The 139,544-nt window shown below is 48.2% G+C and overlaps 5 protein-coding genes and 1 non-coding gene across 16 annotated transcripts; 3 read left to right on the forward strand and 3 right to left on the reverse strand.

Annotated features, from left to right (window-relative positions):
* Positions 1 to 2,374: 2,374 nt before the first annotated feature.
* MXRA7 (matrix remodeling associated 7) lies at positions 2,375 to 40,267 on the reverse strand. 3 transcript variants are annotated; one of them, XM_030826964.1, is made up of 5 exons: positions 39,858 to 40,267; positions 14,755 to 14,818; positions 11,721 to 11,814; positions 10,498 to 10,578; positions 6,222 to 7,523 (listed from the first exon to the last, which is right to left on the reverse strand). In XM_030826964.1, the coding sequence occupies exons 1-4, from the start codon at positions 40,194 to 40,196 to the stop codon at positions 10,545 to 10,547; spliced, it is 531 nt and encodes a 176-aa protein (XP_030682824.1). In that variant the 5' UTR covers positions 40,197 to 40,267; the 3' UTR covers positions 6,222 to 7,523; positions 10,498 to 10,544. The 3 variants fall into 3 exon arrangements, with proteins under 3 accessions (XP_012367948.2, XP_030682824.1, XP_030682825.1); XM_012512494.2 differs by lacking the exons at positions 6,222 to 7,523; positions 10,498 to 10,578 and adding an exon at positions 2,375 to 4,387; XM_030826965.1 differs by lacking the exon at positions 10,498 to 10,578.
* Positions 40,268 to 42,084: 1,817 nt separating this feature from the next.
* JMJD6 (jumonji domain containing 6, arginine demethylase and lysine hydroxylase) lies at positions 42,085 to 56,041 on the reverse strand. Of its 2 annotated transcripts, none has more exons than XM_030826962.1 (7): positions 55,614 to 56,041; positions 54,735 to 55,123; positions 53,052 to 53,338; positions 51,064 to 51,199; positions 49,629 to 49,767; positions 47,988 to 48,115; positions 42,085 to 45,964 (listed from the first exon to the last, which is right to left on the reverse strand). In XM_030826962.1, exons 1-7 carry the CDS (start codon positions 55,740 to 55,742, stop codon positions 45,928 to 45,930), a joined length of 1,245 nt encoding a protein of 414 aa, XP_030682822.1. In that variant the 5' UTR covers positions 55,743 to 56,041; the 3' UTR covers positions 42,085 to 45,927. The 2 variants fall into 2 exon arrangements, 1 of the variants encoding a protein (XP_030682822.1); XR_004033242.1 differs by lacking the exon at positions 42,085 to 45,964 and adding an exon at positions 50,531 to 50,624 and having other exon boundaries at positions 47,702 to 48,115.
* Positions 56,042 to 56,101: 60 nt separating this feature from the next.
* Positions 56,102 to 62,978, forward strand: METTL23 (methyltransferase like 23). 3 transcript variants are annotated; one of them, XM_030826966.1, is made up of 5 exons: positions 56,102 to 56,444; positions 59,293 to 59,397; positions 62,082 to 62,319; positions 62,397 to 62,481; positions 62,619 to 62,978. In XM_030826966.1, exons 2-5 carry the CDS (start codon positions 59,314 to 59,316, stop codon positions 62,782 to 62,784), a joined length of 573 nt encoding a protein of 190 aa, XP_030682826.1. In that variant the 5' UTR covers positions 56,102 to 56,444; positions 59,293 to 59,313; the 3' UTR covers positions 62,785 to 62,978. The 3 variants fall into 3 exon arrangements, with proteins under 3 accessions (XP_030682826.1, XP_030682828.1, XP_004090533.1); XM_030826968.1 differs by lacking the exon at positions 59,293 to 59,397; XM_004090485.3 differs by lacking the exon at positions 56,102 to 56,444 and having other exon boundaries at positions 59,309 to 59,380.
* Positions 62,979 to 63,212: 234 nt separating this feature from the next.
* Positions 63,213 to 67,065, reverse strand: SRSF2 (serine and arginine rich splicing factor 2). Of its 4 annotated transcripts, XR_004033245.1 has the most exons (5): positions 65,902 to 67,065; positions 65,267 to 65,577; positions 64,885 to 64,988; positions 64,159 to 64,260; positions 63,216 to 63,660 (listed from the first exon to the last, which is right to left on the reverse strand). XR_004033245.1 is itself a non-coding variant. In XM_030826963.1 (3 exons), exons 1-2 carry the CDS (start codon positions 66,261 to 66,263, stop codon positions 65,274 to 65,276), a joined length of 666 nt encoding a protein of 221 aa, XP_030682823.1. In that variant the 5' UTR covers positions 66,264 to 67,065; the 3' UTR covers positions 63,213 to 64,260; positions 65,267 to 65,273. The 4 variants fall into 4 exon arrangements, 1 of the variants encoding a protein (XP_030682823.1); XR_004033244.1 differs by lacking the exon at positions 64,885 to 64,988; XR_004033243.1 differs by having other exon boundaries at positions 63,226 to 64,260.
* Positions 67,066 to 67,113: 48 nt separating this feature from the next.
* On the forward strand, positions 67,114 to 121,059 carry MFSD11 (major facilitator superfamily domain containing 11). Of its 3 annotated transcripts, none has more exons than XM_030826960.1 (13): positions 67,114 to 67,516; positions 67,995 to 68,050; positions 69,992 to 70,099; positions 71,002 to 71,081; positions 71,210 to 71,306; positions 72,426 to 72,484; positions 73,673 to 73,817; positions 84,110 to 84,150; positions 97,050 to 97,115; positions 99,737 to 99,862; positions 102,506 to 102,680; positions 103,972 to 104,107; positions 120,876 to 121,059. In XM_030826960.1, the coding sequence occupies exons 1-13, from the start codon at positions 67,421 to 67,423 to the stop codon at positions 120,900 to 120,902; spliced, it is 1,212 nt and encodes a 403-aa protein (XP_030682820.1). In that variant the 5' UTR covers positions 67,114 to 67,420; the 3' UTR covers positions 120,903 to 121,059. The 3 variants fall into 3 exon arrangements, with proteins under 3 accessions (XP_030682820.1, XP_030682819.1, XP_030682821.1); XM_030826959.1 differs by lacking the exon at positions 120,876 to 121,059 and adding an exon at positions 105,785 to 106,412 and having other exon boundaries at positions 67,164 to 67,516; XM_030826961.1 differs by lacking the exons at positions 67,114 to 67,516; positions 67,995 to 68,050; positions 120,876 to 121,059 and adding an exon at positions 105,785 to 106,412 and having other exon boundaries at positions 70,016 to 70,099; positions 70,962 to 71,081.
* LOC115838412 lies at positions 82,988 to 83,093 on the forward strand. The gene has a single exon (XR_004033442.1). It is a non-coding gene; the product is annotated as a U6 spliceosomal RNA (small nuclear RNA).
* Positions 121,060 to 139,544: the final 18,485 nt, after the last annotated feature.

A 139,544-nucleotide genomic window follows, 5' to 3' on the forward strand; every position in this document is an offset into this window, starting at 1 on the left:
TGATCTGGTCTTAGTATGCTTATTTACATTTTCAAATAAAAAAAAAAGGAAAACCAATAACAAATCAGCCACAGCAGAGAGGGGTACTGGGAATTGATAGAAAATTTGTCCTCAGTTTTAGGTTACTTGTAAAGCAGCTTAGATTGCATGTTTTCTTCAGGGTCATTGGAAAAGGTGGTTACTGTCAGTCCAGGAAGTGGGGAGCCAGCAAGTTGTATCCAGATGGAGGTACAATGGACACTTTGAGGGAAGGAGGCCCCAGAAAGTCTCTAGCAAGCAGGCTTTGGTAAGCAGAACTGCAGATACTGACGAGTGACAGTCCACTGCTATTTGTGTCATGTAGGCAGGCCAGCCTGGGGCAGGGTTCTCAGCAGAGCGATGGAGGGAGGGCACGGGAGAGATGCAAAGGCTTTGAGACTGGTTCCCATCGCTGGAAAGAGGCTCTGTGCAGCTGAATGTTTTAGGTTCTCTCAAGCCCCACACCCAGTGAGAGTTCCATTGGGATTGGCTTCTGTAGGCCTCTGTGGCTTTAGGTTCTTGGTGGCAGTGACATACATACTGGCGACCCTCCGACATGGCTGCCAGGTAGACATCTTTCTCTCGGTGTTTGCGCTCTTTCTCCCACACTGCTGCTTCTTTCTGCCCTCTTTTGTGCTTTTTAGCTTAGATTTGGTTCATTCACTGAAATGAATCTCTGTGAGCTGATGAGAGCAATCTCAGATGAGGTGGCAGAAATGGTGTCAACAGAGGCCAGCACTTACGGGGAATAGACAGGAGCCACCCAACACCACAGCAAACCAGCAGTGTTTCCATGAAGTGTCCAAGGCCAGGGGTGGGGCCTGGGCAGTGGACACCCACCACCCGAGGAAGAGGAGGAGGCTGAGCACTTCAGACACTGGCTTCCGAGTGCCCACCAAGCCCTGTCCTGGACCTCACAGGAAACTCAAGTGGAACAGGTGTCTCCCTAACACCCATGCTCCCTTTTATCACAGATCCCCAGTGAAATTCAGTTACCTTCTCCTCCAGATGGCCATGTGTTCAGGGGATGCTGGGCCCAGCCCCAGGCTCCAGGGGCCTAGGCCAATCATGCTGGTCCCATCTCCTTGCCCATGATTGGTTGAAACATGGGCACATGCCATATTCCGGCCAATTGGGATCTGAAGGGATGTGGGGCGGGGACATCTGGACCAGTTCCCTTATGCCTAGAGACGCAAGCAAGACATGCCCTTTTATTGCTTCTGGATGAGATACCTGAACTCCTGCAGCCATCTTGCCACCATGAGGAGAACTAGTCTCCAATAAAAGCCCACAGTACGAGGAAGACTCAGCTAAGAGAACTGCAGCTTGAGCCCTGACCATTCTGGGCCTGGAGTTGTTCTAACTTTTGGCTTCTCATGTGAGACAGCCCTGTTCTTGTTTAAGCCAGTTGAGTTGGAGTTTTCTGTCGTTGCAGTCAGAACATCTTAGCTGGTACAAGTATACAAAAATTCCTTCAGTTTACTTTTCCCAATGCCATGAGGATTTTGACTCAAGTACACGAGTCATTCCTGTTTGGTATAATCAGAAAAGAAAGAAGAGGGAGGAGAAAGTGGGCAGTGGAGCCGCAGGAGCTTTGCAGTGCAGCCTTGGGAGGGATAAGGGCACCTACAAGTTTGCCCTGCCCACTGATGTGCATTTAGGGGACAGAGAGATTAGCTGACGTAAGGGGTCCCTAAGACCTGAGACGGAACAAATAATTCTTTCTTTTTTTTTTTTTTTGAGACAAAGAGTCTCACTCTGTCACCCAGGCTAGAGTGCAGTGGCGCGATGGCTCACTGGAACGTCCGCCTTCTGGGTTCAAGCAATTCTCCTGCCTCAGTCTCCTGAGTAGCTGGGATTACAGGTGTGCGCTACCACGCCTGGCTAATTTTTGTATTTTTAGTAGAGACAGGGTTTTGCCATGTTGGCCAGGCTGGTCTTGAACTCCTGACCTCAAGTGAACAGAGAATTCTTTTTTTTTTTTTTTTTTTTTTTTTGAGACGGAGTCTCGCTTTGTCGCCCAGGCTGGAGTGCAGTGGCGCGATCTCGGCTCACTGCAAGCTCCGCCTCCCGGGTTCACGCCATTCTCCTGCCTCAGCCTCTCCGAGTAGCTGGGACTACAGGCGCCCGCCACCGCGCCCGGCTAATTTTTTGTATTTTTAGTAGAGACGGGGTTTCACCGTGGTCTCGATCTCCTGACCTCGTGATCCGCCCGCCTCGGCCTCCCAAAGTGCTCGGATTACAAGCGTGAGCCACCGCGCCCGGCCGAGAATTCTTAAATCATAACATGGTTAAATGCTTTTGACAAAACACATTAAAACAATTTCAAGAAGGAAAAAAGCATTGACCACAAAAAGAAAGAAAAACACTCGTATTTGGATCCAACAACAGACACAGAGAGTGAATGGTCGGCAAAGAAACAAAAGGAATCAGAGTGGAACGGAGAGGGGCTTCCAAAAAACCCCTGGCAGGCAAGAGGCGACGGCGGGAAGTGAACCTCATGATGGTGAGCATGAGGCATGGAAATGCCGCTGCTCCACTTTTTTTAAGGTAGTGTGTTGATTCAGCTTTATTTCAGCAAACAAAAAATATTTCTAAGAACTTGCATAGGTTCCGTCTTTAGCATACCCTCCCTAACTCAGTTTGCTCAAGAACTGTGAATTGTCCTGCCAGTGGGGTGATCAGAAATGGGACCTGCATGGTATGAAGGACCAGTCATCCCCATCGTTGTATGTTCACTCACAAAGACGGAACAATCCCCTCTAGTGTTACGGGCACTGTTCTGTAAGATCACTTTGGCATTTTATTGAATACTCTCTGGTAAGGTTCTCTTTCCCTGCACACAGGCTTTTCTTCCCTAAAGGCCTTTAACCTGCTGAAAGGTAGGGACTAAGTTGAGTATTTTATTTCTTCTGTCTACAGCATCCAGCATAGTTCTAATTAAATACAATTAGGGAAGTACTCAAATAAATCTTGCCTAATTATATTTAAAGTAAGTATCCTGCTTAAGGGAGAGAAATTCTTGGCAGATCTTACCTCTAGTACTATTGTTTAGTGCCAGGATGGAAGGTGAGTCTCTGAATTAGACTTTTTGCTGAAAGAACGCTCCCGGCTGGGCATGGTGGCTCATGCCTGTAATCCTAGCACTTTGGGAGGCCGAGGCAGGTGGATCACCTGAAGTCAGGAGTTCGAGACCAGCCTGGCCAACATCATGAAACTCCATCTCTACTAAAAATACAAAAAGTAGCTGGGTATGATGGTGCGTGCCTATAATCCCAGCTGCTAGGGAGGCTGAGGCAGGAGAATCACTTGAACCCAGAAGGTGAAGGGCACAGTGACCAGGCGCCAGAGTGAGACTCTGTCTCAAAAAGGAAAAGAAAAAAACGCTGTCCTCTAGCTGGATGTAGTGGTACACACCTGTAGTCCCAGTTACTCAGGCTGAGGCAGGATTTTGTGGGCCTGGGAGGTCAAGGCTGCAGAGTCATGATGGCACCACTGCACTCCAGCCTGGGTGACAGAGTGAGACCTTGTCTCAAAACAAAAACAAAAACAAAAACAAAAGACAAAACAAAAAAACCAAGAATGCTCCCCTACAGCTTGCTTCCCTACAGGTACAGAAGCTTCCAGAAATCCTCGTAAGGCAAAATAAGAGTGTAGTATTGGCTGGGCATGGTGGCTCACGCCTGTAATCCTAGCACTTTGGGAGGCCAAGGTGGGCGGATCACCTGAGGTCAGGAGTTCGAGACCAGCCTGGCCAACATGGCAAAACCCTGTCTCTACTGAAAATACAAAATTAGCCAGGTGTGATGGTGCATGCCTGCAATCCCAGCTACTCGGGAGGCTGAGGCAGGAGAGTCGCTTGAATCTGGGAGGTGGAGGTTGCAGTGAGCCAAGATCACGCTACTGCACTCCAGCCTGGGAGACAGAGTGAGACTCCATCTCAAACAAACAAACAAACAAACAAACAAACAAAAATTTGGATCAGGAGAGGGCCTCAGAGCCCGATAACAGCTGGAACCTCACCAGCAAGCAGAAACCAGAGGGGTCAGGGACTCTGTCCTCCAAATAAAACAATTTTGATTCTTGCAAAGTAATATACACATTGCAAGAACTCGGCAAGTACGTATAGACTGTACGCCTGCATCTATGTTTATAAGGGAAAATTACGCCTACAGAAGTCTGGAAAGAACAAGGGCATGGGGCAAGGGTGGGGACAGCGTCAGGCATGGCCGCTGTGCATCCCGTGGGTGCAGTCTACATGTCGTAGAGCCGTAGCTGCTCCTGCACGTCGCCGTCGGACATCTCGCCGAACGTCTCCTTGTTGTCTTTCATGAGCTTGAAGATGGCAGCCAGCTGTTCCTTCTGAACTCTGTCGAGAAGAAAGGACAAAGAGGAAGAAGGTGCTCCTAGCCCACTGGGGAGAGACAGAGCCTGTGTGCAGCCGGCGGAGTTGGGACTCTCCTCTCTCCTGTGTGACTGTGGTTGCTTTTCAGAACAAGAAGAAAACAAAAATAAACAAAACCCACTTAGAACATAGGAGCTTGTTGGGTCTGACACACGCAACTTTTGAGGGCTCTGAAAACTGGGATGTTAAATCTCAGGTTTGCCAGGGAGGTTTGGGGACCCCAGGTATCACTTAGGTGCTCTGTGCCTCAGTTTCCCTTTGGGCCTCATTTGATTGTTGACTGCACATCCCACAGTGATGTAATGAGGAAGAAGACAGGCTCCATGAAGTGTCTTGAGGTGGTACTATGAAGAAGTAGGTTAGAAACCACCTTCGTTGAGAGGAATGAGCCGGAAGCAGAGAAAGAAAAAACATTATCAGCTGGGAAATCGGGGAGCATACAAATGTGTGCAAGACAGTGCTTGGCAAAGGAGCGAGGAGGGCAGCCTGTGGGGTTTCACTGGCCAGAGAAAGGGGGGTGCCCCTTTTACCAAGGGATGGGTGTGGAGGGAGACTGGCCTCAATGTTTGCTCCGCACGGGTTCTGTGCTGGGAGCAATGTCTTGTTATCTTTATGAGGCTCAGCTACACCATCTGACCAGCACAGGACAACTCCCGCAGCACAAACACCTCAGGTGGGGCGAGGCGGCTGCTGAACCCAGGGAGCCATATGTTTGTTGTTTGCTCCGCTCTGGTGCCCTGTGCTCCTCAGCCCAGCTGGGCACTGCATCCTGCCTGCATCTCACTCTTCTGGTTTCTGCAGTTCCTGCCCCCCACACCACACCACAGGCTCAGTGCCTTCAGAGAACGTAAACCACATTGCAGCGTCAGACCTCTCAGCCCCGCTCTGCAGCTGGGTCGGCTATAAGCACATTACAGGCTCTGCAACTGCAGGACCTCGGCATAGCCCTGGGCCACTGGCATCCCCCACATTGCCTGGAGGGGTGGCCTCCACATTCGCTCCCATTCTTTTTCTGCCATATTCCTTCTGCTTCACCCTTCCCTCCTCTCCCCAGCCCCGCATCTTCCATCCTGCAAAGTTTTCTGTCTAGAGCAGCATCTAGTAGTTCAAATACTGAAGTCCCACTTCCCAGCCCCCCTGTCCCCTGGGAAAGCTGTGTCTACAGTCAGTTCCCCTGTCTGGAGAAGCAGCAGCCTATGATGTGTGCTTTGTGCTCTCCTGTAAGAAGAAAGAGGGTCAGGTGCAGTGGCACACGCCTGTAATCCTAGCACTTTAGGAGGCCAAGATGGGAAGATCGCTTGAGCCCAGGAGTTCGAGACCAGCCTGGGCAACACAGTCAGACCCTGTCTCTATAAAACAATTAGCCAGGCGTGGTGGTGAGCACCTGTAGTCCCAGCTACCTGGGAGGCTGAGATGGGAGGATCACTTAAGCCCACGAGGTCAAGGCCACAGTGAGCTGTGACTGCACCACTGCACTCCAGCTTGGGCAACAGAGGAAGGCCCTGTCTCAAGAAAAGGAAAAAGAAAAAAGAAAAAGAAGAATGAGGAATTCCCATGGACAGAAAGGGTGTGCTGAGCTCTGTGGATGGAAGCACAATCCACACATCCCTGAGTGAACACAGATCATGTCATGTGGTTTTGACAGCCATGGCAACTACAGATTTTTAACAGGGTGGATGTATGGCTTTGTACTCTGCTGCAGAGTAAGAGGCATCAAAATGAAAGAGAGGTCAAACTTCAATGGGTTCAAAAGGGATTTTTTTTTTTAAACAAAGCAAACTGAAAAAACACACAGTAATTGAGATCATCTACTCAAAGTTTATTGGACTGAACAAAGGCTGAATACAGAGATCCAAGCCATCAGGAGTACATGAGGTGTGGTGCCTATAAGCCATGGTCGGAAACTTTCCAGACAAACCTAGATAGCTGTACTAGGAGGGAGTCAACAACCTATTGTATCAATTAGATCCCAGCCTGGACAAGGGCATGACTATTGCTGTTTGGGGACACGTGGCTCTGTGTTGAAGGCAATGACTGTGGCTGTTGCCATGTGTCCTGTTCTCCCCCAAGCCCTGAACCAAAGGTTCCAGGCCCAGACGAGAAGGCCACTGGGAATGCATGCCATAGGGGTTGATGCTGGACATTCCCCAGCCTTCCATTAAATGAAAACATTTTCTATAAACTTACTGCTTTAAAAAATGTTTTAACCAACAAACCTAAGAACTGCAAATGAGTTTTAGTATAAATATTGTCAAATATAAAATTCCAAGAAACGAATTTGAGACTGATCTGATGATCTGAAGTTCTAACTAAGCTATCAAACTTTCTAAGAAAAGGCATAGTCAAGAAATCTTTTTAAAGCAAACATTATTGCTTCTGCTATAGCAGAGTGGAGATTTGGCCAAGCTGGTAAGAACCTCAGTGAAAAGGTGTCTTAGCAATAAAAGGGCTGAATCCAAGATTCCTCTAGATGAAAAATAAGGGGAATGGTTAAGTAAATTCCTGGTACTGGTTCTTTGCTGCCCTGTAATCAATATGGCATCTCACCCCCGACAACCAAGCCAGCCAGAGAGAGAAGTGGGGTTCCCAGGGAAAGGGGTCGGCTGACCACCCTGACGGAGCTGGTGAGCACAGGTGAGCTCTGCCTCATTTGTCTCTCATTCCTCAAAGTCTTTTGTGGTTTGACTTCAGTGAGGGCAAAAGAGGGGGGACTGGAGTGAAAGCGAACTCTGCTTTTAAAATGTTCATTTTATCTAAGGTGTGCAGGGTGTGTGGATAGCAAGTTTGAGTGGTAAGAAAAATCCCAGTCCAGGGTCTGAGCTCTAACTCTTAAAACTCTTCAGCTTAACAAAGTGACCCACAGAAACAGACATGAACATCTCTACACAGGGCAGGGCCAAAGGTGTTCCCAGGATCCTGCTAGCCAAGGGACAAGTCCTGATTGAGGGTCTAGAGCTCAGCAGATCTGTGGAGGCAGCGTGCACCCTGGGAGCCTGCCCAGACTCCTCTCTGGGGTTCCATTTTATCTCTCAAGCTTTTAAGATGCCAAAAGGAAAAGCCTTTAGGAGGACGCTAAGGATAACTTCATTATTCTTCAGTTCTGTAAAGAGAAATGGGGAGAAAAAGATAATTTATTTTACTCATTCCATCCTGCACCATGGGCAAGGAGAGGGGGAAATGGGGACGAGGAAGGAGAATGTTTGGAATTGCAGAAGCTGCGCTAGACTCTGGTTTCTCAAACCACTGCTGATTTGCTTCTCATTGCTTGCGGCAAGACAGTCTGTGCCGCAAAGCTGGCCAGAGCTTGCAGAGCTCCCCTTGATCCCGCACAGAACCTGGCAGCCCACAGACCCTGTTCAGCCTCTGCAGGGTACTTAAGGAAGGAACTCGGGCAGTTGAGTTGCCAAGGGCCTTTCTTATCTTGGGTTGTGTGGTTGTGCTGACAATATTCCTATCCCCCTACGCAATTTCCCATTCCCGCTGGCTGAGTTTTGTCCCCTCGGGGGATACCGGCACCCTAGGATGCATGCTTTCAGATGGAGCCAACGGTGTGCCCACCTTTTATGAACCAAGACACATTGCCAGCCCTGGGACCACTGAGAACCCAGCAGGTCTGATCTTGTCCCTCTGGCGCCCTCTCCTGGTGGTCACAGTCAGCACGCATTTCCAGCCTGAGCTGGAAATTCACACGGCAGGTCTACTGCTTCTCTAGTTTCTTGCATACATCAGGTAGAAGAACCAGAACTACTCCCCACAGCTGTGGTTCCTTGGCTGCCTCCTCCCCTTCCCTGTTTTACCACACTGGCACCTTCCTCTAGAGTCATGTCCATTTCCAGAGGAGTCAAGACAGCCCTGCAGACCTCAAATGGAGGGGTGGGTCCTGATCTATCAGAGCCAGCCTAGTCTACAGCCTGGGTTCATTTTCCCTCTGAGACCACAAGGTGGGAAGAAGTGATGGAGAGGAGCTGACAGCTGCGCCTTTTATTTCTCCTGCCAAGCTGTGAAGCCAGCCAAGCCCTGCCAGCTTCCCTAGCTCTGGGGGAGGAGGAGGAAGCCTCTTGCTCAGGGGAGCTGTCACCAGCCTGCAAGCCCACTGTCCTAAGCCACACTGTGAAACTGGAGGTGGCACTTCCCACAGCAGCTTCAGCGGAACCCAGGGACGTCACCAGAGGCATGAAGTGTGTGAACCTCCGGCCCGAGGGGAGAGCTGAGGAGGTGGGCAGACAGTGGCAAGCAGGATCTTAAGCAGCAGCTGCCTCTGGATTTACAGACCTGACCGCTTTGTGGCCTCAGGCGGAAGGAATTGGATCTGTGAGTAGTTCAAGGATGAGACTGACCACTTCAGCATGTCGGGGAACTAATTTGGGGCCTCCTGCTTCCAGTCCCACTTCCTAATTGTCATGAGAGCTTGTGAACTGAAGCTCCTGGGGAGTGCTGGAACCGGCAACCACTAAAGCTTCAGGTTCTAGATGCAGATCTGTTGGCTGAGCTAGTAAATTTAAAGTTAGGGGACATGCAGCTTTTAGCTGCAACTCGACTGTGGACCCTAAGAGCCGGGAAAGCCATCAGAGGTACGGAGCCTGGGAGGGCAGAACCTGACAGGCGGAGAGAGAGCACCCTGCTAGCTGGCCTGTGGTTTTAGTGGTTTGATAATAACAGGCATGTTATTTTTCATACTGATGATTCTCGGGTGGTTCCCTGGACTCGGCTGGGACCAGAACTGTCTCACAGCTGCCAGCGCTCCCCACCCCCATGAGAACCATCGTGCTGAAGATGAAAAGCCAAAGCCAAACTGACCAGCCTCTGCAACCCCAAGCATCACCGTGTGAGGACAGCGTGATGTGGAGCCGCGGGGACCCCACGCAGTGCTGCGAGGGGCGGCCACATGCAGGGGGCAGAGGTGTGGGGGAGCAAGCAGATGCCACCGGCATGCCTGGGAGCCACAGGGAGCATGCGGGCTGGGCAGTGATGGGAATGAACGTGAACTCCAGTCCTGCCCCAAGAAGTCCTCCGGCCCCTCCTTCTCAATTCAGGGCACAAAGTGGTAACTGCAGCGTGCAGGAGTTGAGGAGTCTTCCCTCGTCCCAGGAGCAGCACCTCGGGCACAGTCTCGGTCCCACGGAACAGCCAAGTGTGGGTTGGTGGTCTAGAGACCTCCGAAGATCCAGTGGGGGAAGGATGGGCAGCAGAGGGTCTACTCTCTGAAAATAAGGGGAAGGGATTTTCCCTCCCCACTGCCAAGGTCCCAGCTCTGGACGTGGGTGGCAGTGGCAGTTTCAACCCCAGCCTGAGGCCTGGTCTTTCTTGTTCTAAGAGGCCCTCCAGATCCAGCTACCTGAGCAGCCTCTGTCCCCAGGGACCTTCAAGGGCTGGCAGTTGTGTCCAGCCCCCTTTAGCCTCTGTCCAGAGACTGCAAAACCTTTTTCTGCAAAGAGCCAGATACCACTTAGATTTGGGGGCCCGTGTGGTCTCTGCTGCAGCGACTCACCTTGGCCACTGTGGCACAAAGGGGGGCATAGACCACAGGAAAATGGGTGAGTGTTGCTGTTCCTGCCACGCTGGGTTGACACAGGCAGGTGGCGGATCAGATGTGGCCCGGCCGTCGTCTGCTAACCCTTGCCCTGATCATAAGAACCTGCCTGTCTCACAGCTTGGGAGCACGGACCGTTCTCAGGGTATCTGCTGTGCACTGTGCAGAAGCTGCCTCACCTTCTCAGGGTGAGACCCAAGGCTGCAGGGTGACGACATCCACATTTCCGAAGCCTGAGGTCCTGGGGTGACAGTTCCCCCAGCCTTGTGAGGGGGCACTAGCACCCCAACCTGCTGGCCCGTTAGGCCCCCTCCAGGAACTCAGGGACTTAACTCCCCTCCAGGAACCTCTGCCCCCAGACGGGGCCTTTTCTGCCAGAGATTCCTCGTGCTTGAGAAGAATGAGAAGGGCTCAGGTGGGAAATGTATTAATCGGTTATGAAGGCGATGGAGGAGGGGAGGTTGAGGCCGCGTCAGTTGTTCGGGGGCACGTTAGCACGCAGTAGAAGGGGAGCACCGCTAGTCTAAGAAATCAGTGTCCTTACCAAAAGGATTTGCAAGAGTATTTGTGGCTCAGGACCTAAGGAACTTGCTACAGGGAAGTGAGGTCAGAGGTCAGCTCAATCCTGAAATATAAATGCAGCAAACCTGGTCACGCCATGAGGCAGCATCCTCAGCACCTGAGGACTCGGGGCTCCTGCCAGGGCTCTTCCTCCTGGCTGTGCTTACACTGCCCGCCCCCCACCCACCCAGGATGAAGAGTTTTCCTGCTGAGGGTCGAGAGCGCTGATGCCAGCAGTGGGAGGGGAGACAGGACCTGTCACCGGCAGAGCAGCTCTGAGGTTAGAGGGCTGCCTGGCGGGTGGCCTGGCATGCAGTCATGAGAGGGCAGTTGAGTTCTGATTCCAAAATCATAAACCACCCCTTCTGCTTGGACCCTAGACCGCTGGTTTCTGCTGACAAGTAGGGGGTGATTCCCACGAGCTGCTCTGGGTCACCAGGCTTGGCAAATGGCACAGCTACCACCTAGACTTCTGCTTTAACCAAAGGGCTCCAGGCCACGCTGCAGAAGGGCAGCAGTGTGGGTGAGCACCAGGAGCCTGCTGGGCCTGATGCAAACGACTGTCCCTCTGCTGAGACCTCCCCAGCTGTCTCGCTGTGCCCAGCACACCCCTTCCCCGCCCAGCAGGATGGAGCGGAGGGAAAATGTGGCGGGGTGCCCAGTGGTTGTGCAGGGGGAGTCCAGATGGGAAGGGGGAGCCAATTCCAACAGCAAGAAGCCATAGCTGCACTGCCCGGAGCTACAAGGCGCGGCTGCAGGCGCCGGCCTGGGAGGCCGCTGAATGATGGGCACCAAGAATCCGCTGTGTCCCGAAGGAGAAATGGAGAAATCAGGTCTGTTGGGGACTCCGTGTGTGAGTGACAGCCAGGTCCGCTCCAGGCTCTTTCCTGGCATCTCATTTCTTTAGATGGGGCCAGTGGGGTGTGCAGCGGGTGGGGGGTGCAGTAAATGGGCTCTGTATCCCCCATCACCAGTGGCCTCCTCCTGGTCAGTGCCAGGGAGGGGGTGCCAGGGGTGAGCGAGCCTGGCTGACCAGGGCGGGAAAGAACTCCTAAACTGGGGAGGTGGGGCGGTGGTTGGGCAGAGCGCATAGAAGCCCCACCTCCTTTCTGGGCCCTTCTGCCGAGGGACAGGAACATGAAGGGCTCAGAGGGGCACCCCCTCCCCCAAGAGCCCGCCAGGCGCCAGCGAAGGGGCTGGACCTACCTCTGCTCCTCCTGCAGCTCCTCTTTGGTCATCATCTTTTTGTACTGGTTTCCCCTCAGCTTCCCGGGGCTGTATTTGAAGGAGAAGCCTTCTCCTGTGGAGAGGGGACCCAGTAAGTGCCAGGAGTGCTGCAGAGGCTGGTACCCACAAACCCCGGCCCCCTTTCCCTAGGTTTAAAAAGAAACACCTCAGGCAGAAGCCACATCTGGCTGTCCGAGACATCTCACCCCAGCGCCTGTACCCCCTCTCGTTCCATAGATTTCCCTTAAATCCTACAACGAGACACCCAGAGAGAAAGCAGTCCCACTCCTAGTCCACGGCTGTCTCTAGATGCCACATCCCTCCCGACATCTGCAGTGCTCTGCCTTGCCCTGGCCCTGCCCAGCGGGTCCTCTTGGCTACTGAGCTCAGAAGCGACAGCTCCGGCAAGCAGAGCACAGCTCATCTCGGGACACACACCACACCTGCCTGGGCTTGGGGAGGCTTGTGTCATCCCCCCGCCCCCTGCGGCTATTGGAAATCTGAAAACACGCATCCAGGCAGCCCACAGTGGCCAGGCCAGGGATGCGGGATTTGCCGCGGCGGGTTTGACGTGTGTACTGCGGAAGAGGCAGAGCCCCATTTGCCAGTCCCCGAGGGCAGACCCCCCATCGCTGCCTGCAAAAAACGGACAGATCTCGAGGCCTGAAGAGGGCACATGGACAGGTAGGTGGTGGGCACAGAGGAAGCCAGGACCTGTGGCCTGGAGTGGACACAGGCTCCGGGCATATGAGCCACGGTGAGGAGAGAAAAGCTGAGCTTCCAGAGGGAAAAGCCCCATGGGGGAGCAACCTCTTGGTTCCTGAATCCAGCAGGTATTGGGCAGAGCTGGCTGGCCTCTTATCGACCTCCACTAACTAAAGGAGCCAATGAGGGAGGCGTAGAGAGATTCTCAGCTGCTATTTTGGAAGTGCTGCCCTCTCTGTCCCTCCATATCCTGTCCAGCAGCCCGAAAAGCCAGGCCCCTCCCCTCTAGCTTGCAGCCCTCATGCTACCAGATAGGCTGATGCGGACCTATGGGGAGGCGGGGGGCTCTCAGGGTGAAAGGAAGAAGGTTCTAGATGCGAATTCAGAACTCAAACATCTGGTTGGGTGTGGTGGGTCATGCCTGTAATCCCAGCACCTTGGGAGGCCAAGGCAGGTGGATCACTTGAGGCCAGGGGTTTGAGACCAGCCTGGGCAACATGGTGAAACCCCGTCTCTACTAAAAATACAAAAATTAGCCAGGCGTGGTGGCGTATGCCTGTAATCCCAGCTACTCGGGAGGCTGAGGCAGGAGAATCGCTTGAACCCGGGAGGCGGAGGTTGCAGTGAGCCGAGATCGCGCCGCTGCACTCCAGCCTGGGCAGTAGAGTGAGACTCCAGTATCCCCCCAACCCCCCCAAAAAAGAAAACACACAAAATCCTGCCTGCTTGGTCCCAGTCTTAGGTTTCAATTTATGGGGCAAGTCTGATTAGTTTTGTTTTCTGAGCCAGATAGAACAAACGACTTGAAAAGGATTTCGCTCAATCACATGTGGTGAACCAGGCAGCGCGTCCAATTTTGCTGGGCCAGGAATCAATGTGACAGCCTCTGAGGGACGGGGGAGGTTTCTTCCTCCAGTCTCCTGTGAATTCACCGAGTCGCTCAGGGACGTCATTTTAGCGACACTGATCAATTAGCCTCTGAGGCTGCTTCGTACTGCAGAGGGGCTGGGGGTGCTCACACATTCTTCCAACAGCTGCAGCCATAAACCTTTCCCTGCCTTGCTAGAGGTGGCAGGAGGCTAAGATGGCAGGAGGTGCTGGGGGTGGGGCATATTCAGGATCAGCGGCGCAGATAAGTGGGGAGGCTGGTGACAGCACTGGGGGGCTGTGCCCTCTGGCAGCTATGCCAGGGAGAGGGGTCTTCGAGCCTCTCTCCTTGTCCTTGCCAAGGGGCCTCCCTCCTGTGTCCCCAAGTCACTAACAGGATCCCTGCATCCCTTCAGCTGTCTCAGGCCACATGGCAGGGACAGATGCCAGGGCCACGGCTGCAGTGAGTCCCCAGTCCCCAGTCCCCAAAAGCAGGGAGCAAGGGTGCTTCCTGGTAAGCGACTAATGTCCCCACCTGCAGCCCACCGCCTGCACCCAAGCTTCAGTCTCCCCTCCTGCTCCAGGCTGTGCTGATGGAAAGCAAGGCACGGCCTCAGGGGAAGCTCTGCCTCCCAGCCCAGCCTGCCCGCAGGAGCTGGTTCCTACATTCCTGAAACCTTCTCTTTCCACTGCTCCTGCCAGCGGCCGACTTAAGATCACAAAAACAGTCTTACTTTTTTAGAATTATGAAATATTTCAAGCATACAAAACTGCAGAAAGCACTAATCCTCCCTGTGCTTGCCATACAGAGCCAACAAACGCTGACATCTCGCATGTCTGTCTTCGCTTTTTTAGAGAAATAAGCGGACGGACCCAGCAGAAGCCATTCCACATTTTGTTCCGCCTCTGTCTGTCCTGGCCGGGTCAGATCTGGCAGATCTGTTCTCGGCCACTCCCTTTCTCCTCTCAGTCTCATGGCCAGGGCCTGTGGCCAGTCAGCCAGAGCTGCTTAGAAAGCAGGCGTGTCCCTTCTCGGGGCCTTCGTTGTAAAGGAGGCACGGGGGAGGCCGTGTGAGTGGTTTTCGTCTCAGTAAAATAGGTCAGAGATGTTTGGAGAGAATCGTGAAATGTACAGCGTGGTCACAAGAGGGGAGTTAGGAGGCAGCGCGGGACAGAGCCGGGCAGGGCGTGTAGTGTGTTCCTAAGAGGGGACCCCGGATGGGAAAGCCAAGCCCCAAAGTGCAAGGGGGGTGAGGGAGGGCTACAGGCAGGCCAGGGCAGGACATCCATGGCGCCAGACTCCACCTCTCAGTGCCCCACTCAGGCCACTGTCCCACCCTATCCCTCCCCTCGGCACTCGAACCCCAGCTCCTGGGATCCCCAGCCGGACACAGGCCACCCCCGACACAGGCCCCCTCATGAGCGCAGAGGTCTCACTCACCGTCCTCCTCCTCAGGCCCTTCCGACGATGGCCCCTTCTCACCATCCAAGCCCTGCTCCTCTTCCTGCAAGACAAGGACAGCGTCAGCGCCCTTGGCGCAGACTGGGTGATGGGAAGTGGTGGCGGGCAGAAGGTAGGGGAGACAGAGGAGGGCCTCGAAGGTCCAGCCTGTCCATGCCCTGCGGCAGCGCCTGCCCTGTGGTCATGGTCAAGCAGCAGGTGGGGGCTGCGTACAAACGATGGGCCAAAGTGACTCGGCTCACAAAGGCTGAGCTGAGGCGTGTGCTTGACTGTGCACCCCAAGCCCCCGGCCTTGGCCTTTCCCGGGTGGGTGCCTGTTGAGGCATCTGTGTGCCGTTTGGAGAAGTGGGCCCAGGACTCCTACTGGTCGCTGCGGCGAGTAGACAAAGGGTGCAAGAGGAAAGCTGGCTGGGATGTCTGTCTGGGACCAGGGCCAGGCAGCATGGCCATCGCAGCCTCTGGCTTTGCTTCCTTCTGTGTTGTTTTCCATCTCCAACTCTCAGTGTCCATGTTCCCAAAACTGGAGCCCCACCTCTTCAGCCAGTTCTCTCCCACACAGAGACACAATAAACAGATGATCAGAGGAATGGCCCGGGATGGCCTTGGTGGAAGGAAGAAGTGACTTCAGCTTGCAGGAATGTCAGAAGATGAGAGCGACGTGCCGTGCCCATGGGCTCTGTGGGATTGAAGGTCGTGGGGAGGGGACATGGGGCCCCAGGAACTTCAACTTGGAAGCCCAGTGGGTAGATGTGGAAATTAATGAATGAGCAGCCCCAGCTGATCCCATGGAGCCCAGCCAGCCTCGGCCGCCCACAGGGAGGCTCCTTAACAAAACATTGAGCTGTGCTGGGAGGCGAAGTTTTTACAAGCCCCATGGCGGGTCGGAAGTGGCAAACCCCGAGGGGCCTTGAGCTCCTCTGAGTGACTTTTTGTTTGTTTGGTTTTTGTTTTTTCTGAGTTTTTTTTTTTTTGAGACAGAGTTTTGGCTCTTGTTGCCCAGGCTGGAGTTCAGTGGCGCGATCTCGGCTCACTGCAACCTCTGCCTCCTGGGTTTAAGCGATTCTCCTGCCTCAGCCTCCCAAGTAGCTGGGATTATGGGCACCCGCCACCCAAGCCCAGCTAATTTTTTTGTATTTTTAGTAGAGATGGCATGTCACCATGTTGGCCAGGCTGGTCTCGAACCCCTGACCTCAGGTGATCCGCCTGCCTCGGCCTCCCAAAGTGTTGGGATTACAGGAGTGAGCCACTGTGCCCGGCCTGAGAGACTTTCTTGACTACACAAAATGCCGCCTGGGGGCAGCTGCGCAGGCAACACAACCTCTTCCCTGTTGAGCAGTTTGTACACAGAGACTCGGTGCTATCTATGGTGAAGTGGTGCCTGGATGTCCTGATATTTCCCAAATTTTGCACAGCAAAGTATCTTTGTGGCTGAGGTTGGGGTAGGCAGGCCTCTTCAGGGGGCAGGAAGAGGAGCCACTCCATTTGACACAGCAAACCCCCTTCTAGGCATCTGCTCCAGACTGGAGAAATGTTCATCAGGACTTTTTTTTTTTTTTTTTTTTTGAGACGGAGTCTCGCTGTGTCACCCAGGCACCCAGGCACCCAGGCTGGAGTGCAGTGGCGCAATCTCAGCTCACTGCAAGCTCCACCTCCCGGAGTCACGCCATTCTCCTGCCTCAGACTACAGGCGCCCGCCGCCACGCCCGGCTAATTTTTTTGTATTTTTAGTAGAGACGGGGTTTCACCGTGGTCTCGATCTCCTGACCTCGTGATCCACCCGCCTCGGCCTCCCAAAGTGCTGGGATTACAAGCGTTAGCCACGGCGCCCGGCCAGGATTTTTATATAATGACTCTGACTGCATGCAGTTGAAAAGACGGAACTGGGGACTGGGCGCGGTGGCTCACGCCTGTAATCCAAGAATTTTGGGAGGCCAAGGTGGGTGGATCACCTGAGGTTGGGAGTTCGAGACCAGCCTGGCCAACATGGCAAAACCCCGTCTCTACTACAAATACAAAAAAAAATTAGCCGAGTGTTGTGGCAGCTGCCTTTAATCCCAGCTACCCAGAAGGTTGAGGCAGGAGAATCGCTTGAACCCGGGACGCGGAGGTTGCAGTGAGCCGAGATTGCGCCACTGCACTCCAGCCTAGTGACACAGCAAGACTCCATCTTAAAAAAAGAAAAAAGAAAAAAAAAAGGGAGGCATTTATAGCTGCTGATGTGAAAAGTGCATCAAGATAAATCGAGGGAAAAATGCAAGCAGCAGCCCCACGTGAGCAGCGCGGTCATCTTGCTGTAAGTGGCAAAGTGGAAGTGCACGCTTGTGCTCGAAAATGCAGAGAAAAGGTTTGTTTTTTGGAAGGGCCCACGAGAAACTGTCAGTGGTGGCTACCTCTCGGGAGAGGAGACGGGGGGGCAGCTTTTCCTTTCCATCTTATACATTTCAGTATAATTTGGACTTTCCATTAATATGCATGAATGACTGAATATATTTTTTAAATGCTAATGGTGTCTTTGGACAGTCAGATCCAAAGACCCCATTTTTTCTTTATTTTCTTATATATTCTAAAAAAGAGGAAAAAAAGAAAAAGTAAGAGGCCAGGTGTGGTGGCTCATGCCTGCAATCTCAGCACTTTGGGAGGCTGAGGTGGGAGGGGTGCTTGAGCCCAGAAGTTCAAGGCCAGCCTGGCGACATAGTGCATGCCTCGCCTCTACTGAAAATTTAAAAATTGGCCGTGCATGGTGGCACGCACCTGTGATCCCACCTACTTAGAAGGCTGAGGCAGAGGGATCACTTGGAAAAAAAAAAAGTAGAAAGAAAGTAACATCCTAAAAATATATATATTTGGTTTCTGCCCCCAGTTCTTGACACAGTTTTTATTTTGTTTTTTGAGACACGGTCTTGCTCTGTTGCCCAGACTGGAGTGCAGTGGTGCAATCACAGCTCACTGCAGTCTTGACCTCCAGGGCTCAAGCAGTCCTCCTGCCTCAGCCTCTGGAGTAGCTGGGATCACAGGTGCATGCCTGACACGGAGCTCCTAAATCCCTTGAATTTGCTGAGTTACAGGGGTGCTAACAGCATGTTTTTTTCTAACATTTGGTTTTGATCCCAGTCGCTGGCACAGAGCTCCTAAACCTGTTGGAATTTCCCGGGTGACAGGAGTGTCTTTTGTTCTAAGGAGGTGACTCCTGGGTGGGCTGATTACCAGAGAGATCAAGTTGCAATGAGAAGCTTGGAACTTTCAGCCCTACCACCCCCCAGCTTCCTCCAGAGACTGGAGGGGAGCTGGAGATTAAGAATCGATGACGCCTATGTGATGAGGCCTCCATCAACATCCCTATAGGGTTTGGAGAGCTTCCAGGCTGCTGAATGCATTCCCGTGTGCGGGGGGTAGCGTACCCCAACTCCATGGGGACAGAAGTTCCTGCATTCAGGACCTTACTGGACCTCACTCTACTTAGGTACCTCCATCTGGCTGTCCATCTGTAGCCTTTATCACTTCCTTTCTAATAAACCAGTTAACATAAGTGCTTCCCTGAGCTCTGTAAGACGCCATAGCAAATTACTCAACTTGAGGAGGGGTTCAGGAACCCCTGATTTGTAGCCAAGTAGGACCAAAGTGTGGGGAACGAGGAGACCTGATACTTGTGATTGGCCCCTGAAGTGGGGGGCAGTCTTTGGGACTGGGCCCTAACCTGTGGGGTCTGCACTGATTCCAGGCAGTTAGTGTCGGAGTTGAACGGGAGGACACCCACTTGGTGTCTGGGTGGCTGGAGAATGCGCTGGTTGTAGAGGTGGGGCTGGCTGCATATTTGGAATCAGAAGTGAAGGGTTCTGTGGAGTGTTGTGTTCAGGGACAGAAAAACAGTTGGTTTTTCTCATGGTTGATGTCTCTCTTTAATGACAGGCAAACAGCCACTGACCTATTCAGGGCAAGGCCCCGGAACTAAGCCCAGTATCACGAACAGACAGGAGGCCAGTTCTCCTCTTATGTGCAAAGGACACAAAGATTAAATGAAAACAACAGCAACAATAAGCACAGTCCCTGCCTTATGGAGCTCGTGGTCCAGTAGGAAAGACAAACAAATAATTGCAATCCAGGGCGAGGAGTCCATGAGCCGGGGCAGATCCATATCCCCAAAGGACCCGTATCAGCTGACGTGTCCAAGCCCTCCTGAGCAGAGAGAGGCTGGCACACATTTAGATTTGGGGCCAGGCACAGTGGCTCACACCTGTAATCACAGTACTTTGGGAGGCTGAGGCAGGAGGGTCGCTTGAGCCCAAGAGGTTGAGGCTGTAGTAAGCCATGGGGGTGCCACTGCACTCCAGCCTGGGCAAGAGTGAGACCCTGTCACACACACACACACAAAATTGTACTTGACTTTGGAAGTCTGATTTTTCTTTCTTTCTTTTTTTTTTTTGAGACAGAATTTTGCTCTTGTTGCCCAGGTTGGAGTGCAATGGTGCGATCTTGGCTCACTGCAGCCTCCAGCTCCCGAGTTCAAGCGATCCTCCTGCCTCAGCCTCCCGAGTAGCTGGGACTACAGGCTTGTGCCCCCACACCTGGCTAATTTTGTATTTTTAGTAGAGATGGGGTTTCTCCATGTTGGTCAGGCTGGTCTCGAACTCCCGACCTCAGGTGATCCGCCCGTCTCGGCCTCCCAAACTGCTGGGATTACAGGTGTAGGCCACTGCGCCTGGCCTGGAAGTCTGATTTTTAAAAAGCTGTGGTCGTGACCCATTGATGGGTCAGGAAAGCAACTGAGAAGGCCTTACTAGTATTGTTAAAAACAAAAAACGGGCGACCAAAGTCTTGGTGAAGTTTGAAGCTTTAATAACTTCGGAAGTATAGATACTACAAATGTACCAAAAAATGACATTTGAAAGGTTATTTACATTTAAAATACCTTGATATCTCTTACTTAGATTCTTACAATACCCCCTCTAGTGCTATACATGGCTCTAGTTGTTTTCAAACTTCGAAAAGCCTTTTATCGACTGTTGGTCAGTGATGGGAAAAGATTGCACTGTGATTCCAGCTTCACCATGTTCCAAAGAACTGGATTTTGTGCACACGTGACCTTAAGGGAGGTCAATCAGGCCACTGACCTCAAGGGAGGTCAATTCAGCCCAGGAAAGGGCTCCTTTGCCTGCCTGTCCATCCAGACACTGGCACATGCAGAGAATTAAAATGAAAAATCTAGCACTTGACTGTCAGGAAACTAAGTGGAAAAGAAATTTAAATAAGTAAATATTCAACTGATGTTTTGTAGGTTTGTACATTTAAACATCTGAAGTTATTAAAACTGCACTAAGACTCTGGGGACACCCCTGTATCCCAGAATGAAATAAAAGGCAAGGCTGGGCGCGATGGCTCATGCCTGTAATCCCAGCACTTCAGGAGGCCGGGGCGGGTGGATCACGAGGTCAGGAGTTCGAGACCAGCCTGGCCAACATGGGGAAATCCCGTCTCTACTAAAAATACAAAAATTAGTTGGGCGTGGTGGTGCACGACTGCTTCAGCTACTTGGGAGGCTGAGGCAGGAGAATCGTTGGAACCTGGGAGGCGGAAGTTGCAGTGAGCTGAGATCATGCCACTGCAATCCAGCCTGGGCAACAGACCAAGACTCTGTCTCAACAAAAACAAAAACAAAAAGAAAGACAAACAGCATTTTGTGTGTGGTAGAGTTAGATACTGGTTTATAAAACTTCTGGCGCCAGGCGAGGTGGCTCACGCCTGTAATCCCAGCACCTTGGGAGGCTGAGGCAAGTGGGTTGCTTGAGCCCAGGAGTTTGAGACTGCCCTGGGCAACATGTCAAACCTCAGTTCTACAAAAAAATTACAAAAATTAGCTGGGCATGGTGGGATGTGCCTGTAGTCCCAGCTGAGGCTGAGGTGGGAGGATCACTTGAGCCCAGGAGGTCAAGGCTGCAGTGAGCCCAGATCACACCACTGCCCTCCAGCCTAGGTGAAGGAATGAAAGCCTGTCGCAAACAAACGAAAGAAAACAAAACAACAACACAACAAAAAACTTCTGGTGTACTTGTGTGACTTTATATACAGGATGTAATTTAAAATTTCTTTCTTATTGCGACACCTGACCAAAAAAAGTTTGAAAACACTGCTGAATTGGCCATTTATTTTGTTTTTTGTCTGTGCAGAAATCCCCTGTTCTTTCGGAAGTTGTCCCTTGAATCCCGTGGCCCCAGTTGGGGCAGTCAAACCCTCCCCCTTCCATCTACTTATCTGGATGGGCGGGGGCATAGGCCCAGGAGCCCAATTTCTGCCTGGGGGACAAGGACCCTCTGGGACCAGAGCAGTGAGCTGCCTAGAGTGGGCCCGGGGGGAGAGGCTCGTTGGAGAGCCCCCTCCCCTACTGTGTGCTTGTCCTGAGGCCATTCCACCCTGCCTTTCCCTGCCTGAGAGCCGTTCCATTCCAACTCCCACAGTCTCTGGACCACCGTGTCCTCCATCCACTGACCCCTCTCCTGTCCACCACTCACCACATGCAGACTTTGCAGGCCAAGAACATCTCAAATTTGCCTGCATTAAATCTCAGCTCCGCCGAAGTCAAGGGTTGGATAGCCATGGAACGTTTTTTTGGAGTGGTTATCAAACTGCACCCCATGGAGGCATCCCAGGGCCTCACACCTGGGCTTCTACTGGAAATAACATCCTCACTTTTATCTGGGTAACTTGTTAGGCTTTTAAAGAATATGCTAATAATAATTGAATGAATTCCAATTATTATTATTGTCATTATTGAGACAGGGTCTTACTGTCATCCAGGCTGCGGCAGAGTGATGCGATCTCGGCTCACTGCATCCTTGACCTTCTAGGCTCCGTTAATCCTCCTATCACAGCTTCCCTAGTACCTGGGACCACAGACATAGGCCACGAGGCTTGGCTAATTTGTGTATTTTTGGTATAGATGAGGTTTTGCCATGTTGCCCAGGCTGGGCTTGAACTCCTGGGCCCAAGGGATCTGCCTGCCTCAGCCTCCCAGCTCCTGGCTGTGGTGTTTTTACTTTTTTAAAAAATAATGGGGGCCGGGTGCGGTGGCTCATGCCTGTAATCCCAGCACTTTGGGAGGCTGAAGTGGGTGGATCACCTGAGGTCGGGAGTTTGAGACCAGCCTGGCCAACATAGTGAAACCCTGGGTCTACTAAAAAATACAAAAAATTAGCTGGGTGTGGTGGCAGACGCCTGTAATACCAGCTACTTGGGAGGCTGAGTCAGGAGAATCGCTTGAACCTGGGAGGTGGGGGTTGCAGTGAGCCAAGATCACGCTCCAGCCTGGGCAACAAGAGCAAAACTCTGTCTCAAAAACAAAACAAAACAAAACAAAACAAAAAAACCCACCAGTGTTGATTGTATTTTGCCCTGATTTTATAAAAGTGTGGACACAACAGAAAAGTGAAAGTGCTGACTCCAGTAGCAAGAAGTGCCGGTTTCAGACACAGTGCAATTGAGACAAAGACACAAACCCTTCTCTGCAAGGGGTGGCTCTTTAGCTTCAGGTGTGTGTGTGCGCAACGGGATGGGAAGGGATAAAGCACAACCTTGTGCGAGATACCAGAGCTCCATTGTCTAAGGCTGTGCCCAACAGAGAGCTGGCACTAAGGATTTTACCTTCGTGCCGCCCTCATAGCACGCCCATCTTTCCTTCCACTTTGGCACATTCAAATTTGCAGCTATGTTTTCAGGAATGTGCACAGTGGGGGCCTTGAGGAAAAGGGAGCTCAGCTCAGCTGTGTCTGCAGGGAGCAGGGAAGGCCTTAGAGTGGATGAGAAAGCCACGTTGCGTCCGAGATGGGCTTGCCAGGCAGATGCAGAGAGAAGGGCATCTGGGCAGAGTGTACAGCCCATGTAAAGGCATGGAGGCACAGAACACCTCGGCTCTTCCAGTGGCTCCACAGAGTTGGGTATGATTGCAGGATGGGTGTGACACGGTCAGAAATAGTGCACAGAAGCTGGGTGTGGTGGCTCATGCCTATAATCCCAGCACTTTGGGAGGCTAAGCCAGGTGGATCATTTGAGGCCAGGAGTTCGAGACCAGCTTGGCCAACATGGTGAGACCCCCCTCTCTACTAAAAAAATACAAAAATTAGCTGAGTGTGGTGGTGGGTGCCTGTCATCCCAGCTACTTGGCAGGCTGAGGCAGGAGAATCTCTTGAATCTGGGAGGCGGAGGTTGCAGTAAGGCGAGATCGCACCACTGCACTCCAGCCTGTGTGACAGAGCGTGACTCTGTCTCAAAAAGAAAAAAAGAAACAGCGTGCAGAAATGCAGGGTCTGCAACCACAGAGATCGTATACAGGACACTAAAGCATTTGGTTTCATTCCTCGGGAAGTGAGAAGCCACCTGAAGCTTTCAAACGGGGACAAACAAGGCTGGGCGCGGTGGCTCACACCTGTAATGCCAGTACTTTGGGAGGCCGAGGTGGGAGGGTCGCTTGAGGCTAGGAGTTCGAGACCAACCTGGGCAATGAAGTGAGACCCCCATCTCTACAAAAAATTAACAAATTAGCCAGGGGTGGTGGCATGTGCTGGTAGCCCCAGGTACTTGGGAGGTTGAGGTGGGAGGATCGCTTGAGTCCAGGAGTTTGAGGCTGCAGTGAGCTATGATGGTGTTACTGCACTCCAAATGAGTGACAGTGGGAGACCCTGCCTCTAAAAAAAACATAAAAATAAAAAATAAACAGGTATCAATACAAATTTTTTAAACGAAAAAAAATAAACAGGGACACACAGAGTGAGAGCTGCACTTGGGAGGCTGAGGTGGGAGGATCGCAATAGGGGCAAGAGAAGAGGCAGGAGGAACTATGAGAAGAGGGTACAGAGCTCAGGGGAGAGATGGTAAAGGCCCAAACTGCGATGCTAAAGGCATCTGGCCGTCAGCTCAGCGTTGAATGAATCCGTGAAGGTGCGGCCAGCCAAAGGCAATCTCTCCAGGGTCTCATGGTCTGAGTCCTCCCCACCATCAGGCAGCTGTGCCTCGCTGGGCGTGACCAGGATCATTTCCTGGAGGCAGCACGAACCCAACAGAGTACGCAGCCGATTCTTCCTGGGGTCTTAAAGGAAACGGAACAGAGCAGCTGCTAGAGCGCTGGCTCAAACCTCACCCAAGGCCTGCGGAGTTCCTGTCCATGCCCTTGGTCCCAGGAGTGTTCAGGCTACTCGGCTCATGGGCTGAACTGTGTTCCATGCCCCAATTCATATGCTGAAGCCTTAGCCCCAACTACCTCTCATCCTGACTCTATTTGGAAACAGGGCCTTTAAAGAAAGGTGATTAAGTTAAAATGAGGCCATTAGGGTGGGCCCTAACCCAAAGACTGCTGTCCTTATAAGAGGAAACTCGGACACACACAGAGACATGAGGGTTGTGAGTGCACAGAGGAAAGACCATGTGAGGAGGCGGAGAAGGCGGCCAACTGCAAGCCAGGGAGACAGGGCTTAGGAGGACCCGAACCTGCGGACACCTTGAACTTGGCCCTCCAGTCTGCAGACCTCTGGGAAAAGAAATGTCTGTTGCTGAAGGTGCCCAGTCTGTGGCATTTTGTTATAGCAGCCCTGGCAAATGAATACATCATGTTTCTGATGAAAGTCAATCCATTTCATGGAAATAGAGAATTGAGACAGGCAGCTGGCGTCACCCTGGCTGGTCCCCAGGGCAGGCTGGGCTGAGCCCAAGCTCCATCACTTCACTGATCAGAGTCTCAGCATTTTATGACTGAATAGAGATCACGTTTTAATGTCATGTTCTGGGATAATTTTCTAATTCAGCTTTTCCCTCCAATGGAGGAGGTGGAGGAGGGAGGGGGAAGGCAAAGGGGACGTGCCTCCTGACAGCCTCCCCAGTGCTAGGAGCCTAGGACCAGGGTGCCCCGGAGGCCAAGGTGAGGGGCCCGGCCAGGCTGCAGTAGCTGGGAGAGACAATGAACCAAGCTCATGCCCTGCAGGCTGCATGCTGCCATTTATGGCTGCCCTGGCTGATTCAAGCTAATTCAAGCGTGATGCAAAGTGCTGAAGTCGGGAGAGGGAGAGAGGGGAAGTGGGAGGGGAGAGAAGAGAGGGACAGATAAGAGGGGGGAGGGGAGAGACAGAGAGAGAGAGAGAACACTAACAGAGAGAGAGTGATAGATTTCTGCCTGTTTGTCTGCTGCCCAAGGCGATGGTTTTGCTGTGGGGCAGTGCAAAGGTCTGTTGTGGCCCTGTGGCCATCAGAGCTGCCGCCTGCTGTGACTGCACCAATCCCACTGGCTAATCCAGAATGACTTTAGAGGACAGCAGCTCCAGAAGGCAGGCTGTTCCTAACTCCCAAGGGGACACCTGTCCCTCCCCTGCCTGCAGCAGGCAAGGATGGAAATAACAGGAAGGCAACAAGGGGCCTGCCCAGGCCCCCCAAACCCAGAATGGGCCAGGCCTAGGGCTGCCTCCACGGTGCCTGACAACGCTCTCACTCCTTCCAGAAGGACTCCATTAGCCAATCAGCTGCTCATCTTTTGCAATGGGGGTGGGCGAAGCATCAGCTGCGGGGCGAGCAGCAAAGCCCAGCTGGTGCCAGCTCTGGGGGCTTGGTGGTGGGCAGGGAGGGCAGGCTGGGGCAAGGGTCACCTCTGTTCCTCCATACCCGGCAAAACAACTCAGCCATCTCCCCCTCCAAACTATAGCTCCAGGCTGGGGACACGCAGGCTCCACTCACTAAATCCGTATTTGCAACTGGATGAGGCATGTCCCAGGAACTTCTGTCCAGAACCTAGTAACCCGTCTCAAACTGTCCCCCTGTCACTTGTCCAGTTTTTCTTGGCAGTCACAGCATCTCTGACACCTTAACATGGCCTGGGAATGTTGATTCCAACCTGACAACTTCCTTCCTTCCTTTTTTTTTTTTTTTTTTTGGGGGGATAGAGTCTTGCTCTGTTGCCCAGGCTGGGATGCAATGGTGCAATCTCTGCTCACTGCAACCTCCGCCTCCTGGGTTCAAGAGATTCTTCTGCCTCAGCCTCCCGAGTAGCTGGAATGACAGGTGCACGCCAGCATCCCCGGGTAATTTTTGTATTTTTAGTAGTGACAGGGTTTCGCCATGTTGGCCAGGCTGGTCTTGAACGCCTGACCTCAAGTGATCCGCCTGCCTCGGCCTCCCAAAGTGCTGGGATTACAGGCGTGAGTCACTGCGCCCGGCCCTGACTTCCTTTCTATTCTGAATTCTAGAGTCTCCCCTTCACTCCAACAGGCTTCTGGCTTCACCCCTTTATTCTCTGTTCTCCTGCTACAACCATTCAATGCCTTCAGGTGGCACCTACATCTGTTCTCCTCCAATTCATCTTTTTTGGGGAGACGGACTCATTCTGTAGCCCAGGCTGGAATGCAGTGGTGCAGTCATGGCTCACTGCAGTCTCAACCTCCCTGGGCTTAAGCAATCCTCCCCCCTCAGCCTCCTAAGTAGCTGGGATCACAGGCGTGTGCCACAATACCCAGCTAGTTTTCTTATTTTTTGCAGAGACTGGGTCTCACTATGTTGCTCAGGGTGGTCTCAAACTCCTGGGGTCAAGCCATTCTCCTGCCTCAACTTCCCAAAGTGCTGGGATTACAGGCAGGAGCCACCACACCCAGCCCTCATCCAGCTTTAAGAACATCTTCAAATGCCAACTTCATAATGCTTTTCCTGCTCAAAACCCATGCCACCTGCCTACATTGCCTGACCTTGTTCAATTTCAATAATCTCTGTTTCTCCAAGTTCTACTTCCAGATTCTCCTGCCATCAGACTGGGTGAGGTCTCTCTCCTCGATGGCTAAGAACCGGGGGTGCCACTGGGTAGGGGTGGTGGGCTGGGACTCGGGGTGCTCTTTGCACCATGGCCTCAGGAATGTGATCTGTCCTTCCACATTCACCTCTGCACCCCTCTCCTTCCTCTGTCTGGGCAGGGGTCCCCCAAGGTCACAGGACCTGATTTGCAGGCCCTTTAATTCTACCCTAGGTTTGCAGAGACTGCTGCAAGGAGGAGGGGACAGAGTAAAAGGGGCCTAGACTGCCGCCCACAGCAGCTCTGTTTTTGCTTTATGTCCTGGGCTTCCATAAGACACTGAAGAGGCAAGAAGGGATCCAGTGTTTTATTATTCTCATTTTTTTAAAATTTACTTTTGCGACTGAGTCTTACTCTGTCACCCAGGCTGGAGTGCAGTGGCACAATCTTGGCTCACTGCAACCTCCACCTCCTGGGTTCAAGCGATTCTCCTGCCTCAGCCTCCCAAGTAGCTGATTAGTCCCAAGTAGGGATTACAGGCAAGCGTCACCACACCTGGCTTTTTGTATTTTTAGTATGGACTGGGTTTTGCCATGTTGGCCAGGCTGGTCTCGAACTCCTGACGTCAGGTGATCTGCTTGCCTCAGCCTCCCAAAGTGCTGGGATTACAGGCGTGAGCCACCGGACATGGCCAGGATCCAGTGTTTTAGAAAATGTTAGAAAACCACTGATCTAGTGTGGCTTCCACCTAAGGAAAAACACTTGGTGATGGAACCTTGGATGAACTGCTGGTATCCTGTCTCTGTTTGAACGCTTCTGGGACAGGAAACTCATTACCTTACAGAGCAGTCTTCCTCTCTGGGGCATAACATAACAGCGCGAGTGCAAGAACTGCAGGCGGCTGTGCAGGGCGCTGGGCAGGAGGCCTGGGCAGGGAGAGAAACAAGATGCCTTCCTGCTGCCCCAGGTGGGAGACAAAGAGACAGGACCTGCCTCTAGGCAGGAGCCCACAGCGATTTCTGTTCTTTCTTTTTGTGGCATTGTGGCGTATTTATTCAACAGGTGCCTACTGCGTGCGGGCCTGTTGCGGGAGCTGGGAGGTAGCGGGCAAGGGCCCTGCTCTCCCGAACAGGCGTTTCACTGCAGCAGACAAGGCACACTGAAATAAAAGATGACCTCAGACCGGATGAAGTGATATGAAGAAAGCCAAACGTGACGATGCACTGGAGAAAGAGAGAGAGTGGGCGGGTGGCGGGGGGGACTTTACATCTGCTCACAGGGGCAAGGACACGGAGAGGACAGAGGTGAGGACCGACTGCGTGGAGGCTCAGGCAGGGAGGGGTGTGCTGGGCAGGGTCCGGATGTGGGCACAGGGCTGGCAGGTCTAAGCACCAGAAAGGAGTCTGTGGCTGCGGGGGGCTGGGAGCAGATGCCGAGTAGGCAGGGTGCTCCTGGGCCTGGGGCTGTGGGAAGTTTGGAATTGCACGCGGAGGGCTGTGAGCAGGGGCCGTGGGGTGTGCTCTCTGTGCTAGGAAGGTCATGCTGCTTGCTGGAAGAGCCTGGCAGGGGTGGGGAGGACAGGAAACAGGGAGACCAGTGAGGAGGTCACTGAACAGCCACCGAAGCAGGAGCCAGAAAGATGAGAGGAGGGAGGGCTGCTCTTGGGACACACTCTGGAGAGGTGACCAGAATTGCAGACAGCAGGTCTTTAGGGCGTGAAGGAGGCGGGGATGACCTGGGCTTTTGGTCTGAGCAGCTGAGCGTGGGGGGGTGGATCCGGGATGAGATGAGGAATGCCGGGTGGAGGGGCGGCAGAAATGAGGCACTCGTCAGCGTGTTGGGCTGAGGTGCACGTAGACAAGCCAGGGGCCAGGGAGCTCAGGGGAGGCGAGAGCTGGGCGTATAGATGTGGGTACCATCAGCTGTTGGTCAGGGGAATGGGGGTGGCAGGTGTGTTCTGGAAGGCAGCAAGGCGGGCCTGGTCTAGGAGTCCTGCAGTTGATACTATGGGCGTGAGCTCTTCCAGCAGGGCAAAGAGCAGGAGTGTGCTGGGTAAGCCGCTGACAAGGAGGGAGTATGTTGCAGGTGGGGGTGTCTGGGGAGAGACCGGATCACTGTTCCTGCGAGGAGCTGACCCCTTCCGGGCCCCAACCCCCGCCCAGGGCCGACTGTCGCGTTCCAATGTCCAGACCAAAAGCATCGTCCTGCATTCCAACCTCACATCCCAATCAAGGGCACATTCACAGGCCCTAAACAAACTCTTGCTCAGATGACTGGAGCATGCCAGATTCAATCCTATCAGATTAACAGTTTTTGGCAAGTTCCTACAAAGAGGATTTAGAGGACACCAAAAGCTTCATTTAGAAAACAAAAAAGGAAAACAACAATAACAACGAAACACTCTTGGGCAGCCATCTGTACTCTCCGCAACCCCTATCAGGGAATATCAGGTCGAATTCTAGGCACTACATTTTGAGACAGAAAATATAAGACAGAGAAGAAAACTAAGAGACGAATAAAATCCGATGGAAGAGGGTTGGAGAAAATGACTTAATTTTATGGGGGAAAACCAGGTTGAACAATTTTGACCATGACCAGCTTTAAATATAGTAATAGAAGATAAGGGCTGGGCGCAGTAGTTCACATCTGTAATCACAGAGCCTCAGGAGGCAGAGGCAGGAGGCTGGATAGAGGCCAGGAGTTCGAGACCAGGCCTGGGCAACATAGCAAGACACCATCTCTACAAAAAGTTTAAAAATTAGCTGGGTGTGGTGGTGTGCACCTGCAGTCCCAGCTACTCAGGAGGCCGAGGCATGAGGATCCCTTGAGCCCAAGAGGTCAAGGCTGCAGTGAGCTATGATTGTGCCAATGCACCCCAGCCTGGTTCTCTAAATAAATAAATAAATAAAAAAGAAGAAGAAGAAGAAGAGAAGAAGGAAGAAGGAGGAGAATAAGAAGAGGAAGAGGAAGAAGAGGAAGAGGAAGAGGAAGAAGAAGAAGAAGAAGAAGAAGAAGAAGAAGAAGAAGAAAAGAAGAAGAAGGAGAAGGAGGAGAAGAAGAAGAAGAAGAGGAAGAAGAAGAAGGAAGAAGAAGAAGGAGAAGGAGGAGAAGGAGGAGAAGGAGAAGGGAAGAAAGAAGAAGGAAGAAGAAGAAGAAGAGGAGGAGGAAGAGGAAGAGGAAGAAGAGAAGAAAGAGGAAGAGGAAGAAGAGAAGAAGGAAGAAGAAGGAAGAAGAGAAGAAGAAGAAGAAGAAGAAGAAGAAGAAGAAGAAGAAGAAGAAGAAGAGAAGGAAGAAGGAGGAGAAGAAGAAGAAGAAGAGGAAGAAGAAGAAGGAGGAGAAGGAGGAGAAGGGAGAAGGGGAAGAAAGAAGAAGGAAGAAGAAGAAGAAGAAGAGGAGGAGGAAGAGGAAGAGGAAGAAGAGAAGAAGGAGGAAGAGGAAGAAGAGAAGAAGAAGGAAGAAGAAGGAAGAAGAGAAGAAGAAGAAGAAGAAGAAGAAGAAGAAGACGGCAAGTGGTCAGTTTTTAAAACCTCTTGAGGGCCGGGCACAGTGGCTTAACCCTGTAATCCCAGTACTTTGGGAGGCCAAGGCGAGTGCATTGCTTGAGGGCAGGAGTTTGAGGCCAGCCTGGCCTGTAACATGCGAAACGTCATCTCTACTAAAAATACAAAAATTAGCTGGGCCTGGTGGTATGTGCAAGTAATCCCAGTTACTTGAGAGCCTGAGGCAATAGAATTGCTGGAACCCGGGAGGGGTAGGCTGCAGTGAACCAAGATTGCGCCACTGCACTCCAGGCAGGGTGACAGAGCGAGACTCCCTCTTAAAATACATATATATATGTGTGTGTGTGTGTATATATATATATCTTGAGGAAGCCTCACCATAGGAAGAACTTCATGAAAGGCTAATGGCTGATTTGACTATGGAGTACGGTTCCCTGCTGATCTCCAGCAGAGCACCACTGGGCTGGGGGCATTTTCTTCTCTTGAGGTAGGAGGATGGCTTGAGCCCAGGAGGTGGAGGTTGCAGTGAGCTGAGATCGCACCACTGCACTCCAGCTTGGGTGATAGAACCAGACCTTGTCTCAAAACAGTGAGATTTATCTCAGACTCTGAGTCCTCAGCAAGTAAGAATCAAGCCAGGAGAAATACGATGAATACTAAGGTCATCACACAAGAAGGCCCTTGCTGAGAATCTGCCAGGGTTGTCTCACCCAGAGGTCAGGTTGGTCAGCGGGTTATAAATGTGCACAAGGAGTTCTCACTTGAAAACATTAAATACACACATACACAGGCCACAAAACTGGAGCTGAAGGGTTGGGCACAGTGGCTCGCACCTATGATCCCAGCACTTTGGGAGGCAGCAGCCGGCAGACTGCTTGAGCTCAGCAGTTTGAGACCAACCTGCAACATGGCGAAACCCCATCTCTACAAAAAATACAAAACTTATCCAGGCGTAGTGGTGCGTGCCTGTGGTCCCAGCTACTTGGGCGGCTGAGGTAGAAGGATGGCTTGAGCCTAGCAGGCAGAGGTTGCAGTGAACTGAGAATGTGCCACTGCACTCCAGCCTGCGCGACAGAGTGAGACTCTTTTTTTTTTTTTTTTTTTTTTTAAAGCCAGTTAACTTTAGCAGTAGGAGGTTGTATATCAAGTTTAGTGACACTAATGTTAACAAGTTCTGATAACCCAACACCATTGGACCAGCCGAGGTCCTAGCTCAAAAAAAAAAAAGAATACATTGAAAAAAACAAACAAAAAACTGGAGCTGCTACCTGAAAAGTGGACAATCACTTCTGTAAGTTCTATGGCAATTCAGAGGCCACATCTGAAGATAAACAACTTCCATGAGTCCTGCAATGGGTTTTCTCTGGGCCATTAAATCTCATGCAGCCATTTTTTTAGCCAATGTAACCCTGTGTCCAGAAAATAGCATCATAGCCAAGCGTGGTGGTGGCCACCTGTAATCTCAGCTACTCAGGAGGCTGAGGCAGGAGAATCACTTGAACCCGGGAGGCGGAGGTTGCAGTGAGCTAAGATTGTGCCACTGCACTCCAGCCTGGGCGACAGAGGGAGACTGTCTCCAAAACAAAGGAAAAAGAAAATAGCATCGCTTCTACCGCCCAGCAGCAGGGAATAGAATGACTAGAATGACTGCTGCAGCACCCTCCAGCTTCCTGTTCAGATTTTTTTTTTTTTTTGAGACGGAGTCTCTCTCTGTCGCCCAGGCTGGAGTGCAGTGGTGCCATCTAGGCTCACTGCAAGCTCCGCCTCCCGGGTTCACACCATCCTCCTGCCTCAGCCTCTCGAGTAGTTGGGACTACAGGCGCCCGCCACCACGCCCGGCTAATTTTTTGTATTTTTAGTAGAGATGGGGTTTCACCGTGTTAGCCAGGATGGTCTCGATCTCCTGACCTCGTGATCCATCCGCCTTGGCCTCCCAAAGTGCTAGGATTATAGTCGTGAGCCACCACGCCCGGCCAGCTTTTTTTTTTTTTTTTTTTGAGACAGGGTCTTGCTGCCCAGACTGGAGTGCAGTGGTGCGATCAAAGCTCACTGTAGCCTCTACCTCCATAACTCAAGTGATCCGTCTGCCTTGGCCTGCCAAAGTGCTGGGGTTACAGGCATGAGCCACCGCGCTTGGCCCTTTCCAGCCTTTTGACCAAGCAGCAAGCAATAAGAATGCTGAAAACAGGGCCGGGCACGGTGGCTCATGCCTGTAATCCCAGCACTTTGGGAGGCCGAGGCAGGCTGATCATTTGAGGCCAGGAGTTCAAGACCAGCCTGGCCAACACGGCGAAACCCCGTCTCTACTAAAAATACAAAAATTAGCCAAGCATAGTGGTGCATGCCTATAATTCCCAGCTATTCGGGAGGCTGAGGCAGGAATACTGCTTGAACCCGGGAGGTGGAGGCTGCAGTGAGCTGAGACTGCGCCACTGCACTCCTGGGCGACAAGAGCAAAACTCTATCTCAAAAAGAAAAAAAAAGAAAAAAAAAAAGAATGCTGGAAAAAGCTCTGCATGAGGTCCCCTTAGAGAAGGGGCTTCTGACCCTGACCCTCCTCATCCTGTTCCATACATCTGTCCTTAACAGTGGCAAGCCCAGTGTGGCCAAATGCAGGTTGTTCCAGAAATACTCCTAACCATCAGGGATCTGGCATTTCTCCGGAAGACTGTTTACCACAGGCCCAAGCTGGTCTCCCTCCTCCCACACTGTGGTTTAAGCCGACTGGGAAAGAGCAGGGTTACAGAAAGGAAACTGTCTGCATGCTCACCATTTCATTTCTAGCTCTCCAAAGCTAGGTGGCTTTTTTCTCAAGACATATTCTTTAAAAACGTACTCCTTCTTGCTAAGCAGAAAATTCTAGCTGACATTAGTCTGTAACCAAGACTCTTTCTCTCTGAAAGCACAAAGTTTAGCTATTAGGAAAGCCCCTGGACTTCTTTCATATATGGAAAAAAATTAAGTTATACGCTCAAACAACTTTACAAAAAAACACCCACTGGAACTACTGAGCATGGAACTCTACTTACAGCCCTCCAAGGCATCTTCTATTCAGTTGCTCTATATCGTTATAATTACTGTGAATACAATATTTTATGTTCTACCTTTTTACTTATTTCATACTAATTTGCTAATGAATCCAATGTGCTAATTAATGAACATTTGGATTATTTCTAGTTTTTTCCCCAGTAAGTCACTAGGCCTGTTCTGGACTAAATATCTGTGTCCCCTGCAAATCCATCTGTTGAAGCCTTAACCCCCAGTGTGATGGTATTTGGAGGTGGGGGTCTTTGGGAGGTGAGATTTAGATGAGGTCACGATGGTGGAGCCCCTAGGATGCTATGAGGGCCCTGATAAGAAGAGGAAGAGACATCCCTCTCTTTCTGGCACGTGAAAGTACAGCAAGAAGGTGGCTGTCTGCATGCCAAAAAGAGAGCCCCCACCAAAACCAGAACCTGCCAACACCTCCATCTTGGACTTCCCAGCCTCCAAGAGTGTAGGAAATAATGCCTGTTGTTTGAGCAACCCAGTCTGTGGTATTTTGATATATCAGCCTAAGCTGCTTAAAGACAAGGACCTAAAGTGATATAAACAACTGGCAAATATCTACTTGGCCCTCCACTACTTGGCTTCTGAGATTTTGCTAAGAGAACAGAAAGTAGGCCCATATTGCCATCACAAAGGCCCACTCTGCCATCACAAAGGCCCACTCTGCCGTCACAAAGGCCCACTCTGCCGTCACAAAGGACCACACTGCCGTCACAAAGGACCACACTGCCGTCACAAAGGCCCACACTGCCGTCACAAAGGCCCACTCTGCCGTCACAAAGGACCACTCTGCCGTCACAAAGGCCCACTCTGCCGTCACAAAACCCACACTGCCGTCACAAAGACCCACTCTGCCGTCACAAAGGCCCACTCTGCCGTCACAAAGACCCACTCTGCCGTCACAAAGACCCACTCTGCCGTCACAAAGACCCACTCTGCCGTCACAAAGACCCACTCTGCCGTCACAAAGGCCCACTCTGCCGTCACAAAGGCCCACTCTGCCGTCACAAAGGACCACAGTGCCGTCACAAAGGACACGGCCCCCACTCTGCCTCACAAAGGCCCACTCTGCCGTCACAAAGGCCACTCTGCCGTCCACCACCCCCCCCCCCCCCCACCCCCCCCCCCCCCCCCCCCCCCCCCCCCCCCCCCCCTCCGCCCCCTCCCACAAGGCCACTCCCCACTCTGCCGTCACAAAGGACCACTCTGCCGTCACAAAGGCCACTCTGCCGTCACAAAGGCCCACTCTGCCGTCACAAAGGCCCACTCTGCCGTCACAAAGGCCCACTCTGCCGTCACAAAGGACCACAGTGCCGTCACAAAGGACCACAGTGCCATCACAAAGGCCCACTCTGCCGTCACAAAGGCCCACTCTGCCGTCACAAAGGACCACTCTGCCGTCACAAGACCACACTGCCGTCACAAAGGACCACTCTGCCGTCACAAAGGCCCACTCTGCCGTCACAAAGGCCCACTCTGCCGTCACAAAGACCCACTCTGCCGTCACAAAGACCCCTCCGCCCCCCCTCACAAAGCCCACTCTGCCGTCCAAAGGCCCCCCCCCCCACCCCCCCCCCCCCCCCCCCCCCCCCCCCCCCCCCCACTCTGCCGTCACAAAGGCCCCTCCCCACTCTGCCGTCACAAAGGCCCACTCTGCCGTCACAAAGGCCACTCTGCCGTCACAAAGGCCCACTCTGCCGTCACAAAGACCACTCTCACAAGGACCACAGTGCCATCACAAAGGCCCACTCTGCCGTCACAAAGGACCACTCTGCCGTCACAAAGGCCCACTCTGCCATCACAAAGGACCACAGTGCCATCACAAAGGACCACAGTGCCATCACAAAGGCCCACTCTGCCGTCACAAAGGCCCACTCTGCCGTCACAAAGGACCACTCTGCCGTCACAAAGGACCACACTGCCGTCACAAAGGACCACACTGCCGTCACAAAGGCCACTCTGCCGTCACAAAGGCCCACTCTGCCGTCACAAAGGACCACTCTGCCGTCACAAAGGCCCACTCTGCCGTCACAAAGGACCACAGTGCCATCACAAAGGACCACAGTGCCATCACAAAGGCCCACTCTGCCGTCACAAAGGACCACTCTGCCGTCACAAAGGCCCACTCTGCCATCACAAAGGACCACAGTGCCATCACAAAGGACCACAGTCCATCACAAAGGCCACTCTGCCGTCACAAAGGCCCACTCTGCCGTCACAAAGGACCACTCTGCCGTCACAAAGGACCCACTCCGTCACAAAGACCACCCTCACAAGCCCCTCCCCAAAACCCACCTGCCGTCACAAAGACCCACTCTGCCGTCACAAAGACCCACTCTGCCGTCACAAAGACCCACTCTGCCGTCACAAAACCACTCTGCCGTCACAAAGACCCACTCTGCCGTCACAAAGGCCCACTCTGCCGTCACAAAGGCAGGACAGATGATGGGGAAGTTCACCTGCTCCTGGGTCATTCTGGGAAGGCTAGGGTCTCTGCAGCTTCCAGAGCCCACATCTATGGTGAACAGGTTGGTGAGGGCAGAGGACACAGGTGGACCTGACAGCAGGGTGACTTCGGGGGAACCAGGGCCAAGTCACATGGTGAAGACAGACAGATGGAGGCTGTGCTACCCACTCAGACCACTGCCAGAGTGTCTGAAAAACCAACCCCTTTCCCAAGAAATTTCCCAAAGAAGAATGTTGGCTTCTTTGTTCTAACATTCTCTTTTGAAAAATTCCAAACCTACAGAAAAGTTGAAATAATAATACAATGAATACCATACACCCTTCACCTAGATCCACCAATTGTTAACATTTTGCCATCTTTGCATTCTCTCTCTATACACACCCACACTGTGTGAGTGTGCATGTAACTATTTGAATCATGACATGTCATCCCAAAATGTTTCAGCCTGCATCTTCCTAAGGATAAGGACATTGTTTACACAGCCATCTGCCGGTATCATACACAAAAAATTCAGCGTTGATTCAATAAACTTACCTAACACAGCCATTCATTTAAAAAATGTCTCAATTATCTCCAGTATGTCCTTTATAGCTCCCTTCTCTGATCGAGAATCCAATCAAGGATCAAGATTGTATTTATTTGTCATATTGCTTTAATCTCCTAAATCCTAATTAAATCTAGAAGAGTCTCTCGGTGTGCTTCATGACACCGGCCCACTGCCTTGCAGGATGTCCCTACTCTGTCTTTTTTTTTTTTTTTTTTTTTTGAGAGGGAGTCTCGCTCTGTCGCCCAGGCTGGAGTGCAGTGGCGGGATCTCGGCTCACTGCAAGCTCCGCCTCCCGGGTTCACGCCATTCTCCTGCCTCAGCCTCCCGAGTAGCTGGGACTACAGGCGATGCCACCACGGCCGGCTAATTTTTTGTATTTTTTAGTAGAGACAGGGTTTCACCGTGTTAGCCAGGATGGTCTCGATCTCCTGACCTTGTGATCCACCCACCTCGGCCTCCCAAAGTACTCTTTTATTTTTTTATTTTTTATTTTTTGGAGACAGAGTCTCGCTCTGTCATCCAGGCTGGAGTGCAGTGGTACGATCTTGGCTCAACCGCAACCTCAGCCTCCTGGGTTCAAGTGATTCTCCTGCCTCAGCTTCTTCCAGGCACGCGCCACCACGCCCGGCTAATTTCTGTATTTTTAGTACAGACGGGGTTTCGCCATGTTGGCCAGGCTGGTCTCGAACTCCTGACCGCAGGTGATCCTCCTGCCTCGGTCTCCCAAAGTGCTGGGATTACAGGCGTGAGCCATCGCACCCGGGCTCTAGTCTGTCTTTGAGCAGAGCTAGACCCCAAGTACCAAGATACTTGAGTCCTGGCACAGACAAGAGATTTAACTCTAGTGCTATTCAAATGACCCTTGACGCTTTGCCAATTACCACTGTTTGGGAATCCGACCATCCAGCCTTGCTCCAATCCACACGTCCATTAGGTAAGAGGCCTGGCAATCCTAAAACCCCAACCTACACAGGAGCACCAAGAAAGCCCTGAGTCCTGGCCTGAAAAGAGGCCTGGCTCTTGTTCTTGACTTCGTTGGCTCATGATTCTTTGTGTGAACAGGACTTGCCTGTAATGCTTCCTCACAGCCCGCCCTGCGCTAATTCTTAGGAGAGAAAAGAGGTTCTAGCAGTATCATTCCGCTTCTCCTCGGCCTCCCTGCCCTGGCCTGTGCTGCCCTGGGGAGGCAAGAGCTGCACTGATCTCATCCCCATTTCTTTGGTCCATTTTCAGGGTCTCAGCCTATAGTGGCCCCTCCCCACTACACTATCCTTGGCCAAAGAGGGCACCGCACCGTGCACCGTGGGGACGCTCCTGAGCGATCCCCAACAGCAGCTGAAGGCTGCTTCCCGGGGCCAGATCCTTCTCAATAATCAGCTTTGTAGTAGGAGGCAGCAGCTGCCCCAGCCCGCCCAGGCCTCCTTGGGAAGGGAGAGGACTGGATTAGAAAGGAAGCAGTTAATGGAAAATGAAGAGGGAGGGGAGAGGTGAGTTACACGCTGCTCCCCAGGGCAGTGACTTCCGAGCTAACAGCAGGTGGAGTTACCCTCCTCCCTCACTGTTGGTGGGGTTCGCTTAGGGAGGGAGGGAGGGAGAAGGAGGCTGGCGGAGGGCATCACCCCACTTCCCAACCCCGATTTGAGTTATTTTCCCCAGGGGGCGTTTTTCCATATCTGTCCTCCAAGCCCCAGCAGTGTGATCACCAGAAGAAAGCACTGGAAGCTCTTGGAAACGTTGGAGCCCACTTCAGGACAATTTCTTTTCCTGTCCTTTCTTTTTTTCTTGTCACTGACTCGAAGCTCACCAAGACAATTTCTAAGCAGCTTCTTAGATTAATGCCACCACTGGGAGTGGGTGGGATGACACAATATCTGTGTCCCCACAGCACCTGGCTTAATGTTTGCAGGCAGGAGTTTTGGGGGAGCTTTGGCCAGCTCAGGAAGGCCTGGGGACTTGAGCCCAAAGGGGAAGGGCACTGACTTCAATTGAATTCTCCTGTGGGGTGGGTTCTCTCAGGAGGGTGCCTTACCGGGAGGACAGACACAAGCCTCAAGTCATCCTCACTGGCACCTATGTCATGGGGGCTGCCTGGCACGCGAACCCCCATACTGCCTTGTCCTTCAGAGCACCCATTCAGCTTCAGAGGACCTGCATTCACCCAGACAGAGGCAAATTATGCGAGGGGCCCTATTTAAACACCACTGAACCTATTCCTGTAGGTGTCACGTGCTGAGAGCCGAAAGCCGTGTAGAAAGTTCTTTAAGCGCTGTGCCCCACAGGATTGAGATAAGACAGGGCGCCGCTAAATGACATTTTGCACTTCAGTTCAGAGCCTGGTGTGGGTGATAAAGGGCCAGCCCTGTAAGGCCAGGGCTGACTGAGGGTGCATGGCGGCTCCAGAACTGTCTAAAGGCCTCTCCTGCTCCCGCGAGACCTCGATGGAGGCAGGAATCCCAAATATGGGAGCAAACACAACAGATCAGCACATGTCCAAACCGCACCCCCTCCACCATCACCCCGTGAGGTCTGGAAGCCCACCCCAAGCAAGAACGGCAGGGCCTGCCCCCCCCCCACCCCATTAAATGTGGCTGGTTAGAATCCTCTCTAATTAGTCACCCACTTGTCAAGCAAAGCGCCTGCTCAGAGGGGGTCTGGCGCACTTACTCAGCAAAGAGAAATGCCTCTGAGCACAGCCTGGCTGCCTCCTCCTCCCCCGAAGGGCTTCTCTCCAGGATAAACCATTGTGTCCAGCACAGGACAGAGTGGGCACGTAGACACGCAGACACGCTGACAACGCGCAACCTGGCTCTCCTCCCTTCCAAGAAAACGAGCTCAGGGCTAAGAACAAGGGATTACAATCCGACTGGAGACCCTGGCGGTGGCCTGGACCAGCCAAGCGTGGGGAACTCCTGGGAACATGGGCACACAGCGTAGGGGCTGGGATGAGTGGATGAGGGAAATCCGACTCCTCTCAGATATCCACAGGCAGGACAAGGTGGCCAAGGCCGAGCTGACGGACAGCATGGCGGGAGGCCTGGGGCAGAGGCAGGGAGGGCCGCTTTGGGGTGCTCACTGGTGCTCCAGGAGGGCTTTATCCTGCATCTTCACTCCATCCAGGCCCAGCTTACCTACAACCCGGGGGAGTCGGGATGGGAGGGTGTTAGGAGATGTGTAGCTTGAAAACGACAATAAAAAGGACCTGCTGGGATGGGGTGCCTTTTCTTTCAGTCCCAGCCTACGGGCTTCACAAAACACCGCAGCACTGACTCTGAAATCTGGACTTCAAATTGGCTGAAAAAGAAAAGCCAGCTTTCCTCCCTCGCCCCCCGAAAGTACTACTTTTTAAACATCAAGATAACTCTCATGGCAGGCCTTGAAATAAGCCACAGGCACGTGGATTTGGGAACCGGTGGGCGGGAGGGGTCAGAGGTGGGTGTGGAGCAAAATTCCAAGCCCCGGTCGCGAGGCCTGGGAGCCAGCAGCTGCGGAGCACGCCCTGGGCTGGGAGAGGCCGAGGGGAGGGGAGAGCAAAATACCTCCAAACAAACTCCTTCGGGCTCGCCCCTCGCCACACTTTCTGGGGGAATGCGGCGAGTTTGCGGGACTGCGGCTTAGCATGGCGAGACCTGCATTTCCTGCGGGCCGCGGGTTCTGCGCTTCCCGGGAGCAGCCTGGGCTGGAGGCCGCGGCCCCGCTCCCTGGCTCGGCGGGGAACGGCAGCGGCGGCCGCAGCCCCGGGGGTGGGGAGGGGGCCGCGGGGGCCCCGATGCGTACCTGCCTCGCCTCCGCCGCCTGCTCCTCCGCCTCCGCTGGCGCCGCCGCGGGATCCCCTGGCCCTTCGGGCTCCCCCGGTCCCGCAGGCTCCCCGGGCTCCCCCAGCCCCGCGGGCTCTCCAGGTTCCTCCGGCCCCGCGGGCGCGGCCGCCGGCTCGGGGGCGCAGGGGCGGGACGGAGCCGGGGCCCCGGTGGCCTCCGGGGGCGCGGGTTCCGGGGGCGCGCGGGCAGGCTCCGGGCTCGCGGCCGCCCCACGCCGCACCAGCAGCCAGGCGAGCAGAAGGGCTAGCGCGGTGGCCAGCGCAGGCAGCGCGGCCAGTAGCTCGGCCGGCGCCTCCATCGCGCCGCGGCCGCCGAGTGCCGGCCAGCTGGGACCCCGAGGGAGCCCGCCGCGCCCCGTCGCCGCGCCCCGCCCCGGGGCGGAGCCCCCATCGCCGCGCCCCGCCCCCGGCCCCCGGGGGGTGACGCACAGGCTGCGGGCGGGGGTGTTGAGGGGGCAGAGCCCTGACCACCTGGGAGGCACAGGAGGGCCAACCCCTGCCCGGCCTGGGCAGCCTTGACGCTTTGGGGCACAATTTAGCTCAGGTTCAATTTGAAATAATGTATGAGGTGCCCTTAGGTTGTCATCTTTGGCCTTGGTACGGCAGTTCATCTAAGAGCATTTTGGAAATGTAAGTGCTAGTTGGGGAATGCAGAGACAAGCAAACCCAGGAAGCTTCATGGAAACGGCAGCCTGGATTGGCTTGTAAAGCAATCATAAAGCCGGATTACGTTCAGCCACTGCCGTTTTTATAGGCATGTCGGGAGTTGCTTTTAATCCTTACGGTTGCCTTAATGCACTTTCACAGAGGACATCTCCAGATCCCGGCCAGTGAATGCTCCCTTCGGAGCTGAGGCCAGCAGCCTTCAACACAGGCCTCCCTGTAACAGTAACATGGCTCTCCCGCCCCTAGACCTGAAATTCGGCTGCAGGTCCTTGGTCAACGCTATTCCTTTTACCAGACTTTCTTCTTTGCACAATTCCAGAATTGGAGGGTGGGAGGGTGCAATGAAGGAAATGAAGGCTATTGTTTTTGTTTCTCCAGATCCTCCCAGGCCTCTGTTGCTGAACAGTGGATTTTGAGATAAATACGTTGTAACCAAAACCATATTTTCCTACCACTCCCCACCCACTCTTTAGTTATTTTAAATAAACACAGGACGGGCATGTAAGGTATCATGCCAAACATAAGGCCTAATGTTAAAAAAAAACACGGTTCCACTTTTGCTGAGGATGCATTTAATACTTTTTTGGGAAAATTACAGTGCCTGAGCTGATCTGTGATATAAACCAAGACATTAGATGGAGTGCTTCTTTTTAAATGAAGATATACAAACAAGACCCCCCAGCAACAGGGAGAGCTGAATTCTGCTGCACTGCATGATATTAAGAGGGCCATGCATTTCCTTTTAGCGGTGGTTGATGAAAAGAGCCCCCAAACTATAAAATGTGAAATAGGCTTTATCTACGGGTGATTAGCTTTTAACCACTGTGGAAGTTTCAGCCAGTGTATGGTCCTATTTTTTTCTTTTTTTTTGAGATGGAATCTTATTTCTGTTGCCCAGGCTGGAGTGCAGTGGCACGATCTCGGCTCACTGCAACCTCTGCCTCCTGGGTTCAAGCGATACTCCTGCCTCAGCCTCCTGAGTAGCTGGGATTACAGGTGCCCACCACCACGCCCGGCTAATTTTTTTCTGTTTTTAGTAGACAGGGTTTCACCATGTTGGCCAGACTGGTCTTGAACTCCTGACCTCAGGCAATCTGCCTGCCTCAGCCTCCTCCCAAAGTGCTGGGATTACAGGCGTGAGCCTCCGCGCCCAGCCAACTTTTTTTTTGTTTTTTTAAAGAGACAGGGTCTTTCTTTTCTTTCTTTTTTTTTTTTAAAGAGACGGGGTCTCACTATGTTGCCCAGGCTGGAGTGCAGTGGCTATTCACAGGCATGATCATAGCTTTCTGCAGCCTCGAAATCCTGGGCTCAAGTGATCCTCCTGCCTCAGCCTCTTGGGCAGCTGGAATTACAGGTGTGCATCAATGCTCCTGGCCCAGGGCCTTAATTTTGTGCTCCATCCCATTGTTTTAAAGTGTAAATACATTTTTTAAAAGTCCGGTTCTGCTGACAAAGTACATTCTGTTGACTTTCAAACGAGTAAGAAAGAAAATAAGGACAAAACAATGCCAAAAACACAACTCCAAATCATGTTGCTTTATTTAAAATGATGAACAAGTTTCACCTAAGTGAAAGTTAAAAATACCAACCCAATGGCAGATCCATAGGCTTTCATGGCAGACCCCATGGCTAGATGGACGCAGAACTAGGAGACTGCTCAGTGTTCTGACAACTCCAGGAGGCACGGGTGTGCAGAAGACAGTCCCAGTTCTTCTGTAGCATCCAGTCACTTTGGAGACAGCTGGCCAGGGCTAGCTCTCCTCCCAGGAGGTTCACTGGGGCTTAGATGACATTTGTGTTTTTTTTAAAGACAGAGTCTTGGTCTGTTGCCCAGGCTGGAGTGGCTTGATCTCAGCTCACTGCAACCTCTGCCTCCTGGGTTCAAGTGATTCTCCTGCCTCAGTCGACCGAGTAGCTGGGACTACAGGCACGTGCCACCACACCCGGCTAATTTTTGTATTTTTAGTAGAGACGGGGTTTCACCATGTTGGCCAGGCTGGTCTTGGACTCCTGACCTCAAGTGATCCACCCGCCATGGCCTCCCAAAGTGCTGGGATTACGGGGGTGAGCTATGGCGCCTGGCCGAAATTTCTGAACAATGAGACAAAGTTGAGAGCCACCGCCTGGCGGTGCAAGTTCATCTAGTTTTGCTGTACAGGATGTCACATCTTGACACAAGCTAGTGGGGGGGGGGGGGGGAGTGTGGAAGAAGCCGCCAGACTCCACTTCAAATCTACCAGCAATACCAGTACACACATCAAAAACAACTCACTCACGGAAATACTACAGACAATCTAAAGAACCTGCAGCTGGGGCATCCTTATACGCCTACCTCCTACACAGCATTTTTTACATTTACTGCAAAAATTTTGTTCCATCCTATACTCTTGTCTAAAGTCCTAAATCCAAGGCTGAGTCTCTAGTAAGCTTATAAAGCACCTGCACCAGCAACCTTCCCACAGATCTTTAGTTTTGCTACTTTACGAAGAAGCCGTTAACTACCTTCAGTATACATTGGTGTTCATTACGCTTTCATGTAGATCCGGTACGCCTGCATTTCAGAAGGTCTGCACTTCCTTCTACCTGCCCTCACCAGCGGCCTTGTGAACAGCTGCACATTCACTGTCCATTTAGCTTGTGGAGCTTGTCAGGGACCTGGGCTTGTCACCATATCTCCAGCACCTCAAGAGCAGTGCCTGGCCCTCAAACATCTATTGAACGCTTGAATTATTAAGACATGGACATGCAAGAATATAGCAAAATGTGAATGTCCCTCTTTTCAGTGGCTCGCCCCTCAAGGATGTCACCCTAAGCATCCCAGTGCCACTAACGGCAGAGGCGCGTGTGTGCAGCATGGATTCTTCCAGCTGATGGTGAAGCCTCATCCCCAAAGACCCAGGATCTTCCTGATGTTCTAGGTCCCCAACTCTTGTCTCTCCCACTCTGGTCCTTCCATCAGAAGTTAATAGTCCAAGATCCCTTCTTCCAGGACCCAGCTCTTTGGTTTTAAGATCTACTGTCATCTTGGAGAATCATCCCTGAAAATAATCTAACATTATCTCCTTCACTTTACTGTTGTTGGCACCATTCAGTGGAGTAGCTCATGCCAGATGGGAAGAAGAGTTAACTTCTGAACAGTGGTCTCTGGCTACCCACTCTTCCTAGTCTACCTCGGCCACCCGCCACCACTCCATTCCTTTCTCACACACGGTTTCCCCACCTTGCCCCTGCTGTGCTTACATAACGGAGAGCCTGGCTAGCCCACAGAGACAGTAAGGGGGGTTGGGGAATAGCGCTGCTGAATCCCTGGCCTGGCAGGAATAAACAAAGCCTGTCCCAGGAGCACATAATCTGCACTATCCAGACACTGTACTATCCAGACCTGACTTGGGCCTATCACATACGTTATTCCCCTCATTTCTGGAATACTGTTAACAAACAGGAATCACCTTTAGCATCTGGAGAAGGAAAACTGGGTGGCTAATCTTTATTTTCTAGATTATTATTTTTTTGAGAGATGGGATCTCACTATGTTGCCCAGACTGGTCTTGAACTCCTGGACTCAAGAAATCCTCCTGCCTCAGCTTCCCAAAGTGCTGGGATTACAGGTGTGAGCGACTGCACCTGGCCTTGGTGGCTAATTTTTAAAATTCAAAATTTCTGCTCCCCTACCCAGACCACTGGCAACATGTCCTACCACGCCCCCTGGTGGCAAAGAGCCTTTTTGGGCTGCTTTTTATTTTAAACTGAAGTTTAGAGGAGTCGTTGACAGAAAATTGAAAGGAAGGTAAGGAAAAAGGGCAAGTGTGGCAGCACAGGAGCAATGCTGGGAAAAAGAAAAAAGCTTTTTGTAGATGGCAAGAAAAGTCTTTTTAAAAAGCAGGAGAAGCAACACCACTCAGATATTACTACCAAGAGATTATACGTTCAGAGTTTGACTTTACTCACACCCAAACACATCCTGTGCCCACCACGGAACCAAGGGAGCTGTGGGCGTGGGGGTAAGGAGGGGGAGCCGCCCCCATGGCAGGCAGGCAGGCAGCACAGTTCTACCTACCCAGCCACATACTGGCGTTGGCATTTTAGGATGCAGAAAATTGAACTAAGACAAAAATAGACAACCAGCCTCCTAGAGTAAAGCCACATGACCCAAGGTCAGGAAATGACAGTCTGTTAATAACAGTGAGCGGAGACCTGTATTTTCCTGGTTACACCTGTTTCTAGTGGATATTTTGAGAGGCAACAGCACACAATTCTAATGCATCCACACACAGCCTCCCTGCCTGTGAACACTGCAGTGAGAGCTCCTTCCCACCTGCCTGCCAATGCCTCCAACGCTCCAGCCCAGGCAGTGCTTCCAAGTGGGCACCATGGCCTTGACAACCCCTCTTATTCAAGTTTAGTTGAATTTAGGGACAAATTAAGGCAAGCAGGTTAATCAAGAGGGCAAGAGATGGCATCTGCTGGTCAATCCCCAAAAAGTCATCCAGTGAGTTATTTAGAAGTATCAACAGATTGCAAAGACTGGAGGTGCCATCTCTGAATTTACTCCCCGTGTGTAACACAAGTCACTCACTTAACGTCTGTAGGTCAAACAAATGGGGAGTGCTAATCTCAGAGTACCTCGCAAAGTGAGTGCTTCTTAGGGATCCCGTGGTGGGGAAGAATGGAGCCTATTCATACTTTAAGTTCTGTGGTAAGAGCACATTGCACACCGTTCCCACTCTATGCAAACAAAAAACCCCAATGTATCACCCCCCCCAAAAAAATACACTGTACAAAAACACCCCTGAAATTTCACAGTCTCTATGATGATGGAGAAAAAGATAAGGAATCCTAAGACAGACTGAGCAGTGGGTGATGGTGCTGGGTCACTGCCACTGAATGCATTTGTGGGCTGACGGTGACATACTGGAAGGAGGGCGGACTCCACGTCCTTCAGACACATAATTGGCTCACAAAGTCCACTCACCACTCTGTCTCTGTGGTACACAGCTGGCTCTGTGGAAGCTCCTTACCGACATCCGTGAGGTAAAAGACACAAGACATTACAAGGATCACACCCCGCCAGCCGTGTGGTTGACCGGCTCGGTTTTCAATGAGACGGCACAGAACCTTCTTACCCAACATCCCATTAGCTTCAGTGTTTCACTGAGCTGGCCGAGCTGTTAAACTTCTTGAGAATCTATCCTTAGGAAGCAGTAAAAACAGCATTTGACTGAAGATAGGAGCTTGGACCAGGGAAGGAATATCCAAATTCAAAGAAGACAGAGGAGAAGGTAGGAGCAGAAGACGCGAGAACTGAGTTGGGTGGCTGCCAAAAGCTTACGCTGAAAGCACCTCAGGGAGAGTCTCTTTATCTGCTCAGGGGTGAGCCCGGCCTCCACAAGTGTCCCTAATCCTGCCAAGGAAAGTACAACTGCCTGTAATCAGCACGTAGACAGCATGCTGGGTACAAAGCTGGAAGGCAACGTTAAAAGCAGGACCCCCGGGACCCCATGTGGAAGTCATGGCAGGGCTTTCTCCAGAGTTTTCTTACAAATTACAAAGTCACAGATCAAGTGCAGATATAAATCTATAAATCTATAATAATAGAAACAACTTAAAAAGGCAAGAAGAGTCTAAATATGGCTGTGAAAGGACATCTAGGGTTGAGAAATGCACATTCCAGTTTGATAAATTCACTTGAATAAGTCACTTGAATTTTCCCATAGAACTTCAGCTAAACCACAGAGAATGGAGACTACACGATAGGAGGGATTGTGGGTCCTGCACTTCCCCAATGCATTTAAGAAAGACTGAGCTGCTGGGAGACAGAACGTAACAGGAATGTCACCTTTAGCAGTCAAGGGCTTCAGACATTCAAAATCCTATGAACGTCAGTATTAAAACATATATATATATATTTTAAAGACAGGGTATCACTATATTCTCCAAGCTGGTCTTGAACTCCTGAGCTCAAGCGATCCTCCTGCCTTGGCCTCCCCAAGTGCTGGGATTACAGGCTTGAGCTACGATGCCCAGCTTCAACTTCAGTATTACTATCTTCCAACAACCTCTCTTAACACTTCAACCAGCACATCAAACAAAGACCTGTGGCATTTAAAGACCCTAGACAAATGCAGAGAGTGAACAAATTCCATTATGAGCCTGTTACATGCCCAGGTGCTTGCAAATACATGTTTAAATTTTAACTTATTTAGGTCCAATCTTGTACTTGGAGACGTGATTAAGTTTTTATAAAAGCTGGGTGAGGTGGCTCATGCTTGTTGTAATAATCCTACTGCTTTGGGAGGCTGAGGTGGGGGGATCACTTGAGGCAAGGAGTTCAAGACCAGCCTGGGCAACACAGAGAGACTTCGTCAATACTAAAAATAATAATAAATAAAAATTAGCTGGCCAGGCATGGTGGCTCACGTCTGTAATCCCAGCATTTTGGGAGGCTGAGGTGGGCTGATCACAAGGTCAGAAGTTTGAGACCAGCCTAGCCAACGTGGTGAAACCCTGTCTCTACTAAAAATAAAAAAAATTAGTTGGGCGTGGTGGCGCATGCCTGTAATCCCAGCTACTCGGGAGGCTGAGGCAGGAGAATTGCTTGAACCTGGGAGGTAGAGGTTGCAATAAGCCGAGATCGCATCACTGCACTCCAGCCTGGACAACAGAGTGAGACTCTGTCTCAAAAAAAATAATAATAAAAAAATTAGCTGGGCATGGTGGGGTGAATCTGTAGTCCCAGCTACTTGGGAGGCTGAGGCAGGAGGATCACCTGAGTTTGGAAGGTTGAGGCTGCAGTGAGCCATGATCACACCACTGCACTCCAGCATGGGCAAGAGCGAGACCCTGTCTCAAAAAAAACCCAAAAAAACAAAGATTTGATAAATCAGAATTCTCTGCTGCTGTCTGATTTGGCTGAGCACTCAAGCAGCAATGGCAAACTGGGAGAAAAAGCAAGAGGCCATGCCTCAGGTTCTGCAGAAGATGCTGGGTGACTTTTCCAATGGCTCTCCCTACGCTGCTGGGACGACGACTCCGCAGTCAAGGATGCACAGCAGGAGTCACTGCTTTCCCCCAAGACCACCATGAGGAGAAGAGCAATAAGGGAATGTTCTGGTATTCTCAAAGGAAAACATTTCCAAGATAGAAAATGGATTCAATTTTTATTAAATAATGTAAAGGCTTTTCTTGGCACCATTCACATTCTCTTGCCTTTCTGAGTAAAACAAGCCGCGTTTATCTGCATCGGTAGCAGAGGGAAAGCTACTGAAGCAAACGCTAAGTGAATGGGCTCCCGTGCCGAGGGCGTCCTCATTCTTGGGCTCTGTCAGGCCTCCCCTTGTCTGCAGGACTGGACAGGCCACCCTCCCCAGGCCCTGCCCTCGCTGCGAGCATGTCCTTCCATACAGACAACAGCCTTGCTGGGTCACCTGGAGGAGCTGCGCTCTTTGCTGACACAGTCGTCCTGGGAGGTGGTGTCCCCGTTTCCCACCATGCTGCATGTCCTCCTCTTCTTCCTGCGGTGCACTGTCCCATCGCCCTCGGATCCAGACTCGCACTGGACACAGGAGGAGAGAAAACAAGGAGTCAACCTGGATGCAACCCACTTCTTCATTAAACAAACCTCTGACCTCAGGAGACACCACAGATATCGGTCACTTTCTCCCAGATGCAAAGCAGTCATTACGGCAGCTCCACAATGCAGCCTTCATAGCCACCTCCTTGGATGCTCCTGGCTCCCTAAGAATTTCAAACTTCCCTCAGAGGCCAAGTATCCTCCACTGTTCTCTTAACGGTGCGGTTATTTGTCTGAATACGATACCCACTGTAAAATTCTTTTAGTCAGAATTCTGAAAGTACATTAGGAGATTTCACTCTACCAATAGAGCTTGATGCATGAAAGAAGTAGGTACAGCACTGAGCATTCCCAGAGCCCGTTCCCCACCTGAAGAGAAAAGACTCAATCAGTAGACTGTGTGAACAGACAGAATTTTTTTTTTTTTTGAGACAAAGTCTTACTCTGTTGCCCAGGCTGGAGTGCAGTGGTATGATCTTGGCTCACTGTAGTCTTCGCCTCCTGGGTTCAAGCGATTCTCCCGCCTCAGCCTCCTGAGTAGCTGGGATTACAGGTGTGCACCACCACGCCCAACTAATTTTTGTATTTTTAGTAGACACTGGATTTCATCATGTTGGCCAAGCTGGTCTTGAACTCCTGACCTCAAGTAATCTACCCGCTTTGGCCTCCCAAAGTGTTGGGGGTAACAGGTGTGAGCCACTGCACCAGGCTGAGATAGAAGTTTCATCTGTTAAAGGTGCAGGGCCCTCTCACCCAGTATTACTGTCAGCTTCAAGTTTAAGGTTACTGGATTTGCTGAATTTCCAGGCTTACAATTCACCATCCATGAGGGAAATTCTTCATATGAGCTTTGAGGTCAGAAGGATGAGTTTGAAATCTGACACTGCTGCTTCATCTTGAGCCATTTACTTCACTAAATCCCCAAATACCCCTGATACCTCGAGGCTATTTTAACAATTCTTAGCCGGGCGCGGTGGCTCATGCCTGTAATCCCAGCACTTTCGGAGGCTGGGGCGGGTGGATCACCTGAGGTCAGGAGTTCGAGACCAGCCTGGCCAACATAGTGAAGCCCTACTAAAGTATATAGAGTTTATAGTATCTACTAAAAATACAAAAAATTAGCTGGGTGTGGTGGCATGAGCCTGTAATCCCAGCTACCAGGGAGGCTGAGGCAGGAGAATCGCTTGAACTTGGGAGGCAAAGCTTACAGTAAGCCGAGATCTCACCATTGCACTCCAGCCTGAGCAACGAGAGCAAACTCAGTCTCCAAACAAACAAACAAACAAAAAAAACAATTCATGCACATGAGCGAAGCTGTAAAATGGGCAAGATACACCACTCAGCAGGAATGGTGACAACTGTGTAACCCTTAGAACAAGGTGGAAAAACTTTCATATCCTTCTCCTGGATAGGAGGAGGAAGAGTCACACCTGGTTATGACTGAGTTGCATGAGCCTTGGAGGCTCCAGGAGCCAGCCAGAGGGCAAGGCCTCACCTCTGAGTCGGAGTCTGACGAACTGGAGCTGGAGGAGCTGGAAGAGTCACTGGAGCTGTCGGAAGCTATCCCTGTGGACTCCTGAAGGTCAACCGAGTCTGCCAGGACTGCCAACTCGGGGTGCTCTTGCTTCAAGATCCTGAGAGGCAAGAAGTGGTGTTCTCAGTGCACTGACAGCCATACCCACTCACAAGGACTCACTCAGAGTTGAGGCCTGTGTCTCTCAGAAACACCTGGGAATGCCAGGTGTGTCCGTTCAGAATGGGTACTGTATAATGGTGAGGACAAAACCCCAGGCTGGGAACAAGAGAAACCCAATACGGTGCCCATGTTTTTCTGCAAGGAAAACTATACTAACTACACACAATTTACTACCACCTGCACAAATGAGCCAGCCATGCCACCAATACACGAGGCAAAATTTTCCTTAAGTTAGTCTTAGTTTTATTCCCTTAGGAGAAAAAGTTCCTCTTCCTAGTTTTATTTCCTGAACCTCTCCCAGCTGATTTTTAAAAAATCTTTCCTTTCCACAGCACAGCACATAATGATCAGAGTTGCATTGGTTAGATTCTATTTCTAAGAGTAGAAACAATTAGATTTGTAAGAAATACGAGGTGTCAAATAACAGAGATGGTCCCCCCTCACTGGGAGCGTAAAACTGAACTGAAGAGCAGCAGCCCTCCCCTTCAGAAACCTCATCTGGCATCCACTGTAACCAGTGATAAAAGACTTGTTGTATAATAAGGCCTGCAGTGTGACCAAATCGCAGCACGCAGTGGCCTAAGGGGCGGGGTAAGTGGGCCTCAGATGCCCAAGAGTCCAGGGAGAACAGAAGCCACCACCCTTACTGGCCCTCTCAGCAGGGAGGCTGAGCATGGAACAAGCCAGAATCCCTCTCTTACCCCGAGAGCTGGTCCCTCCAGGTCAGGGTTGGGACACAGTGGCACGGGGTGGCTGTGGGTGGCTTGCACTGCCGCTGCCCGTGCTGTATCTGTTCTGTGGATAAACAGAGGAGCTAAGTCTCCAGGGCAGTCACCTCACTCACAAGAACTGAAGGTATTAAGTTCAAATGGGAACAATGCTTCTAGGTAAGAAAAAGAAACCCAAATAAAACCCAAATAAAATGATTTTAGCTAGCGCTAGCTTTGGAAAACCAAACACAAAACAAAACGAGAAACAATCCCAATTATGACGTCTTGACTGAGTGGCTTGGATTCAACATGCAGAGTCTCACCCTGCCACCTCGAGGCTGGCAAACACCCTGAGGACTCGCCCTGACCTTGGCCCCTCTCTCCTCTACCCAGAGGGTTGGCAACCCCAGCTTTGCCCAGGCCGGTCTACGATCAGCACACGGCATCGCGGCAGTGGACTAGCCAATTTAACTCTGGGGTCAAAATTGAAACCAAGCAGAAATAAGAAAAAAAATGACTCTCACCTATACCATTTCCTTGATAACTTTGGTCTCCCTCTTACCGTCTTGTGCCATACCACAGGGAAGTTGGTGCTGCTGGCAAAATTTTGGGTGATGGCGATAGTGGTGTCGAGATTGAGGACAACATGCCACCAGCCTCCTGAAATCCAACAAGTAAACAGTTAAACAAGGTTTGATCCTATACCTAATTACTGTATAACACACACAGCAGAAATTGGGAACTCCTATCCATAAGGGAGAGCCTACAGAGACATGATACAGGGTAGTAAACGTTCCTTCTGATCCAGGGATTGCAAACTTGTTTGTGTAAATCAAGTTTTATCGGAGCACAGCCATGTCCACCTGGTGACAGATTGTCTAGGGCTGCTTTCCAGCTACAAGGACAGAGTTGAGCAGTTGTGACAGTCTGGCTTACCTAAAATATTTACTCCCCGGCCCTTTATAGAAAAAGTTTGTTTCCTCCTGTTAGTCCAAAGCTGTGACCAAAAGTGCAAACGCATAAAGTTCTTCAGCCTCTAGGAAGAGGACACCTACTTTAAATACGCTTACTTTCCTTCACTTATCAAAGTGCAGTTGTCTGGTGTGGGATTTCCTGACTCAACCCGGACAGTGCTATACTGCATCAAAAACTCAATTTAGGCTGGCCTTGGTGGTTCACACCTATAATCCCAGCACTTTGGGAGGCTGAGGCAGGAGGCTTGTTTGAACCAAGGAGGCCAGCCTGGGTAACAGTGAGACCTCCAACTCAATTTACAGAATTAAACCCTGGCCGGTGGTGGTGGCTCACGCCTGTAATCTTAGCACTTTGGGAGGCCGAGACGGGTGGGTTGCCTGAGCTCAAGAGTTCAAGACCAGCCTGGGCAACTCGATGAAACACCATCTCTACTAAAATACGAAAGATTAGCTGGGTGTGGCGGCATGCGCCTGTATTCGCAGCTACTTGGGAGGCTGAGACGAGAATCGCTTGAACCTGGGAGGCGGAGGTGGTAGTGGGCCGAGATTGTGCCATTGTGCTCCAGCCTGGGTGACAAAGCGAGACTCGGTCTCAAAAAAAAAAAAAAAAGAATTAAACCCCAATTTACAGAAACACAAACAAGCCGCTACACATATACAAAGACAATAGGTAACTACTGCAAACAAAGAAAAGTTGTATCTTTACATACAATTTTTTTTTTTTTTTTGAAATGGAGTTTTGCTCTGTCACCCAGGCTGGAGTGCAGTGACACAATCTCAGCTCACTGCAGCCTCCTTTTCTGGATTCAAGTGGTTCTCCTGCCTCAGCCTCCTGAGTAGCTGGGATTACAAGCGCCCACCACCACGCCTGATTAATTTTTGTATTATTAGTAGAGACAGGGTTTCACCATGTTGGCCAGGCTGATCTTGAACTCCTGACCTCAAGTGATCCACCCACTTCGGCCTCCCAAAGTGCTGATATTACAGGTGTGAGCTACCGCACTTGGCCTACACACAGTTTATCAGGTTTTATAGCCGTATAAAATGTGAACAAGAGCTCGCAAAGTATGTGACGCTATAGCTACGTTACTGTCAGAGGTGAGTACCAGTTCATTTACCAGGCAGCATCCAAAGGATTTTTTGGACTCACTCTCTAACAGTTCTGCTCCAAAATGACAAAATATTGAAATCAAAGAATGTACTTTCTTTTTTTTTTTTTTTTTTGAGCTGGAGTCTCGCTCTGTTGCCCGGGCTGGAGAGCAGTGGCGCGATCTCGGCTCACTGCAACCTCCGCCTCCTGGGTTCACGTCATTCTCCTGCCTCAGCCTCCCGAGTAGCTGGGACCTATAGGCGCCCACCACCACGCCCGGATAATTTTTTTGTATTTTTAGTAGAAATGGGGTTTCATCGTGTTAGCCAGGATGGTCTCGATCTCCTGACCTCGTGATCCGCCCGCCTCGGCCTCCCAAAGTGCTGGGATTACAGGCGTGAACCACCGCGCCTGGCAAAGAATGTACTTTCTTCCAGTTCATCTATACCTGGTACAAAGACAGTCTCTCCTGGTTTTTGTAAGATTTCCAGGGGTTTGAATTCAGGTGGCCAGGTTGGAAGCTGTGTCCGGGGATAAATAACATTAAACCAGGTAATAGCTTCGTCTTGCTGGTTCCCTCCTTCTTCTCGGGTCACCTTGATGAGTTCCCTGGGAGTGCTAGTAGGAAACAGGCACCAGCGTTTGTGGCCCTGAACTAAGGCATTCCAGGCACTGGTTCCCAGAGGGTCGATGTGAATCCCAGTTCCAGAGCGTGGTGGCCCCATCACAAACCACCTACAGAATGGAGATATCCAAGATGTGAAGTGTAATTTAGTTACACACATACCACACAAACTAAGTTTTTAGTTTTTCTTTTTTTTTTGAGAATCTTGCTCTATCACCCAGGCTGGAATGCGGTGGCGTGATCTTGGCTGACAGCAACCTGTGCTTCCCCAGGTTCATGTGATTCTCCTGCCTTAGCCTCCTGAATAGCTGGGATTACAGACACACGCCACCACACCTGGCTAATTTTTGTACTTTTAGTAGAGACGGGGTTTCACTATGTTGCCTAGGCTGGTCTTGAACTCCTGGCCTCAAGTGATCACCTGCCTCGGCCCCCCAAAGTGCTGGAATAACAGGCTTGAGCCACTGCACCTGGCCAGGTTTTAATTTTATGTGATATATCATCTTTATTTCAGAGATTATATAAATTCTGGTATACAGAAACACTGAGTGCATTGTTCATGGACTGATTCCTAACAAAATAAGAAAAATCAGCTAGGGCGGTAGCTCACGCCTGTAATCCCAGCACTTTGGGAGGCCGAGGTGGGTGCATCACCTGAGGTCAGGAGTTCGAGACCAGCCTGACCAATATGGTGAAACCCCATCTCTATTAAAAATACAAAAATTAGCCGGGTGTGATGGTGGGCACCTGTAATCCCAGCTACTCAGGAGGCTGAGACAGGAGGATTGCTTGAACCCGGGAGGCGGGGGCTGCAGTGAGCCGGGATTGCAGCACTGCACTCCAGCCTGGGTGACAGAGGGAGACTCCATCTCAATAAAGAAAAAAAAGATCACGAATGTGGTTTATTGCTGGACTTTATTAAAACTTCCCTTAGAGATTAGTGGTTCAACTTTAGCTGCACATTCAAGTCACCTGAAGAGCTTTCAGAAATTCTGATGCCCAGGCATCACCCGAATTAAATCAGTCTGGCCCCCCAGTAGAGCCCAGGCAGGCCTCAGGAGCCCCCTAAGTGAGTTCAATGTACAGCCGAGGGAATACTCACTGTTTCGAAAAAAGATTACCAACTGAACTCAGCGAGCAAATGCTGTTGTAGATAAGATTTTAACCGCAGGCTGGGCGCGGTGGCTCACACCTGTAATCACAGCACTTTGGGGGGCCGAGGCAGGCAGATCACCTGAAGTCGGGAGCTCGAGACCAGCCTGACCAACATGGTGAAACCCCGTCTCTACTAAAAATACAAAATTAGCTGGGCGTGGTGGCGCATGCCTGTAATCCCAGTTAGGAGGCTGAGGCAGGAGAATCGGTTGAACTCGGGAGATGGAGGTTGCCGTTAGCCGAGATCGCACCACTGCACTGCAGCCTGGGCAACAGGAGTGAAGCTCCGTCTCAAAAAAAAAAAAGAAAGAAAGAAAAGGATTTTAACCACTTAGCTGCAGAATACTTTACCTGTAAGGGGGCCTGCGCTTCTCCCCAGCATACTGGAAAAGGTCATCAGTGAAAAACTTGGGCACCTTGTAGTCTTCCAAAAGTTTCCTTCTTTTAGGGTGTTCACCATAGCTGCTGTCAAAGATGTAAAGGGGACTGTCATCTCGAGTGCTCTCCATGTACTCGATGTAGTATTTCATCTTCATCTTCACTGAGTAGCCATCGTTATCCTCACCACACTTGAACTTCTGGTTCCGATATTTCCTTTTTAGGCGCTCCAGAGTCCATTTCTCCTGCGCAGACCAGCCCTCTTGGGCATTCAACAAAACCACGGGCTTGTAAGGTCTTTCATACCGCTCCACAAATTCTTCCACAGACAGCTGTAAAGCATCTGCCCTTTCCACGTTATCCTGAGGGAATTAAAAAAGACCTGTCCAGTTAAAAAAAAAAAAAAAGTCCAGTGGCACATAAGGGTGTCCCCAAGGCCAACTGGTAATAGCAAACCGAAGGAAGTTGACTCTCGTCTGGCTCCTCGGGGTGGGGGGAGGGCGCGTGCGTGAGGCCACGTAGTTCCTAGAGCCACCCCCCATGAGCCTTGACAGCCAGGTCCCCTAGGGGACCCGCCGCCCAAAGGAGTCAGGTACGACCGGCCTTCTAGTTGAGAGCTCCACAGGCGTGGGACTCCCGTCGTCCGCCGGAGCAGACGGGCGGCCACAGCATGGGAGGAAGCAGGCCCGCCCCGGAATCCGCGCCTGGGGGACCCCAAACTCCGCGGGGTGCGGGTGAGCCTCTACGAGGTCCCGGGCGCTCGGGGCGAGGGCAGCCCCGGGCCCAGAGAAAAGTGCGCAGCGGCTGGAGGTGCCGATGCCCGGCCTGGCCACCCCCGCCCAACCCGCTCACCGCCACGGCCGCCGGGCTCAGCGAGAAGCTCTCGTAGTAGTTGTGCCGGGTCCAATCCAGCGAGTCCTTGAGCTCTGGCCGCGCACTCCTCTTGGCCTCGCGGATGCGCTTCTTGCTCTTGTGGTTCATTCTGCGGGGTCGCCAGCTGGTTCCACTACGATCTCGGCGCAGCCCGCTTCCTGACACTAACGTAACCCTCCCCGGCCTGGGCGGCGGCGACGGCGGCACCCAAACGCCCTTCGCTCCGTCCCGGCGCCTTTAAAGTCGCCTTCCAGAAAATTCACTCCCCAGCCACCTCCCGAGCCTCGGGTTGGGCAAGCGGTCGCCGTCTTTCCCGCCCCCACGCCTCTCGCCGTCTTCCATTGGCTTCGGCTCTCCTGGGGTCCGCCTTCACACACGGCCGGCCTCCGCCATGTTGGGAAGGTCACGTCGGCTGCGTCTCCGCCCCGCCCCGCCCCTCCCGCCCCTCCCGCGCTGCCGCTGTGCCCATCACTTCCGGTCGCGCCAGCCGCCCGTTGCCAGTCCTGCGCGTCTAAGTCTCTTTCGCCTTGTTCCGGGCTTTCTTCGCTCGCAGCGTGGCAGGGTTATCACCAGAGCCGGGCTTTCCCCTTCTTGCCGTCAGGTGCTACAGCCACGTGGCCCGGGGCTTTCCGCTCGCGCAGTCTGGCAGCCCGGAGCCTTACGCGGGCCCCCGCCGGCGCGGGGCCCCACGACGCCCCGCTGGGCGAGCACGATTTCCGCGGACAGGGGGTCCGGGCCCAGCGCTTTCGATTCTCGGAGGAGCCGGGCCCGGGGTCCGACGGCGCCGTCCTGGAGGTCCACGTCCCGCAGGTGCGTGCAGCAGCACCCGCCGGGAGGCGCCTGAGGTCAGGAGCGGTTCTCGGCTGACTCGGCTGGGGCCTTGAGGGACCGGGGGTGCGGACGCTCAGCTGCGCAGCTTTCTGCTTTAGGTTGGCCCCCGGAGCAAAAACGTCGGATAGAAGCCCTTCGGTGCATTAAATGTCTCTCAATAAGAATTTTGGAGACCCTGCCAAGAAGTGACCCTGGGTCACTATGTTGGTCAGGCTGGTCTCGAACTGTAAGCTTAAGTGATCCTGCTGCCTCGGCCTCCCAAAGTGCTAGGATTACAGGCATGAGCCACTGCGCCGGGCCGGCTTTCTCCACATCGAATTTTTCCTGCCAGGAAAGTGACATTCTTTTTTTTTTTTTTTTTTTTTTTTTTGAGATGGAGTCTCGCTCTGTCGCCCAGGCTGGAGTGCAGTGGCGCAATCTCGGCTTACTGCAAGCTCCGCCTCCCGGGTTCACGCCATTCTCCTGCCTCAGCCTCTCCGAGTAGCTGGGACTACAGGCGCCCGCCACCACGCCCAGCCAATTTCTTGTATTTTTAGTAGAGACGGGGTTTCACCGTGGTCTCGATCTCCCGACCTCGTGATCCGCCCGCCTCGGCCTCCCAAAGTACTGGGATTACAAGCGTGAGCCATCACGCCCGGCCAAGTGACATTCTTGACTGACCTCTAATGCTTCTTTTGATCTTGTCCAAGGGTTTCTTGATTCATCCTTACCTCTCACTTTTGTGTGAGTTTTGGGACCAGGGTTTCCAGTTTCATTTGGTGCCCAAAGTGTTTCTTGGGTTGGACCTCGCTTCTTCCTCTAAGCTCACAGCTACCACAAAACTCTCAATAATAATTCTTTTTCTTTTTTTTTTTTTGAGACAGTGTCTCGCTCTGGCACCCAGGCTAGAGCGCAGTGGCGCAATCACAGCTCACTGCAACCTCCAACTCCCGGATTCAAGTGATCCTCCCGCCTGCCTAAGTGCTGGGATTACAGGAGTGAGCCACCATGCCCTGCCTGTCTTCGGTTTTTCAAAGCACTTTCACATTGTCCCATGCTAAAGAAACAGCTTAAGAGAAGTTAAATGGGAGGCGGAGGCGGGAGGATCGCTTGGGACTAGGAGTTCGAGACCATCGTGGGCAATATAGTGATACTACGTCTCTACAAAAAATAGAAAAATTAGTCGGGCATCGCGGCTTGTGCCTGTAGCCCCAGCTACTCCGGAGGCTGAGGTGGGAGGATTGATTGAGCCCAAGAAGTCGAGGCTGCCGTGAGCTATGATCAGGCTACTGCACGCAGGCATGAGCAACAGAGCAAGACCTTGTCAAAAAGAAAAAAAAAAAAGACTGGAGTGGAGGCTATTTCTGATTGTTTCCAAACAGCTTCACTTTTTTTTTTTTTATTTTGACCCGGACGCTCGCTCTATTGTCCAGGCTGGAGTGCAGTGGTGGACTCACTGCAACCTCAACCTCCGGGCTCAAGTTATCCTCCCACCTCAGCCTTTCAAGTAACTTGAGATTACAGGCATCGGCCACCACGCCCAATCTGGCTTCACGGATTTTTTTTTTTTTTTTTTTTTTGGAGATGGAGTCTCCCTCTGTCGCCCAGGCTGGAGTGCAGTGGCACGATCTCAGCTCATTGCAACCTCCGCTCCCGGGTTCAAGTGATTCTCCTGCCTCAGCCTCCCAAGTAGCTGGGATTACAGGCGCCCACCACCATGCCTGGCTAATTTTTGTATTTTTAGTAGAGACAGGGTTTTGCCATGTTGGCCAAGCTGGTCTTGAACTCCTGCCCTCAGGTGATGTACCCGCCTCGGCCTCCCAAAGTGCTGGGATTACAGGCGTGAGCCACCGCGCCCGGCTGGCTTCACGTTTAAATACACTTGAATTTCTTCCTAAATGTAGGGGGTAATGATATTGCCTGTGAGAATAGAAGCCTCTTTCCTTTTGTTTTTTTGAGACGGAGTCTCGCTCTCTCGCCCAGGCTGGAGGGCAGTGGCGCAATCTCTGCTCACTGCAAGCTCCGCCTCCCGGGTTCACGCCATTTTCCTGCCTCAGCCTCACGAGTAACTGGGACTACAGGCGCCCGCCACCACGCCCGGCTGATTTTTATGTATTTTTAGTAGAGACGGGGTTTCACCGCGTTAGCCAGGATGGTCTCGATCTCCTGAGCTCATGATCCACCCACCTCGGCCTCCCAAAGTGCTGGGATTACAGGCGTGACCCACCGCTCCCGGCCTTTTTTTTTTTTTGAAACGTAGTCTCACTCTGTTGCCCAGGCTGGAGCGCAGTGGCACAATCTCGGCTCACTGCAACCTCCGCCTCCCATGTTCAAGCGATTTTCCCGCCTCAGCCTCCTGGAGTCGCTGGGATTACAGGCACATGCCACTACCCCGGCTAATTTTTTGTATTTTTAGTAGGGACAGGGGTCTCACCATGTTAGCCAGGCTGGTCTCAAACTCCTGACCTCAGGTGATCCGCCCACCTCAGCCTCCCAAAGTGCTGGGATTACAGGCGTGAGCCACCGTGCCCGGCCCCTGACTAGAAATATCTTATTTGCTTGCTCGTTGCCTCTCTCTCTACAGTAGGATATGTGCTCAGGGAGAGCTACATCCCCAGTCTAAGAATGATCCCTGATACTGTGACACTAGAAGCACTTGTTGAATAAAGAGTGCTATCAAGAGTTTCTATCACATTGCATTGCAGTTTTATATCCCCAAAGGTCGTGGATTGGTGAACAGGGCTGCCATTTTTGTAATGGATGCCAATGCCTGACAGAAATTGCAGTATAAATGATTCCAACTTCCAGCAGCTAAATTATTTATGGCACACAAAAACATTCTTTTCAGGTCCTGCATCTCCAGTATGGAATGTATGTTTGGCCCTGTGCTGTGGTCCTGGCCCAGTACCTTTGGTTTCACAGAAGATCTCTGCCAGGCAAGGCCATCTTAGAGGTACACATGCCCCTGAAGTTTCCAGAGTTCTGGGTTATGTTCAGATGTGTTAAGTTTACATGTGTATATTGCTTGTTTTTAGCTTTTGTTAAATATTTTTAAATCAGGGGTAATTTAGCTAGTTTGTAAGGTCTGTGAGCTAAGAATGTGGTTTTTTTTTTGTCTTAAGGTACAGAGATTATCCTGGAACTTTTTTTCATTTAAAAAGTGGTTTTTTGGCTGGGCGCGGTGGCTCATGCCTGTAATCCCAGCATTTTGGGAGGCCGAGGCGGGTGCATCATTTGAGGTCAGGAGTTCGAGACCACCCTGGCCAACATGGAGAAACCCCGTCTCTACTAAAAATACAAAAATTAGCCAGGCATGGTGGTGCACGCCTGTAATCCCAGCTACTCGGGAGGTTGAAGCAGGAGAATTGCTTGAACCCCGGAGGCGGAGGTTGCAGTGAGCAAAGATCGCACCATTGCCCTCCGGCCTGGACAACAGAGCGAGACTCCGTCTCAAAAAAAAAAGGTGTTTTTTTTAAAGAAGATACTGGGTGTGATGGCTCACACCTGTAATCCCAGTACTTTGGAAGGTCGAGGTGGGAAGATGACTTGAGCCCAGGAGTTTGATACCAGCCTGGTCAACATAGTGAGACCCTGTCTCTAAGAAAAAAGAAAAAAATGTGACAGAGATGATAGGTGGACCACAAAGCCTAAAATATTGACTCTCTAGCCCTTTAGTTTGCTGACCGCTATTCTAGATGAAGCCCCTGAACTGCCTTCCATGGCCGTGGCAGTCTTTAAGGCCCTTGTTTTAGGTGTCCCAGCAGTGTCATGCAGGCTTTTTATATTCAGGTTGCCGTAACAAAATACCATAAACTGGGTGACTTATAAATAACAGAAATTTATGTCTGTGGCTGGGCACTGTGGCTCATGCCTGTAATCCCAGCACTTTGGGAGGCCAAGGCGGGCAGATTGCCTGAGGTCAGGAGTTCAAGACCAGCCTGGCCAACATGGTGAAACCCCGTCTGTACTATAAATAGAAAAAATTAGCCAGGCCTGGTGGCACATGCCTGTAGTCCCAGCTACTCGGAGGCTGAGGTAGGAGAATCGCTTGAACCCAGGAGGTGGAGGTTGCAGTGAGCTGAGATCGTGCCAGTGCACTCCAGCCTGGGCAACAGAGCGAGACTGCATCTCAAAAAAATAAAAAAAGAAATTTGTCTCTCAGTTCTGGAGGCAGTGAAGTCCCAGGATGAAAGTCCTTACAGGTTCAGTGTCTGGTGAGGGCCAGAATTCTGGTTCAGACAGTGCCCTCTGTATTCTTAAGTGCCTTATAAGTGCCTTAAGAAGCAAAAGCAACTCTCCAGGGCCTTTTATAAGGGCACTTATCGTGAGAACTCTGCCTTTATGTAATTGCCTCCCAAGGCCCACATCAGATGGGTAATTAGGATTTGAACATACGAATTTTGGGTGAACACAAACATTCAGACCGTAGTGTAGCCCTTTCTGTTTTTGGAAATGTTGAGATTAGTGTAAAAATGTATCCCATTCTCTTTCTAACCTCACTACCTGGCCTCAGACTGGTGAAGGCTTAGAAAAACCAATTTTATCACATTTGCAGAAATAGACTTTCACACCATACTTAAGACCAAAGGCTAAATAGACAAACCAGAAGCTTAATATTAACATCCCACTCTTAACTTTTACTACACCAAGTAAATGAAATTGGCACACACCTCTGGCCCTAGTTGTGATTGCTAGGCACTCAATAATTCAATCTCTGTGTCCTTTCTTGAACTGGAAAATGGGAAGCTTGTGTTTATGCTAATACTTATGAAGGCATTCCCTGGTATTATTTCTTAGTGTCTGCATGCCACTTTGAAGGCCCAACTGGAAAATCTTTACTAGAAAGCCATCTTGCAGACCTGTTAGGTTTTAGCTACAGAAAAGCAATCAACTACAGAACATGCTAACAGAAGTGAAAATTAGGCTGAGTGCTGTGGCTCATGCCTGTAATCCCAGCACTTTGGGAGACTGAGACTGGCGAATCACTTGAGGTCAGGAGTTCAAGACCGGCCTGGCCAACATGGTGAAACCCAGTCCCTACTAAAAAATACAAAATACTAGCCGAGTGGCTGGGCATGGTGGCTCACGCCTGTAATCCTAGCACTTTGGGAGGCTGAGACAGGTGGATCACCTGAGGTCGGGAGTTTGAGACCAGCCTGACCAACATGGAGAAACCCCATCTCTACTAAAGAAATACAAAATTAGCTGGGCTTGGTGGTGCATGCCTGTAATCCCAGCTACTTGGGAGGCTGAGGCAGAATTGCTTGAACACGGGAGGCGGGGGTTGCAGCAAGCCAAGATTGTACTATTGTACTCCAGCCTGGGCAACAAGAGCCAAACACTCTATCTCAAAGAAACAAACAAAAAAAACCTGGGCTTGGTGGCCAGCTACTCAGGGAGGCTGAGGCAGGAGAATCACTGGAACCTGGGAAGCAGAGGTTGCAGTGAGCTGAGATTGCACCACTGCACTCTAGCCTGGGGAACAGAGCAACACTCCGTCTCAAAAAAATCAAAACAAACCCAGACTGACTCTATGCTTATTTAGAAATGCAAGAATATAATGAAAAAGTACTAAAATTCCCAATTATTTGCAGTTCCAAATATAATTGTGAAATGCCATCTTTTGTAACTTATTAGATTGGAGCTGGAGTGAGCCTTCCAGGAATTTTGGCTGCCAAATGTGGTGCAGAAGTAATACTGTCAGACAGCTCAGAACTGCCTCACTGTCTGGAAGTCTGTCGGCAAAGCTGCCAAATGAATAACCTGCCACATCTGCAGGTGGTAGGACTAACATGGGGTCATGTATCTTGGGATCTTCTGGCTCTACCACCACAAGATATTATCCTTGCATCTGATGTGTTCTTTGAACCAGAAGGTAAGCTTTTTTAGCTCAATAGTACATTTGGCCAGTGATGCTGTATGAAAGTCTATTCATAAGTCCTTTCTCCTCAGATTTTGAAGACATTTTAGCTACAATGTATTTTTTGATGCACAAGAACCCCAAGGTCCAATTGTGGTCTACTTATCAAGTTAGAAGGCAAGTATGGATAACCCTTACTTTTGTAACTTAAGCCTTACTCTACCCTACCCATGCAATACATAATTTAATATATCTGAAGCAAAACAGAAAAGGCATGATTTTAAAAGAACAATTTATTTTATTTTTTTTTTAAGTGCTGACTGGTCACTTGAAGCTTTACTCTACAAATGGGATATGAAATGTGTCCATATTCCTCTTGAGTCTTTTGATGCAGACAAAGAAGATATAGCAGAATCTACCCTTCCAGGAAGACATACAGTTGAAATGCTGGTCATTTCCTTTGCAAAGGACAGTCTCTGAATTATACCTACAACCTGTTCTGGGACAATGTCAATACTAATGAGCGACCCGGCACACAAACTGTGAGCAGACCACTTCAGCTTGAGAATGCAGTGGGTCTGGAGATGGTCAAGTCCGTTTGCCTTAGATTTTGGTGTCAGCTAGACAACACTTAACTCATATGAAACAAAAATTAAAATACGTATTACAAGTACTTGGATTGTTCCTTAGTCATTAAATAGGATATAAATTAGGTTGAGAAGGGGGTACCACAACCTCAAGAAAAGTGCCACCTTAAAGCACTGCTTTTAGGGGTTTCAACTGGCATTTCCACTTTAACTTAGGAAATGATAGGCACTAAATATTCTACTTCCATATATGCAGTCAGCCACAATCAGAAAATTGCATAGGTCCTTCAAATAAATGGGGGAAAAAAAGACCAAGACATATTCTGAGAAAAGCTAACACCAAGAAAATGTTTTAATTAAACTACAGAAACAATGGTTATAATACAGAATATTCATAAGCAAAAAGATACACCATGTTATAAGTACTTACAAAGTTACAACCATTTGCTTTCTTAACATTTTCCATGTTAAGTTCTTACATGTAGATATGATCAGATTTACCATTTTTAGGGGGAAGAGGGAAAAAAAGGTGTATTTATCATCAGCTAGATGTGCTCACTGTATGCTCCGTTATTTATATGCAAGGCCCGGGTGACTGGAAGTGCAGTTGTCAGGCATTTTAATAAACTGGACAGCCATTTGTTTCTGCACGACAAGGCATCTTTACACAGGAGCAATCGGGAGAAAACAGGAAACAGCCAAGCACTCTGCACTGCAACACGCCACCTTAACAGCTAACCAGCATTACTCAACTGCTACACAACTGCGCCTAGTGCACAAAAATACATAAGAGAAGAGATTAGAATTGTGTTTGATAAACAATCCTTTCAAAAAATCAAGTCTTTTCACCTGAAAAGTCTTTATACAAATTTGGGTTCAGATTACCATTTAGATCTGAAGGTAAATAACATATACAAATTTACACCAACTTTTGTAGGTTTTTAATTTTAAGGAATGAAGGCAATGCTGAGTCAATCTCTTGACAGCTTTAGGCTGTGTGTAATGGCTGCACACGTTTTCCTTAAAAGTCAGGAGGCCACAAATTAGGTTACCCATCTGTTTAATTTCAAACAAAAAAAGTCAGCACTATATAACAAAATGAAATTTTACCTCAAATATCCAAATCCAATAATGAAATCTGAAGTCGTTCACCTCACTAAATTACAAGAAATTTGAATAACAGCAACAAAATGGCACATAAAATGAAGTTTGCCAACTGAGGCAAAGCTTAAACAAGTAAAAAGTTAGACAAATGTTACAAAATAACCTTTTCAATAGCCAGTTGCTTGTTCCAAGGACTCTTCTTCGATGGACTGAGTATGTGGTCCTTTTTCCCCAAGTCCTCCGTTTACACTGCTTGCCGATACATCTAGGTTTGAAAAGAAAGAAGTTCAGCTTACCTTCCATTAAAGCGCACGTGGTTTCAGTTTCAGGCATGTACTTATTAAGGCTCTGGTCAAACCAGTAGGGTACAGAAATGTTCCACCCAGCCATGTTTTTAAAAGGCCCAATTAGGAAAATTTCACAAAGGCTACCATCAGCATGTACAAGTTTGAATTTACGTATTCCTGGCCAAATAACCAAGGTGAAGAAAGGTAAGGGGAAGAAAAAAAAAAAGAAAAAAAAAAAAAAAAAAAGGGCTGTATCCAAACAAAAACAACTCGAAATCAGAGAATTGGTCTATATTTCATTAAGATAAATTGTTTCAAACGAAACATTTGGTAATTGAGAATACCACTTTAATATCTGAGCTACTTAGGGCCCTTTCCTTTTTAAAAAATAGGACCAAACAATTTAAGAGTTAAAGACACACTATCCTTTCCCCACCCAGCGCAATACCTGTAACTTTCTTTTGGGGTTCCAAATGTTCACTGCTGCTTATTGCAATTCTTTTGCCACATCCATTAGAATATGAAGTCCCAGTCAGTACAACAATAGTTGAACTGATCGTTTCTCTAAGAGGATAGTGCATCTTTAACATTTAAAGACAAACCTGCTCCAATACACGCCCACAGAAACTGGTCCCTGGAGGATCAGCCAAATCAGTTAAAATCTGCAATACTGGCCAATATTCTTTTATCAAACAGGAGACCGCAGCTTTAAAGGGGGAAAATGCAGACGTTGGATAAAAACAGCAAGAAATAGTCATTTTCATTAATAGGTCTCAAACAGTTCATGAAACAGCCATTATTATCTAAGCTTCATACACATCCTTTCTGCAGACCCCTCTCTTCAGTATTACTCCCAAAGGTGAGTAACCTCCGAGCAGCACTCCTAACCACAGGAGTCATTCTTACATTAACACGACTCAAAAAGACCTACCCCAAATCCCATTTATGAATTAGGGTTATGTGCCTCGGATCCCCAGACATTACCATTTTCTTAAGAGGACACCGCTCCTTCCTCTTCGGGAGACTTGGGGGGACTCTTCGATCGCGACCTGGATTTGGATTCCCTCTTGGACACCGGAGGAGGACTCCTGGACCGAGATCGGGACCTGGACCGCGAGCGAGATCTGGACACCGACGAGGACTTGGACTTGGACCTTCGCGCGGATCTGGACTTGGAGGTCGACCGAGAGCGAGAGCGAGTGCGGGACCGAGACTTGGAGCGGCTGTAGCGAGATCGGCTGCGAGACCTGGAACGGCTCCGACTCCGGGATCGGCTGCGGCGACGCCGCCTAGGGCTGCAGGCGGGACGAGCAGAGCACCGCGGGGTGAATTCCAGGCAGCGCGGCCCGCCCCGGCCGCCATTATCTCGCCGCCAGACGCCATTTCCCAGTCGCGAGGCGGGGTCCTCCGCCCCGCCCCGCCCACACCCCGGCCACTCCCGGGTCGCAGACGGCGGAAGCTCGCGGGGCGGCCGGAGGGTCGCGAGGCGCGGCGAGCACCCCCCACCCCAGCCCCGTCCGGGCCCGCACCACGTGCTTCGCCGCGGACCTTTGTGAGGTCGCCCGGGCCCTCCCGCGCGCCCCGCCCCGCCTCCCGCGGTCCCCTCAGTCCCCGTTTACCTGCGGCTCCGGCGTCCGTAGCCACCGCCCCCGTACCTGCGGGGTGGCGGTCCCCGGCGGCTGTGGTGTGAGTCCGGGGGGCGGCCGTAGCGCGCCATTTGCACCCGCAGCTCGCGGCCGTCCAGCACGGCCCCGTCCATGGCATCCATAGCGTCCTCGGCGTCGCGCTTGTCGTGGAAGCGAACGAAGGCGAAGCCGCGGGACTCCTTGGTGTAGCGGTCCCGCGGGATGTACACGTCGCCGACGCGCCCGTACTTCTCGAAGACGCGCCTCAGCGTGTCGGGCGAGGTGCGGTAGGTCAGGTTGTCCACCTTGAGGGAGGTCATACCCTCCACATCGGGAGGGGGGCGGCCGTAGCTCATGGCTCTGAGTGGCGGCCCGGAGCCCCGCGAACTGGCGCCGGCTTCCTCAGCTCCGGGCGGTGCGACGCCGCGCCTCTTAGGCAGTTGCCTTCCGCGTGGGTACACTGGGGAAGGCCTTGGCGGAGTAGAGCACAGACGAGCTCCGCAGGCGAGCGCACCTGAGTAGCAACTGGGCGGGCAGCCAGCCTCTGCGCCCGTTTATATCGCTCCTCACAAAATGGCGCCCGCGCCACCCGGAAATGAAATCTTCTGATTGGCCCACCGCGCCTCGCTTTGTAACGTCCCTGCCGCGCGCCCCGCCCCTACCCGAAGCGCCTGCGCACAGCCCGGCGGGCGGGCCAAAAAGCGCGGAGTCACGGCTGGAGGGAGGGGGAGCGGAATTAGCGGGCAGTTGGAAAGCCCGCGAAACGCTTTTTCCGCCTGGGAAGCCGGACGATCGCGATTGAGCAGGAGGAAGAGGAGGTGCTCCCCATCTGGGCCCCACCTTTTTTTCATGCCAATACTCCAAGTTCACGCCCCTTTTTGGCTCACTCCTCAGCCCCGTCTCGGTCTGAAGAGTGCTTCTGCCCTCATTTGCCTCTCCCTGTGACCCCGGCCCCCTCAGACCCCGCTGCGTCGTCTCTCGGCCCCGTCCAGCAGTTCCTGACTGCTCTTCGCCGGAGTCCGCTTCCCAACCCCCTTTCGTCAGAGCCCGAGAGCTCAGTCGGCTCTGCGTCCTGGCGGTGGGGACTCCGCGGAGCGCTTGCGCGTGCCAGGCCACCCGGAACTATCTTTCCCAGCGGGCTGAGCGGCCGGCGCCGCAGTGAGTCAGGCCGGGAGGGCGGGGCCGCGCCGGTTGCTGCGGCTCGCCCTTGGCCCTTTTAATCCCCTTCGTGGGCCCCTCAACCTGGAGCGGATACGTTCTTGGGGCTTCTCCGGGGGTTGTGCTCTTCCGCACTCGGATCGCTTCTTAGGAATATCCTAACTGCCGGTGGGAAGAACTTCGCCCTAAACCTGGGATTCCGATCCAGGAACTGGAAGTTGACAGCTTGGCTGCCTGGCTCCTGCATCTGCCTTTTCCACTCACCATCTCATTTCTTTCTCCAGGATTGTCAGTGGCTTCGCTCCGAGGAGAGCTGACTGCCCTGGGCTGCTGCCTCCGGCAGAGCTGAGCCAAAATGTCCCCGGAATCTAAAAAGCTTTTCAACATCATTATTTTAGGAGTTGCCTTTATGTTTATGTTCACTGCCTTTCAAACTTGTGGAAATGTGGCGGTGAGTTGGCATCTGTCTTCCCTCCTTTGAAGTGCCCATCATAATGCATTCCAGAAATGAAAATAAACGTTAATTATATCTAATAGCGCGCTTTAATTGCATCTTTTATTTTTCCCACCCAGGCTTCCTCATTTCTTATGATTAGGTTTGATTTCTTGAGTCAGACATTTCTCATGGGGGTGTTAAGCCTTATCGTTTAATCTGATTTGATTAGGGGTTTGGATGTTAACCTAGTTATTTTATTTCTTGTCTGTATTAAGCGCTTCCTTAGTACTTGGATGGTTACAGCTGGGTAACCATCCATTGGTTTGCCTTCTGCAGTTCTGTTGTCCTTTTTCTTTTCTCATAATGGACTTCAGTATTAAGTATATTGTGAACTTTTACTTTATTCTCTTGCTGAGTACTTGGAGTCACACTTCCCAAGGGTGGGAGGGAGGCTGCAAAACGTTTTCGTTGATTAGTTTTATCTTCCACACAGCAAACTGTCATCAGGAGCTTAAATAGCACAGATTTTCACGGCAGTGGATATACCAGGTATTGTACCGTATGATTGATTTTGCTTTATATTTGACAGTAGTTGCTTAAATCTCATCAGAATCACCAGCAATAGAATATTGTGATGGAATAAGTGGTGATTGCATTTTCTCCTCTCGGTACCTAGACTGAGAGAACGTAATAGAATAAAGCTGATGAGTTTAGGTTTCCTGTGGAATTAGACACCAGGTTTGAAATCCTGACTTTACAAGGTATTTATTGCATTGTTGTCTTAGGCAAGCGTTTCCATGAGCCCAATTTCCTAGCTCAGACAGTGCATGGCATTGAATAAGCACTCTAGTATTGTCAGGATTAGAATTCCCAGTCCTAAACAAAAGATGTTGTGATTCTTGAAACATTTGGTGCTTCTGTTTTTGTAATTTTCTGACGATTAATATACGTATGTCAGGAGCTTTTAGATTTTTGTTAAGGTGTTTAGTCCCAATTTTACAGATGGGTAAAATGAAAAGACCTTCACAAGTCACTAGAACCTTGTGATTGGAGCTGAGAATGTAATATGTACAGGTATATATACACAAACAGGTTTTTCTTTTTTAAAATCAGATTTGTTAATAGACAAATGAAAATTGCCTGTTATTTATTGTGTACAACATGTTTTGAAATATGTGCCATGGAATGGCTACATTGAGCTATAGAAACAGTTTCTTAATTTTTCTAGAGTTAGAGATTGGATCATGGCATCCCCCGGCCCCCCCCACAAACCCGTAACTCATACTTGGTTTTTTTTTTCCCTATCCTAAGCCTTGTATGTAATATTTGAGAATGAAGGGATGTTACTGTTCATTTTTCTAAGTGACTAGTAGCACAGCTTTTTCTACTTTTTTGTCTTCATGTGTATTCTAAAGAACAAAGGCGGCCGGGCGCGGTGGCTCACGCCTGTAATCCCAGCACTTTGGGAGGCGGAAGTGGGCGGATCACGAGGTCAGGAGATCTAGACCATCCTGGCTAACACGGTGAAACCCTGTCTGTACCAAAAATAAAAAAAAAAAAAAAAATTAGCCAGGCGTGGTGGTGGGCGCCTGTAATCCCAGCTACTCAGGAGGCTGAGGCAGGAGAATGGCGTGAACCCGGGACGGGGAGCTTGCAGTGAGCAGAGATTGTGCCACTGGACTCCAGCCTGGGCAACAGAGCGAGGCTCCGTCTCAAAAAAAAAAAAAAAAAAACAAATGCAAAAACACATTTGATATTTGAGAGATTCATAAAAGCCAAAGAATAATTTACTTTGGATTTATGAATAGTGTCTAGTAAATGAATTCAGGGCCTTTGAAATGGTTTTAATCACACTTCGTACAAGACATATGTACTAGGGCTGGGTCAATAGTAACTGAGTAATAATGTTCAACTGAGACCATTAGGTTGAGTTAAATAAATTCTGGCTTAAGCAAGTTGTAGCTCTGTGCTTGTTATTTATAGCAGAGAAATGTCATGAAGCTGCCAGAGTTGTAGGCTAAGTTTGTAGGGCAGATTGGTGGACTAGGGCCTCTGGAGTCATGCAATCCTGGCTCAACATTCACCAGCCACCCAGCTGGACTTTTGGCAAATTACTTAACCCCACTGTATTTCCTTTTTCTTTTCTTTAACATGAGGATAATAACAATATCTTCCTCCTACTGCTGTTAGGATTAGAAGAGAAAATATGTATAAGGTACTTGGCACAGTTCTGTTACTATGACTTACCAGTATGTAAAAAATGTATTGTTGTAGGCAGACTGATCCCAAGGCACAGTTGGTGGGCTTCAATATTTTGTACAAATGAAAACTTTTATATGGTATTGAATTTAATGATATAACTATCATGAATTCTGACTAAAGAATATGAGTGTTTATTGTAAAATCTATAAACAAATGGATTTTAAACAGTGGCACAGCATACAAGGGCTTTGTTCTTTTTTTTTTTCCGTTTGTGTATTATGTGTGCAGCATGGCTATTATCTATGGAGTGTTCTCTGCTTCAAATTTGATTACACCATCAGTGGTTGCCATTGTAGGACCTCAACTCTCTATGTTTGCCAGTGGTTTATTTTACAGGTAAGTAGTGTAATCTTGCACTTATTTAATTAGAACACTTTTCAGGATCTTTCAAGTAGATAGTAAACTTTTCACAATAATTTATAGACTTGGACTGAATAGAATATAGGTGGTATTTTAGGAATTTTGGCTCAGTACTTGTTGCTCAGGGATATCATATTCTAATGTGATAGGATGTGTCTATATCTGCTTTTGGTTTACTGTTAATAAAAATAGTATCCAAAAGTCTCTATGAGGGTTGGAAAGAACATTCTATGAAATAATCTTATTTCTGCCAGTTGACTGAAAATAAGTGGGGATTCAAATGTAATAACTAAATCTTTCTCTGAACTCTAGAGCTATAGTTCCATGATGTGCTAAGCTTTTGGCAAAGAACACCGCAAACCTGTAAAATGTCTGATTTTACAAATCTGAAATAATAAATTATGCGCCAGGCACAGTGGCTCACACCTGTAAATCCCAACACTTTGGGAGGCCGAGGTATTGCTTGAGCCCAGGATCACTTGGGTCCAGGAGTTCGAGACCAGCCTGGGCAACGTGGTGAAACCCTTGTCTCTACCAAAAATAAAAAAAAAATTAGCCAGGTGTGGTGGCACATGCCTGTAGTCCCAGCTACTTTCCAGGCTGAGGTGGGAGGATGGCTTGAGCCCAGGAGGTAGAGGTTGCAGTGAGCTGTGATGGTGCCACTGCACTCCAGCCTAGGCAATGGAGTGAGACCCTGTCTCAAAAATATTAATTAAGAAATGAGAAAGTTGATTGTGTCCCTTTTTTCAAAACTGGAGCGATGCTTTATAGGTTGAGTTTTAAAAGAAGAGAATGTCAGAACTGATTCCTAGAAGGCATAATTGGCATTCTATTTCAGGTATCGTCTGACTATAATACCTTGACCTGTTATATTTTAGCATGTACATTGCCGTTTTTATCCAGCCTTTCCCATGGTCCTTCTACACAGCCTCTGTTTTCATTGGAATTGCTGCTGCTGGTAAGCATTTTGATTTTTAACTTCTCTGCTTTATTTTCTGGGGCCTATCTAAGGGTATTATTTATGTGTTTATTATGTAACTCTAAATGAATTTCTTTCCCTTGATAAACTTTTGGGTTGAATTTTAGTGCTTTGGACAGCACAAGGAAACTGCCTGACAATAAATTCGGATGAGCACACCATTGGGAGAAACAGTGGAATTTTCTGGGCACTTCTGCAGTCTAGGTAATTATCCTTTTGAAGTTCAGTCTTTTTCTTTCTTTTTTTTTTCTGTCATACCATTTTTTAGGTCTTTAGTTGACAATTTGGATCTTCCATGTTATGTGACTTAAGTTCTAGTTAAATGTGAGATGATTCCAATTTTATAGAATTACTTGTAATGATGGCTGGGTATGGTGGCTCAGTAGCTACTCAGGACTATTTATACCAATACTGAATATAGCATACTAACTTTTTTTTTTTTTTTTATGAGACAGTGTCTCACACTGTCACCTGGGCTGGAGTGCAATGGCACGATCTCGGCTCACTGCAATCTCTGCCTCCCGGACTCAAGCAATTCTCCTGCCTTAGCCTCCTGAGTAGCTGGGATTACAGGCGCCCACCACCACACCCGGCTAATTTTTTTTGTATTTTTAGTAGAGACGGAGTTTCACTGTGTTGGCCAGGCTGGTCTTGAACTCCTGACCTCGTGATCTGCCCGCCTTGGGCTTCCTGTGTTGGGATTACAGGCGTGAACCACCGTGCCTGGCCTTAACATTTTTCTTAAGAAGAAAGCAAAACAGCTATTCTGCTCTTGACTGTTGGATTTCTGGAATCTCTCCTGAGGAATCACCCTCATGAATCACGCCTAAAATTTTGGCCTTGACAAGGCTTAACAAATGCAAATGTTACATTTTAAAGGGTTGTATATTAAGAAACTAGTGTGTAAGTGAATGATTCTTCAGGAAAGTATGCTAAAGACAGTATTTGATTAGATGCAGATAACTAAATCATGGATTTTTAGAAACAGATTCTTTAAAATTTAGCTTAAGCTTATTTCCAGGGAGTCATTTCCAGAGTTGCAATAAATCACATGTTTCAAAGTGAGTCAATTCTTCTTTGAAGGGTGCCTCTGAATCAGGTTACTGTCACATGGAAGGAGACTGAATTCCATCTGGGGCAGTTAAGTTTATCAGAGTCCAGATGAAGCTGATACTTTTAAATGACTGAGGACAGGTAGATACTTTAAAAGTGATGTCTTTCTGTCTCCCTCTCTTACAACAAATAATGGGAATAATTATTTTTTAAAAACTATAAATATTAAAATAATTTCCCAACATCCTATCCTCCTTTTTCTTCCCCCAGCTTGTTCTTTGGAAATCTCTACATATATTTTGCCTGGCAAGGGAAAACTCAGATATCAGGTTTGTTTTATTCGCGTTGCTTTATTCAGATATGTTCAAAGCATTATAGGAGTTATATAGAAATACCCATTATTGCTTTATTCAAGCATTGTTCTCATGAACCCCGACACCTGAAGTTCTCACAGATTTTAGCTTTTAGTAAGCCTTGTCCTTGGTTTATATTATTATTATTATTTTGAGATGGAGTTTCACTCTTGTTACCCAGGCTGGAATACTATGGTGCCATGTTGGCTCACCACAACCTCCACCTCCCGGGTTCAAGCAGTTCTCCTGCTTCAGCCTCCCAAGTAGCTGGGATTACAGGCCTGCGCAAGCACGCCCAGCTAATTTTGTATTTTTAGTAGAGACGGGTTTCTCCATGTTGTTCAGGCTGGTCTCAAACTCCTGACCTCAGGTGATCCGCCCTCCTCAGCCTCCCAAATTGCTGGTATTACAGGCCTGAGCCACCCCTCCCAGCCTGGTTTCTATTTTTTTTTTTTTGAGACAGAGTCTCACTCTGTCGACCAGGCTGGAGTGCAGTGGCGCAATCTTGGCTCACTGCAAGCTCTGCCTCCCGGGTTCATGCCATTCTCCTGCCTCAGCCTCCCGAGTAGCTGGGACTACAGGCGCCCGCCACCACGCCCAGCTAATTTTTTTGTATTTTTAGTAGAGATGGAGTTTCACTGTGTTAGCCAGGATGATCTCGATCTCCTGACCTCATGATCTGCCCACCTTGGCCTCTCAAAGTGCTGGGATTACAGGTGTGAGCCACCGCACCCGGCCTGCCTGGTTTCTATTATTAAACTAGGATTATAGTTTATGACTATGCTTTAAGTGGCTTCTCAGGGTCTAAGGGAAGGTTATGCTGTGCACAAGCTTATGAGAATACTGTGCACGAGAATACTGTGCACGAGTATGTGGTTCTCAAAAGACTTCTGAATTCTCAGTTGTTTTCTCTGGACCCTTCTTTGATTAAAAGAAGGCGATTAAGCTCTTGTGCTGTTTTTCTTTGGCTTATTCGTATTTCTCTAACTGAAAGACAAAGGTGAAGGTACCCTATTGGTCTCCTTTTCCTAAGTTTTTACTGATGCATTAAAGTAAAAATGTAACGAGGAAGTGTGTTGACAGTTATAAGCAGCCCTTGTACCATGATACTAATTCTGGAATCGTTTGGTCGATACTATCTTGTTTCTTCTTTTTTCTCCTCAGAGAGTGACCGAAGAACAGTGTTTATTGCCCTAACGGTGATTAGCCTTGTGGGGACAGTTCTGTTCTTTCTCATTCGGAAACCAGATTCTGAAAATGTCCTAGGAGAAGATGAGTCTTCTGATGACCAGGACATGGAAGTCAACGAGTAAGATGTTGGAAACATTCTATTTTATTTTAAAATAGATTTCGAGTAGATCTAGTCTAGAGATTACCAACCTGTTTAGCCCTAACTGATACCCAGTACTCTCTGTAGGTTACCACAGGCAAGAGAAGGAAGAAAATAAAGGAGGAGCTGCGAGGGAGGAAGAAAAAAAAGGTCACCAGAGGAAGGGAGGTGGTGAAAAGGTGCACAGGGCATTTGAGTCTATTCCTGGCCTTGCCACTGATGTGTTTGTGACCCTGGACAGTGGCAGCAATTCCTGTCGTGTCTCCAGGCCTCAGCTTTCTCACTCAATCCATATGTTTTCATGGGCAAGGAAATAGAAGGCAGCGTTGACCTTGGTTACTGTTTCTGTGATCCAGCTCTAAAGTTTTCCTGTTCTTGTGGTGTCAGTGAGTGGCAGGGCCAGTGATGGTTGTCACAGATGAACCCTCTTGCACTAACTTACGTAGGCGGTTTTCCCCAAGAGTAGTCCAAATAGGGGAATGAGTATACAACCCTGTGTTTTGTAAAAATTGTAAATTACCTAAGCACATTTCTGTTGCAGGTGACGCTATTTAAGCATGACAGGCTAGTGATCTGCAGTATCATTTAGATTTGAGGAAGGAGAGATGAGAAATTAATCTCTGCCACCCTTGTTTTGCTTTGTTTGTGATACATTGTGAAGATTGCCTTACAGCATTTTATATATTGTTAAAACTTTCACATTGAGCATCCCATGCTGACTTTGTAATCCAGAAAGGGCCTAAAATTGTCCAGTCAGAGGAGCATTAGATGCTCCAGATTTGCAGTAAGTTTGTGTCAAGCAGAAGCAAGGCAGCGCTTTGGTCTGGATATACTGCCATGCCCTGCTTTCTTGCTCTTTATTGTGCTTCACAGACACTGGGTTTTTCACAAATTGAAGGCTTGTGGCAACCCCGCATCGAGCAAGTCTTTCTCTCCTGCCACTTTTCCAACAGCGTGTGGTCACTTTGTGTCTCTCTGTCACATTTTGGTAATTCTCAGAATACTTCAAACATTTCATTCTTATGACATCTGTTATAATCTTATAACATCTTTTATAAGATGTGATCAGTAATCTTTGATGTTACTATTGCAATTGTTTTGGGGGCACCACAAACCAGATCCATGTAAGGCGGTGAACTTAATTGATAAATGTTGTATGTGTTCCGACTGTTCCACTGCAGGCCATCCCCCATCTCCCTCCCTCTTCTCCTGAGACACAGCAATATTGAAATTAGGCCAGTTAATGACCCTACAATAGCCTCTATGTGTTAAAGTGAAAGGAAGACATGCATGTTATTACATGTTATAACACGCATATTATTTACTTATTTATTTATCTTGAGATGGAGTCTCACTCTGTCACCCAGGCTGGAGTGCAGTGGCATGATCTCGGCTCACTGCAACCTCTTCCTCAGCCTCCCAAGTAGCTGGGATTATACAGGCATGCACCACCACACCCAGCTAATGACTAATCAAGACATGACTAAGCTTAGCAAGGAAGACATGTAGAAAGCTGAGATAGGCTGAAAGCTATGCCTCTTGTGCCAAACAGCCAAGTTGTGAATGCAAAGGAAAAGTTTTTGAAGGGACTCAAAAGAGCTACTCCAGGGAACACCGAATGATAAGAAAGTGAAACAGCCTTATTGCTGATATGGAGAAAGTTTTAGTGGTCTGGATAGAAGATCAAACCAGCTACAACATTCTCTGAAGCCTAATCCAGAGCAAGGCCTTCTCTTCAATTCTGTGAAGGCTCAGAGACATGAGGAATCTTTAGAAGAAAAATTTGAAGCTAGCAGAGGTTGGTTCGTGAGGGTCAAGGAAAGAAACCATCTCCATGACATAAAAGTGCAAGGTGAAGCAGCAAGTGCTGCTGTAGAAGCTGCAGCAAGTTCTCCAGAAGATCTGGCTATTATAGTTGACAAAGGTAGCTGCACTAAACAACAGGTTTTCAATGTAGACCAGACAGTCTTACATTCAAAGATGCCATCTAGGAATTTTATACCTAGAGAGAAGTTAATGCCTGGCTTTAAACCTTCAAAGAACAGGGCTGACTCTTGTTAGGGGCTAACGCAGCTAATGACTTGAAGTTGAAGCCATTGCTCATTTACCATTCCAGAAACCCTATGACCCTTAAGAATCATGCTAAATCTACTCTGCCTGGGCTCTAGAAATGCAGTGACAAAACCTGGATGGTAGCACATTTGTTTACGGCATGGCTTATTGACTATTTTAAGCCCACTGTTGAGACCTACTGCTCAGAAGAAAAGGTTCCTCTCAAAATATTACTGCTTGACAATGTACCTGATCAGCCAAGTGCTTTGTTGGAGGTGTACAAGGAGATGAATGTTGTTTTCATGCCTTCTAACAACATTTGTTCTGCAGCCCCTGGATCAAGGAGTAATTTCCATTTTTTTTTTTTTTTTGAGACAGTCTTGCTCTGTCACCCAGGCTGGAGTGCAGTGGCGGGATCTCGGCTCACTGCAACCTCTGCCTCCCGGGTTCAAGAGATTCTCCTGCCTCAGCTTCCTCAGTAATTGGCATTACAGGTTTGCACCACCATGCCTGGCTAATTTCAACTTTCAAGTCTTATTATTTAAGAAATACATTTCATGAGGATATAGCTGCCATAGATAATGATTCTTCAGATCTAAGCAAAGTAAATTGTAAACCTTTTGAGAAGGAGTCATCATTCTAGGTAGGTCACATTAAGAACATCTGTGCCTGGGGCTGGGTACAGTGGCTCACACCTGTAATCCCCGCACTTTGGGAGGCTGAGGCAGGTGGATTGTTTGGGCGTAGGAGTTTGAGACCAGACGGGGCAACATGGTGAAACTTTTTTTTTTTTTTTTTTTTTGAGATGGAGTGTCACTTTGTCACCCAGGCTGGAGTGCAATGGCATAGTCTTGGCTCACTGCAACCTCTGCCTCCCAGGTTCAAGTGATTCTTCCGCCTCAGCCTCCCGAGTACCTGGGACTACAGGCGCCTGCCACCACACCCGGCTAATTTTTGGATTTTTAGCAGAGACAGGGCTTCACTATGTTGGGCAGGCTGGTCTCGAAGTCCTGACCTCGTGATCCGCCCGCCTTGGCCTCCCAAAGTGCTGGGATTACAGGCGTGAGCCACCACACCTGGCGAAACACTTTGTTTTAAAGCACAAACCAGTAGTTACTGGAGAAGGAGTCTGTGAAGGTAAATACCACAGATTCAGTGAAAACTGACCCCCTATTCAGTCAGCACATGTTTGTTGTTGGGCCTAAAGGACAAATGCCGCCCATCCCTGTTTTCAAGGAACTGCCAAGTTGGGGAGGTGGATAAGGGGTTGTGTAAGTGTGAGCAGGCGTTCTAGAAATACTGCTCAGCTTTTGTAGCATTCTCTCTTCCTGAATCGTCTCCTAAATTTGGAGCTTCTGTGTCTTTGTTCTACAAATAGCACAGACTTGTGGCAGCCCTCTTCTATGCCTGAGGGATATAGGCATGCACAAGACAGATAAGTCCTAGTTCTTATAGGACTTAATTTTAGAGGGGGTGGTAGACAATGCACGTGTAAGAAAATAGCAAAGTGAGTGTTAGGAAGACTGTGAAAGGGGGAGAGTTGGGGGTAGAGTGGGGGGGAAGGGGGAGAGGTGGGGAGAGGGGAGAGTGGTGGGGAGAGAGGAGAGTGGTGGGGAGAGGGGGCTGGAGAGTGGGGTGGCTCCCTGAGACCTGCCTGGTGAGACATGAAGGTCAGCGGGTGGCCTTTGCCAAAGCCAGGCAGTGGGAAGGGTGTGGTGGGCTCTGGACTCCAAGAAGGAAGAAGTGGAAGCAGTAGACAGGGTCAGATTATGTAAGCCAAGATAAGGAGATTTGCATTTTCTTCTTAGTGTGATTAGAAGCTGTTGAGGGTATAAGTAGAATTCTGTTTTAAAGGTTCCCACCTAAAGGCCTCACAGAAAAAGATTTGAAGACTTGAAAGATTTGAAGAGCTCCAGAGAGATAGCTCTGTCTGTCTTCTGGCTGGGCACAGTGGCTCCTGCCTGTAATCCCAGCACCTTGGGAGGCTGAGGCAAGAAGATCGCGTGAGCCCTGGAGTTTGAAATCAGCCTGGGCAACATAGCAAGACCTAGTCTCTACTTTTAAAAAAAAAAATGAGCCAGGTGTGGTGGTGCACGCCTGTAGTCCCAGCTACTTGAGAGGCTGAGGTGGGGGGAAGAAGCTTCAGCAAAGGGATTCAAGGTTGCAGTGAGCTGTGGTCATGCCGCTGCACTCCAGCATGGGCAACAGAGCAAGACCCTGTCTTAAAAAAAAAAAAAAAATCTGTCCTCTATCTCAAGTGCGTAATTTGCGTCTCTGAGGACTTATTAGCTGGGTGATCTCTAGGTGTTTCTTCATTGGCAGTTACCTCTATCCTCCTTCTCCCCTCCTCCCTGTATTCTTTCCTTCCTCTCTTCTCTTCTTTCCTCCCTCCATCCTTTCATTTCTTACCTTCCTGCATTCATCCTTTCTTTCCCTTCCCTCTCTCCCACCCCCTCTTCCTCTCTCCCTTCTTTTCTTCCTTCCCCTATATTTGAGGTTCTCTGATATTCCAAACATTGTGCTAAATAAAACAGCAGTTTGTGCATTCATGGAGCTTACTTTCTAGTTGGTGACAGAGAGAAAAGAAACAGGCAGGTTTTAAAAATAGCTTTATTGAGATATAACTCATACACCGTATAATTCACCCATCTAAAGTATACACTTCAGTGCTTTTTAGTATATTCACAGAGTTGTGCGTCCATCATTGAAACCAATTTAGAATATTTTATGAATACTTTTATTACCCCAAAAAGGAGCCACAGGATGGATGTGATGGCCCATGCTTGGCCTGTGGTTCCTTTTCCAGGTAATAAAAATCATAGCACCTTGGGAGGTCGAGACAGGCGGATTACGTGAGCCCAGAAATTTGAGATTAGCCTGAGCAACATGGCGAAACACCATCTGTACCAAAAAAAAAATACAGAAATTAATCAGGCATGGTGGCGCATGTCTGTGCTCCCAGCTACTTGAGAGACTGAGGTGAGAGAATCGCTTATGCCCAGGAGGCGGAGGTTGCAGTGAGCCGAGATAATCACACCACCACACTCCAGCCTGGGTGACAGGGAGAGACCCTGTCTCAAAAAAAAGAAGAAGGAACAATGTATGCTGCAGCCGACCTCGATATGGTTCTTTAAATAAAAAAATAAAGCAGGCTGGGCACGGTAGCTTACACCTGTAATTCCAGCACTTTGGGAGGCCGAGGTGGGCGGATCTCGAGGTCAGGGGATTGAGACCATCCTGGCCAACATGGTGAAACTCTGTCTCTACTAAAAATACAAAAATTAGCCTGGTGTGGTGGCGGATGCCTGTAATCCCAGCTACTCAGGAGGCTGAGGTAGGAGAATTGTTTGAACCAGGGAGTCGGAGGTTGCAGTGAGCCAAAATTGCGCCACAGCACTCTAGCTTGGGTGATAGAGTGAGACTCCGTCTCAAAAAAAAAAAAAAAAAAGCAGAGAAGCAATAGAGAAATATGAGGGTGGGGGGTGGAAGGGGAGCTGTTGCAGTTATAGAGTTGGGCAGGCTGAGAAAGTAACATTTAAGTCAGGGCCTGAAAGAGGTGAGCCAGGTGTGGCTTTTACCTGGAGTGGGATGGTAAGCCATTGGAGGGTTCGAGAGAGGACTGACAGTGATCTAACTTAAATGGTAAACAACTCACTGAATTAAATTGGAAGTGATTTGCAGCTGAATTATTGTATTTTAGTGGCCTGTAGAGTATAAATCAGTTAATTGGGGCCTGAAGGGTAAAATATTGGAATCCTACATGGGATCCTATCCAAGTATAAAATGAGGGTACTACCAGTTAATGGCGTCTAAATAGTATTTGCTTCCAGGGAAGGCATGAGTTTTATGATGAGGAAAAAAGTTTTCTTGCTGGTTAGAGCACACTATTGTTTTGTGTGTTAGTAATTTTTTTTTTTTTTTGAGACAGAGTCTCACTCTGTCTCCTAGGCTGGAGGGCAGTGGCGTGAACTCGGCTCACTGCAAGCTCCGCCTCCCAGGTTCACGCCATTCTCCTGTCTCAGCCTCCTGAGTAGCTGGGACTACAGGTGCCCGCCACATGCCCGGCTAATTTTTTGTATTTTTAGTAGAGACTGAGTTTCACCTTGTTAGCCAGGATGGTCTCGATCTCCTGACCTCGTGATCCGTCCGCCTCGGCCTCCCAAAGTGCTGGGGATTACAGGCACGAGCCACCGCGCCTGGCTGTGTTTTAGTAATTTTTTAACTTAATTGGCTCACCATTAGATTCCTTTTATTTCTTAAGTTAACAAAATCTTCTTTACATTACTTTTTTTGGTAAAAATGCCATTTAGAGATACAGGAGTAGACTTGGCTGTTAGGATAGGAAATGTAATCTTTTTTTTTTCTTTTGATACGGAGTCTCGCTCTCTCCCCAGGCTGGAGTATGGTGACATGATCTAGGTTCACTGCAACCTCCGCCTCCCATGTTCAAGTGATTCTCCTGCCTCGGCGTCCCAGGTAGCTGGGATTACAGGCACCTGCCACGCCCGGCTAATTTTTGTATTTTTAGTAGAGATGGGGTTTCACCATGTTGGCCAGGCTGGTCTCAAACTCCTTACCTCAAGTGGTCCACCCGCCTTGGCCTCCCAGAGTGCTGGGATTACAGGCGAGAAATGTAATCTTTCAAAAATCTTTTGGCTGGGCGCGGTGTACACCCTGCTCACATTACACCCTGTAATCCCAGCACTTTGGGAGGCCGAGGCGGGCAGATCACGAGGTCAGGAGATCGAGACTATCCTGGCTAACACGGTGGAAACCCCGTCTCTCCTACAAATACAAAAAAATTAGCTGGGCGTAGTTGCGGGCGCCTGTAGTCCCAGCAACTTGGGAGGCTGAGGCAGGAGAATGGCGTGAACCTGGGAGGCGGAGATTGCAGTGAGCCAAGATCGCGCCACTGCACTCCAGCCTGGGTCACAGAGCAAGACATCATCTCAAGAAAAAAAAAAAAATCTTTCTAGGATGGATGTGATGGTTCACACCTGTAATCCCAACACTTTGGGAGGCTGAAGTCAGAGGATCACTGAGCCCAGAGTTCCAGACCAGCCTGGCAACCTCGTGGAACCCTATCTCTGCAAAAATTTAAAAATTAGCCAGGCATGGTGGTGCATGCCTGTAGTCCCAGTTACTCGGGAGGCTGAGGCAGGAGGATCACTTGAGCCCAGAAAGTCAAGGCTACACTGAGCCATGATTGTGCCAGTGCATTCCAGCCTGATGACAGAGCAAGACTTGGTCTCAAAAAAAAAAAAAAAAAAAGAAAAGAAAAATCTTTAAAGATTAAGGAAAAAATATTTTTTAAAAACTTTCTTATAATTTTATTAACAATTATGCTTAACTTGCATCATCTTATTTAATTCCCACGGGTAAGTCGTAGCCATCCCTATTTGATGAATGAGGAAATAATACTTGGAGAAATGAAGTCACTCGTCTAAAATCACACAACTAATTAGTGGCAAAGCCAGGCCTCTGACTCCAAATCCCTTGTTTCAACCAGTAGATCATTGTGCGTCCCAGCCATGTCACAAGGAGGGCATTCATGGTTCTGAAGAGTGTTATTGAATATGATTCTAGTATAATTAAAAACTTATTTCTCCAGCTGGGCACGGTGGCTCACGCCTGTAATCCCACCACTTTGGGAGGCCGAGGCGGGTGGATCACGAGGTCAGGAGATCGAGACCATCCTGGCTAATACGGTGAAACTCCGTCTCTACTAAAAATACAAAAAATTGGCCGGGCATGGTGGCAGGCGCCTGTAGTCCCAGCTACTCAGGAGGCTGAGGCAGGAGAATGGCGTGAACCCGGGAGGTGGAGCTTGCAGTGAGCCGAGATCGTGCCACTGCACTCCAGCCTGGGCGACAGAGTGAGACTCCGTCTAAAAAAAAAAAAAAAAACTTATTTCTCCAAAGGAATCATAGAAGGAAATGTCTGCTTTATGAAAATTGCAGATTAATGAAGGCACATGGTATCAATAAGAACTCTGCCATCCTCAGTATTATAGCTTAGGCGTGTTGTTGCTCAGTCCTCAGACAGCTGCAGTTGCTCTGTATATCACCTTATATAACCCACTTCCGTTTCCCATTGAAGAGAAAATGAGACATAGGATGTACAATGATCTAATGTTAGGCACTTCCTTGACTTCATCAATCTTGGTGGATGAATAAGAAAAATACATTTTAAGCTTTGGAGCATGATTTCAAGCACTCAGTAGTGTTTCGGCAGTAGTCTTGGTAAACTGGAAAAGTCAGGGATTTTTTTTTTTTTTTTTGAGATGGAATCTTGCTCTGTTGCCCAGGCTGGAGTGCAGTGGCGTGATCTCGGTTCACTGCAACCTCCGCCTCCTGGGTTCAAGCAATTCTTTTTTTTTTTTTTTTTTTTTTTTTTGAGGCGGAGTCTCGCTCTGCCGCCCAGGCTGGAGTGCAGTGGCGTGATCTCGGCTCACTGCAAGCTCCGCCTCCCGGGTTCACGCCATTCTCCTGCCTCAGCCTCTCCGAGTAGCTGGGACTACAGGCGCCCGCCACCACGCCCGGCTGATTTTTTTATATTTTTAGTAGAGACAGGGTTTCACCGTGGTCTCGATCTCCTGACCTCGTGATCCGCCCGCCTCAGCCTCCCAAAGTGCTGGGATTACAAGCGTGAGCCACCGCGCCCGGCCTCAAGCAATTCTTATGTCAGCCTCCTGAGTAGCTGGGATTACAGGGGTGCACCACCACACCCTGCTACATTTTTTTGTATTTTTAGTAGAGATAGGGTTTTGCCTTGTTGGCCAGGCTGATCTGAAACTCCTGACCTCAAGTAATCCGCCCTCAAGTGATTAGCCCGTCTTGGCCTCCCAAAGTGCTGGGATTCCAGGCGTAAGCCACCGCACCCTGCCCAAGTCTGTGATTTGACCTGCCTTGTATGGATAAATGAAATTGCAGGTTACGATGAAGACCCACCTCTCTCAGCAGGGCAGGAGATAGGCATGAATCCTTGCCTTGGTAATGTTCCGAAGGTAAATATTAGTATAGATTTTAAAATACCCTTCCCTTTTAAAATCTGAGATTTGATGCCATTGTTGGTATAGAAACATATATAAAAATCTTGTGCTCACTTCGGCAGCACAAATACTAAAATTGGAACAATACAGAGATTAGCATGGCCACTGCGCGCAAGGATGACATGCAAATTCGTGAAGCATTCCATATTTAAAAAAAAAAAAATCTTGTCACATGTTGGTTACAGGACATCCAGTTCCCAAAAACACTTCATCAGAAAGCACATAGCAGTTGTCACCTGTCAGTGCTTGAATTTTGATGTGAAGCCAATCGAGGGTACAGTACCTGTCAGCGTCTCTTGGTTCTCGATACCCAAACAGTCATAGCAGCAAGGAGATGAATGAAAGCTAACTTCAAGAAAGCCTTCATGATACCACATCCAAAGCAACCACCTCTCAGGATGCAGAAAATAACAAAAGTCTCTGACGGGTTTTAATGCCAAAGAACTTATTTTTCATAGTAAGGGTGGTAGAATATTGAGTACTCACAGATTATTTTCACAATTTGAAGGTAACAGGGTAGGCCAGGTGTGGTGGCTCATGCCTGTAATCCCAGCACTTTAGGATGCTGAGGCAGGTGGATCACTTGAACTCAGAAGTTCAAGACCAGCCTGGGCAACGTGGTGAGACCCCGTCTCTACCAAAATTACAAAAAATTAGCTGGGTGTGGTGGGACCCACCTGTAATCCCAGCTACTCAGGAGGCTAAGGTGGGAGGATGGCTGGTAGGAGGATCGCCTCAGCCTGCGAGGTGGGGGTTGCAGTGAGCCGAGATTGCATCACAGCACTCCAGCCTGGGAGATGCAGTGCCACCCTGTCTCAAAAAAGAAAGAAAGAAAGAAAGAAAATGAAAGTAACAGGATAGAAGGTATTTCTGTACTGCCTGAAGTATCATTTCTGAGAAAGACGTGCATAAACATGTACAATAAGTATAATCTGAAAGAATCATCTTCCATAGTTAATAGAGAAGTGCCCAGGTAAGACTTTAAACACCTGGAGCGAGGGCGTGGCCATGAGGGACACCCTGAGGCAAGGAGCATTTGAGTCACTGGAAATGCATCTGAGACCTGGTATAGGACAGGGTTTTTACGAACGTAAATGAAAATGTGATCGTATTTTTGTTCTTTTATTTTCAAAAAGAAAAACTTCTTTTTCAAATTTTATTTTCTCAGGTCTGCCCAGAACAATCTGACAAAGGCAGTAGATGCTTTTAGTAAGTATTTTCTGTATCTGAAATGCAAGAACTGTTCAGGAACAACTTCGGCATTTGCCTTTCCCCTTTTCCCTGGTAACTTTGGATTGATGACACCCCAGGGTTTGCATTTTTCCAGGTATGCTGCTCTGAAATATATTGATCTTCCTTATCAACATCTCTCTAACATGGGGGTTGTGAGGGATGGATGATGGTATGACTGCCCACCTGCCCAGGTGTGTGAGGGAAGTGGAAAGAGGCTGCACAGCACTCAGATTCTCGCTGAGGTTGAGAGTCTCCTGGGATTTTTGCAGGGTAATTAAGAGCAGATTGTGGCTGGGTGCAGTGACTCAAGCCTGTAATCTCAGCACTTTGGGAGTCCAAGGCAGGCAGATCACCTGAGGTCAGGAGTTCGAGACCAGCCAGGCCAACATGGCGAAACCTCTTCTCTACTAAAAATATAAAAAATTTGCCAGGCGTGGTGGTGTGAATCTATAGTCCCAGCTACTCAGGAGGCTGAGGCAGGAGAATTGCTTGAACCTGGGAGGTGGAGGTTGTAGTGAGCCAAGATTGCCCCACTGCATTTCAGCCTGGGTGACAGAGGGAGACTCTATCTCAAAAAAAAAAAAAAAAAAAAAAAGAGCAGGTTGCTTGCTACTTCTTGGAGCAAAGCAGTAGTTCCAGTGACCCAGAAGGTAGTAAGAATAATCATGTTCATGCATTGAGAAGTCTTCCTGGCCAAAGACTCTACTGAATTCTTTGTTTTTTACTCTATGTAATTGTCACAATTCTATGAGTATTATATAATACACACCTATCATTGTCTCGGTTTAACGGAACAGAAAACTGAGGCTTAGAGAAATTAAATAATTTAAGGGCCAGGCATGGTGGCTCACACCTGTAATGCCAGCACTTTGGGAGGTCATGGTGAGTGGATTACTTGAGGTCAGGAGTTTGAGACCAGCCTGGCCAACATGGCGAAACCCCGTCTCTACTAAAAATACAAAATTAGTCAGATGTGGTGGTGTGCGCCTGTGGTCCCAACTATTCTGTAGACTGAGGCAAGAGAATCACTTGAATCCAGGAGGTGGAGGTTGCACTGAGCTGATATCGCGCCACTGCACTCTAGCCTGGGCAGCCGTGAGACTGTCTCAAAAAAAAAAATTAAATAATTTACCCAAGGTCAACCAGTTAGTAGGTGGCTGAGTTGGGATTTGAGCCAGATTCTCATAATTTCCTTCAGAAACTTCCAGTGAGTCCCTTTTGCTTCTGCCTATGGCTCTCTCAGCTTCTTTGTCTTCCCAGGAAAGGGCTGACTGGGGCAGTTATTCTCAAGAAGGGAGCAGCCTTTTGGGGCCATGTGTATTCATTAAGCCTATTGTAGGTCACAGGGCGTTAATGACATATGGCCCTTGTGGCCCTTGAGTACCTATGATTAGTTTCTAGGTTGCCTTGGGCTGGAGTGCAAATTCTTGATCTAATCAGCCATGGCCTGGCTCATATGACACAAAGCATGTTAACTCTTGGCCAGGAATGCCTGTAGCTTCTTTTTTTAGAAAGGGTCTATGAGCATGGGAGTCTGAGCCTTCTATACGTAGTATATTGTTTCAGGAATATATTCATAGTTTTTTACATATATGTGTGTGTATATATATATGTATATATATGTGTATATGTATATATGTGTGTGTGTGTGTGTATATATATATATATATATATTTTATTTTCTTTTTTTTGAGATGGAGTTTTGCTCTTGTTGCCCAGGCTGGAGTACAATGGCGCGATCTCAGCTCACCACAACCTCCACCTCCTGGGTTCAAGCGATTCTCCTGCCTCAGCCTCCCAAGTAGCTGGGATTACAGGCATGTGCCACCACACCTGGCTAATTTTTGTATTTTTAGTAGAGACGGGGTTTCTCCATGTTGGTTAGGCTGGTCTCGAACTCCCAACCTTGGGTGATCCACCTGCCCTGGCCTCCCAAATTGCTGGGATTACAGGTATGAGCCACTGCACCCGCCTTTTTTTTTTTTTTTTTTTTTTTTTTGAGACAGAGTCATGCTCTGTTGCCCAGGCTGGAGTGCACTGGCACCATCTTGGCTCACTGCAACCTCTGCTCATGAGTTCGAGTGATTCTCCTGCCTCAGCCTCCCAAGTAACTGGGACTACAGGCACATGCCACCACGCCCAGCTAATTTTTGCATTTTTTAGTAGAGACAGGGTTTCTCCATTTTGGCTAGGCTGGTCTCAAACTCCTGACCTCAAGTGATCCACCCGCCTCGGCCTCCCAGAGTGTGGGGATTATAGGCATGAGCCACCACACCTGGCTCGGGAATACATTTATAATTATAAATTGAGCCACACGTGATAATTAAAAGGACTATACTCTGACTCCTTTAGCAAGGTAGGAGGTCAATCACTGTCAAAAGTTTGGCTTTCATCTTTGCAGGCCTAGAAACTTGTCCGTCAGGATACCCATTATTAGGCCGGGTGCAGTGGCTCATGCCTATAATGCCATCACTTCGGGAGGCTGAAGTGGGAGGATCACTTGAGGTCCAGCATTCGAGACCAGCCTGGCCAACATGGTGAAACCCCGTCTCTACTGAAAATACAAAAATTAGCCAGGCGTGGTGGCGGGTGCCTGTAATCCCAGCTACTCAGGAGGCTGAGGCTGGAGAATCGCTTGAGCCTGGGAGGTGGAGGTTGCAGTGAGCCGAGATTGCACTCCAGCTTGGGCGACAGAGTGAGACTCCATCTCAGAAAAAAAAAAAAAAAAAAAAAGAATACCCATTATTGATCACAGAGGCCGGAGGGGAAAAGGACTCAAGCTAAACTCATAGAAATGGCAATTTAACCGTTTTTGATGGCACTTGACATTTCTTAGTGAGCCCTTTCATGGATATTTCCTTCTTGTTGTCAGCAGGCTAGAAAGCCACATTGGCTTACTTGGTGAGCTTGGAGTTTAAAGGGAGGTAGATGACCTGGCTTATGGGATGGTGTCCCCAGCCATGGTGAGGCTGCTCCATCATAGATCCCCCTCTGGCTGTCTGTTAATGTTAACCTGATTCAGGACATCTCAACTAGACAGTTGGACAGACTTTGCCTCAACTCTGTCTGTAAAAGGAGGCACTGACACATTTTGGGCCACATGCTTTGCATTACGGAGCTGGTCAGTTACTTGATAGGATTAACTTGTCATAGGATATTGGGCTGTCAGGTTTGAAGAGGGAGAAGCAAGGCAGCAGCCAAATGAGGTATGGCACATAGGGTGCTGCAGGGAGAGTAGACTCAGGGGCCAGTTCCTGGGCAATTGGGGCACAACAGGAAGTCATGAGGTAGCAAGGGAGCCAGAGGCACAGGGAGAGAGGGAGAGTGAATGGCAAGGCTTCATGTGGCCTGTGTGTGGCCAGTGCTTCATTTATTAATTAATCATGACATTCCTGTGGTTGGGGCTATGATGGATGTTGTACAGAGAAGGTTCCTACATACTATCTAAAAGCACTTAATTTCCGAACTGAATTTATATGTTTAGTGTGCTTCTAAAATATGTTCGAAGGCCGGGCGTGGTGGCTCACGCTTGTAATCCCAGCACTTTGGGAGGCCGAGGCGGGCGGATCACGAGGTCAAGAGATCGAGACCACGGTGAAACCCCGTCTCTACTAAAAATACAAAAAATTAGCCGGGCGTGGTGGCGGGCGCCTGTAGTCCCAGCTACTGGGAGAGGCTGAGGCACGAGAATGGCGTGAACCCGGGAGGCGGAGCTTGCAGTGAGCCGAGATTGCGCCACTGCACTCCAGCCTGGGCGACAGAGCGAGACTCCGTCTCAAAAAAAAAAAAAAAAAATATGTTCACAAAGTTTTTAAACATTTATTTTTTGATCTTGAGGAAACAGTGCTAAAGTTCATCTGCTAGGATGAATGTCTGAAAACAGCCAAGAAAATGTTCTCAGGCCGGGCACGGTGGCTCATGCCTGTAATCCCAGCACTTTGGGAGGTCAAGGCGGGTGGATCACGAGGTCAGGAGTTCAAGACCAACCTGGCCATGATGGTGAAACCCTGTCTCTAGTAAAAATACAAAAAAAATTAGCCAGGCATGGTGGTGGGTGCCTGTAATCTCAGCTACTTGGGAGGCTGAGGCAGAGATTTGCTTGAACCCAGGAGGCAGAGGTTGCAGTGAGCCAAGATCACACCATTGCACTCCAGCCTGGGTGACAGAGCGAGACTGTGTCTCAAAAAAAAAAAAAAAATGTTCTCAAAGGAGGCAAGAGACTTATCCTAGTAAACACTAAAACCTATTAAGGATTCATTTGCAAACATCAGAATAGCAAGACCAATAAAACAAAGTCTAGAATCAGGCCCATGCTCATAGAGGAATATAGGATACAATAAAAGTGGGTCTTAAGCAAGGTTAGATAGCTGACTGCATAGAAAAATATATAGATCCATACTTCACTTTATATTAAAACTTACAGTAGATTAAAGGTTAAATGTAAAAATGAAACTATAAAAGTAATTGAGGCTGGGCACAGTGGCTCATGCCTGTAATCCCAGCACTTGGGGAAGCCAAGGTGATGGGGGGATTACTTGAGCCCAGGAGTTCGAGACTAGTCTGGGCAACATGGTGCACCTCTCTACAAAAAGTACAAAAATTAGCTGGGTTTTGGGGCATGCACTTGCAGCCCCAGCTACTTGGGAGGCTGAGGTGGAAGGATTGCTTGAGCCCTGGAGGTCAAGGCTACAGTAAACAGTGATGGCGCCACTGCACTCCAGCGTGGGCACAGAGCGAGACCAGATCTCAAAAAAAAAAAAAAAAAAAAAAAAAAGTGATTGAAGAAAATAAATGTAAAACTTCAGTCAGCACAACCTAACACACTTGAAACGGCAAGGAAAATCTGGGGAAAATATTTGCAATATGTGATAAAGAGCTGTTATGAACCAATAAGAACAGCATAAACCCTCCAGTAGAAAGTAGGCATTTTACAAATATGGAAAAAAATTGTTATAACTTAAGTATAATTGACCCTCGAAAAGTGTGGAGCATGGACACTCCATTCCACACACCCCTACCCCCGCCACACACAGCTGAAAATCCACATATAACTTTTGACTCCCCCAAAACTTACCTAAGGTCACTGTTCACTGGAAGCCTTACTGATAACATAAACAGTTGATTAACACATATTTTGAGTCAGGCACAGTGGCTCACACCTGTAATACCAGCACTTTGGGAGGCCAAAGTTGGGAGGATCACTTGAGCTCAGGAGTTCAAGACCAGCCTGAGCAACACAGTGAGACCTTATCTCTACTAAAAATTAAAAAAAAATAAAAATTAGCTGGGAATGGTGGCACGTCCCAGCTATTAATACTTGGAGGGCTGAGGCAGGAGAATCAATTGAGCCTGGGAGATTGAGGCTGCAGAGAATTATGATCATACCACTACATTCCAGCCTGGGTGACAGAGCAAGAACTTGTCTCAAAAAAATAAAATATATTTCTTTTTCTTTTTTTTTATTTTTTGAGATGGACTGGCACTCTGTCACCCAGGCTGGAGTGCAGTGGTTCTATCTCAGCTCACTACAATCTCCACCTCCTGGGTTCAGGTGATTCTTCTGCCTCAGTCCCCCGAGTAGCTGGGATTACAGGCGCCCAACACCATGCCTAGCTAAATGTTTTGTATTTTCTTTTTTTTGAGACGTAGTCTGGCTCTGTCACCCAGGCTGGAGTACAGTGGTGCGATCTCAGCTCACTGCAACCTCCGCCCCCAAGGTTTAAGCGATTCTCTTGCCTCAGCCTCTTGAGTAGCAGGGACTACAGGTATGTGCCACCATGCCTGGCTAATGTTTTTTTGTATTTTTGCTAGAGATGGGGTTTCACCGTGTTAACCAGGATGGTCTCGATCTCCTGATCTCGTGATCCGCCTGCCTTGGCCTCCCAAAGTGCTGGGATTACAGGTGTGAGCCACCGCCATCGGCCTTTTTTGTTGTTGTTGTATTTTTAGTAGAGGTGGGGTTTCACCATGTTGGCCAGACTGGTCTTGAACTCCTGACCTCAAGTGATCCATCCACCCGGCCTCCCAAAGTGCTGGGATTACAGGCATGAGCTACACATGTTTTCTATACGTATTATGTACTGTAGACATAATAAAGTAAGCTAGAGAAAAGAAGATATTAAAATCGTAAGGAGGCTGGGCATGGTGGCTCACGCCTGTAATTTCAGCACTTTGGGAGGCTGAGGCTGGCAGATCACCTAAGGTCAGGAGTTCGAGACCAGCCTAGCCAACATGGCGAAACTCCGTCTCTACTAAAAATACAAAAATTAGCCGGGCATGGTGGCTGGCGCCTATAATCCCAGCTACTCGGGAGGCTGAGGCAGGAGAATTGCTTAAACCCCAAGGTGGGGGTGGTGGCAGGGCAGAGGTTGCAGTGAGCCATGCCACTTCACTCCAGCCTGGGCAAAAGAGCTAAACTCTGTCTCAAAATAAAAGAAAAGAAAATTGTAAGAAAGAGAAACTGTATTTACTATTTGTTGAGTGGGAGTGGATCATCTGGATCTTCATCCTCATCATCACAATGAGGAGGAAGAGGGGAGGGGGTTGGTCTTGCTGTCCCGGTTGGCAGAGGTAGAAGAAAGTCTGCACAGAAGTGGACCCCTGAAGCTCAAACCCATGTTGTTCAAGGGTCAACTGTGTAAGTAAAGTGCAAATTAGAAACAGTTTTCTTTCTTTTTTTTTTTTAAACGGAGTCTCGGGAGTTTCGCTCTTGTCACCCAGGCTGGAGTGCAGTGGTGTGATCTCGGCTCACTGCAACCTCTGCCTCTTGGGTTCAAGGGATTCTCCTGCCTCAGGCTCCTGAGTAGCTGGGATTACAGGTGAACACCACCACACCTGGCTAATTTTTGTATTTTTAGTAGAAATGGGGTTTGTCATGTTGGCCAGGCTAGTCTTGAACTCCTGACCTCAGGTGATCTGATTGCCTTTGCCTCCCAAAGTGCTGGGATTATAGGCGTGAGCGACTGTTCCTGGCCGGAAACAGTTTCTATCGGATTTCAAAAGATAAAACATAATTCTCAATATTATGGGCGGGGGGACAGGTAATTACATGCATAAGACTACATTGCTGGCCGGGCACAGTGGCTCACGCCTGTAATCCCAGCACTTTGAGAGGCCGAGGTGGGCGGATCAGGTCAGGAGTTCGAGACCAACCTGGCCAACATGGCAAAACCCCATCTCTACTAAAAATACAAAAATTAGCTGGGCATGGTGGTGAGCGCCTGTAATCCCAGCTGCTCAGAAGGCTGAGGCAGGAGAATCGCTTGAACCCGGGAGGCAGAGGTTGCAGTGAGCTGAGATCGTGCCATTGCGCTCCAGCCTGGGTGACAAGAGCAAGGCTCTGTCTCGGGGAGGACTACATTGCTGATATATACTTGTATTACTTTATAAAAAGTGATTTGTCATTAGGTATCAAAAGCGATAAAAATGTTTATAACCTTTGCCCCAGTGGAATAACCAATTTCACTAATAAGATTATCCTCAGGAAATAATTAAATATTGTGGCAAGATCTAGCTACTAAGATGTTTATAGTAGTGAGATACTGGAAATAATTTAAGTATTCAACTGTTAGACATTAGTACATCTATATAATAGATTACCCTAGCCATAAAAATTATCTCTGTGAATGTTCAAAAAATTCTGCTGTATATTATGTGAAAACAAATGATAAAATAGAGTATATATAGTAGAATTTGTTTTTGTAAAAAATGCATAGAAGAAGTCTGGAAGGAGATTCATTAAGGTGTTAGATTCTGCTTTTTTAAATTGAGATATAATTCATATACCATACGATTCACCCATTTAATCAATTTAAAGAATCCATTGCAAATTCAGTACAATTTACTATATTCAGAGTAGCGTAACTGAACTATCACTTTACTCAATTTTAGAGCATTTTCCCTATGCACGTTAGAGTCACTTCTCATTCCAGCCTCCTAATCCGACCTCCCTAAGGCACTTCCTCTTTCTCCCCTTTCACTACTATTGCAACCATTCCTCTACTTTCTGTCTATAGATTTGCCTATTCTGGACATTTTATGTAAATAGAATCATACAACATGTGGTCTTTTGTGCCTGGTTTCTTTTAACATAATGGTTTCAAGGCTCATTCATGTCACAATATATTATAAAATTTGAGTCATTTCTATATTTTATGTATTATGAGTTTCAGGGTCTGTCCTGCAGACCCTGACCCAACAATGGATGAATAAAGTACACTGACATACAGATATTCTGCTTTGCCAGTTTGGCTGAGCATGTGGGCAGCTTACAGACTCCACGCAGAGTGCTGTAAACAGTTGGAGATTGAGACCATCCTGGCTAACATGGTGAAACCCCGTCTCTACTAAAAATATAAAAAAATTAGCTGGGTGTAGTGGTGGGTACCTGTAGTCCCAGGCTGAAGCAGGAGAATGGCATAAACTGAGGAGGCAGAGCTTGCAGTGAGCCGAGATTGCACCACTGCACTCCAGCCTGGGCAACTGAGCGAGACTCCGTCTCCAAAAAAAGAAAAAGAACGTTGCTACTGCGGCCTTGACCGGCTAGTGAGACTCACATTTATTCAGTAAAGATTAATTGACAAAGGCTTGAATCAACACCACCGGAGGGTAATTGACATTGTGGACTTCCCAAGTAGAAAGCAATTAAACACCCACAGTAAATCAAAGGTTAGTCTTAGGACCACATGAGTAAACAAGCTAGTTAGATAAACTCCCCACATTCCTTTTTTTTTTTTTTTTTTTTTTTTAACTCCCCACGTTCCTTTGTTTCTACTCTAATTTATTTAACTAAGGGCACAAGGCTGCCTTCAGCTAAGTTTATTACTGGAGCTTATGCAAACGCTCCAGGCCTTTCAAGCAGGTTTGCATCTTATAATTTTCCCCACCATCCGGACTGAACTCCCATAGTGAGTAACACGTGAAGTTCGTGTACAAGTTTTTGTGTGGATGTGGTTTCAGATCTCTTCACACACCTAGGAATGGAGGATTGCTGGGCCATGTGGTATCTCACTGCTTAGCCTGTGGGGGAGCTGCCAGATTGTTACACCACTTTACATTTCTACTAGCAGAGGATGAGTTTGCCAGTGTTTCCACATGCTTGCAGTTATTTTCTGGTGGTTTTTTTTTGGGATGGAGTATTGCTCTGCCACCCAGGCTGGAGTGCAGTGGCACAATCTCCACTCACTGCAACCCCCACCTCCCAGTTTCAAGTGATTCTCCTGCCTCAGCCTCCCGAGTAGCTGGGATTACAGGGGTATACCACCACGCCCAGCTAATTTTTTTGTATTTTTAATAGAGGTGGGGTTTCACCATGTTGGCCTGGCTAGTCTTGAACTCTGGGCCTCAAGCAATTCACCTGCCTCCCGAAGTGCTGGGATTACAGGCGTGAGCCCTAGCACCCGGCCACAGGTTTTGATATATGTATACATTGTGAAATGATGGCCACACTCAAGCTAGTTAACATATCCATCACCTCACATAGTTATCTTTTTTGTGTGTGTGTAATGAGAATATTTAGGATCTACTTTCCAACCGAATTTCAAGTATACAATAGAGTGTTATTAACTGTCAACACCAAGCTGTACATTGGACCCTCAGCACTCACTCATCCTGCCTAACAGACACTTTGTACTTCTTAACCAACATCTCCCTATTTGCCCCACCCTCCAGCCCCGGCAACCACTATGCTACTCTCTGCTTCTATGAGTTCGACTTTTTAATATTCCGCATTTAAGTAAGATCATGCAGTATTTGTCTTTCTGTGTCTGGCTTATTTCACTTAGTGTAATGCTCTCCAGGTTCATCCGTGTTGCCCTAAATGGCAGGATTTCCTTTTATAAGGCTGAATAATATACCATTGTATATACCACATTTTCTTTATTCATCCGTTTAAGGACACTTAGTTGTTTCCATGTCTTTGCTATATAATTAATACACACACACACATCCACACACACACACATACATACATATAATAGTGCTGTAATGAACATGGGAATGCAGCTATCACTTTGAGATACTGCTTTCATTTCCTTTGGATATATGCCCAGAGGTAGACTTGCCGGATCCTAACATGTTTTTAGTTTTTTGAGGACCTTCCATATTGTTTTCCATATTCGCTGTACCAATTTACATTCTCACCAATAGCGTGCAAGTGTTCTCTTTCCTCTACATCCTTACCAACACTTGTTATCTTTTGTCTTTTTGATAATAGCCATCCCAACAGGTGTGAGGGGATATCTTACTGTGGCTTTGATAAAGTTTTTAATTTCCATGTAGTCAATTTGTTTAGTTTTTCTTCTGTTGTGTGTGCTTTTGATGTCCTAAGATTTTGCTTCCCCCCATATATTTTCTTCTAAGAATTTTTTTAGTTTTAGCTCTTACATTTAGGTCTGTGATTCATTTTCAGTTAATTTTTACATATGGCTTGAGATAGGAATCCAGCTTTATTCTTTTGCATGTCAATATCCTGTTGTTGCGCCATTTGCTGAAAAGTCTGTTTTTTTGTCACTCTTGTCAAAAATCAATTGACTGTAAATATAAAGGTTTATCTCTAGATAGATAGATATATCCTTATGCCAGTACCATGCTGTGTTGATTCCTGTATGTTTTGAAATCGGAAAGTGTGAATCCTCCAACTTTGTTACTTTTCAATATTATTTTGGCTATTGTGGGTCCCTTGAATTTCCATTTTTTTTTTTTTTTTTTTTTTTGAGACAGGGTCTTGCTCTGCCACCTGGGGTGGAGTACAGTGGCATAATCAGAGTTCACTGCAGCCTCAACTTCCCAGGCTCAAGTGATCCTCCCATCTTAGCCTTCCAAGTAGCTGGGACTATAGGTGTGCACCACCATGCCTGGCTAATTTTTGTAGTTTTTTGTAGAGACAGGATTTTGCCATGTTGCCCAAACTGGTCTTGGCTCAAGCGATTCTCCCAAGTCAGCCTCCCAAATTGTTGGGATTATAGGCATGAGCCACCAGGTCTGGCCATGAATTTTAGGATTTTTTTTTTTTTTTTTTTTTTTTTTTTTTTTTGAGATGGAGTTTTGCTCTTGTTGCCCAGGCTGGAGTGCAATGGCGCGATCTTGGCTCACCACAACCACCGCCGCCCAGGTTCAAGCAATTCTCTCACCTCAGCCTCCTGAGTAGCTGGGATTACAGGCATGTGCCATCATGCCTGGCTAATTTTTTTTGTATTTTTAGTAGTGACGGGGTTTCTCCATGTTGGTCAGGCTGGTCTCGAACTCCTGACCTCAGGTGATCCGCCCACCTCGGCCTCCCAAAGTGCTGGGATTACAGGCGTGAGTCACCACGCCCGGCCTAGATCATTTTTATGTTCATAGCAAAACTGAGCAGAAAGTATAGAGTTCCCATGTGGCCCCTATACCATACATATGGAACTTCCCTCTGTTATTAATGTTCCCCACCAGAGCACATTTGTTATAATGAGCCTACCCTGACATGTCGTTATCACCTAAAGACCATGGTTTACGTTAGGATTCACTCTTGGTGTGGTACCTTTTATGGGTTTGTACAAATATATAATGACATGCATACGTCATAATAGGATCATACTAGATAATCTTTTAGAATTTCTTTTTGTTAGCTAAGTCTTCTGATTATTCTAAAATGAACATTCGGCCAGGTGTGGTGGCTCATGCCTGTGATCCTAGCACTTTGGGAGGCTGAGGTGGGTGGATCACCTGAGGTCAGGGGTTTGAGACCAGCCTGGCCAACATGGCAGAACCGTGTCTCTACTAAAAGTACAAAAAAATTAGCCGGGCATGGTGGTGTGTGCCTATAATCTCAGCTACTCAGGAGGCTGAGGCAGGAGACTCACTTGAACCCTAGAGGCGGAGGCTGCAGTGAGCCAAGATCGTGCCACTGTACTCCAGCCTGGGTGACAAAGTGAGACTCTGTCTCAAAAAAAAGAAACAGACCTAAATAAATAAATAAAATAAAATGAACATGCTTTGCTAGTGCAGTTTTTTAAGTTAAAAGTATTGTTTTAAACTTTGCATTGGTTGTGTATTTTTTTCCTGGAAATACTTGAAAATGATTGGTAAAAAATGTCTTCTTATATTTATTCTTAGTATAGTTCAGTGAAATTAGAGAAAAAAGTATCCTTTCTTACATATGGAGAGATTTAGGACAGTGTTGTGACTTAGGTAAGTTTCGTGGCCAGCAGATAAATCACAATTAAAATCTGGATCCCCTGTTAGTTTTGTGTACTAGAGTAGTGGTCCTTAAATTATGAAATGTGATTAGGTTCCAAAAAAGTCAGTTAAATGCAGAGTTTTTAGAAATGCATTATCCATTGCAGATTTCAACTAAATAAACAGTGTAAAAACAAACATTAAAGTGACTAGAAACAAATACGCACAATGCAAGTTTCAGTCCTCAGAGCTACAGAGTCAGAATCTTGGGAAGTGGTGCCCAGCTTCTGTATGGCCAAAAAGCTGCCCTGTGATTCTGATCTTGAGTCCAGTCTTAAAGCTGCTCCATGATAATTCTTTAGGGAAGTCAGTGCTTTGCTGATTGTTGACTCTCTCAAGAGCCTAACGGTTAATCGTGCCTTTTGAAGTACATTGTTGTTTTGTTTGATTCTATTTTTTTTCCTCCTTTTCATGTTTTTGTTATAAGGGCTGGAAAATGTGCTGAGGAAATGCATCTGTAGAATGTATTTAAGCACTTGAAATAAACGTTTTATTTATAGGGCAAATTGAGTTCATGCCTTAAGCATTTTAATCTGAAAGTTCTATCCCAAAGTGTTTGTTTACTGGCATTATTGACAAGAGGTGTTTTGAAGGAATGTTTTAGCATGTTTGTTTTATTAACTAAAATCTAATTAAGTACTCTTAAATTTTTTTGTTTACAGAAAAGTCTTTTAAGTTATGTGTCACCAAGGAGATGCTCCTTCTTAGTATTACAACTGCTTATACAGGTAATGGAATTACTGTTCTTATTTTCTCTTGCTGCATAATGACAATAAGGGGTTGAAAACAAGAGCCACGTTATTATTTCTCACAATTCTGTGCAGTGACTGGGCTAAGGGAATGGTTCTTCTCATGGTGTCACTTGGGTCTCTTGTGGCTGGTTTCCTTCACGTGTCGCCTTCACTGTGGTCAGATGAAAGGCTGAGTATCTCTTTTTGTGTAGTCTCAGAGCTGCTCTCCATCACCACGACCCCCTCCATAAGATCACCTTGTGATCCAGCAGGATAGCCAGACACCTTAGTTAATGGACTGATGGCTCCAAAAAAGGCAAGAGGAAAGAACACCAGACCTTCTTAAAGCTTAGGCTTCAGTCTAGCCCAGCATCTCTTCTACTGGATTCTGTTGGTGATGGCAAATCACAGGGTTGGCCCAAATTCAGTGTGGAAGGATTCCACACAAGGTTCAGAAAAACCAGGACACATGGCTCTTTGGGACCAGTGGTTTTAGGCAACGCAGAGCACTACAGAAAATAACCATGAAGAAATCTGTAACTTTATATGGATTAAAATCATTTCTGGACAGGTGCAGTGGCTCACGCCTGTAATCCCAGCACTTTGGGAGGCAGAGGTGGGTGGATTGCTTGAGCCCAGGAGTTCAAGACCAGCCTGGGCAACATGGCGAAACCCCATCTCTACTAAAAATACAAAAAATTAGCCGAGTATGGTGGTGCATGCCTGTAGCCCCAGCCACTCAGGAGGCCGAGGTGGGAGGATCACCTGAGCTCAGTAAGTCAAGGTTGCATGATCTGAGATAGCACCATTATACTCCAGCCTGGGCCATGGGAGTAAGACCTCTGTCTCAAAAAAAAAAAAAACAAACACAAAAAAAAACCATTTCTAATGAAATAAAAGCATGTCATAATGTGGTATGATAACAGGCGGGCTACCTTTAAGTCAAGAATGATAAGGAAATTTGTTTTCTTTTAAAAAAATGCTGTAATTTGCTAGTTAATCTTTTCCCTTTATGTGCCTCATAGATACAACATATTTTTAGGTGAAATAGAATAAACATTAAACATCTTTAAAATTCACAGTTAAGGTTTTGTAGCATTAGGGAATCAAGGTCCCCTACTGATTTACTCTAATTTTTTGATCTTAGGAATTTTCTTTTCCTAGAAAAAGGGGTTTAATTAAAACATTATGGTGCTTTTAAGACACATTGTATAGTATATATTGGCTTTCCATTATAATAAGAATATAATCGAATAGGGACCGGGCACAGTGGCTCATGTCTGTAATCCCAGCACTTTGGGAGGCCGAGGTGGGCGGATCACCTGGGGTCAGGAGTTCAAGACCAGCCTGGCCAGCACGGTGAAACCCCGTCTCTACTAAAAATACAAAAATTACCCAGGTGTGGTGGTGCACGCCTGTAATCCCAGCTACTTGGGAGGCTGAGGCAAGGAGACTTGCTTGAACCTGGGAGGCAGAGGTTGCAGTGAGTTGAAATAGCGCTACTGCACTAACAGCCTGGGCAACAGAGTGAGACTCTCTCTCTCAAAAAAAAAAAAATAGGAATGTTCCTGTTTCTTTGGAAAGCTACTAACAAGGTTAATAAGCACGTTAGTCTTCACTGTTACAAAGTTATGTTAATTATCACCTCTGCCCATCTCTGCCTGCATGGAGAGTGATAGGTTTTATTTATGTATTTTTATTTGTTTTGAGACGGAGTTTCACTCTGTTGCCCACGCGGGAGTGCAGTGGCGTGATCTCGGCTCACTGCAAGCTCTGCCTCCCGGGTTCACACCATTCTCCTGCCTCAGCCTCTTGAGTAGCCGAGACTACAGGCGCCCGCCACCACGCCTGGCCAATTTTTTTGTATTTTTAGTAGAGATGGGGTTTCACTGTGTTAGCCAGGATGGTCTCGATCTCCTGACCTCGTGATCTGCCCGCCTCGGCCTCCCAAAGTGCTGGGATTACAGGCGTGAGCCACCGCGCCCAGCCTGATAGGTTTTAACATAAGGATGTTTGTTCATTTGAGTTGTATACTTTTATCTGAAATATATGGCAGATGCTGTCTTGTGGTATCTTAATTTTAGCTGCTATAACAAATTTCCATAGACTGTGTGGCTTGAACAACAGACGTTTGTTTCTCACAGTTCTGGAGGCTGGGAAGTCTGAGAGCAGGATGCCACCACAGGCAGCTTGTGGTGCGGGCTGTTCCTGGTTGTGGACAGCTGCCTTCTTGCTGTGTCCTCCCATGGCAAAGAGCAGACAGGAAGCAAGCTTTTTGTTGTCTCTATTTATAAGGGCACTAATCAATCGCAAGGGCTCCACCCTCATGGCCTAATTGCCTCCAAAAGGCCCCATCTCCAAATACCATCATGTTTTGGGGAATTTGAGTTTCAATATGTGAATTTGGGGAGGACACAAACATTTAGTCCATAGTATGAAGCTAATTCCATTTCATCAGTTACATCACATTATGCTCTGCTTGGGGATTAATATTTCAGTCTCTGTGAGTTTTATGTGTTTTACTACGCAAGTATTCTTTCGTCAGATACTACTAGATGGGAAGATAAACAAAAATGTGAATGTATAAATTACACTGATTTTTTTTTTTTTAACTAAAGGTCTGGAATTAACTTTCTTCTCTGGTGTATATGGAACCTGTATTGGTGCTATAAATAAATTTGGAGCAGAAGAGAAAAGCCTTATTGGACTTTCTGGCATTTTCATCGGCATTGGAGAAATTTTAGGTTGGTTTTAAAAAAAAAAGCATTTGCATTAAAAATATCAGTTTATTATAGGTAAAATAGAAATTTTAAGTGTACTTCACCTTTGTCCTTGAATTTCTGTGTTTTCTACTTATTTTTACCCAAACATGTGTTTTTATTTTTCTATTATTGCTATTTTTCTTTCTTTTTTTTTTTTTTTTCTGAGACGGAGTCTCGCTCTGTCGCCCAGGCTAGAGTTGGAGTGCAGTGGCGCAATCTCGGCTCACTGCAAGCTCCGCCTCCCGGGTTCACGCCATTCTCCTGCCTCAGCCTCCCGAGTAGCTGGGACTACAGGCGCCCGCCACCACTCCCGGCTATTTTTGTTTTTGTATTTTAAGTAGAGACGGGGTTTCACCGTGTTAGCCAGGATGGTCTCGATCTCCTGACCTCATGATCCGCCCGCCTCGGCCTTCCAAAGTGCTGGAATTACAGGCATGAGCCACTGCACCTGGCCCTCCTGTGCAGGAACAAAGCTCAGTATTTTTGAGCGTTGTTCTTAGATGTAGTTCATTTAATTGAAAACAGCACACCTTTTAAGATTTGTTGGGCAGGACTGGAGCATTACTCAGTCTAGGGCTAATTATTTCCTGCTTCTAAGGGAAGATCCTTCTGTGTGCTCCACCCAGTTCCTGTGAATCATAAGCTTTTAAGTGGCTGGTGGGACCAGACACTATACCCAGCCGAGGGTGGGGCCCTAATACCGCTAATCCTCTTGGCTGGTTCTTTCCCAGACTTCTGCTAATTTGCTCACTTTATGTGCTGATCAGTCCTCAGCTGAAGACCCAGGGAGACTGTCTGCAGCTCTCTGGAATTGTTTTTCTGTGTAGCTCTCCTTTCTGATACCGTTGTCTGTGAACTCTGGTCACCCTGATATCCCTAGAGTCACATCCCCGTCTCTTCAATCCATGGGGGCTGCTGGCCTCCGCCTGGGTTCTTTCTCCCTCTGCTGCCTACTCTTGAGAGGAACTGCCAGATATTTTCCAGAGTGGCTGTACCAGCAATGTGTGAGTGATTCCGTTTTTCTGAATCCTTGCCAGCATTTGGTGTTATCACTATTTTTGATGTTAGTGATTGTGATAGATGTGTAGACATGTTTCATTGTGGTTTTACTTTCTGTCTTTAATGGGTAATTATGTTGAGCATCTTTTCATGTGTTTATTTACCCTCTTTATATCTTCTTTGGTGACATGTATGTGCATATCTTTTGCCCATTTTCTAGGCAGGGTTTTTTTTGTTTTGTTTTTACTGTTAACCTTCACTTTATAATTTTTTTTTTTTTTTCAGATGGAGTCTCGCTCAGTCTCCAGGCTGGAGTGTAGTGGCACAGTCTTGGCTCACTGCAACCTCTGCCTCCCAGGTTCAAGCGATTCTCCTGCCTCAGCCTCCTGAGTAGCTGGGACTACAGGCACACGCCACCACGCCCAGCTAATTTTTGTATTTTTAATAGAGACAGGGTTTCACCATGTTGGTCAGGGTGGTCTTGATCTCTTGACCTCGTGATCCATCCACCTTGACCTCCCAAAGTGCTGGGATTACAGGCGTGAGCCACCGCGCCCAGCAACTTTTTAAATTTTTAAAAATTATTTTTTTGAGACAGAGTCTCACTCTGTTGCCCATGCTGGAGTGCAGTGGCGTGATCTCGGTTCACTGCAATCTCTGCCCCCCAGGTTCAAGTGATTCTCCTGCCTCCACCTCTTAAGTAGCTGGGACTACAGGCATGTGCCACCACACCTGGCTAATTTTTGTATTTTTACTAGAGACAGGGTTTCACCATGTTGGCCAGGCTGGTCTTGAATTCCTGACCTCAGGTGATCTACCCGCCTTGGCCTCCCAAAGGGCTGGGATTACAGGTGTAAGCCACCGTACCTGGCCCACTTTTTAAAAAATATATATACAATTTTTTCTTTCTTTTTTTAAAAAAGACAGAGTCTTGCTATGTTGCTGAGGCTGGTTTGGAACTCCTGGCCTCAAGCAATTCTCCCACCTTGGCCTCCCAAAGTGCTGGGATTACAGGCATGAGACCCTGCACCCAGCCATCCTTCCCTTTTGATATCTAGGTTTGCTGGTATAGATTTCTGGGGTAGAAATCACTTAAAAATTATAAAGATCTTCTTCCTTTCAGTTACAAAGTTCTTTCTTTCTTGCTGTTGAGGATTCTTCTCTCAGCTCCTGAGACATCCTGAGCTGTTTTGGCTCTCCGCTTCCTCTTCGGAGCTCACACATAATTCTCAGAATCCATAATGACTGCCTTTCAGTGTGATACCTTGGCTTGTTTGGCTATGATTACAACAAAAACGTGGTCATAATGACAAGTTGTGTCCTTATTTTATTTCTGTTCTAAGCTCCAGGTCAAAGGGGATAGCTTGCAGGGTACGATAATTCACAGAGAAGAAATACAAGAATGTTCCTGGATAGAAATGCAAGTCATTTCGATACCTTACTTTTTTGTTCTAACAGTTGATGCTTGGTCATCATTATCATTATCTGCAAGTGCTGAGGTGTTGGGTTTTTTGAAGAAATTTAACAAGTGAGAATGTTTATTCCTTGGCTCCTTGGTGATAGCTCAGGCCTGGGTATGTAATGTTTCGGCAACATTAGTGACGTTTCTGCCATCTTGACTTATAGGTGGAAGCCTCTTCGGCCTGCTGAGCAAGAACAATCGTTTTGGTAGAAATCCAGTTGTGCTGTTGGGCATCCTGGTGCACTTCATAGCTTTTTATCTAATATTTCTCAACATGCCTGGAGACGCTCCGATTGCTCCTGTTAAAGGAACTGACAGCAGTGCTTACATCAAATCCAGGTATAGTGGCTGTCACTTCTCTAGTCACTTGAGGACGGGTGGGAGGTAACGGTTGGCTAGAGATTGAAAGTGGAGCAGTTAATCCTCTTTAGAGAGCCTGGTGTCTCTCTAAGGTCATCTGTCAAGTGTTCATGGAGTCAGACTGAGTTTAAATAGGAATCCTTAGAGAATCCTAAGTTATGTTTGTAATATTTGGTTTTAACCTTTTCCACCACTAAATCTTTTTCTTGATCCTTGAAGGAGCACATAAGTATCTGATTTGAATTTTTTATCTCTGCTTCTTGAGCAGTGAAATATCCAGACATTAGGGCCTGGAGGAAGAACAGAGAGGAGCGAGGGAGAACCTGGCAACTGGGGAGGCCATTCAGTCCTTCCAGAGCAGTTTGTATAACGTTTGAGGATATTGGTTTAGTGCACTCAACTCTCAAGTTCGTTATAAATGCAGACATTTATGTCCAGCTCCACAAATCCAAGGGGAGCCCAGCCCAAAAAATTATACAAACTGAGTATATTGCATCTGAAAATCTCAAATCCAGAATGCTCCAAAATCTGAAACTTTTCGAGGGCCAACATGATGCTCAAAGGGAAGTGTTATTAGAACATTTCAGGTTACAGATTTTCAGATTAAAAATACCTAACTGGTCAGTGTAATGCATATGTTCCAAAATCTGAAAAGAAAATTTGAAACACTTCTGGTCTTGATAAGGGATACTCAACCTGCATTTTCTTCACAAATGGTTGAGACCAGAGTTTGTTAGAATGTAAAGGTGTGTGCATTTGAGCACAAATTCTTACTTTGTAAATTCTAATCTTTATGTTTTATTTTTATTTATTTATTTATTTATTTATTTATTTATTTATTTATTTATTTTGAGACAGAGTCTCACTCACTCTTGTCTGCCAGCCTAGAATGCAAGTGGCGCGATCTCCACTCACTGCAACCTCCACCTCCGCGGTTCAAGTGATTCTCGTGTCTCAGCCTCCCGAGTAGCTGGGATTACAGGAGTGCGCCACTATGCCCAGCTAATTTTTGTATTTTTGGTAGAGATGGGGTTTTGCCATGTTGGCCAGGCTGGTCTCAAACTCCTGTCTTCAAGTGATCCACCCACCTCAGCCTCCCAAAGTGCTGGGACTCCAGGTGTGAGCCACCGCACCGAGCAGCTTTGTCTTTATTTTTGTTTCATAGTGTTTAAAACTTGCAGGTAGGATACTTTTGTGGGTGGATTGCTTGTATATTTTAAATGGCTCTAGCAGATATTGCTCATACTAAATTGATTTTTATTTTCTTCAGCAAAGAAGTTGCCATTCTCTGCAGTTTTCTGTTGGGCCTTGGAGACAGCTGCTTTAATACCCAGCTGCTTAGTATCTTGGGCTTTCTGTATTCTGAAGACAGCGCCCCAGCATTTGCCATCTTCAAGTTTGTTCAGGTAACCTCTTCAGATTGTGATTGTGTTTGACGTAGGGCTCTTTCCTTTGTGTATTGCCTTGTTTTCCTTGGTTACTTGTATTGTGGTTTTAATTTTTATTTATTTATTTTTATTTTTTTGATAGCACGTCTCTCTGTCACTCAGGCTGGAGTGCAGTAGTGCAGTCTTGACTCCCTGCAACCTCTGCCTCCCGGGTTCAAGCAATTCTCCTGCCTTAGCCTCCTGAGTAGCTGAGATTACAGGCGCACGCCACCACGCCTGGCTAATTTTTGTATTTTTTTTTCTTTTTAGCAGAGGCAGGGTTTCACAACGTTGGTTAGGCTGGTCTCAAACTTCTGACCTCAGATAATCCACCTGCCTTGGCCTCCCAAAGTGCTGGGGATTATATGCGTGAGCCACCGCACCCGGTGTATTTTTTTTTTTTTTTTTTAAAGACAAAGTTGGCCGGGCACCGCGGCTCACGCTTGTAATCCCAGCACTTTGGGAGGCCAAGGCAGGCGGATCACGAGGTCACAAGATCGAGACCATCCTGGCTAACACGGTGAAACCCTGTCTCTAGTAAAAATACAAAAAAATTAGCTGGGCGTGGTGGCACGTGCCTGTAGTCCCAGCTACTCAGGTGGCTGAGGCAGGAGAATGGTATGAACCCGGGAGGCGGAGCTTGCAGTGAGCCCAGATCAACCCGGGAGGTGGAGCTTGCAGTGAGCCCAGATCGCGCCATTGCACTTTAGCCTGGGCGGTAGAGCGAGACTCCGTCTCAAAAAAAAAAAAAAAAAGACAGTCTCACTCTGTAGCCCAGACTGGAGTGCAGTGGCACGATCTTGGCTCAGTGCAATCTCTGCCTCCCGAGTAGCTGGGATTACAGGAGGGCGCTACCACGTTCAGCTAAGTTTTTATATTTTTAGCAGAGATGAGGTTTCGCCATTTTGGCCAGGCTGGTCACAAACTACTGCCCTCAAGTGATCCCCCGACTTGGGCCCCGCGAAGCGCTGGGATTATAAACGTGAGCCACCGCACCGGCTATATTGTGTTTCTTATTTTATTTTATTTTTTTGTTTCTTCTTTTTTTTTTCCTTTTTTTGCTTTTGTCTTGTATTGTGTTTTTTAAATGAAAGTTGGGGACATCCTTTAAGAGGATTTATGACTAGAATTAGGAAGCAATGAGCAGTAAGATTTTTTGTATAACAGATTTTACGTTCTGGTCTCTATGGCTCTGATTAGAGATTTCCTTCCTTAGATACCAGAATTCTATTCATTCGTAATACAGACAAGTGTATTTCTTACTCTGTACATTCTTGTTACTCCAGTTTTCCACAAAATGCTATTTTTGTTTCATTTTATTTTATTTTGTAGAGGTGGGGTCTTGCTATGTTGTGCAGGCTGGTCTTGAACTCCTGGGCTCAAGCATTTCTTCCACCTTGGCCTCCTAAAGTGTTGGGTGGCATGAACCCCCACACCTGGCCAAAATGCTATTTTAAATACCAGGGCTTGTGGCAGGAGTTTATGGTGCATGTTTGTGAGTCAGTAACTGACGAAGTCATACCTTGATGCAGAAATAATAGAAAGCACTGCCAGTTCCAGGTGTCCTTGGGGCAGGATAGGAGTGGGGCTAGGGGCTAATTTTGGCTCAATGTGGCCCCCGGTGTGCCCATTGTGATTCGTTTTGTTTGTTCTTAGTCTATTTGCGCAGCCGTGGCATTTTTCTACAGCAACTACCTTCTCCTTCACTGGCAACTCCTGGTCATGGTGATATTTGGGTTTTTTGGAACAATTTCTTTCTTCACTGTGGAATGGGAAGCTGCCGCCTTTGTGGCCCGCGGCTCTGACTACCGAAGTATCTGATCTGGTGTCCGTGAGGGGACACGTATGACCTCAGAAACACAGCTGGACACAGAGTTTGGTGGAAGAAGTCGCCTTTGATCTTCACTATATATTGGGTGTTCAGTATGGAAAATGAAGAGATTAAGACTGTTAAATCAGCCAGAGTTGGTGTTCAAGTTTACAGATATGAGTATATTTAAAGCAAGTGGAATAAGGGAAAGCTGTTCTGTCAACTGTAATTGTTCAAAGATGTTGTTTTTCATTTCATCTATCTCAATTCTTATAATCATGTTATAGAATGTAAATGTTTTCTTCTCCCTCCTGCTCTTGTTGGAAGATCCTGCCTTGATTTAGAATACTGGGCCATATGTCATATAAATATTTTTTCTGGATATGGAGTATGTTTTGCTATATAATAATGGGAAGCATATGCCATTCCCCATATGTGTTGGAGAATGACATTTAAATAAATAGCAAAGCTGGGTGTGGTGGTACACCCCTATACTCCCAGCTGCTGGGGAGGCTGAGACAGAAGGATCACTTCAGCCCAGGAGTTTGAGGCTGCAGTGAGCTATGATCACACCACTGCACTCCAGGCTGGGCCACAGAGTGAGACCCTGTCTTGAAAATAATAATAGGCCGGTCACAGTGGCTCATGCCTGTAATCCCAACACTTTGGGAGGCTGAGGTGGGTGGATCACCTGAAGTCAGGAGTTTGAGACCAGCCTGGCCAACATGGTGAAACCTCATCTCTACTAAAAACACAAAAATGTGTTGGGTTTGGTGGTGCATGCCTGTAATCCTAGCTACTAGGGAGGCTGAGGTAAGAGAATTCGCTTGAACCTGGGAGGCGGAGGTTGCAGTGAGCCGAGATCATGCCATTGCACTCCAGCCTGGGTGACAAGAGCGAAACTCCATCTCAAAAAAAATAAAAAAAATAAAAAAAAAGAAAACAAAAGAAAATAATAATAATGATAATTTTTTAAAATAATGAAAAATAAGATGCTGAAATGAAATCTTGATTTTGAAAAGATGTTTTCCTCTGTAAATGTTTCGTTTGATAAGTTTTCTTACCTTGTAGCTCATAGCAAGGAGTGGCCAATTAAGTATTATGAAATAAGGTAAAAATTGTCGTAAGTCTTTTTAAAAATTATTTATTTATTTATTTATTTATTTAGAGATGGAGTCTCACTCTGTCGCCCAGGCTAGAGTGCAGTGGTGCGATCTCAGCTCACTGCAACCTCTGCCTCCTGGGTTCAAGCAATTCTCATTCTTTAGCCTCCCAACTAGCTAGGATTACAGGCATGTGCCACCACACCTGGCTAATTTTTGTATTTTTAGTAGAGATGGGGTTTCACCATGTTGGCCAGGCTGGTCTGGAACTCCTGACCTCAGGTGATCTACCCACCTCGGCCTCCCAAAGTGCTGGGATTACAGGGGTGAGCCACTATGCCAGGTCCTTTAAGTCTTAAGAACAGGAATCTAACATCTGTAACAACAAAAACATTGAAAAAGACAAACATATTTACTGAGGGAGGACTTTTGCTAGCAATTTTCCTGGAAGATGCAATGCAGAAACCCCCAAACAAACCTGGAGTGAGATCTGAGCTGCGTCATCAGGCCAGCGTCACATCGTCATTTATGTGTCCTCCTCGAGCAGTGCCAGTCTATCATCCTGTGTGCGGGAATGGACCATAACTATTTGGGGAGATGTTGAAATGGAAGTGTTAACTTCCCTCCATAAGAGCTCACTTAAATTTTTTTTTTAAATTGAAATCAAATCCAGAAACCATAAAAATGTCCCATTTTAAAGTGTACATTCACAAGGTTGCATAACCACGACAATGATCTAATTCCAGGACATTTTATCACCCCAAAAAGCAGTCGCTGCCTGTCAGCAGTCATTCTCATCTGGCATGGCAACCATGAATCTACTTTCTGTCTCTATAGATTTGCTTATTTTGAACATTTCATGTAAATGAGAGAGCTCAGTTTTGTTTTTTTTTTTCTTTTCAAATTTTTGTAGAGACAGAGTCTCCCTATGTTGCTCAGGCTGGTCTTGAACTCGTGGGCTTAAGCGATCTTCTCGCCATGGCCTCGCAAAGTGCTGGGGGGATTACAAGCAAGAGCCACCGTGCCTAGCAAGAGCTCACTTTTTTTGTTGTTGTTTTTTGGTGGTTGTGTGTGTTTTTTTTTTTTTTTTTTTTTTTTTTGAGACAGCGTCTCACTCATCCAGGCTAGAGTGCAGTGGCGCAATCTTGGCTCACTGCAACCTCCACCTCCCAGGTTCAAGTGATTCTCCTGCCTCAGCCTCCTGAGTAGCTGGGATTACAAGCATGTGCCACCACGCCTGGCTGATTTTTGTATTTTTACTAGAGACGGGGTTTCACCATGTTGGTCAGACTCGTCTCGAACTCCTGACCTCATGATCCGCCTGCCTCAGCCTCCCAAAGTGCTGGGATTACAGACAGGCGTTAGCCACTGCGCCCAGCGGTTCCAGATTTTGAAGTTCTGGTTTTCCTTTTTGAAGCTGATACAACCTCCATTGGCTTAGTTGATCTTATATAAATAATTTACAAATACCCTTTTAGACTTAACAGTAGTGATTTGTTATCTCTTTAAGCACATTATTTATCAAGGTGTATTAGTTTTCTAATGTGCCATAACAAATTACCCCAAAACGTAGCCACTTAAAATAACACACATCTATTTCATCACAGTTTCTGTGGGTCAGGAATCTGGGCATGGCTGAGCTGAGTCCTGGGCTCAGTGTCTCTCCAGGCTGCAGTGAAGGTGTGTTCCAGGCTTCACTGGGGGAGGGCCTGCTTCTCTGCTCACTCATGTAGTTGTTGCAGGAGTCAGTTCCTCACAGGTTGTCAGGCTAAGGATCTTGGTTTCTTGTGGCTGTTGGCTAAAGATCGCCCTCTACCCTTCGTCATGCTACGGAGTAGTCCTCAGGGCAGCCTACAACATGGCAGCTGTCTCCATCAAAGGACACAAGCAAGGACAGCCGGAGAGAGCGAGAGCAAGACAGAAGCTGCAGTCTCTCATAACGTCATCACTGTTGCACTCTGTCTGTTAGGTGCCAGTCACTAGTTCCAGCCTATCCTCAGGGAGAGAATTGGTGGGGAGCATCTTACAAGGCTGCCTACCTTGTCACCTGTCACACTGAGACTTACATGGAAGGCGACAACTGGGTCCTGTATTCCCAAGCCTCGCATTCTCCAGGCCCTTGCTCTGTTTGCTTATAATGGATCTGTACAACCGTGCTGGCAGAAAGAGGTGAAGCCACCTCTGTTAATGACACTGAGAATTTTAATCTGAGGAAGCCATGGCATCTTGTCACCCCTAGGATTCCTGGTGATTATTGTCAAAAGGGAAAGGAAATGAAGTGCTGTGTGCAGTATGGCAGGAACCCAACTTTTCCTAGGCTTCCTCCTGCTTGCTTTGTGCCATAGTATTCATTTTCAGTTTTGTACTCGCTTTTTTGTTAGAGACAGTGTCTCGCTTTGTTGCCCAGGCTGGATCACAGTGGCACAATCATGGCTCACTGCAGCTTCGATGTCTTGGGCTCAAGCAATATTCCTGCCTCAGTCTCCCAAGTAGCTAGGACCACAGGCATGTACCACCATGCCTGGATAATTTTTTTTTTTTTGTAAAGACAGTGTCTTATTATCTTGCCCAGGCTGGCCTCGAACTCCTGGACTCCAGTGATCTTCCTGCCTCGGCCTTCCAAAATGCTGGGATTACAGGAATGAGCTACTATGCTCCCCCCTCCCCCCCCCGGCCCCCGTGGGGAGTTTGTTTTGCTTTATTCGGTTCTTTTTTATTTTTAGTTTTAGTTTTAGTTTTTGAGATGGAATTTCACTCGTCACCCACGCTGGAGTGCAATGGCGTGATCTCGGCTCACTGCAACCTCTGCCTCCTGGGTTCAAGCGATTCTTTTGCCTTAGCTTCCCAAGTAGCTGGGACTACAGGCATGTGCCACCACGCCCAGCTAATTTTGTATTTATAGTAGAGATGGGGTTTCTCCAAGTTGGTCAGGCTGGTCTTGAACTTCCAACCTCAAGTGATCCGCCTCCTGAAGTGCTGGGATTATAGGCATGAGCCACCGCGCCCAGCCTTTTTTTTTTTTTTTTTTTTTTTTTTTTTTTTTTTTTTTTTGAGACAGAGTCTCGCTCTCTCACCCAGGCTGTAGTGCAGTGGTGCAATCTTGGCTCACTGCAACCTCCACATCCCGGGTTCAAGCAATTCTCCTGCCTCAGCCTCCCGAGTAGCTGGGACTACAGGTGCACACCACCAAGCCTGGCTAATTTTTGTATTTTTTAGTAGTGACGGGGCTTCACCATGTTGGCCAGGCTGGTCTCGAACTCTTGACCTCATGATCCACCCACCTCAGCTTCCCAAAGTGCCGGGATTACAGGTGTGAGCCCACCATGCCAAGCTGCTTTTATTCAGTTCTTGTGTGTATAGTTTTGATCTTGGTTGACTCTTTAGATGACCGGATAACATTAAGGTCATCTTTTAAATTCTTTGCATTACTTGAGTTAAAGATGAAATGTGGGGCCAGGCACGGTGGCTCACGCCTATAATCATAGCACTTTGGGAGGCCGAGGCAGGCAGATCACAAGGTCAAGAGTTCGAGACCAGCCTGGCCAATATGGTGAAACCCCCATCTCTACTAAGAATACAAAAATTAGCCAAGTGTGGTGGCAGGAGCCTGTAATCCCAGCTACTCGGGAAGCTGAGGCAGGAGAATTGCTTGAACCCGGGAGGCGGAGGTTGCAGTGAGCCAAGATCAAGCCACTGCACTCCAGCTCAAAAAAAAAAAAAAGAAATGTGACAATGAAATAAAGAGTTTAATTTTTATGCTTGTCTTATATATGCTGTTCAAAACTTTTGTCTTCGTACTTGTAGCTAAGTAAATGCTGTAGCTGGGTCTCCCATGGGTGTGTGCTTGTTTGTGTGTGTGGATGTCCCGCTCTTTTATTGCAAGTTTCGTATTGCCTATATTTAGATTTGGTTTAGACCTTGAGCAACATTTATTGAACCACAGGTGTTTTCTCTGTGAGTATGAAAACATTCTCCCCTCCCCTCCTGAGTTTTCCCACACCCCAACTTGAAGGCCTTTAAACCAGGGCTTTGGCTGCCCACACAGAGGATTTCTTTCCTCTAGGAGTTTTGTTGGTTGGTTGGTTGGTTGGTTGTTGACTTATAGTAAGTCTCTTGGGGGTCTTTTGTTTTTTGAGACGGAGTTTCGCTCTTGTTGCCCAGGCTGGAGTGCAATGGCACAGTCTTGGCTCACTGCAACTTCTGCCTCCCGGGTACAAGCAATTCTCCTGCCTCAGCCTCCCGAGTAGCTGGGATTACAGATGCCTGCCACCACGCCCAGCCTATTTATTTTTTGTATTTTTAGTAGAGATGGGATTTCACCATGTTGGCCAGGCTGGTCTCGAACTCCTGAGCTCAGGTGATCTGCCTGCCTTGGCCTCCCAAAGTGCTGGGATTACAGGCGTGAGCCTGTACCAACCACCCCCTTGAGAGTTTTTAAGTTCTTAAAATACAAATAAGTCCCCATTAATAGTCAATTTTTTTGGATCCTCACACCCGTTGGGATGGCTGCTATCCAAAAAAAAAAAAAGGTGTTGGCAAAGGATGTGGAGAAATTGAAACCCTCGTGCACTGTGTGTGGAAATGTACAATGGTGAAGCCACTGGGAAAACAGTATGGCAGTTCCTCAAAAAACTAGAAATACCATGTGATCCAATAATTTCACTTCTGGGTATATACATAAAAGAGTTAAAAGCAGACTTGAAGCAACATTTGTACACCCATTTTCATGGCTGCATTATTCACAGTAGCCAAAAAGTCGAAACAACTCAAGTTATTCATCTATAGAAGAATGGATAAACAGGCCAGGCACGGTGGCTCACGCCTGTAATCCCAGCACTTTGGGAGGCTGAGGCAGGCAGATCATGAGGTCAAGAGATCGAGACCATCCTGGCCAACACGGTGAAACCCCATCTCTACTAAAAATACAAAAATTAGCTGGGCATGGTGGCACTGCCTGTAGTCCCAGCTACTTGGGGGGCTGAGGCAGGAGAATCGCTTGAACCTGGGAGGCAGAGGTTGCAGTGAGCTGAGATCGTGCTACTGCACTCCAGCCTGGCGACAGAGTGAGACTCCATCTCAAAAAAAAAGAATGGATTAAAAAAATGTGGTTTCTCCATGTGATGGAATAGTATTCAGCCTTAAAAGACAGTTATCCTCAGGCTGGGTATGGTGGCTCACACCTGTAATTCCAGCACTTTGGGAGGCTGAGGTGGGTGGATCACTTGAGGTCAGGAGTTTTAGACCAGCCTGGCTGGCCAACATGGTGTAACCCTGTCTCTACTAAAAATACAAAAATTAGTTGGTTGTGGTGGCATGTGCCTGTAATCCTAGCTAATCAGGAGGCTGAGGCAGGAGAATCGCTGGAACCCAGGAGACAGAGGTTACATCAAGCAGAGATCATACCACTGCACTCCAGTCTGGGAAATAGAGTGAGACTCCGTCTCAAAAAAAAAAAAAGAAGTTACTCTCAACAAACTAAAAATAGAATTACATATGATCCAACAATTTCACTCTGGGCATATACACAAAATAGTTGAAAGGGTCTCAGAGATACTTGTTCACCCACATTCACTGCAGCATTATTCACAATTACCTAACAGTGGGAAAAAACTAAATCTTCATCAGTGGATGGAACAAAATGTATGTCCATACAATGAAGTATGATTCAGCCTTAAAAGGAAGGAAATCTGGGCACATGCTACAACATAGATGGACCTTGAGGATATTATCATGCTGAGTGAGATTAGCCAGTCACACAAAGACAAATACTGCTTGATTTCATTTATATGAGGTACCTAGAGTAGACAAATTCATGGAGTCAGATGTAGAATGGTGGGCTGGTGGGGGCGGAAGAGTGGGAAGGTAGTGTTTATTGTCTTCATTTTTTTATTTTTGAGGCAGGGTCTTGCTCTGTCACCCAGGCTGGAGTGCAGTGGCACAAACATAGCTCATTGCAACCACCAACTCCTGGCCTCAAGCAGTCCTCCCACCTCAGCCTCCCAAGTAGCTTGGGACCACAGGCGCATCCCACCACACTCAGGTAATTTTTTTGTATTTTTTGTAAAGACAGGGTTTCACCATGTTGCCAGGCTGGTCCTGAACTCTTAGACTCAAGCGATCCACTCACTTCGGCCTCCCAAAGTGCTGGGATTACAGACATGAGCCACTGTGCCTGGCCTAGTGTTTAATGAGTACAAAGTTTCTGTTGTGCAAGATGAGTTCTGGAGATGGGCAGTGGTGATGGTTGCACAGCATTATAATGTATTTAATACCACTGAACTGTACACTTCAAAATGGTTAAGATGGTAAATTTTATGAGTATTTTATAACAATTAACGGCTAGGCATGGTGGCTCCTGTCTATAATCCCAGCGCTTTGGGAGGCCAACGCGGGTGGATCACCTGAGGTCAGGAGTTTGAGAACAGCCTGGCCAACGTGGTGAAATCCCGTCTCTTAAAAATACAAAAATTAGCTGGGCGTGGTGGTGAGCACCTGTAATCCTACTCGGGAGGCCGAGGCATGAAGGCGGAGGTTGCAGTGATCCGAGATCAAGCCACTGCACTCCAGCGTAGGCAGCAGAGCAAGACTCCGTCTCAAAAAAAAAAAAAAAAAAAAAAAAAAGAGGTGTTCCTTCAGTACCTGAGACACAAGCACTCTTGGAGCTCTTCCAATTTTTTTTTTTTTGAGATGTAGTATTGCTCTGTCACCCAGGCTGGAGTGCAGTGGCAGGATCTCAGCTCACTGCAACCTCCACCTCCTGGGTTCAAGCAATTCTCCTGTCTCAGCCTCCCAAGTAGCTGGGATTAAAGGTGTGCACCAAGGTACCCGGCTAATTTTTGTATTTTTGGTAGAGACAGGGTTTCGCCATGTTGGCCAGGCTGGTCTCGAACTGACCTCAAGTGATCTGCCCGCCTCAGCCTCCCAAAGTGCTGGGATTACAGGCATAAGCTACCGCGCCTGGCTGAATCTTAACAGATATCAAAGGGTAACAGGATGTGAGTGATTTCTTTTTTTTTTTGAGATGGAGTTTCGCTCTTGTCGCCCAGGCTGGAGTGCAGTGGTGCAGTCTCGACTCACCGCAACCTCCGCCTCCCGGGTTTAAGCGATTTTCCTGCCTCAGCCTCCCGAGTAGCTGGGATTACAGGCGCCCGTCACCATGCCCAGCTAATTTTTTGTATTTTTAGTAGAGACGGGGTTTCACCATGTTGGCCAGGCTGGTCTCAAACTCCTGACCTCAGGTGATCCTCCCACCTCGGCCTCCCAAACTGCTGAGATTACAGGCGTGAGCCACTGCGCCTGACCAGATGTGAGTGATTTCAGTAGAACACGGACATCCTTCCTTATTTTCTCAAACTGAGAGATTCATTATGTAATTGAAAGAAAATATTCTTTGCAATATGGCCTAAATGTCTAGTTCTGTTACTTTTGGTCGTCCAAGAAAATGAAAGGCTTGATCAAGCTGGATCAAATTCCAGCCATATGGTTGGGTAAATATAATACTATGAGCTTTTGTTATATAATCAGCAGTGAAATGACTGAAAACCAAAAATAAAACCCTATCCCCCCAACCCCAAACTGACTGAACAGACCCCTTAATGGGCCAAGAGGATGCTAGAGAAACCTCAAAACAATTCCCAGCCATGACCAGGAAAGAAGGTTGGCCGCCTTATTATACCCACCGTTTTCGGAGTTTAGGCACAACTGACCAGCATTAACATTAAAATAGCAATCATAATGAGAGGTGACAGCGTGCTGGCAGTCCTCACAGCCCTCGCTTGCTCTGGGCGCCTCCTCTGCCTGGCGGCACTTGAGGAGCCCTTCAGCCCACTGCTGCACTGTGGGAGCCCCTTTCTGGGCTAGCCAAGGCGGGAGCCGGCTCCCTCAGCTTGCAGGGAGGTGTGGAGGGAGAGGCGCGAGCGGGAACCGGGGCTGCATGCAGCACTTGTGGGCCGGCTGGAGTTCCGGGTGGGCATGGGCTTGGCGGGCCCCTCTACTCAGAGCAGCCGGCTGGCCCTGCCGGCCCTGGGCAGTGAGGGGCTTAGCACCCAGGCCAGCGGCTGCGGAGGGTGTACTGGGTCCCCCAGCAGTGCCGACCCACAGGCACTGCGCTCGATTTCTCACCGGACCTTAGCTGCCTTCCCGCGGGGCAGGGCTTGGGACCTGCAGCCCGCCATGCCTGAGCCTCCCACCCCTTCCATGGGCTCCTATGCGGCCTGAGCCTCCCCGATGAACACCAACCCCTGCTCCACGGCACCCAGTCCCATCGACCACCCAAGGGCTAAGGAGTGCGAGCGCATGGTGCGGGACTGGCAGGCAGCTCCACCTGCAGCCCTGGTGCAGGATCCACTGGGTGAAGCCAGCTGGACTCCTGAGTCTGGTGGAGATGTGGAGAACCTTTATGTCTAGCTCAAGGACTGTAAATACACCAATCGGCACTCTGTATCTAGCTCAAAGTTTGCAGACACACCAATCAGCACCCTGTGTCTAGCTCAGGGTTGTGGTGCACCATCGACATCTGTATCTAGCTGCTCTGTGGGCTTGAGAACTTTATGTCTAGCTCAAGGATTGTAAAACCAATCGCACTCTGTATCTAGCTCAACGTTTGGAACACCATCAGCCCTGTGTCTAGCTCAGGGTTTGTGAATGCACCAATCAACACTCTGTATCTAGCTGCTCTGGTGGGGCCTTGGAGAACCTTTATGTCAATACTCTGTATCTAACTGATCCTATGGGGACGTGGAGAACCTTTATGTCTAGCTCAGCGATGGTAAACGCACCAATCAGCGCCCTGTCAAAACTGACTACTCGGCTCTACCAATCAGCAGGACGTGGGTGGGGCCAGATAAGAGAATAAAAGCAGGCTGCCCAAGCCAGCAGTGGCAACCCGCTCAGGTCCCCTTCCACACTGTGGAAGCTTTGTTCTTTTGCTCTTTGCCAAAAATATTGCTACTGCTCACTCTTTGGGTCCACACTGCTTTTATGAGCTGTAACACTCACCGCGAAGGTCTGCAGCTTCAGTCCTGAGCCAGCGAGACCACGAACCCACCAGAAGGAAGAAACTCTGAACACATCTGAACAACAGAAGGAACAAACTCCAGACACGCCACCTTAAGAGCTGTAACACTCACCGTGAGGGTCCGTGGCTTCATCCTTGAAGTCGGTGAGACCAAGAACCCACCAATTCTGGACACAATAAGACTGACAGAACAGACTCTGTAGCAATAAGATAGCAAATTCCAACCTGACTCTGGCATAGCATCACATGACAGATAGGAGACCTGAGGGAAATACAAATATTTTACCCCCAAATACATGTTTTTTTGTTTGTTTGTTTGTTTTTTTGAGACAGGAGTCTTGCTGTGTTACCCTGGGTGGAGTGAGGTGGCCTGTCACCAGGCTGCAATGCAGTGGCATGATCTTGGCTCACTGCAAGCTCCGCCTCCCAGGTTCAAGAGATTCTCACGCCTCAGTCTCCTGTGTAGCTGGATTTACAGTCGCGTGCCGCCACACCTGGCTAATTTTTTGTGTTTTTAGTAGAGACAAGGTGTTGCCATGTTGTCCCGGCTGGTTTCAAACTCCTGAGCTCAGGCAGTCCAACCACCTCAGCCTCCCAAAATGCTAGGATTACAGGTGTGAGACACCATGCCCAGCCCAAAATATATATGTATATATTTTGTTGTTTTGAGACAGAGTCTTGCTGTGTCACCCAGGCTGGAGTGCAATGGCGTGATCTTGGCTCCATGCAACTGCCGCCTACCAAGTTCAAGCAATTCTTCTGCCTCAACCTCCCAAGCAGCTGGGATTACAGGTGCCTGCCACCACGCCTGGCTAATTTTTGTATTTTTAGTAGAGACGGGGTTTCGCCATGTTATCCAGGCTGGTCTTGAACTCCTGACCTCAGGTGATCCAACTGCCTCAGCCTCCCAAAGTGCTGGGATTACAGGCGTGAGCCACTGCACCCGGCCAAAGTTTTTAATAAACTCTTACTCCTGGCCAGGTGTGGTGACTCATGTCTGTAATCTCAGCACTTTGGGAGGCCGAGGCAGATGGATCACGAGGTCAGGAGTTCGAGACCAGCCTGGCCAACATGGCAAAACCCCGTCTCTACTAAAAACAAGAAAAAAATTAGCCAGGCTTGGTGGCACGCGCCTGTAGTCCCAGCTACTTGGGAGGCTGAGGCAGGAGAATCACTTGTACCTGGGAGGAGGATTGTACCACTGCTCTCCAGCCTGGGTGACGGGGCGAGACTCCATCTCAATCAATAAATCAATAAATGAGTAATATCGGACGTGGTGGCTCATGCCTGTAAGCCCAGCACTTTGGGAGGCTGAGGTGGGCGCATCACCTGAGGTCAGAAGTTCGAGACCAGCCTGGCCAACATGGTGAAACCCCATCTGTACTAAAAATATAAAAATTAGCTGGGCGTAGTAATGCACACCTGTAATCCCAGCTACTGGGGAGGCTGAGGCAGGAGAATCGCTTGAACCCAGGGGGCAGAGGTTCCAGTGAGCTGAGATCACACCATTGCACTCCAGCCTGGGCGACAGAGTGAGACTTCATCTCAAAAAAATAAAGTTTTAGAGCAGGAATGAAAGGAAGCAAAGTACATTTGGAAGAGGGTCAAGTGGGCAACATAAGAGATCCAAGTGCCCTGTTCAGCCTTGGGCTTGGGGTTTTATACATTGGCATGGTTCCGGGGTTTGTGTTTTTCTTCCTTTAATTTTCCCCTTGAGGCAGGCTGTCCCCATGCACGGTGACCTGCCAGCTGAAGTTGTGTGTATGCTCGTTTGAGGCATTTTTCTCTTACCAGTCGAGCATTCCCAGAGGAAGGTCATATACCAGTTAAACTCCTGTTTTGCCTCTTAGTGCACATGTTTGAACCGACTGGCCTAGCTCCTGAGATCTTATCAGGAAGCTGCTGATCACTAGCTCCAGGTATTTTCTGTTGGGAGACTGCCGGTCCCTGGAACCAGCTGCAACCAATTATCATTTTAGAGACACAGTTTAACAACTGCCTGACCATCACCTGATGGTTGCCTGACGACCTGGTAGGGGCCCTCTCCTGCCCTGCTCAGTTCTGCCTAGCTAATTACCCTAACATATTGATTTATGTCTTGGCCTGCAACTTCTGTCTCCCTAAATGTGTAAAACCAAGCTGTAACTGACCACACTTTCTCAGAACCTCTTGAGATTGTTCTCCCAGCCATGGTCACTCATATTGGCTCAGAATAAACCTCTTTAAATATCTTGCAGAGTTTGGTTTTGTTCATCAACATGGTTGTGAATATGGATTATGTTTATTGGTTAAGAGATAATTAACTTTGAAAAGTTAATGTCTCATTAAAATAAAACATAATTACTTTGGCTTGTTTGTTTGGGTTATTTTGGTTGGGTTTCCAGCATGTAAAATAATTAGACAACTCTTTTCTCTACAACTCACATTTCTTTTCTTTTTTTTCTTTTTTTTCTTTTTTTTTGAGACAGAGTCTCACTCTGTTGCCCAGGCTAGAGTGCAGTGGCGTGATCTTGGCTCACTGCAACCTCTGCCTCCTGGGTTCAAGTGATCCTCCTGGCTCAGCCTCTTGATGCGTGAGCCACCACACCTGGCTAATTTTTGTATTTTTAGTAGAGACAAGGTTTCACCATGTTGGCCAGTCTGGTCTCAAATTCCTGACCTCAGGCATGAGCCACCATGCTCGGCCTCATATTTCTTTCTTTTTTTTTTTTTTTTTTGGAGACAGAGTCTCACTCTGTTGCCCAGGCTGGAGGGCAATGGCATGATCACAACTTACTGCAACCTCTGCCTCCTGGGTTCAAGCGATTCTTGTGCCTCAGCCTCCCGAGTAGCTGGAATTACAGGTGCGTGCCACCATACCCACCACAGGTTTTGCCGTGTTGGCCAGGCTGGTCTTGAACTCCTGGGCTCAAGCAATCCACCTGCCTCAGCTTCCCAAAGTGCTGGGATTACAGGCGTGAGCCACCATGCCTAGCCTAAAACTCATATGTCTTGGTAAATATCGGAAACATATTCCCTAGAAATACTCTAACTCGGCTGGGCGCGATGGCTCACACCTGTAATCCTAGCACTTTGGGATCACGAGGTCAAGAGATCGAAACCATCCTGGCCAAAATGGTGAAACCCCGTCTTTACTAAAAATACAAAAATTAGCCGGGCGTGGTGGCACACGCCTGTAGTCCCAGCTCCTCGGGAGGCTGAGACAGTAGAATTCCTTGAACCCAGGAGGCGGAGGTTGCAGTGAGCCAAGATCGCGCCACTGCACCCCAGCCTGGGCGACAGAGCCAGACTCCATCTCAAAAAAAAAAAAAAAAGAAAAAAGAAATATTCTAACTTGACATTTTGTGTGTTTTGTCTGTTTTTTGGTCCTTGATCAACAATATACTAAATCTTAATACTAGGATGTATATTTGTGTGAAGGTAGAAGGTCAAACTTGACCTTTTTAACTTTGTGTGCAAATAGCGTGAATGTGCCCTGGACACCTCCCTGCAGCATTGGGCTATGATTTACTGGTTTTCTGGGCTGCTATTAAATCTGGAAGTTTTGATGTTCTTACCAAGTGTAGTTCTGCCCTATTTCTGTGTGATAATTTAGAGAACAAGCAGATTGCAGCTTTAGAGAAGTCTAGTCCAGAGGAGGCTCCTCTGAGCATTTATTTTTGACTTCATTTCGATTCACAGGTCCTCTTTCTTTTTCTTCCTGAAAATGTTGTCAGATATTTCCAATTCTTCAGTCTTTTTTGTTTACATTCTAAGCCTGTTTAACTTTTTTTTTTTAATTGGTTTAGTTCTCTCAGTTTTATATCTTAGAAAGGGATCTTTTGGGATAATTGTCACTGAACCGAAAGCAGTTTGATGACTCATATTGTAGACACTGTGAGAACATGTTGAGGAAAAAACAGATGTTTTCTTCTCTACTTCTTTGTTTGTGGTTGGCGCGCTGGTGAGGTAGCCTGCTGAATCCATGTGCTGTGGGGAAGCCGCATGGGGTGTCTGGGCTGGCTGTCCTCCCACAGGTGGCTGCCCCCCAAGTTGTACCTATTCTGCAGGAAATGATTTTTTTGGCAGCCAGAGCTTGCTCTCCACTAAAGAACATTGCCTTGGCTCTGGCAAACCCTTTGACTTAGGAACCATTTTGGCCTGTCTCATTGTTTTGCAGAATGAAGTGCTTTGGGTTTGCTATACAGCTGGTTTTGTTTGTTTGCTTGTTTTTTTTTCTTTTTTCTTTTTTTCCCCTGAGAGATCAGCTCTTTCATTTTATCCCTTTCTGGATCAGAAACCATTGAAACCAGTGAAAGAAGAATAGCCCAGTGCAGGGCATTCACGTCTATTCAACACTGAATCGTTAATATGCTAGATGAGCCCAGCACATGTCATACAGTGCCGTGGTGCCCTCCACGGCCTGACCTTCCAAAGTGAATTTTCTCTGCTAGAGACGTCACTAATATATATTGAGTGCTTATCTATATACCAGGAACCCCTTTTTTTTTTTTGAGAGGGAGTCTCACTATATTGCCCAGGCTGGAGTGCAGTGGCACTATCTTGGCTCACTGCAACCTCCGCCTCTAGGGTTCAAGCGATTCTCCTGCCTCAGCCTCTTGAGTAGCTGGGATTACAGGCTTGCATCACCAGGCCCAGCTAATTTTTGTATTTTTAGTAGCGAGGGGGTTTCACCATGTCGTCCAGGCTGGTCTCGAGCCCCTGACTTCAAGTGATCCACCCATCTCAGCCTCCCAAAGTGTTAGGATTACAGGCATGAGCCACTGCACCCAGTCTAGGCATTCTTTTATTTTTCTTTTCTTTCTTTTTTTTCCCCAGGCTCTCTTTAAAGCATGTTACAAGTAATTATCAACTAGAAACCATTATACCCATTTTATAGATGAGAAAACCAAGGCACAGAGAGATCAAGTAACATATCCAAGATGGCAGAGCTGGTAAGTACAGATAAGCACCCGCCTAAATTTGTCCATGTCCTGATTGCTGGAACCTGTGAATACGTTAGTTCCATGGTAAGGGGGAATTGAGGTTGCAGGTGCAATTAAGGCTGCTAATCAGCTCACCTTGAGATGGGGAGATTCTCTGGAATTAGCTGAATGGGCCCAATATAATGTCAGGTCCTTACAAATGGAAGATTATCGGGGAACCTGCCCCCAATAGTCACGTAGGTTCTTTTCTATTTTCCTTAAGCATCCGCTGGGTTGAGAAATAAAGGGACAGAGTACAAAAGAGAGAAATTTTAAAGCTGGGTATCTGGGGGAGACATCACATGTCGGCAGGTTCCATGATGCCCCACAAGCCGCAAAACCATCAAGTTTTTATTAGTGATTTTCAAAGGGAAGGGAGTATACGAATAGGGTGTGGGTCAAAGAGATCACGTGCTTCACAAGGTAATAGAATATCACAAGGCAAATGGAGGCAGGGCGAGATCACAGGACCACAGGACGGGGCGAAATTAAAATTGCTAATGAAGTTTCAGCACACATTGTCATTGATAACATCTTAACAGGAGACAGGGTTTGAGAGCAGACAACCAGTCTGACCAAAAATTTATTAGGCGGGAATTTCCTCATCCTAATAAGCCTGGGAGCGCTATGGGAGACTGGGGTTTATTTCATCCCTATAGTTTCGACCATAGAAGATGGCCACATCCAAGGGGGCCATTTTAGAGGCCTACCTTCAGGGGCGCATTCTCTTTCTCAGGGATGTTCCTTGCTAAGAAAAATAATTCAGCGCTATTTCTCCCATTTGCTTTTGAAAAGAGAGAAATATGGCTCTGTTCTGCCCGGCTCACTGGTGGTGAGAGTTTAAGGTTATCTCTCTTGTTCCCTGAACATTGCTGTTATCCTGTTCTTTTTTCAAGGTGCCCAGATTTCATATTGTTCAAACACACATGCTCCACAATTTGTGCGGTTAATGCAATCATTACAGGCTCCTGAGGCAACATACATCCTCCTCAGCTTACGAGATGACAGGATTAAGAGATTAAAGACAGGCATAGGAAATCACAAGGGTATTGATTGGGGAAGTGATAAGTGTCCATGAAATCTTCACAATTTATGTTCAGACATTGCAGTAAAGACAGGCATAAGAAATTATAGTAGTATTAATTTGGGGATCTAATAAATGTCCGTGAAATCTTCACAATCCACGTTCTTCTGCCATGGCTTCGGCCGGTCCCTCCATTCGGGGTCCCTGACTTCCCACAACAGAAGATGGAGGCAGGAGGGTCAGGGTCAGAGTCAAAGTGATGCACTGGGACAAAGATTCAGTCTGCTGTTGCTGGCTTTCAAGACAGAGGAAGGAACCACAAGCCATAGAATCTAGGTGGCCACTAGGAGGTGGAAGAGGCAAAGGAACAGCTTCTCCTCTGGCGCCTCCAGGAGCCTTGCTGACACCTTACTTTTAGCCCCAGGAGACCCGTCTTGCACTTCTGACCTCCAGAAGTGTAAGATAATAAAATTGTGTTGCCTTTAAGCCACTCAATGTGATAATTTGCTACAGCAGCAGTAGCAAGCTAATACAAGGAGAGATGGATTTTTAAAAATCTCATCTGGGCTGGGTGCGGTGGCTCACACCTGTAATCCCAGCACTTTGGGAGGCTGAGGTGGGCGGATTACCTGAGGTCAGGAGTTCGAGACCAGCCTGGCCAACATGGTGAAACCCCATCTCCACTAAAAAATTAGCCGGGCGTGGTGGCGTGCTCGCCTGTAATCCCAGGCACTCAGAAGACTGAGGCAGAAGAATCGCTTGAACCCAGGAGGCGGAGGTTTCAGTGAGCCTAGATCACACCACTGCACTCCAGCCTGGGTGAAAGGGCAAGACTCCATCTCAAAGAAAAAAAAAATTAGCCAGGCATGGTGGCATGCACCTGTAATCCCAGCTATTTAGGAGGCTGAGGCAGGAGAATCACCTGAACCTGGTAAGCAGAGGTTGCAGTGAGCTGAGATCATGCCATTGCACTTCAGCCTTGGTGACAGAGCAAGACTCTGTCTCAAAAAAAAAAAATAAAAAAATCATCTGAAGAAAATGTACTCATTTTCTTTTTGAGAAGGAGTCTCGCCCTGTTGCCCAGAATGGAGTCCAGTGACGCAGTCTCGGCTCACTGCAAGCTCCGCCTCCCGGGTTCACGCCATTCTCCTGCCTCAGCCTCCCGAGTAGCTGGGACTACAGGCGCCCGCCACCGTGCCCGGCTAATTTTTTGTATTTTTAGTAGAGATGGGGTTTCACTGTGTTAGCCAGGATGGTCTCGATCTCCTGACCTCGTGATCTGCCCACCTTGGCCTCCCAAAGTGCTGGGATTACAGGAATAAGCCCCTGTGCCCGGCCTTTTTTTTTTTTTTTTTTTTTTGAGACGGAGTCTCACTCTATCGCTCAGGCTGGAGTGCAGTGATGTGATCTTGGCTCACTGCAACCTCCACCTCCTGGGTTCAAGCAATTCTCCTGCCTCAGCCACTCAAGTAGCTGGGATTACAGGTGCCTGTCACCACGCCCAGCTAAATTTTTTTGTATTTTTAGTAGAGAGGGTGTTTCACCATCCTGGCCAGGCTGATCTCGAACTCCTGACCTCGTGATCCACCTGCCTCGGCCTCCAAAAGTGATGGGATTACAGGCATGAGCCACCGCGCCCAGCCGAAAATGTACTCTTAACCACAGTCAGTCCTCCATAATCATTTTGTATTGTGGATTCAAACAACCACGGATCGAAAATATGGGGAAAAAATTGTATCTGTACTGAACATGTGCAGACTTTTTTTCTTATGAGTCCCTAAACAATAGTGTATAACAACTATTTACATAGCATTTACGTTGTATTAGGTATTGTAAGTAATCTAAGGTTGTAGTAATTACAGGCTCACGGCTGTAATCCCAGCACTTCGGGAGGCTGAGGCGGGCGGATCACCCGGGGTCAGGACTTTGAGACCAGCCTGGCCAACATGGCGAAAACCCGTCTCTACCAAAAAAAAAAAAAACAAAAAAAAAATTAGCCAGGCGTGGTGGCGCGAGCAAGCCTGTAATCCCAACTACTTGGGAGGCTGAGGCAGGAGAATTGCTTGAACCTTGGAGATGGAGGTTGCAGTGAGCTGAGATTGCACCACTGCACTCCAGCCTGGGTGACAGAACGAGACTCCGTCTCCCCCCAAAAAAAGTAAAGTATGCAGGAAGATGTGTGTAGGTTATATGCAAATACTATGCTATTTTGTATCAAGGACTTGAGCATCTGGGTTTTGGTATCTGAGGGATGACTGGGATGACTACACATCTTTCATGATGTTGACAGTTGGTGGGAGATGAGGGATGTTGTAATTTTGATTATATTTCTCCATTCAGAAAATGGTGGTGCTTTCTAATTTCCTACCAGATCAGCTCACTGCAAGCTCCGCCTCCCAGGTTCACGCCATTCTCCTGCCTCAGCCTCCTGAGTAGCTGGGACTACAGGCGCCCGCCACCACACCTGGCTGATTTTTTTTTTTTTTTGTATTTTTTTAGTAGAGACAGGGTTTCACCATGTTGGCCAGGATGGTCTCGATCTCCTGACCTCGTGATCTGCCTGTCTTGTACTCCCAAAGTGCTGGGATTACAGGCGTGAGCCACCGTGCCCAGCCGATCAGGCCCATACTTCTTTGCCTGACACTGAACACTTCCTAAAACCTCATCCTGCAAAACCATACCTGCTCCATGCAAAACCAAAACTTCAAGACTCCAATACCATGCCAGTCTCCCAAACATACCATCTTCTGTAGACACATTTATTTTATTCTCGTTTCATGAATACATTTTACTTCAATATCTCTGCCTTTGCTCATATTGTATTTCTTTGTGGAATGACCTCTCTTTCTCCTTCCTTTTATCCGAATCCTATTTATCTTCAGGACCTGGCATAAGTCCCACCTCCCTGTGAAGCCTTTTTGGACCACAGCAGCCTTTTCCTGACTTTAGTGAAGTTCCCACAGGCTGAATCATGCTTCGTCTTGCATTGCTTCCTTTTTCCCCCCATGCGTTTTTCTTGTTCTCACAACTACATTGCCTCTTATGGGGAAGGACTGTCATGTATAGTCTACATCATACAGTCTACAGTCTAATATCCTCCACATTGACTAGTCTGATGACTTCCAACCCCAAATTTCTGGGGGTTTTTCTTCCACACCAACCAACTCCGCAGCACCAGCTGGGTGTTCAACAATTCAGTTCAATCCTGACGCTACCAGGAGTTAGCACAGACCCCCACAGATTAAGTAAGGGCTCAGTCCCACAAGACTACCATTACCAGAAAGGGATCCTGATGCAGACTCCAAGAGAGGGTTCTTGGATTTCACACGAGAAAGAATTCCGAGGCTGGGCACGGTGGCTCATGCCTGTAATCCCAGCACTTTGGGAGGCCCAAGTGAATCTGAGGTCAAGAGTTTGAGACCAGCCTGGCCAGCATGGTGAAACCCCATCTCTACTAAAAATACAAAAAAAAAAAAAAATTAGCTGGATATGGTGGCACGAGCCTGTAGCCCCAGCTACTTGGAAAGCTGAGGCTCGGTTGAGCATGGTGGCTCATGCCTGTAATTGCAGCACTTTGGGAGGCCGAGGCAGGCAGATCATGAGGTCAGGAGTTCGAGACCAGCCTGACCAACGTGGTGGAAACCCATCTCTACTAAAAATACAAAAAATTAGCCGACCGTGGTGGCAGGTGCCTGTAGTCCCAACTGCTTGGGAGGCTGAGGCAGGAGAATTGCTGGAACCCAGGAGGTGGAGGTTGCAGTGAGCTGAGATTGCACCACTGTATGGGCGACAGAACGAGACACTGCCTCAATTAAAAAAAAAAAAAGAAGAAAAAAAAGTAAAGAAACAAAAGAATGGCTACTCCATAGACAGAGCAGCCCTGAGGACTGTTGGTTTATTTTAAGGTTATTTTTTGATCAGTTGCTAAGCAAGGGATGGATTATTTAAGAGTTTTCCAGAAAAGGAGCGAGCAACTCCCAGAATTGAGGGTTCCTCCCTTTTTAAGCAATATAGGGATATAGGGTAACTTCTGGGCATTGCCATGGCATTTGTAAACTGTCATGGCGCTGGTGGGAGTGTTTTTTAGTATGCTAATATGTTATAATTAGCATATAATGAGGTTGAGGATAACTAAAGGTCCCTTTAGTCACCGTGTTGGTTTTGGCGGGTTTGGGCTGGCCTTTTTTCTTTCACAGCATCCTGTTGTATTTATTATCAGGGTCTTTATGACCTGTATCTTGTGATACCAGTCCTGAGGACCTCCTGTCATCCTGTGACTAAGAATGCCTGACATCCTGGGAATGCGGGGCAGCAGGTCTCAGCCCCATTTTACCCAGCCCCTATTTAAGTTGGAGTTGCCCCAGTTCAAATGCCTCTGACACTACCCCCACTACCTCAGATGCCAGTCCTAAATCCAGGCCGTCCATACTTCTTACTGACCAGCTGTAAAAGGAGGGGAGTTCCTACAATCCCCAGCTCATATTTGATAATTTGCTAGAATAGCTTGCAGAACTCAGGAAAACAATTTTTTTTTTGAAACAGGGTCTCACTCTGTTGCCCAGGCTGGAGTGCAGTGGTGCTATCATAGTTCACTGCAGCCTCAAACTCCTGGGCTCACGTAATCCTCCCACCTCAGCCTCCCCAGTAGTTGGAACCACAAGTGCGCACCACCACACCTGGTTAATGTTTTAAATAAATTTATGTAGAGATGGGGACGGGGTCTCACTATGTTGCTCAAGCTGGGCTTGAACTCCCAGGCTCAAGCAATCCTCCCACCTCAGCCTCCCAAAGTGCTGGGATTACACATCGGAGCCACCATGCCTGGCCCAGGAGAACAATTTACTTAAAATTGCCAGCTTATTGTAGAGGATACAACTCAAGAAGAGCCAAATGGAAGAGATGTGTAAGGTGAGCTTGGGGTGGGGGTGCAGAGCCTCTAAGCCCCGTCCAGGGACGCCACCCTCCCAGCACCCCATGTGTTCACCAGCCTCGAAGCTCATCACATCTCCAGATTCGAGAGATTTTATGCAGCTTAATGGCAGCCTCCTCCCTGCCCTTTCAGGAGATCAGTGGGTGGGATGAAACGCCCAACCTTCTAATCACTTGGTCTTTCTGGTGACCAGTCCATTTGTGAGGCTATATAGGGACCCCACCCTTTGTCACCTCAGTACATATGTGATCAAAGGGGCTCAGAACAATCAAAGACACTCCTGTCTTTCAGGAAATTCCAAGGCTTGTAGGAGTTCTGTGCCACTGAGGACAAAGACCAAATATATTTCTTATCATATCACACCTAGTAAAGGTCTGAGCCTCAAGGTGACTCTCAGGAAGTGGTTAGCAACCAATGAGCCGTTGCTCTATTATGATTTGGAAAATATGGAAATGAGGCCGGGCACAGTGGCTCACACCTGTAATCCCAACACTTTGGGAGGCTGAGGCAGGAGGATCACCTGAGGTCAGGAGTTCGAGACCAGCCTCACCAACATGGCAAAACCCCATCTCTATGAAAAATACAAAATTAGCCAGGCATGGTGGCGCATGCCTGTAATCCCAGCTACTCGGGAGGCTGAGGCAGGAGAATTGCTTGAACCCAGGAGGTGGAGGTTGCAGTGAGCCAGGATTGCGCCGGTGCACTCCAGCCTGGGCAACAAGAGTGAAACTCTATCTCAAAAAAAAAAAAAAAAAAAGAAAGAAAGAAAATATGGAAATGCAATAGATTCAGAATCATAAGATATAGGCACAGAAGGAACCTTGGAGAACATTTAAAACTTAGGGAACTCTTGAGACAAAGTTTCACTCTGTCACCCAGGCTGGAGTGCAGTGTCACGATCTTGGCTCAATGTAACCCCTGCCTCCCGGTTCAACCATAACACCTGGCTAATTTTTTGTATTTTTAGTAGAGACAGTGTTTCCTGACCTCAAGTGATCCACCCACCTCAGCCTCCCAAGGTGCTGCGATTACAGGTGTGAGCCACCGCACTGAGCTCATGCTTCCTAATTATATCACAGAACCACACCTCTGTGTCCTAAACATTATTGCAAAGCATTTCTCTTCCCCCACCTTGTTCCCACCCCCAACCTTGCCCAAAGCTTAAAGCTTAAAAGTCACCTAAATCTTCTATTGGGGGAAAAAACTCCAGCATGTTTTATTATCTGATCAGATGCATCATCTCATACCCCCTTTCCCCATGATTTTTCCTGCATTTCTTCTTGCTGTTCCAGCAACTCCTATAGCCTTTTCTTTTCTCTTTTCTTTTTTTCTTTTCTTTTTTTTTTTTTTTTTTGAGACTGAGTCTCCCTCCGTTGCCCAGGCTTGAAGTACTGTGGTGCGACCTCGGCTCACTACAACCTCCGCCTCCTGGGTTCAAGTGATTCTCCTGCCTCAGCCTTCGAAGTAGCTGGGATTACAGGCACCCACCACCACTCCCGGCTGATTTTTGTATTTTTAGTAGAGACGGGTTTCACCATGTTGGCAAGGCTGGTCTCGAACTCCTGGTGTCAAGTGATCCACCTGCCTCGGCCTCCCAAAGTGATGGGATTACAAATGTGAGCCACTGTGCCCAGCTTAGCCTTCAGTTTTGCTATTTTCTCTTTTTACTAAGTATCTGGCTAAAAGGGTTTTCTTGGAGCTAGTACTGAAGTGGGATCCTTAAGGGAGGTAAAAAGTCCAAAAGCTGGCTTGTGTGTCCAGTAATAAATCACTTAAACTGGCACAGAGGGAAGCATTGCCTTTGTAATGGTCACCTATGAAATCCTTTCCAATTAAACAGCCTTCTCCTTTGTGCTGTGGTCTCTTTGTATCGGTGGGGCCATTTGTCTGTGGGTAATAGCCAACTCGCAGTGGATTGTTGCTGCTATTAATCTTTTTTTCAAGAAAGAAAATGACACACATAATAACCTGTTTGAAAAAGCCCTTTAATAGTACATTATTATTTGTTTTCTGGCTACAGAATAGTGAGGTTGAGGGCAGTGCGTAGCTGTCTATATACTTTTCTTGCTGCTGCAGAACTGACTGACTGCAGTAAAATAACCTTAAGATGTGTTTCTATGTTTCAGTGTAGAGGGTATACTTAGAATTTCCTGTATTTATCCCTCTATTAATACCATACTCAGACCGGGTACAGTGGCTCACACCTGTATTCCTAGCACTTTGGGAGGCCAAGGCGGGCAGATCACCTGAGGTCAGGAGTTCAAGACCAGCCTGGGCAACATGGTGAAACCCCATCTCTACCAAAAATATAAAAATCAGCTGGGCGCAGCAGCGTGTGCCTGTGATCCCAGCTACTTGGGAGGCTGAGGCAGGAGAATCGCTTGAACCTGAGAGGCAGAGGTTGCAGTGAGCTGAGATGGCACAGTGCACTTCAGCCTGGGCAACAGAGGGAGACTCTGTCTCAAAAAAAAAGGAATAAAAGAATGGCTACTCCAGCCGGGTGTGGTGCCTCACGTCTGTAATCCCAGCACTTCAGGCGGCCGAGGAGAGTGGATCACTTGAGGCCCGGAGTTCGTGACCAGCCTGGCCAACATGGCAAAACCCCGTCTCTACAAAAAACTTAAAAAATTAGCCAAGCTTGGTAGCATGCACCTGTAGTTCCAGCTTTGAGCCCAGGAGGCAGAGGTTGCAGTGATCTGAGATCATGGCCTGCACTCCTAGCCAGGGGCACAGAGCAAGACTCTGTCTCAAAAAAAAAAAAAAAAAAAAAAGAAAAGAAAAGAAAAAGGAAGAAAAAGAAATAATAGCTACTGCATAGGCAGAGCAGCATTTTTTTTTTTTTTTTGAGACCGAGTCTCACTCTTTCGCCCAGGCTGGTGTGCAATGCCATGATCTCAGCTCACTGCAACTTCTGCCTCCCGGGTTCAAGCAATTCTCCTGCCTCAGCCTCCCGAGTAGCTGGGATTACAGGCGCCCACCACAATGCCTAGCTAATTGTTTTTGTATTTTTAGAAGAGACAGGGTTTCACCATGTTAGTCAGGCTGGTCTCGAACTCCTGACCTCAGGTGATCCGCCGTCCTCAGCCTCCCAAAATGCTGGGATTACAGGTGTGAGCCACCGTGCCTGGCTCAGAGCAGCATTTTTATGGTTACTTCCTGATCGCATGCTAAACAAGGGGTGGATTATTTATGTTTTTCAGGAAAAGAGTAAGCAATTCCTGGAAGTGGGGATTCCTCCCCTTTTTAGACTTCTGGATGTTGCCGTGGCATTTGTAAACTGTCATGGCGCTGGTGCAAGTGTCTTTTAACATGCTAATATATTATAATTAGCATATAATGAGCAGTGAGAATGGCCAGCGGGCAATTTTTTTTTGAGACGGAGTCTCCCTCTGTCACCCAGGCTGGAGCGCAGTGTCGTGATCTTAGCTCACTGCAACTTCTGCCTCCTGAGTTCAAGCAATTCTCCTACCTCAGGCTCCCGAGTAGCTGGGATTACAGGCATGCACCACCACACCTGGCTAATTTTGCATTTTTCGTAGAGACAGGGTTTCACCATGTTGACCAGGCTGGTCTCAAACTCCTGACCTCAGGTGATCCACCCGCCTCGGCCTCCCAAAGTGCTGGGATTACAGGTATGAACCACCATGCCTGGCACAGAGGTCACCTTAGTTGCCATCTTGGTTTTGGTGGGTTTGGCTGGCTTCTTTACTGCATCCTGTTTTATCAGCAGGGTCTTTATGACCTATATCTTGTGATACCAGTCCTGCCGACCTCCTGTCTCATCCTGTGACTAAGAACGCCTGACCTCCTGGGAATGCAGCCCAGTAGGTCTTGGCCTCATTTTACCCACCCCCTATTCAAGATAGAGTCGCTCTGGTTTCAAATGCCTCTGAGGCAATTACTGGGCTGGGCACGGTGGCTCACGCTCAGCACTTTGGGAGGCCAAGGCGAGCAGATCACTTTAGGTCAGGAGTTCGAGACCAGCCTGGCCAACATAGTGAAAGCCCATCTCTACTAAAATACAAAAAAAATTAGCCAGGTGTGGTGGTAGGCACCTGTAATCCCAGCTTCTCGGGAGGCTGAAGCAGGAGAATCGCTTGAACCCAGGAGGCAGAAGTTGCAGTGAGTTCCGATTGTGCCACTGCACTCCAGCCTGGGTGACAGAGCAAAACTCTGTCTCAAAAACAACAACAACAACAAAAAATTACTGTAATAAAAAAGACAGATAATAACAAGTATTAATGAAGATTTGGAGAAACTGGAACCCTCACATATGGCTAACAAGAATGTAAAATGGTGCATCTACTTTGGAAAACAATTTGGCAGCTTCTCAAAATACTACACATAAACCGACCATGTGACTCAGCAACTCTAACTCCTAGAAATGTACTTTCACAAAGTCATGCACTTGAGTATTCAGAGCATCGTTATTTATAATAGCCAAAAACCAGAAACAGTTGACGTGACATCCATGTGTAAATGGATAAAATGTGGTTTATCCGTACAGTGGAGGGCCAGGCACGTGGCTCACGCCTGTAATCCCAGCACTTTGAGAGGCCAAGGCAGGCAAATCACTTAAGGTCAGGAGTTCGGGACCAGCCTGGCCAACATAGTGAAACCCTCTGTCTACTAAAAATACAAAAATTAGCTGGGCATGGTGGCATGCACCTGTAATCCCAGCTACTGCATGAGTACACTCAGACAATTGCAAAGGAGTTCCACTCCTCTCACCTTGGGGTCACACCTACCCCCATTACACCCATGATCAGCAGGAAGAAGTTAGAGCAGTCTTCACCCTTTTTCCATATTCATTAGTCAACACCTTAAGATTAAGGTGTTATAAAAACCAAAGTGAGGCCAGGAGATCGAGACCATCCTGGCTAACATGGTGAAACCCCATCTCTACTAAAAATACAAAAAATTAGCCGGGCGTGGTGGCAGGCACCTGTCGTCCCAGCTACTCGAGAGGCTGAGGAAGGAGAATGGTGTGAACCCGGGAGGTGGAGGTTGCAGTGAGCCGAGATTGCGCCACTGCACTCCAGCCTGGGTGACAAAGTGAGGCTCCATCTCAAACAAACAAACAAAAAACCGGAAGCGAGAGATTGAAGCTGCCATGGCAAAATTATAACTGAGACAGTGAAAGAGATCTGACCTAACCAACTCCATCTTGCTTTGAATCTCCAAGCTGTTCTTATTCATTCCTGGGCATAGACTGAACTAACTTTGGAAGGAACTTGGTTTATAGTTTAAAACAATGATGGTAACAGCCCTTTCCCAAAGCAAAGCTCCTTCTTGCCTGGAGACCAGACTGCCTTTGTAGGACTAACAAATTAGCCACAAGATTAGAATTTATGGTTTAGGAGTCATGCAGCTGGAGGATACAAGATTCTGACCCTCCTTAAACTGCTCCTAAGATCAGTGCTTGAGATATTTTGCAGAGCCTGCACTTGATGGATCATCTGGCACCACCCAGATAGATAAACTGGCCCATTTGATCTTGTGGCTCCTGATCTGGGAATTGACTCCAGCACAAAAGGACAGCTTCAGTTCTGCATGATTTCATCTCTGACCCAACAGTCAGCACTCTTGACTCAATGGCCTTCTCTCCCACCCCCACCAAATTATCCTGAATTAAAAACTGTGATCCCAGAATGCTCAGGGAGACTGATTTGAGTAATAATAAAACTTCGGTCTCCCACACAGCCGGCTGTGCCTGAATTACACTGTCTGTATTGCAATTCCCCTGTCTTGATAAATTGGCTCTGTCTAGGCCGTGGGTAAGGTGAGCCCATTGGGCAGTTACAACCATGCCCAGCTAATTTTTTGTATTTTTTGTAGAGATGGGGTTTTGCTGTGTAGCCCAGGCTGGTCTTGAACTCTTGGGCTTAAGGGATACCCGCTATCTCATCCTCCCAAAGTCCTGGGATTACAGATGTGAGACACCACACCCCGCCTAAGTGAGTAGCTTTACTTATTTATTTAAAAAAATTAGTTTTATTTTTTTATACCATAAGGCTTACTTGCAAAATGAGTAGCTTTCAATAGATGATCTCTCTCTCTCTTTTTTTTTTTTTTTTTTTTGAGATGCAATCTTGCTCTGTCACCCAGGCTAGAGTGCAGTGGTGCAATCTTGGCTCACTGCAACCTCCGCCTCCTGGGTTCAAGTGATTCTCCTGCCTCAGCCTCCCGAGCAGCTGGTATTACAGGTGCCCGCCACCACGCCCAGCTAATTTTTGTATTTTTAGTAGAATCGGAGTTTCACCATCTCGGCCAGGCTGGTCTTGAACTCCTGACCTCGTGATCCACCTGCCTCGGCCTCCCAAAGTGCTGGGATGACAGGTGTGAGCCACTGCGCCCGGCCAATGATCTCTTCTTACTGCACTCTGTGACTTGCCTTGAATTCCTTCCTGCGCAAGATCCAGGAACCCTCCCTTAGGGTCTGGGTAGGGACCCCTTTTTCTGGCAACAGAGACTTTAAATATGACTGCCTCTGATAGATTGTTCTACACATCTGTCCTTTTTGTTAACACGATTATAGGAAATGTAATTTAGGGCACCAAGAGAAGATCTATTCACGGAACACAGTGGGGAGTGAATACACACTGCTTCTGTATTGATGGAACTCATGCTGGGCCATTAAGTATTTATCTATGTATGCAAACGAGCGTTATTTTCAAGATATTGAGCCTCTCCTGACTTTCCTTGTAACTGATCCAAATCAGAATAACCTGATTGGAGGGCTGAGCTTCACCTCTAACTTGACTTGTTGTTGTGCTGCTATTGGTAATGAGGTGATACTAAGGTACTGCTTATGTTGACAGTGTGAGTGTCTCACATGCATGGGATAGGGTGTGTGGGCCCTGGGTTTTGACTAGGTGAGATGCGAGGAAATACTTTTTTTTTTTTTTTTTTTTTTGAGACAGAGTTTCGCTCTTGTTGCCCAGGCTGGAGTGCAATGGTGCGATCTTGGCTCACTGCAGCCTCCGCCTCCTGGGTTTAAGCGATTCTCCTGCCTCAGCCTCCTGAGTAGCTGGGATTACAGGCATCTGCTATCACTCCCGGCTAATTTTTTGTATTTTTAGTAGAGACAGGGTTTCACCACTTTGGACAGGCTGGTCTCAAACTCCTGGCCTCTGGTGATCTGGCTGCCTCGGCCTCGCAAAGTGCTGGGATTACAGGCATGAGCCACTGTGCCTGGCCCTTTTTTTTTTTTTTTTTACCATTTTTTGAGACAGGGTTTCACTCTGGCCCAGGTTGGAGTGCAGTGGGACTACAGGCATATGCCATCATGCCTGGCTAAATTTTGTATTTTTAGTAGAGACGGGGTTTCACCATGTTGGCCAGGCTGATCTCGAACTCCTGACCTCACGCGATTCACCAGCCTCAGGCTCTCAAAGTGCTGGGATCACAGGCATAAGCCACCGCGCCCGGCCAGATGTGAGGAAGTACTACCCACTTTGGCAGTGCTTTATCCTTTTGCTAAAACACCTTACTCCAAATGCAAGAAACAAATCTCATTCCTGTTCGTTTGTTGAGATGGAGTTTCGCTCTTGTTGCCCAGACTGGAGTGCAACCATGCGATCTCAGCTCACCGCAACCTCTGCCTCCTGGTTTCAAACGATTCTCCCACCTCAGCCTCCTGAGTAGCTGGGATCACAGGCATGCGCCAGCATGACCAGCTAATTTTGTATTTTTAGTAGAGACGGGGTTTCTCCATGTTGGTCAGGCTGGTCTCCAATTCCCGACCTCAGGTGATCCGCCCGCCTTGGCCTCCCAAAGTGTTAAGATTACAGGCGTCAGCCACCGCGCCCAGCCCTTATTCCTGTTATTATGTGAAGATAGTGAAAAGTGACAGCGTGCTGGAAGCCCTCACAGCCCTTGCTCGCTCTTGGCACCTCCTCTGCCTTGGCGCCCACTCTGGCCGCGCTTGAGGAGCCCTTCAGCCCGCCGCTGCACTGTGGGAGCCCCTTTCTGTGCTGGCCAAGGCCGGAGCCGGCTCCCTCAGCTTGCGGGGAGGTGTGGAGGGAGAGGTGCAGGCGGGAACCGGGGCTGCGCGTGGCACTTGCGGGCCAGCGCAAGTTCCGGGTGGGCCTGGGCTCGGTGGGCCCCACACTCAGAGCGGCCAGCGGCGCTGCTGGCCCCAGGCAGTGAGGGGCTTAGCACCTGGGCCAGCAGCTGCTGTGCTCGATTTCTCGCTGGGCTTTAGCTGCCTCCCTCTGGGGCAGGGCTCCGGACCTGCAGCCTGCCATGCCTGAGCCTCCCCACTATCCCCCACCCGCCATGGGCTCCTGCATGGCCAGAGCCTCCCCAACCAGCACCACCCCCTGCTCCATGGCGCCCAGTCCCATCGACTGCCCAATGACTGAGAAGTGCAGGCGCACAGCGCAGGACTGGCATGCAGCTCCACTTGCGGCCTCAGTGTGGGATCCACTGGGTGAAGCCAGCTGGACTGCTGAGTCTGGTAGAGACTTGGAGAATCTTTATGCCTCGCTAAGGGATTGTAAATACACCAATCAGCACTCTGTATCTAGCTCAAGGTTTGTAAACACACCAATCAGCACCCTGTGTCTAGCTCAGGGTTGTGAATGCACCAATCAGTGCTGTGTATCTAGTTAATCTGGTGGGGACTTGGAGAATCTTTATGTCTAGCTAAGGGTTTGTGAATGCACCAGTCAGCACTCTGTATCTAGCTCAAGGTTTGTAAATGCACCAATCAGCACTCTGTGTCTAGCTCAGGGTTTGTAAATACACCAATCAACACTCTGTATCTAGCTAATCTAGTGGGGACATGGAGAACTTTTGTGTCTAGCTCGGGGATTGTAAACGCACCAATCAGCATGCTGTCAAAATGGACCAATCAGCTCTCTGTAAAACAGACCAATCGGCTCTCTGTAAAATGGACCAATCAGCAGGATGTGGGTGGGGCCAGATAAGCGAATAAAAGCAGGCTGACTGAGCTAGCAGTTGTAACCTGCTCTGATCCTTTCCACATTGTGGTAGTTTTGTTATTTTGCTCTTTGCAGTAAGTCTTGCTGCTGCGCGCGCTTTGGGTCCGTGCTGCTTTCATGAGCTGTAATACTCACCAGGAAGGTTTGCAGCTTCACTCCTAAAGTCAGCAAGACCCCAAACCCAGTAGGGGAGGAACCAACAACTCTAGACGTGCTGCCTTAAGAGCTGTAACACTCACTGTGTAAGGCCGGCGGCTTCACTTCTCAGGTAGCGAGACCATGAACCCACCAGAAGGAAGAAACTGAACATGTGAACATCAGAAGGAACAAACTTTGGACACGCTGCCTTTAAGAACTGTAACACTGCGAGGGTCCGTGGCTTCATTCTTGCAGTGAAGGAGACCAAAAACCCACGAATTCCGGACACAGTATGACGCGCAGAAGGTCAAATTACGTGGCCAAGTCAAGGGTGGGTTTGCCAAACTGCAGTGAGGACTTCGGTCAGCTTGGTCAAGTTCAGGTTTGGACTTCATTCTCTCCTTGGAATTTTGTGTCCCCCAGGCAGTTTCTGTTGCCTGTGCTTTTTTTGAGTGAAAGTAAGTTTAGTTCCACAGCCTTGCCCTGTAGAGTAAGATGGCATTAGTAGAATCTGACTTTTCAGAGCCCTTTCAAGTATATCCTTGCACCTCCCAGTTAGGAGATGGATTTGTATCCTCATGTAATGGCTCAGGAACAGAGCTCAGAGATGGGGACCTGCCTCAGAGGACAGGTGGGCGGCACAGCCAGCTCCAGAATGGGCTTCCTTGTCCTGCACTTGTGTTCAGTTGCCTCTCCACAGAGCCTTAACCTAGGTGCTTACTAAATTACAGTGGGATGAACTAGAATTTGAGAAGTTGAAATAAGCATATGACACTGTAAACTAAAAATAAAACCCTAAGCCCCCCAAATGAGCAGACCCCCACTTGACCAAGAGGACACCAGAGAAACCTTTAAAATTGAGTTCCTGGCCACGCGTGATGGCTCACAACTGTAATCCCGGCACTTTGGGAGGCCGAGGCGGCGGATCACTTGAGGTCAGCAGTTTGAGACCAGCCTGGCCAACATGATTAAACCCCATCTCTACTAAAAATACAAAAATCAGCTGGGCATGGTGGCAGGTGCTTGTAATCCCAGCCACTCAGGAGGCTGAGGCAGGAGAATTGCTTGAACCTGGGAGGTGGAGGCTGCAGTGAGCCAAGCTCCCACCCTTGAACTCCAGCCTGGGCGACAGACCGAGACTCTATCTCAAATAAACAAAATGGAGTTCCTGGCTCTGACAGGAAGGGAGGTCGGACATACCTTGTTATATCTTCTCTCTTTTGGAGCCACAACTTACCAATGTTAACAATAAAATAGAGATCAGGAGGCTGACAAAACAGCCTCTTTGTGGCAGTATGACACCAAATTATAAACAAGATGTAAAGCCATGGTAGGCAAGGGTTAAGTCATGCCTGCGGGACATCCAGCACGTGGTAACCTGATCATATTGTGCAGGTCGTATTGTGGCTGACTGCTTAAAGTAAACATTCCTTTCTGCTAACTCCAAGTTTTATTTATCTATTTATTTTATTGAGATGGAGTCTTGCCCTGTCGCCCAGGCTGAAGTGCAGTGGTGTGATTTTAGCTCACTGCAACCTCCACCTCCCAGGTTCCAGTGATTCTCTCGCCTCAGCCTCCTAAGTAGCTGGGACTACAGGTGTTCGCTGCCACGTCCCAGCTAATTTTTGTATTTTGAGTAGAGACAGGCTTTCACCGTTTTGACCAGGCTGGTCTCAAACTCCTGACCTCAAGTGATCCGCTCTCCTCAGCCTCCCTTAAAGTGCTGGGATTACAGGTGTGAGCCACCATGCCTGGCCTTTTGCTAACTCCAAGTTTTTAGACAAAGTTATGTTCCCTTAACCAATTGCAGATTAAAGAATCTCTGAGTAGGCCAGGTGTGGTGGCTCATGCCTGTAATCCCAGTACTTTGGGAGGCAGAGGTAGGCAGAACACTTGCAGTCAGGAGTTTGAGACCAGCCTGGCCAACAGGGTGAAACCCCATCTCTACTAAAAATACAAAAATTAGCCAGGCGTGGTGGTGTACGCCTACGGTCCCAGTTACTAGGGAGTCTGAGGCAGGAGAATCGCTTGAACCTGGGAGGTGGAGGTTGCAGTGAGCTGAGATCGTGTCACTGCACTCCAGCCTGGGCAACAGAGTGAGACTCCGTCTTAAAAAAAAAAAAAAAATCTCTGAGGCTGGACAAGGTGGCTCACACCTATAATCCCAGTACTTTGGGAGGCTGAGGTAGGAAAATTGCTTAAGCTGAAGAGTTGGAGACCAGCCAGGACAACATGGCAAGACCCCATTTCTGCAAAAAATTTAAAAATCAGCTGGGTGTGGTGACGTGCTCCTATAGTCTTAGCTACTTGGGAGGCTGAGACAGGAGGATTGCTTGAGCATGGGAAATCAAGGTTGCAGTGAGCTATGATTGTGACACTGCACTCCAGGCTGGGTGACAGACTCTGCCTCAAAAAAAAAAAAAAAAAAAAAAAAAAAACCTCTGAATCTACTTATGATTTGTAAGCCCCTACTTCAAGGTATCCCACCTTTTCGGACTAAACCAATGTATGCCTTCCATGTATAAAATCAAACTGTAGGCCGGGCGCAGTGGCTCACGCCTGTAATCCCAGAATTTTGGGAGGCTGAGGCGGGTGGATCACTTGAGGTCAGTAGTTCTAGACCAGCCTGGCTAACGTGGTGAAACCCCATCTTTTCCAAAAATACAAAATAACAGCTGGGTGTGGTGGCACGTGCCTATAATCCCAGCTACTCGAGAGGCTGAGGCAGGAGAATCACTTGAACCTGGGAGGCAAAAGTTTCAGTGAGCTGAGATTGTGTCACTGCACTCTAGCCTGGGTGACAGAACGAGACTGTCTCAGAAAAAAAAAAAAATCCAACTGTAGCCTAACCACTTCTGGTGCACTTTTAAGACTTCTTGAGACTGTTAACCCAGGCTACAGTCACTCCTACTGGCTCAGAATAAACCTCTTTAAAACGTTTTACGGAGTTTGATTTTTCTGTTAACTATCTTTTTTTTCCCCTCTTTGGGTACAGGGTCCTGATCTCTTGCCCAGGCTGGAGTACAGTGGCATGATCTCACTGCAGCCTTGATCTCCGGGCGCTCAAGTGGTGCTTCTACCTCAGCCTCCTGAGTAGCTGGGATCACAGGTGTGGACCACCATGCCTGGTTAATTTTGTTTATTTTTTGTACAGACAAGGTCTCACCATGTTGCCCAGGCTGGTCTTGAACTCATGGGTTCAATCCATTCTCCTGCCTCAGCCTCCCAAAGTGCTGGGATTACAGGCGTGAGCACCCTGCCGTCCTGTGCAGATTTTTTTTTTTTACCACTTGTATGTCTGTGTTATTGGAAACTGCAAGGTATCCACAGTAAAGCCATTTTTTTTTTTTTTTTTTTTGAGACAGATTCTTGCTCTGTTGTCCAGGCTGGAGTGCAGTGGCACGATCTCAGCTCACTGCAACCTCCGCCTCCCAGGTTCAAGGGATTCTCCTGCCTCATCCTCCCGAGTAGCTGGGATTACAG

This window comes from Nomascus leucogenys, chromosome 14 (genome assembly GCF_006542625.1).
Source record: "Nomascus leucogenys isolate Asia chromosome 14, Asia_NLE_v1, whole genome shotgun sequence".
Lineage (NCBI taxonomy): Eukaryota > Metazoa > Chordata > Mammalia > Primates > Hylobatidae > Nomascus > Nomascus leucogenys.

Bases quoted from the DNA above. Each gene is read 5' to 3' on its own strand.
- MXRA7 (XM_012512494.2), bottom strand. From the start codon at position 40,196: ATGGAGGCGCCGGCCGAGCTACTGGCCGCGCTGCCTGCGCTGGCCACC. The intron at 14,819-39,857 runs GTACGCATCGGG...CTTGTCTTGCAG, and splicing joins AGGCGGCGGAGGCGAGGCAG to GAAGAGGAGCAGGGCTTGGA. The intron at 4,388-11,720 runs GTAGGTCCAGCC...TCTTCTCGACAG, and splicing joins GAGCTGCAGGAGGAGCAGAG to AGTTCAGAAGGAACAGCTGG.
- JMJD6 (XM_030826962.1), bottom strand. From the start codon at position 55,742: ATGAACCACAAGAGCAAGAAGCGCATCCGCGAGGCCAAGAGGAGTGCG. The intron at 51,200-53,051 runs GTATAGATGAAC...GTTGGATTTCAG, and splicing joins AGAGACTGTCTTTGTACCAG to GAGGCTGGTGGCATGTTGTC. The intron at 48,116-49,628 runs GTGAGGCCTTGC...TCCTGTGTCCAG, and splicing joins CGTCAGACTCCGACTCAGAG to TGCGAGTCTGGATCCGAGGG.
- METTL23 (XM_030826966.1), top strand. From the start codon at position 59,314: ATGTATGTTTGGCCCTGTGCTGTGGTCCTGGCCCAGTACCTTTGGTTT. The intron at 62,320-62,396 runs GTAAGCTTTTTT...CTTTCTCCTCAG, and splicing joins TGTGTTCTTTGAACCAGAAG to ATTTTGAAGACATTTTAGCT. The intron at 62,482-62,618 runs GCAAGTATGGAT...TTTTTTTTTAAG, and splicing joins TCTACTTATCAAGTTAGAAG to TGCTGACTGGTCACTTGAAG.
- SRSF2 (XM_030826963.1), bottom strand. From the start codon at position 66,263: ATGAGCTACGGCCGCCCCCCTCCCGATGTGGAGGGTATGACCTCCCTC. The intron at 65,578-65,901 runs GTAAACGGGGAC...TCCCGCCTGCAG, and splicing joins TACGGACGCCGGAGCCGCAG to CCCTAGGCGGCGTCGCCGCA.
- MFSD11 (XM_030826959.1), top strand. From the start codon at position 67,421: ATGTCCCCGGAATCTAAAAAGCTTTTCAACATCATTATTTTAGGAGTT. The intron at 70,100-71,001 runs GTAAGTAGTGTA...GTTATATTTTAG, and splicing joins GCCAGTGGTTTATTTTACAG to CATGTACATTGCCGTTTTTA. The intron at 71,082-71,209 runs GTAAGCATTTTG...GTTGAATTTTAG, and splicing joins CATTGGAATTGCTGCTGCTG to TGCTTTGGACAGCACAAGGA.